We start from the raw sequence: 141,688 nt of genomic DNA, 5'->3' as shown, positions 1-141,688 counted from the left end.
CCTGAGCCTGTCTCTGTGGTGGGCATGCTGCATGAAATTGACTGGAGTTCAATCTCCAGCAGCCATATGCTCCAGCACTGGGGAGGCAGAGACAAGCCCTTCCCTGGGCTGACTCCCCAGAACTGCCTGGACTAATCCTCGAGTGAGAGACCCTGTCTCAAAGAACAAAGTAGAGTCGGGTGTGGTGATGCACCTCTAACCCCAGCACTTGGGAGGCAGAGGCAGGTGGATCTCTGTGAGTTCCAGGAGTTCAGGACTACACAGAGAAACCCTGTCTCAAAAAAACAAAACAAAACAAAACAAAACAAAAAAGTAGACAGCTCCCAAGGAAACCTGAGGTTGACCTCTGACTTCTCCATACCCACACACACATATACCCATCCATACACAGTCATGTAGACACTCATAAAATAGAATTCAGGGCCTGGAGAGATGGCTCAGAGGTCAAGGGTACTGGCTGCTTTTCCAGAGCATCTGAGGCCCTCTTCTGGCCTCTGTGTGTACAGGCACACACACGGTACACAGCCATACACACAGGCAAAACAACCTCCCCCCCCCCACACAAACACAAAATACATAAATATTTAAACAAAAAACACACTGGCAGGTTGAGAGTGATGCTCCCATGATTGTTCTGCACACAGAAACCGGGGGTCTGTTTCCATGCTTTGGCCAGGCCTATAAGCACAGCAGCTGCTATTCGCCAAGTTCTCTCATTCTAAGCCTCTCATTCCACCCTCCTGACACTCTCACAGGGTAGGCACGACCTTGAACTTCCACCTTTCCGTTGCTAGGACTATGGGTATATACTACCACATGCAGTTTTATCCAGTGCTGGAGAGTGAAACCCAAGTCTTCTTGGATGCTAGGCAAGCACTCTTCCAACAGCTCTACTTTCCAAGCCCAGTGCTAAGCCCCTTTTATAGATAGTGCTACTGAGGCTCAGAGAGAGAAACTAAGAAAATTGTTTAAAGCCGTGAGTCAATGAAGGGGCTAATCTGAAATTCAAACCTAGGGATGGCTTGATCCCCTGAAGGCTCTTGGACTTCTTCCTGTTTCCTCTTCCCTCTACGTAGGCAGATGTGCCCTGACTTCAGGCTCTTTGTAGCAGTGCTGGGAGTTCTATCTGGGGATGTACTGAGCAGTCCTTCATACCTTCCCAGATATCACAGTTCCTGTGGGGAAATAAGGGAAGTACATGTATAGGATTGTGGCGTCTGAGCTGGAGCAGCCGTGGTTGACCCCAACCCCCACATACACATGTATATCAGAAGCCGGAGGCTTGATGCCCTCTGAGGCTCTGCTGGCACCATGCATGCTGTAGCATGCCTTGCTTAGTCTTTGCTTTTTGTTGCCAGCCTCTGCCAGATGTGTACCAGAGAACACTGCAGGCCTTAGCAGAATCGCAGCAAGGCTGAGGCAGGCTGGAATGTGTGTTCTCACACTGTGTTTAGTGAACCCAAAACCACTTCTGCTGTGAGCTGGGCCAGCCCCAGACTTCTGCAGCAAGCATTTGAGACCTACAGTTCTCAGGCAGCTTCTTGGAAACCCTGTGCTTATCCTCCATAAGACATGGTGGTTTAGGAGCTCAGAGCCAGGCAGCCTGGAGTGAATGCTGCTTAGCTAGGTGGTGCATTAACTCCACAGCACTCTGGTCTGCAGAGCAGACATGTCTCTAATGCCTTGCTAAGAGAGTTAAATGGGGTCAAATATGCATAGATGCTTAGAATTGTGCTTGGTGCGTAAATGTACCCAGAGAGGTTGGCTGTTACCATTATCTCAAGCCCAGGGCTCACTCAAGCCAAGATGGGTAAAGCCTTTTTGTCTTAGCCCTGCCTCCCATCACCATGACAACTCTTTATCTCATCAATGTGGGAGCAACATCAGGAGAACCAGGAGCCGGCTGCATACCCTCATCTGCCCTGCATCACAAGGCCGTGTACCCCAGGACCTATGTGTGCACGACCAGCTTCTTGACTCCAGTGCCGGAGGGAACATCCTCCCCCAAAATGCCTACAGTCTCAGCTTCACTCTCTCACTGACCCCTGACCCCACAGAAAGCCTGCAGAATGCTTGGAAGGATTGGTGAGGCAAAGCCCAATGTGCTTGAATCATGTGGGCATATTTTTGTGTGTGTATGGATTATATTTAAAAGTGAACAAGCTGGACATATGGGCTTGAGTTACATGGGATCGGCTGAGCCTAGCAGTTCCCGGCTAGCCAGGGCAACAAGGTCAGACCCTGTCTCAAAATTAATGAGTGCTGGGGATGTCGATCAGAGGTGGAGTGCTGGCCTCGGATGCTGAAGTCCTCTGTTCAGTCCCTAACCTCAGGTAAAACTGAGTGGAGTGGCACCTAACTGTAACCCCAGGCCTCAGGAGGGGAAGGCTGGAGGGCTGGAACCTCAACTTCAATGTTCAAGGTCATTATCAACTACCTATGGGCTTTGAGGACAGCCTGGCACATGAGACTGTCTCAACAAAAAGTTAATCAATTTTTAATTTTTAGTGGGTAGAGGGAGAAGGAGGCAGAGGGCCAGGAATTCCAGGTAATCCTGGGCTGCTCGGGGAGCTGGAGGCCACCCTTATCTACAGAGTAATTCTGCCTCTCAGAATCCAAACAAACCTGGAGACTGGTGAGATAGCTCCCGGTGGAGGGGCCTGCTGCCAAGCCTGATGACCTAAATCCAGGCCCTGGAGCCTACGCTAGGGGAAGTAAAAGACTGACTCCAGCCAGTTGCCGTCTGACCTCCACACATGCCCCCCCCAGACATAATAAATAAATAAAGTAATGAAAAAAATTTTGCTATTATTTGGCCTTTTTTTAATGTTTTGAGGTTTTATTCTTTTATGTGTATGCGTGTTTTGCCTGCACGTGTGTGTGTGCCACATTCATGCCTGGGGCTCTTTGAGGTCAGAAGAGGGCACTGGATCCCCCTGGGACTGGAGATCCAGACAGCTGTAAGCTGCCTAGTAGGTGAGAATAAAAGGCAGAGCAGCAAGTGCTCTTCACCACTGAGCCCGCTGAGCCTCTCCAGCCCCATCCAGCTTGTCTTTACAGACATGGGTCCTAATTAGGATTTCTACTGCTCTAATGAAGCACCACGACCAAAGCAGCTTGGGGTTGATTTGGCTCACACTTTATGAATCTCAGTCCACAAGGGAAGCCAAGGCAGGAAGCAGGGCAGGAACCTGGAGGCAGGAGCTGATGCAGGGGCCATGGAGGGGTCCTGCTTGCTGGCTTGCTCCACATGGCTTGCTCAGCCTGCTTTCTTATAGAACCCAGGACCACCAGCCCAGAGATGGTACTGCCCACAGTGGTCCTCCCCCATTGATCACTGATTAAGAAAAGGCTCCACAGACATCCTGGAACTCACTTTGTAGAACAGGCTCGCCTGGAACTCAGAGATCCCCCTGCCAGTGCCTCCTGAGTGCTGGGATTAAAGGCGTGCCCCACCACTCCAGATGGATCTTATGGAGGCATTTTTTTTAATCAAGATTCCCTTCTCAGATGACTGTAGCTTGTGTCATGTTGATATAAAACTAACTAACATTTCATGGAAGCTCCAGCCATGCCTAATCAGAATTTCTTCTGCAAAGGGAAGGCTGATGCCCTGGGCCAAGCAAGCCCTGGACAGTTCAGACCTTACCCTCTCTTCCCTTGCCTGAGGCTTGGAGGCTTTGGGGGGGGGGAGGACAGCACTTATAAAGGAACCCAGCAGTGTGGCGAGGTAATTTTAGCCTTCTTTGCCCTTGGTGAAACTAGTACAGCTCATTCCAGTCTCCCATTCCAGAAGCTCCTCTCCCCACCCTCTCAGAACACATCCCCAAGCCAGATTAATTTATTAGCAACAACAACAATAAGACAATAAACAATCACCTGAGTCCAGGCAATGGTGGATGTGAGCTTTGAGGGCTTCACCCAGAATAACTTAGACCTCAGTGGTTCATGGAGCCCAGGAGACAAGCCTGAGCAGGGGAGATATTGTCCCACTCAGGGAAGGATTGAGAGTAGATTACTGAGGGAATTCAACACTTTTGATTTTTTTTCCAAGTGGCTTGTCCTAATGAGCAGGCTCTGTTCCCATCTGCTGCTTTAGGATGGCCAAGAGGCGGGGCTGGCAAATTAAAAGCACCTGCTAATGCTGGCTCCAGGTAAATAACCGGATCGTATTTAACATAAATATGCCCCATGTATATTAGGGTCTTATGCTAAAAGTAAATCTGAAGTTGCAGTGCCCATGGGTATCCTGTGCTTTATCTAGCAACCCTAAATGAGTTTTAGAATGCTTAGGAAGAGACTTTAGGCCAGGCAGTGGTGGTGCTCGCCTTTCATTCCAGCACTCGGGAGGCAGAGGGAAGCAGATGTCTTTGAGTTGAAGGCCAGCCTGGTTTACAGAATGAGTTTCAGAATAGTCAGGGCTACACAGAGAAACCCTGTCTTGGAGGGGAGGAGAGAGAGAGACAAACAAAAAGAAGAGACACAGAGAGAGAGACTGAGAAACTGTAGGAGGCTGGGAGATGGCCCAGGAGGCTAAATGTGTTCTATGCCAGCACACACTGAGTACAGATCTCTAGCACTGGAAGAAAAGGTGTGTTTCTGATTAATAAGGCGAGGGTGGTGGAATACAGGGGATTGGGGCCCCGAAAACAGGAACAAGTTAGGAGGCTCTTGGGGCTCTATCCTGACATCAACCTTTGGTTTTCAAATGTGCTCACAGGGTTTAGTGTACTTGCACGCACATTCAAAAACAGGTTTAGGTATCCAGACATAATGGAGCACATATTTAAGCCCAGCATTTGAGAGGTAAATGAAGGCAGGTCAGCAGTTCAAAGCCAGCCTCGGCTATATAGCAAGTTCAAGGCCAGCCTGAACTACAGGAGATCCTGTTTCAGCCCCTTTCCCCAAAAGCTTAAAACACCATTTTATGCGTTCCATTATGTGGAACAGACTGTCCTCAACATGATAATTTTCCTACCTCAGCCTCCTGAGTGCTGGGATTACAAGTGTGTACAACCATGCCTGCCTTGATTCGCTGGTTTTAAAAATACCAGAAACAAGTGTACCTTTGTAGCAGGCATGGCAGTGCATGCTTGTAATCTCCACACTCGGACAGCTGAGGGAAGATTGAGCGTTTTATGCTAGCCTGGGTTACTTTGTCTAAGAACTAGGAGAGGGGGGCCAGGTGGTGGCACACCCCTTTAAGCCCAGCACTCAGGGAGGCAGAGGCAGAGGCAGAGGCAGGTGGATCTCTGTGAGTTTGAGGCCAGCCTGGTCTACAATGTGAGTCCAGACAGATGGGCTCTTGCTACACAAAGAAAACTATCTTGAAAAGCAGAACAAACAAACAACCAAACAAAGAAATAGGAGAGGGGGGAAGGGGGAAGAGGAGGAGAAGGAGAGAGAGAGGTGAAAAGCAGGGGAAGGAGGGGCCAGACTTGGTGATGGGCGCCTTTAATCCCAGCACTGGGGAGGCAGAGGCAGGTGGAGCTCTGTGACTGTTAGGCTAGCCTGATTTACATAATGAGTCCAGGACAGCCAGGGCTACAGAGAGAAACCCTTTCTCAAAAGAAAGGAGGGTGGGCGGGTGCTGTGGAGTAGGGGAGTTGGCAGTTGGAGACTGAGAAACAGCTCAATGGTGGGGGGATCAGTTTCTAGCACCCACATGACAGCTAGCAACTCTCTGTAACTGTAGTTCCAGAAGCTCTGATGCCCTCTTCTGGCCTCTTTGGATACTGCATGTACATGTTCCAAAAACATATATGCAGGCAGAACACCCAGGCACATACATTTCTTTTTGAGAGAGAAAGTGTGTATGTGTGTGTGTATGTGTGTGTGTGTGTGTGTGTGTGTGTGTGTGTATCACTGGATATCCCTGGCTGGCCTGGAACTCTCTTTGTAGACCAAGTTGGCCTTGAACACACAGAGATCCTTCTGTCTGCTTCTCTAGAGTGTAGGGGTTAAAGTTTGTGCCACCACATCTGGCTCAAAAATAAATAAGACTAAAGAAGAAGGGGGGGTAGTACACTAGAGTAGCAACCATTTTGGCCATGCACCCCCCCCCCCCACCATGAGCAGCTGAGTGTGAACTCAAGGAACAGGCCACTGAGTTAGGAATGTGATGCTCTGGACCCTGCTCACTGCTGACTCTGCTTTCCGTTCCAGTCCTTGTCACTGCAGGGGACATCATGGCCGTGGATGTGACAGAATATCATCTGAGCGGTGAGTCTCTTTGTGAGTTCCAGGACAGCCAGGTCTATAGAGAGACTCTGTCTCTAAAAATAAAATAAAAGCTGCTGTCAAAGTTCCTCTCCTCTCTCATCATCTCATTGTTAACCTTAGTTTAGACCTCGTTTCTACCAAAGTTCCGTAAACCCAATCAATAAATGTGTGTCCATCGTCATCCAACATCATCCACTTGGGGTTTTTCCTTCTCTACCCCAGCTCTGTTTCCAAGTTCTGCCAAGCACTGAGGATTTAGTCCTCAGCACCTACACCCTGACATGCGGGGTGCCTTCCTCTGCTGTGCCCCTTGCTCCTGCCTGGCCTGCTGTGACCTAGCTGGCCAGGTACTTTCCCAACTCACCCCGGTGTGTAGACTCCAAGGACATTCCAGAACCTTGTCATGCCTGCCCTGGGACCCTCTGTAGACATGCTGCCTGTGGTTTCAGTCGGCTCCCAAATTCCATTCTATCACTGGAAAGGTCTATGACAAGTAGAGGACACATCCTTTTATAGTCCCTTCAACTCTCTATACAACTAAAGATGACTAGATCCTGGTCCTCCTGCCTCCACTTCCCATGTATTCGGACTCCATGCATGTGCAACCAAAACTAGCCTGGTCTCCAGAGCCCTTGTCTGTACACTGTGTGATTTTCACATTGAAATCATAGGGCTGTATCATGTTGGGGAGTGATTTTCTTTTTCTCTTAATGCTGACAATAGGGATAATGTCATTCTCTTATGACTTCTAGTGACCAAAGTTGCCATTCGCAAAGGCCAACAATATTCCTGCTTATGACAGAGCAGTCAGCTCCCACCAGCTCCCTCGGGGGGACCTTCACAATGTTCTCAGATCTCCTCTGTTATAAATAAGCCTGGGTGACTCATGCTAGGCATGACATGAGTTGGGATTTTTTCAAATAATACATCCTCTGGGCTGGGACCCCTGTGTGAGGTCCCTCCACTCTCCCCGTGAGGACACCAGCCTGGCATGGAGATATACCTTGCAGCAAGGTACCTGAATCCAGATGCTGCCGTGTCCCAGCTGTGTTTGGTCAGCCTTGGTTTTCCTCCCCGGGCCAGCAGACAGTGCTCATTGCTAGAGGAATGCCGGGCTCCAAGTTCTTTGGATGTTGGACTTTGGTGGGTGGGGGCAAGGAGCCCCTCTGGTCCATAGTGCCTTGTTCCCTCTCTCCCACTGGACTTAGATCCTTGTCAGCACTTCCTTTCCTCTGGCCACAGCTTCTAGCCCCTGCTCGACAGCCTGCCATACTTTTTATTATTTTATTTTATTTTATTTTATTTTATTTTATTTTATTTTATTTTATTTTATGTGTATGAGTGTTTTGCCTACATGTATGTCTGTACTACTTGTGTGTGCATGATGCACAAAGAGGCCAGAAGAGGCCAATCAGATCCCTTGGAACTAGAGTTACAGACAGTTGTGAGCCTCCATGTGAGTGCTGAGACTCAAGCGAGGGTCCTCCAGAAGAGCAGCCAGTGCTCTTAACTGCTGAGCCACCTTTCCAGCCACCTGCCATCTTTTTGCTCCTCTCCTCTCAGCCTTCTGGTACTCCCAGTACAATTTCCAGCATCCTGTCTGATGCATCCATCTGCCTGCCTGGTCCTACTCTGATCTCTGAGCTACTTAAGGTCGGGACCTAAAACTGGGGCTCACTGACGCAGTCCTGGCTCCCCTGTCCCAAGGCGCTGGCCTGTGTAGCGCTCGTCTTTAAACTCTGTTTTATCGAGGTTCCTTAAAGCCTTTCCCTTCCAATCCCCAACCCTAGGTAGGGGCGAGAGAAGGTTATTGGAGAGGAGGCGTGCAGACCCCTTTACTTCTCCCAGCTGTTTAGGGTCGAGGGGTCTTTGGGGGATATCCCAATCTCTGTCCACAGCAAATGCGCAGCAAGCAGTCTCCTCCAAGCCACTGCGTCCTGAAGCATTTCTCTGCATCTGTCTGCTCCAAACCGCCACACCGACCATCCCTGGTCTCTTCAAACCCGCGCTATGACATGCAGACACCGCGTGCCACAGTCTCTTTCAGGGCTCTCATATTGATAGCCTCAGTCCTAGGCCACGCCCCTCTCCCCTCTGCAGGTGGCCGGCCTTTACCAGCCCTCAGAGGCCACGCCTCCCACACCACTGTTATCAGCTGAGGACAAACTAAAGCCCAAACTAAAATCCCACACTTGGGATTAAAACAAAAACATATTTACATGACATAGCTGAGTTTACACAGAAACCAGAACTTCCATTACAGGCATGTGTGTGCGCCCGAGGTGGTTGTTTCTCATTTCTTTATTTTAATGTATTCATTAGATCTCAGGTTCCATTCGGGAGCCCCTCACTTCTCCTGCCAATTTCCACCTTGCTGCTGTGAGAGCGCTAAGCCAGGTCCAGACCAGGGGTAGCAGTGGTTATTACACTGGCCCTGTCTGGAGTCCTGCTGCCAGAGCGGGAGCCCCGATTTATGGACTTGGGCAAGTTTTTGAGCTTTCCCAAGTCTCAGTTTCCCCATCTGAGTTGAGGGCAGCAGCATAGTGCTGGAAATGGTTTAGAGAGTCCTATCTGTCTTCAATGTCACCTGCCACACGAACCTCAGCATGATTTGAGGTTAAAATTTGAGAGGTAAAATCCACCTCCATAAGCTGGGGATTGTGCCTCAAACCTGTAGTAGCAACACTCAGGAGGCTGAAGCAGGGGGATCACAAGTCTGAGGTCAGCCTGGGCTACACAGTGAGACCCTGTCTCAAAACAAGACAGAACAGCTACTAGACAATTGACGGAGCATGGCGGGAAAGGCCTGTAATCCTAGGGTTAGGGAGATAGAGACAGGATGGTCAGGAATCAAGCTCAAGAATGTAACAGGCTCCATACCAAGCTGTGTGGGATGCCTGAGACCTTGTATCAGAAAACAAAAGGTGTCGGCTAAGGAATCTACCTCTTTAAAATGTACATTGCTGTGGCTTTTAGTATAATTAGCAGCCGATGGATTTTTGAGAGTATTTTCATCTTCGCAAAAAGAAACTCAACTGCCCTCATTTACTAACTCAAACTTTTTTGTTATTATTTGTATGTTTTATTATTTGTATGTATTATTTTGTTATTATTTTATGTTATTTGTATGTGATTTGTATGTGTGTAGGCCAGCATTTGATGTTCGCTGTCTTCCTGCATCACTAACTCTGCATCACATTTTTTGAGACAGAGTCTCTCCTCAGCCTGGTCAATTGGCTAGACTGTCTGACCCTCCGAGACCCACCTGTTTCTGCTCCTGTAGGGCTAGGGTTACAAGCACAAGCCACCACAGCCGGCTTTTATGTGGGTGCTGGGGATCTGAACTCAGGTCTTTGTGTTTGTAGAACAGGCACTTTACTGTTTGTGCTGTCTCGCCAGCCTCTTCAACAGTTCTTAGACAGTTATCCCTCCTCATCTTCAGAGTATTCATTCCTGGACCCCAACTAAATGCCAAAATCCACAGACGATCAAGTTAATGATGTGGTGTTTGCACAATACCTATACACACCCTGCCGTGTGCTTTAAACCATCTCTAGGTTTAATACTTAATGCGATGTCAATCCCTTGTAAATATTTGTCACCCTGCTCTATTAAGGGAATAAAGACCAAAGAAAAATAAGTTTGTTTGAAATGAAGACAGGCACAGCCTGACTGCACAGTACACAATCCAGGATGGGTTGAGGCCACAGGGGCAGAGCTCACAGGCACAGAGCCTGAGCATAAATAGAATTGTGCACCCTGTGGTCTCTGTGACCAACATCTTGCAGCCACCAGGAAGTTCTCAACGTCCATCTTCTTTCTTTTGTTTTGGTATTGGCCTGGTCATTTCCAAGTGGTGCTCCGTGGGTGAGTGTGTTACTTTTTGGCTTAACCATGCACCTGCTGGTGGACATTGGGTTGTTGTAGGTGAGGCCTAAAGCACAGAGAGAGTCACTTCTTTTTTTCTTCTCTTCAGTCCTCTAAGATTGAAAGGCCATTTTGATTCTCTGAAGCAAGAGGTCCTCGGGGGACTATGAGTCAGGGAACCCAGGGACCCAACTGCAGTTGTGTTTGTCTGAAGAGATACCTGTCTTGTGAGGCTCTTATCTGCTCTGCCCAGGTGCCTCCTAGGAGAAATGTAGGGTTTTGTGGAAGAGGAGGCAGAAGCAGAGCTCTCAAGAGACTGTGTTTCTAAACTGGGTGTGGTATAATCCCATTCATATGATCTCAGCACTTAAAGGATGAGATGGGAGAATAGTCTAGAATTTGGGACCAGCCCAGGCCTCAGAGGAAAGGAAGAAAGGAAGAAAGGAAGAAAGGAAGAAAGGAAGAAAGAAAGAAAGAAAGAAAGAAAGAAAGAAAGAAAGAAAGAGAAGAGGACTGTGTCTTGTTTAGCTCCAAATCTGGAACCCTCATACCAAGTCTTGTAGTACCATAGCATAAAAATATATTTTTTTTTACTGAAAATTTTGAGTTAATTTAAATTTTTTTCATTTACTACATATTTATTTGTTAATTCATTCAGTTATGCTCACATATATGTGTGCCTGCATTGCCATATGGAGGACAGGCAGAGGACAATTTGTGGAAGTTGGGTATGTTTTTCCACCATATGGTGTCTCAGGGACCAACCTGGGGTCATCAGGCTTGGTGGCAAGTGCCTTCACTGGATAAGCCATCTTACTCACCCCCGTTTTTCCCCCAATAAAAAGGTGTTTAGTACACAAGTATCACTGAGTAGGGTGATACACTTAGAAGGAAAATTAGGAAGGAGCTAAAATCATCCCAGATACATAGCAAGTTTGAGACCAGTCTTGGCACATGAAACCCTGTCTCAAAGCAAAAGTAAACAAACAAACAAACAAACAAGCAAAAACAGGGGCTTATGAGGAGGTGTCTGAGTCAGGAAAATGGTTGCCATGTGAGTAGGAGGACCAGAGTTTGATCCCCAGCGTCCGTGTGAAAATTAGGATGGCAGAGACATGAGGAGCCCTGGGGACGTCCCAATGAGAGACCCTGTCTCAAAAACAAGGTGGAAGGCTTCCGAAGAACACCACCTAAGGTTGACCTTTGGCCTCTACGCACATGCACACACATTCATGCTCATACACGTGTTCATACTCACATAATAAAAAAGAGCCAGTCAAGCTGGAACGATGGCTCAGAGGTTTAGACCAGCCTGGGCCACATGAAACCCTGTCTCAAAAGCATTGGGGAGGCAGAACCAGGTGGATCTCTGAGTTCGAGGCCAGCCTGGTCTACAGAGAGAGTTCCAAGACAGCCAAGGCTACAGAGAAACCCTCTCTTTAAAACAACAGCTGGCCGCAGTGGCAAAAGCCTATAATCTCAGCATTCGGGAGGCTGAGGCAGGCAGATCACTGTGAATTCAAAGTGCGAGGCTAGCCTGGTCTAGAAATCGAGTCTAGGACAGGCTATACAGAGATACCCTGTCTTGAAAAAAAAAAAAAAAAAAAAAGAAAAGAAAACAACAAGCTAGATGTGCTTGATGCATGACTGTAATGCCAGGACTCGGGTTAAAGCAGGAGGATCATGAGTTCCAGGCCAGCCTGAGATATGTAGCAAGTTCCTGTTTGAGGAAAGAGAAACCGCGCAGCCTGAAATAACAGTCCCCCTGGTTTTGAGAAAGGAGAGCCTGGGGTGCCTTGAACCAACAGGCAGTGGGCATTTCTCTGCACTCTCCCAGACCCATGGGATGCTGCCCTGTCCATTTTGTTCACCCTCAGAGAGTCCCTCAATGGAATACCCAGCGGGCCACCACTAGGGGACCCTCCTGCAGCAAAGGCAGCCTCAGTATAGAGGACACCTTTGAGAGCATCAGTGAGCTGGGACCTCTGGAGCTGATGGGCCGGGAACTGGACCTGGCCCCGTACAGTCCTCTCTGCAAGTCTCAGTCGGCCGACTCTCTGAATTCCATCTCCTCTGTGAGCAACACCTTTGGGCAGGATTTCACCCTGGGCCAGGTAGAGGTGGGCATGGACTATGATGCAGGCTCCCACACCCTCTGCGTGGCAGTGCTGCAAGGCAAGGACCTCCTGGAGCGTGAGGAGGCCACCTTCATGCATGTAAGCCTGCTGCCAGATGAACAAATCATGGGCATCTCCCGGGTAAGTGGGGACAGGGCAGAGGGGTAAACTGGGCTCCCTGAAGCCCTCCTGGGAAGCTGACATCCGGGCTAGTGGGCAGATCTGTAGTATTAGGGAGGATGACGGGGCACTGAGGAGCAGATCAGAATGTGGATCCAGAGTAGAAGGGCCAGTCATAGAACCAGCGTTGTGTTCCTGCTCTGTCTGTATAAATTTCAATCTTCCTATCACTTAAGGACAGTGGGTAACCGTCTGCCTCCATCTCTGTCAACTCAGAGTCATGGCAAGAAGAAAGATGGCCTGCTCATTTGGCTGATCGGGGAGAGAGCTCAAAGACAGACTTATTTGCTTTGGAGTGCATGGGGAAGGGGTGGTATGATTTGGTGAGTTTGTTCACAAGAAGGGAGGCCAACCCCAGGGACTGAAGAAAGGGTGAGAGGAAAGCAAGTTTGTGGACCCCAAATGAAAGAGAGGGTGTGGTCAGCCCCCAGGGAAACTGAAGAAAGGCTTTGGGAGATACATACTTGAACTTCCCTCTGATCTCTGTTTTCTTGTGGTGACCCCAATGGCTCACCCTGCTGGAAGCCAGAAACCAGCATGCTGACACAGTCCTAGACTGTTAGAGTCAGGACCAGCTCAGGACCCCCAAGACCAAATTCTCAGCACAAAGATTTATCTGTTTGAAAAGGACAGCGAGCAAAAAATAAGAGACTAAGACAGAAGGTAGACAAGGGAGAAGACGAAGGGAACAAGGGAGAGGAGGAAAGGGTATTTGTCCCAGAGGGCAGAGGACTGCCTCTGGATAGACAGGAGACAGAATTAGGAAAACGGCAGTTTATAAAGGTACAAGGGGAAACCCTTGTTAGGATGAGATGCTTAATTTTTTTTTGAGGTGTTTAATTTTAATTGGGCATGTTAATTAGGTGAGCCGAAGAGGGCTTTTGATTGCTGGACTTCAATACTTTGATAGCTCGACCTTGCTGGTCAGCCTCAGGAGGAGGCCTTGGTGGCTAGCCTTAGGAATGTAATCTAACAGTGTTTGGCAAGGCAGAGGGGAAAGGGAGAGAAGGGCAAGGCCTGTTAGAGCCATGTTCAGGCTGGCCAGAGTCCCTTCATTGATTGTCAGCAATCAAGAAGAAAGAAGAGGTTGGGTCCAGAGGGCAGAGGCTATCTCTAAGGTACCTCACCATGACAGCCATAGCCCACTCCCAGCAGCAGGCTGGTAGGAGTTCAGGTCCTGAACCCTCTAAGATGGGCCAGGTCAACCCTCCGGGATCCATGCCCTGCAGGACTGAGGGTCTTCTGTGTTCTTGGAGAGCCATCTGTGCCCACTCACTCTTACTACATTGAACATTAGCTGGCTGGCTCTCAGGGGTGGATATTCCATGCCCCCGCCCCTACTTCATAGTACCTGTAACTCTAGAAGTCTCTAGAACTAACCACCAGTTTCTGTGCCTGGGGCACCAAGGGGCGGTCCAGTTTCCTCCATGCAGTAGGTAGTACTGGGTGGCTTGGAGTCTGGTTAAATCCAAGTCCCACCTTTGTCTGATAGTGTGACCTTGAACCAGCCACTGAAGCAACTGCCTTCAGTTTCCCCACCTGTCTAGGAAGCATCACGATCATAAAGAAGGGCTGGGTATTTTCTTGTTCAGTCCTTGGTAGGAACGGGAACAGTTTTCTAGACCATGAAGAGCTGCCATCAAGCCTGATACACATTATGTTGCTCTTGGCCTAAGCCACGTGGGTGACTCAGGACATGTCCCTTGAGGAGGGACAATGGTAGACAGAAGCTTGGTCTGAGGCAAAGCACTATGTGGGCAACATGGCTCCAGGTTTTTATATTGGGGTACAGTGGCTACAGGAAGAACCTTCCCAGAGCCTGGCAGACACAGAAGAGTGAGATCAATGTAGCTAGCGGCTAGTAGGATTTGCCCCTAGGAAGACGGCTTGGTGACATCATGGCCTAACAGTCTAACTGTGGGATGGGGTGTTGCTTCCAGGACAAGCAACCCCCTCAGCCTCAGGGAAGGTACCTGCTGGGGATGAGAGCTGCTCTCTAAATGCCACTGCACAGTGACTCAGACAGCCCCCCACAGAAGGGCAAGCGGAGCCTCAAGTGCTCCTCCCTGAGGACTGCCCACAGCTTCCTGGAAGGAGGCCAATGGCATCCAAAAGCTGGAGTGATCTGGGGAGTGAAGCACGTCCAGCCCTGCCTAGTCACTTTATCCATCTGTCTATCCCTCCACTCATCCATCCATCCATCCCGTGACAATCCAGAAGGGCTCTGCAGGGCGCTGCGGTATTAATGGTTGTTCACACACAATTGTCTGGCTCCCGACACATGCCTGCCCCAGGGCTGTGCTAAGTCATGCAGACAGGAGAGATGGTTGCTACTCTGTTATGGCATCTAGTGAAGAGGAGGATTTCTAGGGTTTCACTGTGGAAGCTTCTAATGCTGGGCCAGTGGGTTGACCATAACCTAGGAGGGGACATTGAAGCTTTTAAACCTTCACGGTAACCTCAACCTTTGAGAAATGGAGGCAGCAAGCTCAGGAACGCAAGGTTATCCTCAGCTACGTAATGAATTTGAGACCGTTTCAGACTATATGAGGTCCTGTCTCAAAACAATCAAAAACCAATCAAACACCAACACCAACCAAAGACTTTCAGGACTACCAGGCATGGTCGAATCATACTGTAATCCTGGTGTTCTGGAGGCCTAGACAGGAAGATGGCTGTGAATTCAAGGCTAGTCTGGGCAAAACAGTGGGTTCCAGGACAGCCAGAGCTCCATAGGGAGACCCTGTCTTGGAAGAAGAAAAGAGGAGGAGATGCAGTGTGGAGGCTGAAGCTTGTAATGTTAGCGTTTTTGAGTTAATGGCAGGAAGAGCAGGAGCTCCTCCTGAGCACTGCAAGATCCAGTAACAAAACAAACAGAAATTAAATAAACAAGCCTTCAAGGCTGAGCCACAAAAAGAGGACCAGATGAGGCTGTGGGTACCAGGACGCCCCTCCACGACCCCTTTTCTCTATAGATCCAGAGGAATGCCTGGCCTACCTGCCTGTAGATCCTTTTGTCAAAGTATACGTGCTGCAGGATGAGAGAAAGATGAGCAAGAAGATGGCCGTGAAGAGGGATAACCCCAACCCAGTGTTTAATGAAGCCATGATCTTCTCTCTACTAGCCATTGTACTACAGGAGAGATGGGCTGGATATTCTCAGGGCTCCCAGCCACCACTCTCCTACAGTGATGCCTCTTGGTGCCTCAAGCCAACCCCCTTCTAGATGATTGAGCCTGAAACTACGTGCCAGCCCTGTGGTGAGGCTGGGGACCCAGACATTGCTTTCTTGATGCCTATGATGGACAGGCAGGGAGGTCCCCACTTGGTAAACCCCATTGCGAGCTTCGGAGCTCCCAGTATTAAGAAGGGGTGGGGACGCATTTCACAGAAGGGGACAGCTCAGCTGAGCTCTGACTGACGATGAGCTAGGGGTAGCCCCAGAGCCCTGGGTTGTAGGACTAAGTTTTCAAAGTTCCTACTGCAAGGACCCTGATGGGATCTCATCCTAGGACCTCAAGAGGACCACGTGCCTCTGGGAGAACCCTCCCAACACAGGGATGTCACAGACTACTGGGGCTGGAACTCAGGGAGGTGAACCACACAGCATATCAGTCAAAGAATGGGGATTTCACCCCCTCCTCTCTGTCTCCTTGAATCCTTAGGCCAACCTAACAATAAGAAAGTCCCTTAGAGGGACTGGAGAGATGGCTTAGCCATTAAGAGCACTGGCTGCTCTTCCACAGGTCCTGAACTCAATTCCCAGAAACCACAGGGTGCCTCATAACCATCTATAATATGATCTGATGCCATCTTCTGTATGCAGGTGCACATGCAGATAGAACATTCATATATAGAAAGGAAAAGAAGAAAGAAAGGGAGGAAGGAAGTCCTTTAGAGCCAGGTGGTAGCAGCAGAGTCAGGTGGCTCTTTATGAGTTCAGTCTGGTTTTGCAGAAAGTTTCCAGGCCAGCCAGGGCTACACAGAGAGGGAAAAAAATCCCTTTAGTTCTTGGGCTAAAGTCTGCCCCACAGCCCAGGGACTGTGCAGGGCCCAAAAACAAGGTTCCAAACAAGGAACCACTGGATATTTCTAGATGTTTCTGCTTGTCCTCCCACACTCACAAGTGATAAGTGATGATGGTGGTAGCAGGTGTGACCTTGGGGAAGTGAAAAGGTCCTGGGGGACACGCCTCCTGAATATAGGAATATAAGCAGAAGCCTTATTACATACCTGGATCTTGACTTTCCAGCCTCTGGAAAGTGAGAACAAATGTCTACTGATTACAAAACATGCCATGTAAGGTATTAAAGCATTAGAATATTTTGCACAGACTGAGACGGTGCCGACAGATCCTTGCTTCTTCTTTTTAAAGCTACAAAGAACCACAGCAGACAATTGATAAAATTGTAATTTGTGGAGGAATATACATTCAGAGCATGGCTGTTCTGGCAAGAGATCACATCCAAAGGCCTTCAAGGTCTGTGTGATCCAGTTGGCAAGAGACTACATCCAAAGATCTTCTAGGTCTGTGTGATATGGCTGAAATACAAACACTCCTTTAATCCAGGAGACAAAGGAAAGCAAATATGAGTTCAAGGCCACCCTGGTACAGAGCAAGTTTTAAGTAAAGAAAAGCTTAGGCCCAGGTGTGGTGGTACATGCCTTTAATCCCAAACAGTAAAGTTACAATGAAAAAAGAAACACCCATGTTTGACAGTGAAGTCTAATTGAGTGGCAGAAAAGGTGACAAATGAAAGATCTGACAAGATAGAATATGACAAAAGAAAAGGAAGCTACTTAAGGGGCAATGAAGAGTGAGGGGTTTTCACTGAAACAGTAACAGGTTGCAGAGAGAAAACCCAGGTGAAGACCAAATAAGCCAGAGAATGAGAAGGAGCCAGAAGATTAGAAAAGATTGCTGGAGTTAGTTTGAGGCCAAGAAAGCACTTCAGGGGCAGGGAGATAAACCAGATTGAATAAGTCAACTAGGAGAGGAGCTTGAGCCAGAACAGCTGAGCTGAATGAGCCAACTCAGAGCTCAGTAAGAACAAGAAAGGGTGAGTTGACGAAGAAGTCTCAAAGGCTGAACATGTTCTAGGCCTACATTAGATTGAACGGAGGCTAGAAGCTTCCAGGACTAGGCCCAGGTGAGCAGAAGGAGGCAGTAAGCCTCCCAGAAAACAATTACCTCAGGGAAATAAAAATTTCTGCTAAATAAATGGTTAATGCTAAGGTAACAGGCAAACTGTGTTTAATACACTAATTGTTTCACTTTTGTGAATAATTAAAAAGCCATAATAAAATCAATTTAAAATGGGAATAAAAAAAAAAAAAGACCCAGCTGTGATAGTGTAATTCCAACACAGAGAAAAAGACAGGAGAGCAAGAGATCACGGCCATTCTCAGCTAAATAACAAATTTGAAGCCAGCCTGGACTACCTGAGGCTCTGTCTGAAAACAAACCAACTAAAAGTTAAAAATGAAAAGCTGGGGCTGGAAAGATGGCTCAGCAGTTAAGAGCTCTGGCTGCTCTTCCAGAGGACTGGGTTCCATTCCCAGCAACCACATGGCAGCTCACAACCGTCTGTAACTCCAATTCCAGGGGACCTGACAGCCTCACACAGATATGCACGCAGGCAAAATACCAATGCATATAAAATAAAATAATTTAAAATAAATGTATCTTAAAAAAAAAAGAATATTGGCTATTCTTCCAGAGGATCCAGGTTCGATTTCCAGCACCCACATGGCAACTCACAACCATCTTTAAGTCCAGATCAGGAGATCATACAGCTCGTTCTGGTCTCAGCAGGCAATAGACGTTCATGTAGTATACCAACATACACGGAGTCAAAACACATATACATATAATAAGATAAAATTTTAAAATAAAAAAAGCCTTTATTCCTTTCAAAGGCATGTAAGAATTTCTCTTAGAAACTCCTGTTTTATCTTCTTTATGAGGCTTACCTAGTGAGTTCCAGGACAGGACAGTAGTTATATAGTGAGACCCTCTCTTGAAACCACCCCTTTCTAGTGGGAGCTTTGGTGTCTTTAAAAACCTCAGTTATATTGTGTAAACATGCTTTTGTTTTAATCCCAGGTGTGGATATGAGGCTGCTTTAGCTTGTCCACAGCAGCAGACTATTTGCCTCATGCAGGCTCAGAGGAGGGCTCGATCTTTGCCAGCTACAGATAGTTTAATTCTGAGGACTCCGGAGAGGGAATAAATTAAATGCCAGAGGCCTCTGAGGAAGAAGGCTGCTGCTGGTCCCGGATATGGCTACTGGTTGCTGATGCAGTTTGATGAAAAGAAGTTGGAGATATCCTGACAGTGAAGACTGGACTCTCAGAACTCCTTCTCCAGCACCATGTCTGCCTACATGCCTACATGCCACCATGCTGCTCAGCAGGACAAGAATGAACTGAACCTCTGAAGGGGTCAGCCAGCCCCAATTAAATCCTTTCCTCTATAAAAGGCACCTTTGGTCATGGTGTCTCTTCACAGCAATAAAACCCTAAGAGACAGCTAGCCACCTTCCCCAGAAACTCCTATGGGTGGGCTGTAAGAGAGGGGAGGGTGGAGAGGTGCCTCAGAGTTTAAGAACACTGGCTGTTCTTCCAAATCTCCTGAGTTCAATTCCTAGCAACCACATGGTGGCTCATACCCATCTCTAGTGAGATCTGGTGCCCTACTGTGGCATGTAGGCACACATGCAGGCAGAGTACTGTATAAACAATAAATAAATAAGCAAAGCGAAGTACTAGAGTGGGTACTTGTGAGCATGCACACATTAGTGAAGGTCCTTGAAGATGCTTTGGCCTCTAATCTCCATCATGCAGAGGCTGGAATTACATTCAGGTGGTTGTGAGCAGCCAGAGGTGGATGACAGGAAGAGACCTTAGATCCTCTACAAAAGCAATATATACACTTAACTGCCGAGCCACCTCTCCAGCTCCCAATTCTTCCATTTTTGTGTTTTTGTTTGTGAGACTGGGTTTCTCTATGTAGCCCTGGCTGTCCTGGAACTCTCTGTGTAGACAACACTGGCATGGAACTCAAGCCTACTTCTGTCTCATAAGTACTGCAATTAAAGGTGTGCCACAGCACTGCTCTCAATTCTATAGTCTTTAATCTGTGTTGTCTGAGAAATATGAGACTTCTCTTGGTCCTGCTCTGCCCTGGGTAGACTTGTATCATCCATTTGTCCAGCAAAGCCGTGTTCCCCACCTGCTAGTCACTTGGAGTCTGTTATCAGAGACTGTTCCAGTAATACAGATCTTTTGTTCAGGCAACCCTCATTTACTTACCAATGGTCCCAAAGTGCAAGAACACGCTTCCTTTAAGTGATAGCTCTTGACTTAATTAGAAAAACTTGCCAGGCTCGGTAGAGCACGCCTTTAAAACCAGCACTCAGGAAGGCAGAGGCAGGTGGACTGATCTGAGTTCGTAGGCTGGCTGGTCTACAAAGCAAGTCCAGGACGGCCAAGGCTACACAAAGAAACCCTGTCTTGAAAAGCCAAAAAAAGAGGGACTAGAGAGATGGCTCAGAGGGTAAGAGCACTAGCACCTCTTCCAGAGGTCATGAGTTCAATTCCCAGCAAACACATGGTGCCTTATAACCATCTGTAATGAGATCTGGTGCCCTCTTCTGGTGTGCAGATGTACATGCAGACAGAACACTGTGTACATAATAAATAAATAAAACTTAAAAAAAAAAAAAAAACACCAAGAAAATAAAGAACAACATAGGCTAAGACTGCTAAAATCTTGAGCATGAAAGATTCTCTGTGTTGCCAGGCTTGGAGGCAGAGGAAGGAAGGTTGGAATTCTAGGTCAGCTTGGACTCTATGGCGAGTTGCCTGTCTTAAAGCAACCACCACCACCAAAAGAACAAAACCAAAATGTTGTGAGGAGCCCACACTCACATAAGTTTTGTTATTACAATTATTGTTGCTTTCTGCCATGCCTGATTTATTAAAGTGTCGTGTGTAGGTAAGATTTGGTACTACAGGGACTCAAGCATCCCAGCTGAAGGATGAAGGGTCTGTTGCCCTCAGACACACAGCTGCCTCAAGGTAAGATTTGGTACTACAGGGACTCAAGCATCCCAGCTGAAGGATGAAGGGTCTGTTGCCCTCAGACACACAGCTGCCTCATTTGTCATGTAAATGTGGCATACACAACTAGGAGCACAGCAAAAGAACTTTCCTTTCCTGCCTACTCTATGCTAGGCACCTTTTAACTCACTTAATTTTCCCTATGGTCCTACAGAGGTATAATCAACCTACATTTTACTGGTAAGAAAAATGAGGCTCAGAGACCCACCTCCAGAATTCTTACTTCCACTCCATTTCAGAGCCCCTGTTTTCCCACCCAAGGCACCTGGCCTGGTGCCTGCTCATAGAATGGGTTCCAAACATACTTAATTGAACCAAAATAAAATTGAATTGGAATGCAAATGTTCTCCTGGAGCCAGGGCCATCCTCTGCTGTAAGACTGAGAAAAAGAGGCCAGTGTGCCAGGCAGTCTCTATAGCTAACAGGGGAGGGATGGAAGGAGGGAGAGAGAGAAGAGAGAGTCTGTCAGTCACACTTTCAGGATCCTCTAAAAGGGCAGGAAGTATTCTTAACAGCTGAACTCTCTTTCAAGCCAGGCATAAAAGGCCCAACTTTAAAAAACAAACAAACAAAAAGACCCAAAAACTTATTTTATGTGCTTTGGTGTTTTGCCTGCATGCTTTGTCTGTGTGAGGTTGTCAGACCTCTGGAACTGGAATTACAGACAGGTGTGAGCTGCAAGGTGGATGCTGGGATTGAACTGGGATCCTCTATAAACAGCCAGTGCTCTTAACAGCTGAATCAGCTCTCCAGCCCAGGCCCAACCTCTTATGTAGATTCTGCACCTCAAAATCTAGTCCTCATTTTCACAAAATGAGCACTTTACTAATTGAGACAGGGTCTCACTACTTAGCTCTGGTTGTCCTATAACTCACTATGTAGAAGAAGCTCACCTCAAACTCACAGAGATCTGCCTGCCCTGGCTCCCAAATGCTGGAAGCAAAGACATATGCCACCAACCACACCTAGTCCTATATATATATATTTTTTGGTATGGAACATTTTATTTCTCCATGAAACACTCAAAGAGTTTAGCTTGTGGAAAATAACTTTAATCTGAGAATTGTACATTTTCTTCCCATATATCCTGCTTTGAATTAGGAATTGACACTGTAATCCATTTCACAGAAGCCCTTCCATCTCCTTCATAAATGCTTCATAAGCATCATCCTTAGTTTGTACCAAGGCAGGAACAGAAGGACCAGGTCTGGGGGCTGTTTTGGCAACAGGCACAGCCGAGTCCTCCTCTGACCTTTGGGGAACAGCAGTAGCCCCCTTCTTCTCTCGGCGCACTCTCAGTGCAGTGGGCACAAACCGTGTGACCTCTGCCTTGGGATTGGTGATGTGGGGCTTGGCACTGATGGTCACGGAGGCTTTCTTCTCGATAGTGGCTGCTACACTTGCATCATCCACCTTTGGTCGCTGAATGAGGCTGGGTGGGGCACTCAACACCCCTGGGTTGGGCAAGGGAGCTGGTGGGGAAAGCCCAGGTGGGGCAGGTCCAAGAGGAGGCACCAAGGGTGGGCGCATCATACCAGGACCAGAACGGGGGATACCTGGAGGTGCAGGAGGAGGTAGCCTTGGTGGGGGTCCTTGAGGAGGGGGACCCTGGGGGAGGGCCAGGAGGTCGGCCTGGTGGTGGTCCTGGAGGTAAAAGTTGTGGTAAAGGCCCTCGGATTCCTAGCATTCTAGATGGTCTCAGGAATGGAGGAGCCCCTGGAGGTGGTCCAGGAGGCCATAAGGGTGGGGCAGGCGGTGGTCCAAGAGGTGGTGGTCCTGGCAGGGGAGGTGCTTGGATCTGAGAAGGAGGGGCAGACTGTGGAGGAGCCTGCTGCTGTGAAGGGGCAGCAGATGTGCCATCAGAGTGGGAGTCCTCTTTATGCTGCTTTTGCCACTGCTTTTCTGATTCAGAATCATCAAAGTCCTCATCCTCCTCCTCCTCTGAAAACTCCTCCACTTCTCGTCCTTCCTCAGGGATTTCCTGACCTGCCATTTGAAGCATCATGGCTTGAAGAGGAGTCAGATCCTTCATGTTCTTCTTCTTCCTCGATTTTCCAGGCATATCAGCAAATCGGACACTCAGACCTGACTTCTTCTCCTCAGGGTTGTCTTGCTCACTGTCATCACGGTGCCCCAACCTACCCCCCCTCCCACTCTCTGCATCACATCTGTCGGTGTCACTGTCCTCACCGCTGTCGTCATACTTATCCTGATCCATGGCCTCAGGATAGCCACTGTCATCATGACCCCGCTGAGCAAGTTCTGGACTATACAGCATGTCTTCACCTTGCCTCCGAGTGGGAAGATCTGGAGCAAAGCGCACTTTACGACCATACATCTGCAGGACTTGAGGAGGAGGTGGGCCAGGAGGAGGGCCGGGTGGTTTTCTGCCAGGGGGCAAACGTGGAACACCATGTCCGAGGAGAGGAAGTATAGACACTGCTTGAGGTGGAAGCCCATAGGCTGAGGTTTTTTTCAAAATGGAGGGTGGCTGGGCACCAGGAAGTGGAATGTGCTGGATTAAGATGTTGGAAGGAGCATGAGGCATGTCTGGCAAAGGGATGCTCTCGACTTCTACATGCTGAGCATTCTGGACAGCATCAAAGTACTGTCTCAGCTGAGCTCTCTTCTGTTCATATTCTACTTCCAGCTTTCTCAATTCCTTGTACACATCTGGATTTTCTTTTTCATAAAGTCGCAGAATTCGCTCGAAGGTTTCCCGCAGCTTTTTACGCTTGTCTTTCAGTACTTTCTCGTTCAACTGTGGCTGTTGCACTGGGCTACACTCCATTTCCTCTAATTTCTCCATGTCTCGGATAATCTGCTTGGGATCTTTCATCCTCAAAACCGCGGCTCGTACCATCATGCGCTGTTTTTTGTTCTTTTTCAATTCTCTTTTCCGGGCTTCCTTTCGAGCTTGGTCTGTGGGGTTCAGAAACTTCCCACCCTTGGTGAAGGATGTTGATCTCCATCCCATGTTGACAATTTATTTGATTTATTTCTTCATTAATAGAAAAAAAATGACTTCAGGGTTCCAGGGATGTCGAGGCTGGCTGGCGGGCAGTCCCAGCGTACTTTCTGCGAAGGGAGGCTTCGCCTCTACTTCTCATTCAACCACCCAGCCACTGCCATCTTGGAGTCCTTTATATTTTAAATATTACAAAATGGTGGTAAATTTTATGCTTTTTCTATGTTGACTTCAAAACTTTAAAATTTACATTAAAACTGAATGTGTTAAAAGCATAAGAATAAGCAATACATGTATACACAATGCTATTTTTTTGTTTTTTTGCCAAGTACTGAACTCAAAACCTTACTGATAGGAATCATTGTGGGAGTGAAATGAGCCAATTCGAGACAGTTAAAGTATATAAATGCAGGTTTATTGGGAGCAGCTCAAAGGCCAAGACCAGAGAAGTTGTTATGCAGGGGGAGAGAGAAAAGTGTGCCTGCAGAGAGAGGGACAGACAGGGAGAAAGAAGAAATACAGAAGAAACAACATGCGAAAAAGACAAGAAGGAAGGGAACCAAAATGTCTGGATTATATAATGAAAGGGGAGGGGAAGCCCCACCCCTGGCTGGGAAGTTCAGGGTAGAGGGCAGGGTATGCCAGCCATGCTCTGTAGCAGGTAGGGACTGGGGGATGCTGGGAGAACTTGGAGGCCAGGTCCCTTTTGGTTGAAAAGGCATCTCAGCTGCTAGTCTAGGTCTGAAGCCCAACACTTACCTAGGCAGGTGCTGTACCACTAAGCTAAAGCACTGTATAACACATAAACCCAGTTACACATCTCTACCTCCTCAAGCACTTCTCATCTGCTTAAGGGAAAAACACTGAAAGTCCTTTCTAGATCTCTGAGATAGTCAGTTTTAAACTGTCCTGCTGTAGCCATACCATGATGGAACCACACTCCAGATTGCTCTTCCCTACTTCAGTGTATCACCTAGTGCCCACTGACATCTCTCCAGTGCTTTCTCTCCACTGCCTTCCTCAGCCTCTGGAAGCCTGAACTTTCAGGAAGTCAATTTTTCATATTCCATGCTATTGTTTTTGTGCCTAGTTTATTTCATATAACAATGAAATTCTATGTTGTCATAAATGACAGGGCTTCATTACTTTTTATGGCTGAAGAATATTCTACTGTGTGTATGGACCACTGTTTTTAACACATTCCTCCACTGCTAAGACACCCAGGTTGTTTCCATGCCTTGGCTGCTGTGAACAATGCGGCAGTAGACACAGAGTACAGCTGTCTCTTCTATCTAATTGCATTCCTTTGGCTCAGTACACAGAAGTGAGGATGCTGGATTCTTACCATAGTTCCTTTGCCTGATTGTTTTGAAACAGAATATCTATCCATATGTAGTTCTGGCTGTCCAGGAGCTTGCTATACCGACCAGGATGGCCTCAAACTGCCTGAGATCCTACTATCTCTGCCTTTTGAGTGCTGGCACTAAAGGTGTGTGCCAACTTTAGAGCTACCCGTTGGTAGTTCTTTTATCTTTTTAAAGTTTTCCTAGTGGTTGTGCCAGTTTACATTCTCAGAAACAGTGTACAAGGGTCCCTTCTCTCCACATCCTTTGCCAACACTTGTTGTTGCTATTGATTTTCAAGAGGGTCTCACGTAGTCCAGGCTGGCCTGGAACTCTATGTGACCAAGGCTAGCCTTGAGCTAATCCTCCTGCCTCTACCTCCCAAGTGCTGGGATTATAGGCATGTTGCTACATGACCCGCAACCATAAAATTGTTTCATTGCTACTTCATAGCTGTAATTTTACTACTGTTATAAATTATAACGTAAATATCTGATGTGCAGGATATTGATATACGACCCCCAAAGAGGTCTGAGCAACAGGTTGAGAACCACTGCCTAGACAAAGGCTTACATGCTCCATTTCAAATAAATCTATAGAAATGAAGCAAAATAGGAAAAACCAAAACCAACCTTTTCTGGAGAGAGAGTATCAGCATATGTTAGACAGGTCAAAAGAGAGCCACATAGATGCTCTGGAGTGGAAACTATCACTGGACAAAATCAACAGAGGATCAGAGAGATGCCAGAACCAGCAAAACTTGAGAACAGGCAAGTGGAGCACATCCCACCTGAGGATCAAAAGGAAAGAAGAATGGAGGGAAAAGAGCAAGATCTCAGAGACAAGCAGAACACCATCAGAAGGTCAAGTGAATCAACACACCCATGGTGGGGATTCTAGACCAGAAAGAAAACAGATGGTCAGACTGTTTGGAAAAAACAAGAGCTAGAAACTTTCCAAACTTGATGAAAAATGATCTACACACCTAAATAACTGATCGGATATTACAATTAGGATCAAATCAAAGAGATCTATCCAGGTGTGTCATAGCTAAATTGTGAAATAAAATGTGCTTACCAGCATATACAAAGGACCACCAATACATTCAATAGCTCTTTTCTCTCCATAAGCCAGGGATATCAGGAGGTAAAATTAAGTGCCTTGTGATGAAAAACTTTAAGCTGTGATTATTTCGTTGTATATGGACTAGATCTCTCATCTTTAGTAATAATTTGTTAGTAACATTCTAAATAACATCTGGTCAAACTCCTTTACATTTTTTGTTGTGCTGTGACTGGAATCCCAAGGTCTTGTGTATGCTCGCAAGCCTTTTCACACTGAGCTACATCCCTAGTCTTGAGACAGGTTCTCATGTAACTATTGTAGCTTGCTATGGCTTTAAGTTCTTTTGTTTTTAATTTTAACTTTTTTATGTAGATAAATGTTTTGTTTGCATATATATTTGCAAATCTTGTATATGCAGTGTCCATGGAAGCCAGAAGAGGGCATCACAACACTTGAAACTTATGGAACCAAACTCCAGTCCTTGGCAAGTGCATGAAGTATTCTTAACTGTTGAGCAGTCTCTCAATCCCAACCTTTAATTCTTGATCCTTCCTGTTCACTATCATACCCAAAACCCCTTTTCACTTTTTAGACAAGATCTTGCTAATTTGCCCAGACTCTTCTTTGGCTCAACATGTATAGCCCACCCCCCCCCCACCCCACCCCCCGACCCTGAACTTGTGATCTTCTTGTTTCAGCCACCAGAAGAGCTTGGATTACAGTGCTGCACCACCAGGTCTGGCTAGCAATTCTTTCTTTACTTATGAAAAAAAGAAACCAACTGTAAGAATTTAAAAAGGCAGGCTTTCCCCTGGCACTAGGCATCCAGGTTCAACCAGATAGTAGGATTTGATCTCAACTTGAGTGCCCACAACACACCCATGGAGAAGGCTGTTTTTGTGTTGGAACTATTTTCTTTCCCTGTGTGTGATTTTATAGTTAATATTGTTTCATGGGGCAGATCTCACTAGGCCTGTGAATGCTGTACTTCCTGTAGTTGTTGATAGACCTCATGTTCAGAGAGATTAAGTGACTCAGATTTTACTAGGAAAATCTCTCAGGGGACAAAATTACAACAGTCAGCCTAAGACTCTTAATTGGTGTTATTTTTGAATCGAGAACCAGGCCACACTTTATTCTATAAAATAAAATAAAATAAATGTTCTAATGAGCCAGACTGGGGAAATTGGTTTTATAGACAGAAAAATGGCTGAAGACAGGAGGAACAAATACTAAAAGACAAATTTGTCGTTTTCAGTTTTCCTTTTGAGAGGGGGCCTTGGAGACAGAACAATAAAACAATAAATGATTGGTTACCATTAGATTCCTGAAGTTGAAGGCTAAGGGTGCCTCATTATCATACCAGTTGAAGCTGGTCTGTTTACAAAATTTGGCTGTTAGCTCTCTAATCCTGATTGTTAGGTCCATGGCTTAGTTTTAGCTTAATGGAAACCTCAGCATGAGCGATTCCATTTTGATTGTTAGTAGTCTTTTGGGACCTAATACAGGAGCTTAGTTCAAAGCAGTGGTCTCCTATAATTTTTATTTTAACATGTCAGAGCCAAATTTCTTTTTTTCTTGAGACAGTGTCTCAGCTGGTCTCCAATTTCCCATGTGATTGAGGATGACCTGACCTGATCCTCTTACCTCAGGCTCCTGTTTTTTGGGACTATAGACATGGTCCAGCACACTTGGTTAGCAGTTCTGATTTGTTGCTGTTTGTTTTTCAAGACAAGAGTTTCTCTGTGTAGCCCTGGCTGTCCTGGAAATTCTCTCTGTAGACCAGGCTGGCCTTGAACTCAGAGATCAACTTGCCTCTGCCTCCGAAGTGCTGGGATTAAGGGCACGCACTACCATATTTTGCTCAGTCTTGATATTTTACATTTTACATAGGATTCTTAAAACATATCGCATTTATAAGGGCATTGAGGTCATCCTTATGGAATTACTAGACGAGATCAAATGAAATAACTCATGTGAAGTGTCACAAAGTTATTCCTTGTACTTCTGGGAAAGTCACACTGGTTGCTGTGTGAAAGGTCCCCATAGGAGGAGCTACCATGGGAGTCCCTGTGGAGAGCAGGTTCTGAGTACAAGGATCTGTGGGTTCAGGGTTATCTGCTGAGTTAAGAGTACTGAAGAGGAGCAGGCCCTTGGTCTGTTGTCACAGTGTGGTTGAACAACAAGAGAGGAGGGCACCCAAGCTGCAGCACCCTGGGGGAAGACAAGGTGATCAAAGAGCCATGCTTGCAAACTGAATCAGGTGTTCAGGTCATCTTTGGCTACAGAACAAATTGTATACCAACCAGCCTAAGCTACAGGAGACCCTGTCTTTAAAAAGAGTCAAGTATGGACCTGAAGGTGCTGGAATCACTGGAAGAAAGGGGCCTGGGCCTGCTTTTCTTATGTCAATGCAACAATACAGCTTTACCTCAAGCAGGATGAGAAAGTTTGTTCTGGAACCTAACAGGAGTGAGCAACATTGGCCCAGTGACACAGACTTAGAAAAAGAGTCCATGCGTGTTTTTATGGAGAAGCAATTTTATGAAGTCTTCATAGCAACAGATAAAGAAAGTCATACATCAAGACAGTTTTCAAATACATTGGTGGAAATGTCAGAGATATGCATTACAGTAAAATGAAATCAAAACTGCAGATGCTACCTGATGACATTCTTAGCATTTGTGTTGGTGGAACCTAGTAGTCTGTTATGTTAATACATTCTAGAATGTTTTTAATCTCTTACTCACAGAATGTTAGGTCTGACACATAGGTGGACAAGGAATGACTGACTAGTCAGAGGGCTAAAGCGAGCCCAAGACAAATACCAATAAGGCTCAGAACTTGCAATGTTCCAACCTTGCTACATCATTGCAGTTCTAATTAGTCAATCAGTCTTTGCAGACACAGCTTCTTTCCAGGAATTCTCTGTCAAGCTCTGCATAGCTTGTGCTATTACTGCATAGCACTCAGGAGGCCTTGTAGAGTGGTGCTGCTGTGGGCAGGAGGTGCCAGGTATGGGGAGTCATTGTGTGAGCCACAACTGTGTTGGGACAATGAGAAGCCCCTGGGATACATGGACTTTGGGAAGCTTTTTTGGCACTGAGCTACATCCCAGCTCTCTAAAATGGTCTCCCACCTCATTTGTTTGTTTGTTTTTGAGACAGAGTCTCTCTACACAATCCTGGCTGTCTAGGAACTCACTATGTTGACCAGGTTGGCCTGAACTCACAGAGATCTGCCTGTCTCTGCCTCTGAAGTGTGGGAATTAAAGGCATGCTCCACCAATACCCAGCCTGTTTTAATCTTGAACTGGTTAGACAAATACTTTGCCCCTAAACTACATTTATAGGCCTCTTAAATTTTTTTTTTAATTTTCGGGGTAGTGATGCCCCATGCCTCCCTTAATCCCATCACTTGTGGGAAGCAGAGGCAGGCAGATCTCTGTGAGTTCAAGGCAAACCTGGACTTGTTGTAGGACCTTGGTGGCCCTTCATAAAAATAAAGACACCAAAACCTTTTAATATTTCAAAGCTTAGGCCTTAGTTGGGCTGACTCCCAACCAACTCATCTAATATAACCAGACCACTTAGCCCCATTCAGCCATGTGGCTAGCTAGACCTTCCAGAACTCTAGTCACATCTCCTCCCATACCTCCTGTCAACAAGGCCCTTCCTCTTTCTTTCCAGAGTTCCTTTCCCTTCCCCAGGAAGTCCTGCCTTCTACCTCCTGCCCAGCTAATTGACCATCAGATTTTTATTAAAACTAACCAGAGAACGCCTTAGGTAGGTAAGAAAGGACAAAGACAAAACTTCACATAGTGTACCCTAATACCTCCCCCTTGTAGTCCAATAAAGGTTTTTTCTCTTACACTAAAAAACTATATACAATAAGAGCAGTTAAAAGAAGTGTCAAGTAAGAATTACATTTGCAATGTCTAGTCCATTTGCATCTGGCAATCTTTGGAGAAAGAACTCTGCTATCTATCCTATTTGGTATGTTCAGAATTTTGCATGTAACTCAGTTTCTATCATAACTTGCATTATCATCCTAAAGCCATCTTCTTAGACCTAAAACATCTTTTAAATCCTAAGCAACTTAAGCTTTATTTTAAGACTATGACTGTTTAGTCTTCAACCTCATCAGAGACTTGCAAAGGAATAAATATTACCTAACTCTGTAGAAAGTGCAGGCAAGCACCTTCCAGTACTAAGAATGACAGACAGCCGGCTGCCTGGACAGTCACCTAACTATTTCTATAACTTTGGAGCATCATCTTCAGCTTCTGGCACAATCATATCTGGCAGACATATTTATGATGCAATAAGTATGAAGGACTTGCTTACCCTGTCTTGGTACAGCTTGCCAGTCAACTTCCCTGTGTTCAGGTTTGCCCAGTTTGGACAGCATTCTGTCTGCAGTGAAGCGAGGGCTTTTTTTTTTTGGCCTGGTGCCCCATTTGAAGCCACCTTCTAATAGAGGTTCTTTGATGCCTGTTATCTTCTTTCAGGTGCTGCCAAGAGCTGACATGTCTCATTGCTAGAAAAGTCTTAAAATAATGCCACTTTTTGTAGGTCTCTGAGGTTTATGAAGACCATCTATCCATCTGTATTCACTTACATAGTGTTTAATAATTATCTATCTATAGCACATCTGAATAGGCAAATGTTGCATGTTTTTAGCTATTTATTATCTGTTTAACCTAAGAAGCATATTTCTTTGATAAACTAGACTAGTATCTGACATAACATGAGCATGATTGACTATTAGCTTGTATCAATTATTCAAAACAGTTGTAATAGCTATTAAAAGGATTGGAAGTAAATACTGCATTTTTAAATGAGTTGCAAAGGTCAAATATCTTATTCAAGAATTGAAACACAATTATGTTGTAACAAAAATAACCTTAATTTTTATATCAAGATACAAATATTTGTATCAATATACAAAAGTTTATATCAACGTAAGATTATTGGTTTATAAAAATGTTCTTTGGTTTAAGAGTAGATTTGATAATATACCATTTTTCCTGTTATTTCCATATATTCCTATATATATACTCTACAAAGTGAGTTCCAGGACATCCAGGCCTACAACAAAGAAACAGTGTCTCAAAAAACCAGAAAACTAAGGAAAAGAAAGAAGAAGAAAGAAACTAAAAATCAAAGAAAAAACCCAGGAATCAGCCAAGCAAAAACCCCTCAAAATACACACACACACACACACACACACACACACACACACACACAAAACAAAAACAAAAACAAAAAAACAAAACAAAAAAAAAAACAGACAAAAAAAATCTTTTTTATTAGGCCAGGTGTGGTGGCAAATGCCTTTAATCTCAGCATTTTGGGAGGTGGCTCTCTGAAGATGACCATGTCATTCCTACTTGTATGACTTTGAATTGTCACCTCTCTATATGTAAAACCCCTATTACAGAGTGGCAGCTCACATATAACATGCATGTTGGCTTTTAATAATAACATCATCAACATATTAAAATTGAGAGCCATATCCAACTGAACAGATTTGGCAAGCTTAATTCATGAAAGCCCCTAGTCTTGAAGAACAGTTTAATTTTGACAGAATAAGAGGAAAGGCCCTGAAGAAAACAAGGTCACTAGATATAAGAGCAGAGGACAGACACTAAAAAGCACGTGAGGAAAAGTGAATAGTCTCAAGGGCAGCTCTTCAGGTCAAGAGGTCAAAGGCAAGTCAGTATTTGAGTACTGTTTTGTTTAGGAGTGCAAAGTAGAAACAGGGTCTCACTATATAGCTGTGGCTGGCCTGGAATTCCCTATGTGACAGGCTGGCCTCAAATTTTCAACCCTTCTGCCTCCCCTCCTGAGTGCTGAGGCTGCAGGCATAGGCCATCATGTCCAGCCACTTGAAAAAGCAAATTTTCCATTGAATGAATGGTTTGTTCTCGTTACCAATTTTCCTTTCCTTCTTTCTTTCTTTTCTCTTTCTTTCTTCACAAAACAGAGTTTCTCTGTGTAGCCTTGACTATCCTAGACTAGCATTGTAGACCAGGCAGATTTCAAACTCGGAGATCTGCCCATTTCTGACCCCCTGAGTGCTGGGATTAAAGACATGCGACTCGACACCCAACTCAATTTCCCATCTTTCGCTTGAAGATCCTCCTTCAATGGCAGGTAGACCTCACAGGCTGAGGTGAGGTCTCAGTGAGTGAGCAGGAGCAAGGCTCCAGCTCTGCTTTGGATGCCTCTGGACAATAAATCAGCCTGAAGGCACCTTCTCCACACAACTGCCTCTAATGCTCAGGAGCAGCCTGTGCTTCAGTCTCAAACTCTAGTTCTATCTCACTACACAGCTCAACACTAACATAGGAGCAGCCAGGCACTTCTAGGACACAAAATTAGGGCCATTCAAAAGGTAAGATGCTACCAGAGGCAACAAAAGAGAAGGCCCACAAGAATGTTCCAGAAATACAGTGACCAAAATGAGGTATCTGGCACAGACAGAGGAGTTTTCCAGAGAGATGGAACTCTGTCCTATATCTACCGACTTCCTCCTAGTTATTCTGACTACTGCCACTGCCCCAAACTGACTTCTCTCTATCTTCCCCAACTGCTGTTCTACTACCCTCACTGGTTTTCACCATAATCCATTCCAATTTATACAAAACATTTACTAGGCACCATTTTGTTCCCAGAACAGTTAAAGACTGTGAAGACACAGAGTGATAATGTGGAATTTGGGAGGACATGAACTCAACACAGTATTTGAGGTACTGAAAGAGAAAGCAAGGAGAAACTGGATGTTCACCTATAATGCCAACTCTAAAGAAGTAGAGGCGAAAGGATCAGTAGAGTTGAAGGCCAGCCTCAGTTACGTAAAAACTAATCGGGGAAAAAAAATTATTTACTTTTTTTCCTGGAAAAGCAATGTTTCTTAAATTTTTTTTCCTGAGATTATAATTATATGTCTCTCTTCTACTTCCTCCATCCAAACCTTCCCATATACCCTTCCCAACTCTTCTTCAAATTCATGGCCTTTTTTTTTCATTAGCTGTTTTTTTTTAACTTATTTAATCACTTGCCTGATCCCAGACCCCATTCATTAACTGTTATTGCATGCATATATGTATATGTGCATACATACATATTCCTAAATATAACCTACTCCGTCCATATTATATTACTTGTATGTATGTTTTCATGGCTGTCATCTGGCACTGGAAAAGCAATCGTGTCCTTTTCCAAGGGAAGACCATTTTTCCCATTCCGAGCTTTCCTGAGTCGCTTATAGATCTTTGTGTAGAGTTAAGGCCTTTTGGGTTCCTATACCACCATTTATTTTATTATGTCCATTGGTGTCACCCCTGTTCAAATCACATTTGGACAGCCATGTTGGTAGGTTCTGACATTAATTACTAGGAGACACAATCTCACAGCAAACTCCCTGATCTTCTGGCTTTTTCAGTCTTTCCAGGCCCTCTTCTACAATGTTCCCACAGCCTTTGTGCAGAACTGTTTCGTAGTATGTGGTCATTGAGACTAGCTGTCAAATGCCTTTCATCCCAACACTCTTGGGAAGCAGAGACAAATGGATCTCTGAGTTGGAGGCCAGCCTGTTCAACAGATTGAGTTCCAGGAAAGCTAGGGCTTTTTGAAAAGAAAAAAAAAAAAAGTGTGGTGGCACATGCCTTTAATCCCAGAACTTGGAAGGCAGAGGCAGTCAGATCTCTGTGAGGTCAATTCAAGGTCAATCTGATCTACAAATCAGTCCAGGACAAACAGGGATATTATACAGCAAAATCCTGTCTGTAACTGGCATGTGGTTGTACCCCCAGAACCTGAGAGGATCAAGCAGGAAGATCATGAGTTCAAAGGCAGCCTTTGCTACAGGGCAAGATCTTTCCTCCAAAAATTAAAGAGTTGGAGAGTTAACAGTGAAGTCAGGCAGTGCATGCCTTTGATCCCAGCACTCAGGAAGGCAGAGGCAGGCAGATCTCTCTGAGGCCAGCTTGGTCTACAAGGAGTCTAGGACAGCTAAGGCTACACAGGCAAAAACAAACAGAGCTGATAGTAAAGAACAGGCAGACACAAGCTTTAGCTGCAAGTGGGTAGAAGACTCAGCAAGTCCACCCTCAGCATGAGCATTTGCATCATATACAGGGAAAGGGTGACAAGCAGGAGGCTAGCCAGGATTGCCAGAGGCAGTGGGTGAGGGAGCAACAGGGAAGGCACACAACAAAGCCTCCACTCGGGGTTCTAGTTGTGAGGTAGGGAGTGAGCCCACACAGTTGGCTCTTTAAGTTTCAGTTTCCTCAGAAGGAGAATGGGAGTAATGTGCCTGATCTCCTCCATACAATTAAGAGACCTTCAAGTTCTAAAGAACTTCAGAGCTGCCAGAGACAATCTTGTTTGATTCCAAAGTTTGTGAGATGAGGGAAGGGGTAAAACTCAAAGTTCACAGAGGGAAAGTCACTCTGGGAGGAACATGCAAGCACAAGTCCTCAAAGCCAGAGATTCCACATTGTGTGCCAGGAAGAACACTTCCCAAACGCACTTCATAAACTCCTATAAACTGCAAGAAATAACGGGCTGTGCCCAGGTACGCCTCCCGAGGGCCTTGGGTGGATCAGCACATCCTGGGAGCCTCAGAATTCCTTCCACGCCTGAACCAAAGTGGAACCCACGGGCTCCTAGGAGCACGCCTGAGAGGAGAGCAGACATCTGGAACAAGGAACAGTCTACCTCTTAGGATCCCCGCCAGGATTTCACATCCAGTATGATGGGAACTACTGGAGCTCCCTTTCTGACAGATTAGAGTTCTAGCCCCCAGGAAACCGGCGCGAGGCACCTTAGGACTTGGCGCGTCACAGTCTCTATCTGGAAAATGGGTACCCGAGATCAGGACTGAGGCCAATGAGAGCCTCCAGGGAGGCGGGACAAGTCGCCAGTGCCTGAAGGATGCTCAAACAAGCAGGGGACTCGCGGGTTCCCAGGCTCCCCCGCGCCCGGAGCCTGGAGGTGGGGAGGTGGGGGCCGAACCGAGCCGGTGCCTGAGGATGGGGAGGGACTGAGCACGTCGTGTAGCGACGCGTCGTGCACCGCCCGCAGCCGTCTCCTCCAGCCTCCACTCGCTGAGCCCACGTCGCCTTGGCGCGCGCGACCCTTACATAAGCGTCCCCCGGCGCCGGCGCCCTTCCACCCACCCACCCGCAGCAGGAGGAGAAGGTGCGGAGAGCCGCGGACACTCACCTCCGCCCCGCCGCCGCCAACCGTGGCCACCGCCTCTGACTGCTGCTGCTTCCACTGACAGGGAACAGCTGAGGACTCCGCGCCACCGACTTATATGCGGCGCAGGCCCCGCCCACGAGACTTCCTATTGGTCGATACAGCCCAACCCCTCCACGGATTGGAGGAATAATCTCACCAATCACCGCTCCCCCTCTCAGGACTCCTCCACGCACCCACCCACCGTTCGGGTTTAAGCGTTGGCGCCTCACGTCGGCCCCGCCCCTCGCGGCCCCGGCGTAGCTCCTTATTGGTGGAGGGTAGGAAAGAGCCCACCTCCTACGCGCCACCGCCTACTCCCCTTTTTTGACAGGGTTTCTCTGTGTGTAGCTCTGTCTGTCCTGGAACTTACTCCCTAGACCATGCTGGCCTCAAACTCACAGTTTGTCTCTGCCTCCCAAGGTTGGGATTAAAGGCACGCTAGCCACCACCCCCCCCCACACACACACACACCTGGCTAAGAGTCTGTTATCTCAATAAGCTAATAGCACAAGCATCTCTCTAGAATTGTCTCCTTTCCTGCAAGAAAGGTTACAGGAGGATCTGTGTAAGTGAAGTCAACTGAGGCTACACAGTTAGTTCCAGACCAGCCTAGGCAACAAAAAAGAACAAGGCCCTAGAGTTAAGCAGGGCCATGGCTTTAAAATGCTAAGCCTCTGCCATGGAATCAAGAGTGAACCCAGTGAGTGTCCAGTGACCCCAGACTCCTGATGTTCACCTCTGTCCTGGTTTGCTTTCCTTTGCTGTGGTAAACACATGACCAGAAAGCAACTTTGATAGAAACAGTTTATTTGACACACATCCTGATCACAATCCTTCATGAAGGGAAGTCAGGGCAGGCACTCAAGCAGAGACAATGAAGGAATGCTGCTAACTGCCTGGATCCTCATAACTCACTCAGCCTGCCTTTTGATACAGTCCTGACTACCTGTCCTGCGGTGACCCCACACACAGATGGCTGTGTCCTCCCACATCAGTCATTAAGCGAGAAAACCCTCACAGACCAATCTGAGGAAAGTATTTTTCTCTGTTTTGATTGTCAGTTTTTGTCTTGTTTGTTGTTGTTTCAAGGGAAAGAAAATGAAGTTGAATGGGTAGGGAGGAGATGAGAGAGGTGAAAAGGATGCTCAAAATTTGTATATGTATTTTGAAATAATAAAAATTAAAAATAATTATACATCTTAGCCTCCATGTACACACACCCCATCTTCCCTGAGAGCAGGCTAGACCTAGCAACTTGCTTCTAAGAAGCAAGTGATGAGTGCTACCTCCAACGCCAAACCCCAGAGCCTGGCTTCTGTCCTGCTCCTGAACTCCGGGCCTCACTCACAGGCTTACACTGACTGAATTGAGCTGCAGTGTTCTGAGTGGTTATTATGGTACTATGCACATGGAGTGAGGTCCCTATAAGTCCAATTCTCTAACACCCTCTCTTAAACTCTGCAGGCACTGATACATGCAAGCAGCCATTGTAGCTTGCAAATTTCATCTCAGCTACTCAGGAGACTGAGGGAGGAGGATCCCTGCAGCCTGAGCGTTTAGAACCAACCTAGAACACACTGAGACATTTCTTAATATAAGTAAGTACCAAGCAGTGGACTTTAGAGATAATGCCAATAGCCAAGGGTCAGGGAACTAGAGGCAGTGGGTGGAGCCAGAGGAGACAGGGCCATGCCAAGCAAGGGTGTTACTGACCCTCGCCTGGCCTACCTGCCTGTAGATCCTTTTGTCAAAGTATACCTGCTTCAGGATGAAAGAAAGATGAGCAAGAAGACAGTCGTGAAGAGGGATAACCCCAACCCAGTCTTTAATGAAGCCATGATCTTCTCTGTACCAGCCATTGTACTACAGGAGGGATGGGCTGGATATTCTCAGGGCTCCCAGCCAGCACTCTCCTACAGTAATGCCTCTTGGAGCCTCAAGCCAACCCCCTTCTAGTTGATTGAGCCTGAAACCACGAGCCAGCCCTGTGGTGAGGCTGGGGACCCAGACACTGCTTTCTTGATGCCTTTGATGGACAGGCAGGGAAGTCCCGAGATTGTAAACCCCATTGTGAGCTTCGGAGCTCCCAGCATTAAGATAGGGTGGGAAGGCTTTCCACAGAAGGGGACAGCTCAGCTGAGTTCTGACTGACGATGAGCTAGGGGTAGCCCCAGAGCCCTGGGTTGTAGGACTAAGTCTTCAGAGTTCCTACTGCAAGGACCTTGATGGGATCTTCTCATCCTAGGACCTGAAGAGGACCACGTGCCTCTGGGAGAATACTCCCAACACAGGGATGTCACACTCTACTGGGGCTGGAACTCAGGGAGGTGAACCACAGAGAATACAGTTTAAGGCATATCAGTCAGAGGGTGGGGATTTCACCCCCTCCTCTCTGTCTCCTTCAATCCTTAGGCCAACCTAACAATAAGAAAGTCCCTTAGAGGGACTGGAGAGATGGCTTAGCCATTAAGAGCACTGGCTGCACTTCCACAGGTCCTGAACTCAATTCCCAGAAACCACATGGTGTCTCATAACCATCTATAATATGATCTGATGCCATCTTCTGTATGCAGGTGCACATGCAGATAGAACATTCATATATAGAAAGGAAAAGAAGAAAGAAAGGGAGGAAGGAAGTCCTTTAGAGCCAGGTGGTAGCAGCAGAGTCAGGTGGCTCTTTATGAGTTCAGTCTGGTTTTGCAGAAAGTTTCCAGGCCAGCCAGGGCTACACAGAGAGGGAAAAAAATCCCTTTAGTTCTTGGGCTAAAGTCTGCCCCACAGCCCAGGGACTGTGCAGGGCCCAAAAACAAGGTTCCAAACAAGGAACCACTGGATATTTCTAGATGTTTCTGCTTGTCCTCCCACACTCACAAGTGATAAGTGATGATGGTGGTAGCAGGTGTGACCTTGGGGAAGTGAAAAGGTCCTGGGGGACACGCCTCCTGAATATAGGAATATAAGCAGAAGCCTTATTACATACCTGGATCATGACTTTCCAGCCTCTGGAAAGTGAGAATAAATGTCTACTGATTACAAAACATACCATGTAAAGTATTAAAGCATTAGAATATTTCGCACAGACTGAGACGGTGCCGACAGATCCTTGCTTCTTCTTTTTAAAGCTACAAAGAACCACAGCAGACAATTGATAAAACTGTAATTTGTGGAGTAATTTTCATTCAGAACATGGCTGTTCTGGCAAGAGATCACATCCAAAGGCCTTCAAGGTCTGTGTGATCCAGCTGGCAAGAGATTACATCCAAAGATCTTCTAGGTCTGTGTGATATGGCTGAAATACAAACACTCCTTTAATCCAGGAGACAGAGGAAAGCAAATATGAGTTCAAGGCCACCCTGGTACAGAGCAAGTTTTAAGTAAAGAAAAGCTTAGGCCCAGGTGTGGTGGTACATGCCTTTAATCCCAAACAGTAAAGTTACAATGAAAAAAGAAACACCCATGTTTGACAGTGATGTCTAATTGAGTGGCAGAAAAGGTGACAAATCAAAGATCTGACAAGATAGAATATGACAAAAGGAAAGGGAAGCTACTAAAGGGGCAATGAAGAGTGAGGGGTTTTCACTGAAACAGTAACAGGTTGCAGAGAGAAAACCCAGGTGAAGACCAAATAAGCCAGAGAATGAGAAGGAGCCAGAAGATTAGAAAAGATTGCTGGAGTTAGTTTGAGGCCAAGAAAGCACTTCAGGGGCAGAGAGACAAACCAGATTGAATAAGTCAACTAGGAGAGGAGCTTGAGCCAGAACAGCTGAGCTGAATGAGCCAACTCAGAGCTCAGTAAGAACAAGAAAGGGTGAGTTGACGAAGAAGTAAGTCTCAAAGGCTGAACATGTTCTAGGCCTCCGTTAGATTGAAAGGAGGCTAGAAGCTTCCAGGACTAGGCCCAGGTGAGCAGAAGGAGGCAGTAAGCCTCCCAGACAACAATTACCTCAGGAAAATAAAAATTCCTGCTACATACATTGTTAATGCTAAGGTAACAGGCAAACTGAGCTTGATACACTAGTTGTTTCACTTTTGTGAATGATTAAAAAGCCATAATAAAATCAATTTAAAATGGAAAAAATAAAAAGGCCCAGCTGTGAGAGTGTAATCCCAACACAGAGAAAAAGGCAGGAGAGCAAGAGTTCACTGCCACTCTCAGCTAAATAACAAATTTGAAGCCAGCCTGGACTACATGAGGCTCTGTCTGAAAACAAACCAACTAAAAGTTAAAAATGAAAAGCTGGGGCTGGAAAGATGGCTCAGCAGTTAAGAGCTCTGGCTGCTCTTCTAGAGGACTGAGTTCCATTCCCAGCAACCACATGGCAGCTCACAACCGTCTGTAACTCCAGTTCCAGGGGACCTAACACCCTCACACAGATATGCACGCAGGCAAAACACCAATGCATATAAAATAAAATAATTAAAAATAAATGTATCTTTAAAAAAAAAGAATATTGGCTCTTCTTCCAGAGGATCCAGGTTCGATTTCCAGCACCCACATGGCAACTCACAACCATCTTTAAGTCCAGATCAGGAGATCATACAGCCTGTTCTGGTCTCAGCAGGCAATAGACGTTCATGTGGTATACCAACATACACGGAGTCAAAACACATATACATATAATAAGATAAAATTTTAAAATAAAAAAGCCTTTATTCCTATCAAAGGCATGTAAGAATTTCTCTTAGAAATTCCTGTTTTATCTTCTTTATGAGTTCTCTATTAGAGAAGTTGGAGATGATCTCAAGGCCAAAGATATATTTTTAGTTTTTCTCTTTGGTGAATGGCATGTTCATTTCACTTGCCCATTTTCCCACTAACCTGGTTGTCCTTTTCTTTGCCAGGTGTGATAAATGTTTATATTATTCCAGACCCAAATCTACTCTCCATTACCTATGTGGCAGGCTCCGTCCTGCATGGAGGATATCTAGCAGGTGCTAGGTGAAGGGAAGAATTGAAGTGAGAAAGAAGAGATGGGGCAAGCTCCAGACTTGGGTAAAAGGCTGGCCTTGAACCAAGCAAGAACACCTCCTCCAAAGAACCAGTGCCTGGGCTTTCTGGGACAGTCCAAATATAAAGCATCCCCGTATCTGTGCAGGGGCACCGCCCAGTAACTGGCACAGTTTTTAAAACTCTGGCACCCAGGCCAAGGCACAGACATTAAGATCCAGGAGGCACAGCCAAAAGAGTGGAGCAGCAGCCCAGGGCAGACCCATGAGCAGACTGCATGGCCTCCTTCTGGCTGCCTGCCTGCCACAGCTGCTCCAAGGGCAGGGATAGTGAAGCCAAGCTGCATGGAGAGCAAACTCGAAGACAACATCTAGTCCATGAGATCAGCAAAAGACTGAAATTAGAGATGCAGCAGCACTTGCCTCTGAGGGAGTTTAAAGAACTCACTTTCAAAAGGAACGACTTGAGCTCAGGTAATTCTTGCAGAAAAGTGAAGACTATCGGCAGACAAGCGCTCTGCTGTGGTGAGGAGCACATACTTTTCTGGCTATGGTCTGACGTGTTTCTGTAGAATGCTGTGGTCACTGTCATTGTTGCTGTTGCTGTTATTTGGAGACAGGGTCTCACTTCCAGCCCTAGCCTGCTATGTAGACCAGACTAAATTGAAATTATTTGCAGTGTTCTTTCTATCTCCGCCTCAGAAGCCTTGAGATTACAGGGAATAGTTACTATCGACACACACTTGGCCCTAAGAGAATTTCTTTAAAGACAAAAGCAAGAGTTGGGTTCAGACACTGAATCTGTTCTACTTTTAATCGTTCTGGGAATCAGAGGTTTGAATGACTGAGGCCCAGAAACCTGTCCACATGACTGTGGCTCCCATACTCAGCAATCTTCCAGGCAAGTGGTACACACTTACCATCCTAGCACTTGAAGGGGTTAAGCAGGAGGATCAAGAATTCAAGACCAGCGTGTGCCAGGAGAGAAGCAGCCACACCAGGGATGCAAACAGAGCTGTGCAGGAAATAACGGCAGCTTGGGCTCAGCGCTTGGGGCATGAGGGTCCTGCAAAACCGGGGCTTCGGCTCCGACTTGTCCGACAGTGTGGACACCAGCACTGGCTCCATCTGAGAATATGGTGCTGCCTTCGGAAAGAGGGAGAAGGCTGAAGAGGATCAGTACTTCCAAGAGAAGACTAGAGTACAGCTGGCTGCCCTGAAGAGACATCGTGAAGATGAGATAGAGCACCATGCGAAGGAGGCTGAGCATCTACAGAAACAAACTGAGTGTCCGAAGATGCCAAAACCACTACAGGATGATAATTACAGTCCCTCACAGAAAGGCCTGTATAATTCCCCACCTCTCTAGAGACAAGGAAGATAAGAAACAGGCCCTCTGTTGATGGGTAGGTGTGTACTGCACCCAAGAAGCCAATGGCAGTACTAATTATTCTGAGAGCATCACAAAATAAAAATGCTTTGATAAGCACTTTTTAACTACTCAGTAAGTGTCCTTCTGTCTTCTAAGGGACTGATTTCCTCATTCCTACCCTTGATAGCTCCCCCCAACCAACACTTTAGCACATTGAGGTATGGGGGTTTAAAACTATAGGTTTTTGTGTTGTTGTTTTTTTTACATATGTGCCAAACATCTATCTATTCTATAACTAAAGTTGGCCCTTCCTTCATCTCTGTCGTCATGTCCCCATGTGCACAAAAAGCCCTGCCTGGTCTTTCTCAACACTATCTCCCCAAGGACCAAATTTTAGTGTCAGCATCAGCTTTTCCCTCTTCTCACCCATCATCTGCTTAAGAAATTCTATTAGTTTCACCTGTTGAATCCCTAACATCTTCTTGCCTTCCATTTCTGATAACCCATCCTGCGTCATTCTTTTTGATAACTTGAACTATTGTAAAATCTTTGTAACTGTCACCTCAAGAGCCACTAATGAGTAAGACATCCTTCTGGTAGTTCTAGGCTGAGCTCCTGATGACAACAACCTGCTTACCAGCTTGTCTCCACCATCCTCCACTCCCTAGATCCTGTACATACAGCCCACCTGACTCTTTGCTCTATGCTTTAATCACCGTCTCCTTTCCCTCTAGATGGTCCCCATTTGGAACACCCTCCCTTCCCTCTTGCATGATTGCTGTGGGGGTTGAGTTATACACTCCAATGTTTTTCCATCCAGAAGTCACACCATAACTTCAGGAAATAGACTTTACTTTTTTAGACAAAGTCTTACTATGTAGTCCAAGAGTAAATCCCCCTCTCCACCCTCCCCCTCTTGAGTACTGAGTTTTTAGGCACCATAACTAGCAGATCTTATCAGAGTTATAGCACACCCAAGGACAGCGATAACAAGAGAGGCGACAAAGTAACATAACCAGGAAAGCCAGAACACAGGTCAGGTTAATGGACCTAAGCCCCAAAGGCTCATTATATCCCCATCTCCACCCCAGACTCCATGTTAGACTCGTCTCCAGGGAAGACGAGATGTTTTGAATCAATGGGTGGAGTGAAAGCTGAATAGCAGCAGTGAGACAACCATATCCTCCTAAGGAGAACAGAGCCCTAAGACACGACCAACCCCAAGGAGAACAGAAGTCACTGTCTGGAGAGGAAAAACAGGAGTCTGAGCTGGGGTGGGACATAAGGCAGAGAGGAGGGACTAGATCTTGCAAAAATGGGCTTGGAAGTTGGGGATAAGCAACTCTGTGTTGTCTCCTCCTATCCACCATTCCTAGAACACCATTAAGAGAGGGGAAGGTTTCTGGATGTAAGACCCCACAGACAGCCTATCCTGACCACCTACTATAAGACAAAACAGAGTCCCATGCACTCTGGACTCAGGCATCTTTTGAATCCCCACTCCTAAAACACACAAGCAAACCAACATCATTGGGCTGGTTTATTCAAAGACAGAGATGGAAAGAGAGTAGCAGGAAAAAACAGTAATTTAAAGGTAGTAGACTATGTAGGGAGAAGAAAAACCACATGTTTAAAATCCTCAGGGAGGAAGTAAGACCATATCCCTGAAACAGTGAGATATTATACATGTGTTCTTGAAGAATTATTCAGAGAAAAGGGAACTAGCAAATTAAAAGTATGTTGGAAACAAAAAAAAAAAAAAAACAACAACAAAAAAAAAAAAAAAGAAAACCATCAATAGAGGGCTTAGAATGCTAAGATGAAAGGAAATCTAGAAACTGAAAAAATAAGAAAAGACAGCATACAAGCCAGAAGGAGGGCACAAAATGAGCAGGTCCATGCAAGAGATCAGAAAGCCAAACAACCTGTCAGAAAGAGAGAATGGTGAAAACAATGAGGAAAAATTAATAATGATAATAATTAAGGGAACTCCCAGGTTAGACAAAGAGGAGCTGACTGGAAGCCTCATAAACACACCAAAACCAAGATGTGCTGGTTAGCCAGAGCAGTTACAAATCAGAAAGGTTTTAGATTTTTCAGCAATGTGAGATGCTACAAAAGTACAAAGCATTATCTTCAAACTTGTCAAAGAAAAATTACTTCCAACATGAACTGTTTCTATCCACCTAACTACAGATCATGTATGAAAGTAAAATAACAAAGATAAAAGTAAGCCAGATGTCATCGTACAAACCTATGTATGTATCCCAGCACACAGGAGGCGCTGGAGGAAGGACTCAGAAACATGAGCATAGTGGTCCTGGGCAAAATCCCAGCACTTGGGAGGCAGAGGCAGATGGATCCCTGTGAGTTAGAGGCCAGCCGGGCTTACCTAGTGAGTTCCAGGACAGGACAGTAGTTATATAGTGAGACCCTGTCTTGAAACCACCCCTTTCTAGTGGGAGCTTTGGTGTCTTTAAAAACCTCAGTTATATTGTGTAAACATGCTTTTGTTTTAATCCCAGGTGTGGATATGAGGCTGCTTTAGCTTGTCCACAGCAGCAGACTATTTGCCTCATGCAGGCTCTGAGGAGGGCTCGATCTTTGCCAGCTACAGATAGTTTAATTCTGAGGACTCTGGAGAGGGAATAAATTAAATGCCAGAGCACACTGAGAAAGAAGGCTGCTGCTGGTCCCGGATATGGCTACTGGTTGCTGATGCAGTTTGATGAAAGAAGTTGGAGATATCCTGACAGTGAAGACTGGACTCTCAGAACTCCTTCTCCAGCACCATGTCTGCCTACATGCCACCATGCTGCTCAGCACGACAAGAATGAACTAAACCTCTGAAGCGGTCAGTCAGCCCCAATTAAATCCTTTCCTTTATAAAAGGCACCTTTGGTCATGGTGTCTCTTCACAGCAATAAAACCCTAAGAGACAGCTAGCCACCTTCCCCAGAAGCTCCTATGGGTGGGCTGTAAGAGAGGGGAGGGTGGAGAGGTGCCTCAGAGTTTAAGAACACTGGCTGTTCATCCAAATCTCCTGAGTTCAATTCTTAGCAACCACATGGTGGCTCATACCCATCTCTAGTGAGATCTGGTGCCCTACTGTGGCATGTAGGCACACATGCAGGCAGAGTACTGTATAAACAATAAATAAATAAGGAAAGCGCAGTACTAGAGTAGGTACTTGTGAGCATGCACACATTAGTGAAGGTCCTTGAAGATGCTTTGGCCTCTAATCTCCATCATGCAGAGGCTGGAATTACATTCAGGTGGTTGTGAGCAGCCAGAGGTGGATGACAGGAAGAGACCTCAGATCCTCTACAAAAGCAATATATACACTTAACTGCCGAGCCACCTCTCCAGCGCCCAATTCTTCCATTTTTGTGTTTTTGTTTGTGAGACTGGGTTTCTCTATGTAGCCCTGGCTGTCTTGGAACTCTCTGTGCAGACCACACTATCCTGGAACTCAAGCCTACTTCTGTCTCATAAGTACCGCAATTAAAGGTGTGCCACAGCACTGCTCTCAATTCTTAAGTCTTTAATCTGTGTTGTCTGAGAAATATGAGACTTCTCTTGGGCCTGCTCTGCCCTGGGTAGACTTGAATCATCCCTTTGTCCAGCAAAGCCGTGTTCCCCACCTGCTAGTCACTTGGAGTCTGTTACCAGAGACTGTTCCAGTAACACAGAACTTTTGTTCAGGCAACCCTCATTTACTTAACAATGGTCCCAAAGTGCAAGAGCACACTTCCTTTAAGCAATAGTTCTTGACTTAAAAAGAAAATCTTGCCAGGCTCGGTAGAGCACGCCTTTAATACCAGCACTCAGGAAGGCAGAGGCAGGTGGACAGATCTGAGTTCGTAGCCCATCGTGGTCTACAAAGCAATCCAGGACGGCCAAGGCTACATAAAGAAACCCTGTCTTGAAAGACGAAAAAAGAGGGACTAGAGAGATGGCTCAGAGGTAAAGAGCACTAGCAGCTCTTCCTAGAGGTCATGAGTTCAATTCCCAGCAACCAGGTGGTAGCTCATAACAATTTGTAATGAGATCTGGTGCCCTCTTCTGGTGTGCAAATGTATATGCAGACAGAACACTGTGTACATAATAAATAAATAAAACTTAAAAAAAAACACCAAGAAAATAAAGAACAACATAGGCTAAGACTGCTAAAATCTTGGGCATGAAAGATTCTCTGTGTTGCCAGGCTGTGGAGGAAGAGGCAGGAGGGTTGGAATTCTAGGTCATCTTGGACTCTATAGAGAGGGCCTGTCTTAAAGCAACCACCACCACCAAAAGAACAAAACCAAAATATTGTGAGGAGCCCACACTCACATAAGTTTTGTTATTACAATTATTGTTGCTTTCTGCCATGCCTGACTTATTAAAGTGTCGTGTGTAGGTAAGAGTTTGGTACTACAGGGACTCAAGCATCCCAGCTGAAGGATGAAGGGTCTGTAGCCCTCAGACACACAGCTGCCTCATCTTTGTCATGTAAATGTGGCATACACAACTAGGAGCACAGCAAAAGAACTTTCCTTTCCTGCCTACTCTATGCCAGGCACCTTTTAACTCACTTAATTTTCCCTATAGTCCTACAGGGGTATAATCAACCCACAATTTACTGATAAGGAAAATGAGGCTCAGAGACCCACCTCCAGAATTCTTACTTCCACTCCATTTCAGAGCCCCTGTTTTCCCACCCAAGGAACCTGGCCTGGTGCCTGCTCATAGAATGGGTTCCAAACATACTTAATTGAACCAAAAAATATTGAATTGGAATGCAAATGTTCTCCTGGAGCCAGGGCCATCCTCTGCTGTAAGACTGAGAAAAAGAGGCCAGTGAGCCAGGCAGTCACTAGAGCTAACAGGGGAGGGATGGAAGGAGGGAGAGAGAGAAGAGAGAGTCTGTCAGTCACACTTCCAGCACTGTACCCAGGATCCTCTAAAAGGGCAGGAAGTGTTCTTAACAGCTGAACTCTCTTTCAAGCCAGGCATAAAAGGCCCAACTTTAAAAAACAAACAAACAAAAAGACCCAAAAACTTATTTTATGTGCTTTGGTGTTTTGCCTGCATGCTTTGTCTGTGTGAGGTTGTCAGACCCCTGGAACTGGAATTACAGACAGGTGTGAGCTGCAAGGTGGATGCTGGCATTGAACTGGGATCCTCTATAAACAGCCAGTGCTCTTAACAGCTGAATCAGCTCTCCAGCCCAGGCCCAACTTCTTATGTAGATTCTGCACCTCAAAATCTAGTCCTTATTTTTACACAATGAGCACTTTACTAATTGAGACAGGGTCTCACTACTTAGCTCTGGTTGTCCTATAACTTACTATGTAGAAGAAGCTCGCCTCAAACTCACAGAGATCTGCCTGCCCTGGCTCCCAAATGCTGGGAGCAAAGACATAGGCCACCAACCACACCCAGTCCTATATATGTATATTTTGGTATGGAACATTTTATTTCTCCATGAAACACTCAAAGAGTTTAGCTTGTGGGAAATAACTTTAATCTGAGAATTGTACATTTTCTTCCCATATATCCTGCTTTGAATTAGGAATTGACACTGTAATCCATTTCACTAAAAGTAAAATATTACAAAATATTTACAGGAAAATATTAAACATAAAACACAAAACTCAGGATGAAATAATCCTTTTTGTTCCCTCCAGAAATCTCCACTCCAGTGCCCACAGCACATGAGTCAAAACAAGTAACCGAGACATCTCTGACGTAACTTCCAAAATGGAGAGGGGAAGAAAGGAGGTGAAATGGTGTCAGGGTCAGTGCTGGCAGCAGTGCTTCACATCCTGGTCCATCCTAACCCCTGCGAGGGGAGTCCCAGCCAGGCAAACGTTAGGAGGGTCCGGAACTGGACTTGGAAACACCTGGCAGTGGACAATACTCTTCACTAATTTAAAAAGAGCCTCTTGGTCCACAACCAGTGCTCTCTGAGCAGTTGTCACAGCAGCCGGTCCATCTCCTTCATAAATGCTTCATAAGCATCGTCCTTAGTTTGTACCGAGGCAGGAACAGAAGGACAATGAGCACTTTACTAATTGAGACAGGGTCTGGGGGCTGCTTTGGCAACAGGCACGGCAGAGTCCTCCTCTGACCTTCTTTGGGGAACAGCAGTAGCCCCCTTCTTCTCTCGGCGCACTCTCAGTGCAGTGGGCACAAACCGTGTGACCTCTGCCTTGGGATTGGTGATGTGGGGCTTGGCACTGATGGTCACAGAGGCTTTCTTCTCGATAGTGGCTGCTACACTTGCATCATCCACCTTTGGTCGCTGAATGAGGCTGGGTGGGGCACTCAACACCCCTGGGTTGGGCAAGGGAGCTGGTGGGGAAAGCCCAGGTGGGGCAGGTCCAAGAGGAGGCACCAAGGGTGGGCGCATCATACCAGGACCAGAACGGGGGATACCTGGAGGTGCAGGAGGAGGTAGCCTTGGTGGGGGTCCTTGAGGAGGGGGACCTAGGGGAGGGCCAGGAGGTCGGCCTGGTGGTGGTCCTGGAGGTAAAAGTTGTGGTAAAGGCCCTCGGATTCCAGGTGGTCTCAGGAATGGAGGAGCCCCTGGAGGTGGTCCAGGAGGCCATAAGGGTGGGGCAGGCGGTGGTCCAAGAGGTGGTGGTCCTGGCAGGGGAGGTGCTTGAATCTGAGAAGGAGGGGCAGACTGTGGAGGAGCCTGCTGCTGTGAAGGGGCAGCAGATGTGCCATCAGAGTGGGAGTCCTCTTTATGCTGCTTTTGCCACTGCTTTTCTGATTCAGAATCATCAAAGTCCTCATCATCATCCTCCTCTGAAAACTCCTCCACTTCTCGTCTTTCCTCAGGGATTTCCTGACCTGCCATTTGAAGCATCATGGCTTGAAGAGGAGTCAGATCCTTCATGTTCTTCTTCTTCCTCGATTTTCCAGGCATATCAGCAAATCGGACACTCAGACCTGACTTCTCCTCAGGGTTTTCTTGCTCACTGTCATCACGGTGCCCCAACCTACCCCCCCTCCCACTCTCTGCATCACATCTGTCGGTGTCACTGTCCTCACCGCTGTCGTCATACTTATCCTGATCCATGGCCTCAGGATAGCCACTGTCATCATGACCCCGCTGAGCAAGTTCTGGACCATACAGCATGTCTTCACCTTGCCTCTCAGAGGAAGATCTGGAGCAAAGCGCACTTTACGACCATACATCTGCAGGACTTGAGGAGGAGGTGGGCCAGGAGGAGGGCTGGGTGGTTTTCTGCCAGGGGGCAAACGTGGAACACCATGTCCGAGGAGAGGAAGTATAGACACTGCTTGAGGTGAAGGCCCATAGGCTGAGGATTTTTTCAGAATGGAGGGTGGCTGGGCACCAGGAAGTGGAATGTGCTGGATTAAGATGTTGGAAGGAGCATGAGGCATGTCTGGCAAAGGGATGCTCTCGACTTCTACATGCTGAGCATTCTGGATAGCATCAAAGTACTGTCTCAGCTGAGCTCTCTTCTGTTCTTATTCTACTTCCAGCTTTCTCAATTCCTTGTACACATCTGGATTTTCTTTTTCATAAAGTCGTAGAATTCGCTCGAAGGTTTCCCGCAGCTTCTTATGCTTGTCTTTCAGTACTTTCTCGTTCAACTGTGGCTGTTGCACTGGGCTACTCTCCATTTCCTCAAATTTCTCCATGTCTTGGATAATCTGCTTGGGATCTTTCATCCTCAAATCCGCGGCTTGTACCATCATGCACTGTTTTTTGTTCTTTTTCTGTTTTTTTTTTTTTTTTTTTTTTTTTTTTTTTTTTTAGAGGAAAATGACAACTGTGTCTGGTTTAATTACAAACAAGAAAAGGATCACCAAGTGGCTACATCTTTTCAAGAATCTTGCCAGCTCCCAGGTCCTCTTGACCCTTATTAAGTATGAATAGCCATAGTTGTTAGGTCAAAACCTGACCTTCATTTGGTCAAAACACCCTTTTAAGATGTTGATAATAATTCAAAGAGATACAAAACATAGCACCTCTGTAATATGAAAATAAAAACAACATACAACCAAACAAGGACTTGATTTTGAAAAATCCAAAATATTCACAGCTGCCTGAGAGGAAATCTTGAGTATTCCACTTAAACAGATGCTCTCATATTCACATCACATCATTTGGACTACAGTAAAAAATGAATCCATTACTCATTTCTTCTCCAGCTCTTCTTGTGGCTTTTCTTAGACCTTTCCGGAGACTTGGAGTGGCTCCTATGTCTGTGACTACGGTGGTGACCTGGGGACTTAGAGCGAGATCTGTGTCGTCTGTCTCTGGACCTGCTTCGATGGCACCGGGAACTCTTGCTCCTGTGCCTTTCTCGGTGGGGAGAAGGGCTTCTTCTTTTAGGGGATCTACTCCGCCTCCTGGGAGAGTGACTCCAGCTCCTCCTGTACCATAGTGCAGGCGAGCATCTTGGCTTGTCCAAATCTCGGTATCTTCTCTGTCGGTGGTCAGGTGAGGGCACTCGTTCCAGCTTCTCATCTTCCTCTTCCTCCTCTTCACTAGACTCCACGCCATCCATGTCCTCTTCCAGAGCACTAAATCGAGGCTCCAGATGCTCGGCTTCCTCTAGCACATAACGTTTCTGCAGCCGTGGCAAAATGATATCACAGACTCTCTCACTGTGCAGCAGGTCATCAATGAACTCATCCACATGCATCAGCTCAAACTCTCCATTTCGGTTCTGGCTCTTGATTTTTCGGTAATCATTGTACAAAGGCTCCAAGTACTTGTAGCAATCAATTGCAGTTCCTGTCAGCCTCATGTAAAGTGCCCCCAACATCCGGACATACTTGAAATCTTCATTTTTTATGAACTCAACAATGATATCCTTCTCAGGCTGAATTTGAAGCATCTTCAAAGTTAAACACAGAAAAGGAGTTGGCTTTATGTTTCCACCATACACACCGCCCACGAAGCTCAACTCCATGGCTTTGTCGACTACAAGTTCAGCCGTAAGCCCGAAACATTCCTCCTTCCAGTACTTGGACTCGTAGATTCGTGTCCGGATGATCTTTTCCACCAGATACTGAGGGTTGGTGCCGTGGATGCTGTGAGCATCCTTCACTGTCCGGTTCGCCATTTTAGAGCACTTTCAACTATTCTTCTGTACGTTTTTTTGTTTTTTGTTTTTCACTTCTTTTCCGGGCTTCCTTTCCAGCTTGGTGTGTGGGGTTCATAAACTTCCCACCCTTGGTGGAGGATGTCGATCTCCGTGCCCTGTTGACAATTCATTTGATTTACTTCTTCATTAAAAAAAAAAAAGCATTTGGGGGTTCTAACTTCTATTTTACTAATGATTACTTTTAAACTCTTATAATGCCTAACCTATAAATTAAATTTTATTATAGGTATCTCTGTATAGGAAAAAACAGTTCACATAAGGTTCAGAATTATCCAAGGTTTCGGTCATGCTTTGGGCAGCTTGGTGTTAGGGCCCAAGTTCTTTGTATGACTGCAGGAATTTTAAAATGTTCCTCATGTAATTGATACAGTATCTCTGTATCAATTACATGAGGGAGCAACAGGGAAGGCACACAACGAAGCCTCCACTCGGGGTTCTAGTTGTGAGGTAGGGAGTGAGCCCACAAAGTTGGCTCTTTAAGCTTCAGTTTCCTCAGAGGGAGAATGGGAGTAATCTAGCTGATCTCCTCCATACAATTAAGAGACCTTCAAGTTCTAAAGAACTTCAGAGCTGCCAGAGACAATCTTGCTTGATTCCAAAGTTTGTGAGATGGGGGAAGAGGCAAAACTCAAAGTACACAGAGGGAAAGTCACTCTGGGAGGAACATGCAAGCACAAGTCCTCAAAGCCAGAGATTCCACTTGTGTGCCAGGAAGAGCACTTCCCAAACGCACTTCATAAGCTCGTATAAACTGCAAGAAATAACGGGCTGTGCCCAGGTACACATCCCGAGGGCCTTGGGTGGATCAGCACATCCTGGGAGCCTCAGAATTCCTTCCACCGCTGAACCAAAGTGGAACCCACGGGCTCCTAGGAGCACCCCTGAGAGACGGAGCGCAGACTCCTGGAACAAGGAACAGTCTACCTCTTAGGATCCCCGCCAGGATTTCACATCCAGTATGATGGGAACTACTGGAGCTCCCTTTCTAACAGATTAGAGTTCTAGCCCCCAGGAAACCGGCGCGAGGCACCTTAGGGCTTGGCGCCTCACTGTCTCTATCTGGAAAATGGGTCCCCAGGATCACGACTGAGGCCAATGAGGGCCTCCAGGGGGGCGGGACGAGTCTCCAGTGCCTGAAGGGTTCTCAGGCAAGCAGCGGACTCGCGGATTCCCGGGCTCCCCCGCGCCCGAGCAAGGGAGGTGGGGTGGGGCCCGAACCGAGCCGGTGCCTGAGGATGGGGAGGGACTGAGCACGTCGTGTAGAGACGCGTCGTGCACCGCCCGCAGCCGTCTCCTCCAGCCTCCACTCGCTGAGCCCACGTCGCCTTGGCGCGCGCGACCCTTACATAAGCGTCCCCCGGCGCCGGCGCACTCCCACCTACCCACCCGCAGCAGGAGGAGAAGGTGCCGAGAGCCGCGGATACTCACCTCCGCCCCGCCGCCGCCAACCGTGGCCGACAATCTGACTGTTGCTGCTTCCACTGACAGGGAACAGCTGAGGACTCCGCGCCACCGACTTATAAGCGGCGCCGGCCCCGCCCACGAGACTTCCTATTGGTCGATACAGCCTAACCCCTCTACGGATTGGAGGAATGGGACCATTAATCACCGCTCCCCTCTCAGGACTCCTCCCCGCACCCACCCACCCCTTGGGTTTAAGAGTTGGAGCCTCACGTCGGCCCCGCCCCTCGCGGCCCCGGCGTAGCTCCTGATTGGTGGAGGGGAGGAAAGAGCCCACCTCCTACGCGCCACCGCCTACTCCTTTTTCTTGGAAGCCTCACGTGGGTCCCCTGGCGCGGCCAGGGTCCGCAATGGGCGGAAAAGGTCCGGCCTCAGCTCTTTCTTGTTTTGTGTCGGCGGGGATGGGGACGCGCGATTCATTCACTCCCGGTAGCATGGGTCTCTTCAAACCGCAATCATAACAGGTGCACTGGGGAGCCTAGGGTTACATCTTCCCCATGATGCTTGGTTGTAGAAGTCTCTGCCAGCTCTGGGATATTCTCTCTCCTTCCTCTAAATAGATGCCCCCAACAATTCCATCCAAAGTGCCTCCCAGTCTCTTTGGGTGACAAGGCCATCCCCTTAGCCACAGTGCACATGAAATTCCTGCCTAGTCACGTTGCTGTTTCCATGCCCACAGCCCAAGTACACAAAGCCTCTGCTGGACACCTCACCACAGCCAGCATTGGCCACTGACCACAGGATAAAGAAGGTTGACTCTCCAGTCCACACAGAGCCACGACTCCTTTGCTTGCTCTAGTAACCCTGTCAATTATGACAGGATGTTGTGACCATTTGACAGGTGTGGACACTGAGGCTCCCAGAACTGAAATGATCCCACACCCCAGGACTTCCAGGCTGTGCTGCTGCTTTTTTTTTTTTTTTTTTTTTTTTTTTTTTGTAGTCCACTGGTCACCTTGGATCACCCTGGAAAACTCTAGGCAAAAAGTCTAAGACTTCAGATGTCAAACAAAGGGCTTCTGTTTTGACATTTGCATCTTAAGGATATCTTATATCTTAAAAGCCTTAAAGCTAGAAGGGCTTTGAACAAGGTCCTTCCAAGATCTCCCTTAAGATAAGGAGTGCCTGGGATCTGGGTGTACAAATAGCTTGTCAGGCCTCTGCACAGACCTGTCCCTGCAGTGGGCTCACATTGGTTATGCGCTTGTGCCTGTTAACAGAAGGAGTTTGGGCACCCAGATGAGGGAAACCTCGAGAGGCAGGAAAACCCACATCAGCCCATCGTGTCTCAGCAAGGCGTGTTCTTGGCTCTGGGAGCTTTTACAGTAGTTTTTCAGTAACTGTGACTGTTTGCTGTTCACTTCCATTGGCCCAATAAGGTGGAGGGCCTGTGGGAAGGCCTGGTGGGTAACGGCACTTGTCACCAAGTGATAAGGTGGTGTTGATCCTGGAACTATTCCAGCTGCCATGTGAGCACTAAACCCAGGAATGTAGACCAGTGGTTTGACTAGGGAAACTAGAACCCCAGCTGGGATGGTGGCTCACATCTGTAATCCTAGCCCTTAGGAGGCTGAGCCTAGTGTGGTCCTGTCAGAGCTATGGGAAGTCTGTTCCTGGGAAGCAGCTCCTCTGGCTAGCATCTGGGCTTCAGGCTTTCCTTCCGCCCAGCATGATATTCCTGGGGAAATGAAACGGTTTGGAGTCTGCTACTTCTTTTTTTCTTTCTTTCTTTCTTTCTTTCTTTCTTTCTTTCCTTCTTTCTTTCTTTCATTCGTTTTTTTTATTTGTTTGTTTGTTTTTCTTTTTTCTTTCTTTTTTTTTTTTTTGACAGGGTTTCTCTGTGTGTAGCCCTGGCTGTCCTGGAACTTACGCCTGAGACCATGCTGGCCTTACAGAGTTTGTTACTACCTCCCAAGGTTGGGATTAAAGGCATGCTAGCAACCCCCCACACACACATAAACACACACACCTGGCTAAGAGTCTGTTATCTCAATAAGCTAATAGAACAAGCATCTCTCTAGAATTGTCTTCCTTTCCTGCAAGAAAGGTTACAGGAGGATCTGTGTAAGTGAAGTCAACTGAGGCTACACAGTTAGTTCCAGACCAGCCTAGGCAACAAAAAAGAACAAGGCCATGATTTAAGCAGGGTCATGGCTTTAAAATGCTAAGCCTCTGCCATGGACTCAAGAGTGAACCCAGTGAGTGTCCAGTGACCCCAGACTCCTGATGTTCACCTCTGTCCTGGTTTGCTTTCCTTTGCTGTGGTAGACACATGACCAGAAAGCAACTTTGATAGAAACAGTTTATTTGACACATATCCTGATCACAATCCATCATGAAGGGAAGTCAGGGCAGGCACTCAAGCAGAGACAATGAAGGAATGCTGCTAACTGCCTGGATCCTCATAACTCACTCAGCCTGCCTTTTGATACAGTCCTGACTACCTGTCCTGCGGTGACCCCACACACAGATGGCTGTGTCCTCCCACATCAGTCATTAAGCGAGAAAACCCTCACAGACCAATCTGAGGAAAGTATTTTTCTCTGTTTTGATTGTCAGTTTTTGTCTTGTTTGTTGTTGTTTCAAGGGAAAGAACTTGAAGTTGAATGGGTAGGGAGGAGCTGAGAGAGGTGAAAAGGATGCTCAAAATATGTTGTATATGTATTTTGAAACAATAAAAATTAAAAATAATTATACATCTTAGCCTCCATGTACACACACCCCATCTCCCCTGAGAGCAGGCTAGACCTAGCAACTTGCTTCTAAGAAGCAAGTGATGAGTGCTACCTCCAATGCCACACCCCAGAGCCCAGCTTCTGTCCTGCTCCTGAGCTCCAGCCCTCACCCACAGGCTTACTCTCACTGAATTGAGCTGCTGTGTTCTGAGTGGCTCTCTGAACAGGATCAAGGAGCCAACAAGAAACTGAGGCCCTTGGCCTAACAACAGTCTATGAAGAGCAGAGTTGTGTAAACAGCTCCTTGGTGTGATGTGCTTGCCACATGCACATCCCTTCCTCCAGCTGGGCCACCTGGGAGACACTGTAGGCCTTGGTGGGAGCCCTTGAGAGGCCTAAACCACTCCCATCCCCCCCACCCCCACACAGGGGAACAAAGAGATAATAACCATGTGCTGTCTTAAGCTGCTAATACTGTTTTAAGCCACTGAATTTCATTTAAGTTCTCTGGAGGTTTTGATGATATACATAGAGGGATTAGCTCCAGAACCAGTAAAAACTAAAGGAGAGGGAAGCATGGTGGCACAGGAATTGAGTCCCAACATTGGTTAGACAGAGGCAGATGGATCTTTGTGAGTTTAAGGCCAGCCTGGACTACATAGTAAGTTCCAGGCCAAACAGGTCTCTGAGACTCTGTCTATGGTTTGATAGGGTTTGGTTTCTCTTTGTCACCTTGGCTATCCTGGATTCACTTTTTAGAGCAGGGAGTCCTTGAACTCACACTGATCCACCTGCCTCTGCCTCCCCAGGGGCTGGGATAAAAGACATATGCCATTACACCCAGCCACTGTCTTAAAAAAAAAAAAAAAAGGAGAGAGGCCATTAATGTCTCCTACAAAGTCCACATTCCTTCCCCAAGGCTACTTGTCTTGTGGCAACAGGTAACAAACATCCTTCAGTATGGGAAGATGAGGGGCTGGGGAGATGGCTTTGCTGGTAGGAGCAATTGCTGCTCTTTCAGAGGACTCTGGTTTACTTTCCAGCAACTACCTGGTGGCTCACAACCATCCATAACTCTAGTTCCAAGGGACTGACTTCCCCTTGTAGCCTCAAGCAGGCACCAAGCACACATGTGGTACACATACACTCATGCCAGTGAAAATCCTCATGTAAATAAAATAAAATTAAATTAAATTAAATTAAATAACCTTTAAACTATTGTGAGTAATGTGAGCCAGAGCTGGCCAGATGTGGAGGCAGTGGAGAAAGCAGGTATTTTCTTGTATCTTCTCCCATCTCCAGTGAGTGGAAGAGCTTGTTTCAATACAGAAGTTGGGCACGTAGCTCAGTTGGTAAAATGTTTACATACAGCCCAAGGGTCATTCCCCAGCCCCTCATAAACCAGGCTTGATGGTCAGGCCTGTAATGCTAGCACTCAGGAGGTGGAAACAGGAGGCCAGGCGCTCTGTAAGTTTGAGGCCAGGTTAGTCTCTACATAGCAAGTCTCAGGCCAGCCAAAGCTACATAGAGTTTCTTTGGTCATATTGTCTTCACAGCAATAGAACACGGACTAAGACTCACACTAAGCCATCTCCACAGCCCCATCAAAGTTTCTCTAGGTTCCTGCTGAGACTGGCAGATATTAAGAGTTACATCACCCAGGGAAGGCTCCAAAGCTGAGTGAGAAAGGGTACGAGGAGGTCAGGCCCAGGGAGAGAAGAGGAGGGTAAGCCAAGAGCCAAATACAGGGCTTCTCTCCAGATAGAGGAGGCTCTGCAGAGCACCACAGCAACAGCTTCAATGGCAGCCTGACCAAGGTACTACTGACCAGGTTTGCTCTAGCCAGATGTTAGTCTCTGTAAGCTTCTACTTCCTGGTCTGTAAATTGTGATGATGAGCCAGATGTGGTGGCACCTGTAGTCCCAGGCAAAAATAATAATAATTATATATATATATGTGTGTGTGTGTGTGTGTGTGTGTGTGTGTCATTTGACTCTAGAAGTTCAAGACCACCCTGGGAAACTTAGTCAGACTATAAATGTTTAAATTATTTTTGTATTTTTAAAGACAGGTTGTTTGGGTGGTTTTTTTTTTTTTTTTTTTTGTGTGTGTGTGTGTGTGTGTAGCCTTATCTGTCCTGGACTTGCTTTGTAGACCAGGCTAGGCTCAAACTCAGAGATCCACCTGCCTCTGCCTCCCTGAGTGCTGGGATTACAGGTGTGAGCCACCGTGCCCCACTGTATTTTTAATTTTATTATGAGTTTATGTATCGGGTGGGGTTGCCACAGCATGTGTGTAAAGGTCAAAGGACAACTTGAGAAAGTGGTTCTCTCCTTCCTCAGAGCCCCAGGCATTGAATTCAAGTCATTAGGCTCTTTGGAAACACTTTAACCCACTGAGCCATCTTGCTAGCTCCCATCTCAATTTTTTAAAAAAGGATGTGAATCCTCATTCAGGAAACTGCTGTGAAGCTCAAATAAAATCCATGGCCAGGTTATCTGTAGAGCCAGGGAAAATGCTCACAACAGGACTCAGTGATAGAGCATCGCCTAGCATAAGATAGGCCCTGAGCTGATACACAAAAATGCATACACACACACAAACAGGATGAGGGATAAGCATGGAGATACATACGTGTAACTCCGGTACTTGAGAGACTAAAGCAAGAAGATCGTGAGTTTGAGGGCAGCCTGTGCTACAGCATGAGATCGTGTTTCAAGAAAAAAAAAATTGGAAATATGGGCCTGGAGAGATAGTTCAGGGATTAAGAGCACTTGGTATTCTTGTAAAGGACCAGAGTTCATGCCCCAGATCCAACATGGTTGATCACAGTGGTCTGTAACTCAAGTTCCAGAAGGTCCAACTCCCTCTTCTGGCCTCCTCGGGTATCAGGCATGCACGTGGCACACATATATACACGTAGGCAAAACACTTGTACACATATATTTTAAAATTAGAAATGTAGATTAAAATAAATTATATTCCCTCACAGCAAGGCATGGTGATGCACGCCTGTAATCCCAGCAGTTTGAATGCAGCCTGGTCTACAGAGCAAGTCCAGGACAGTCGAAGCTGACCAGAGAAACCCTGTCTTGGGCAGAAAAAAAAAAAAAAAAAAAAAAACATTCTCTCTCTCTCCTGTTTGTGTGTGTGTGTGTGTGACAGCTGTGGTGTAAATGTAGAGATCAGAGAACAACTTTGAGGAACAGTTTCTCTCCTTCTACCATGTGCCTCCCAGGGTCTGAGCCAGATTTCTAGCCCCAGAAATTTTCATTGATAATGAAAATGCCCAAAGAGTGGGGGCTGACGTTGATTCAGATGCATGGGATCCCTTAATCTTCAAATTATATGATTGTGGGGAAATTGCTGGCCCAGACCACCTCTCCCCAGTCACATTCTGCTGTGGGGGCCTCACTCCACGTGCATGGTACCATGTTTTGTTTTGTTTTGTTTCCATACAACTCATTTTATAAATGAAGAAGCTTACAAAAGAAAGGTTTGGCACTGGAGAGATGGCTCAGAGGTTAAGAGCACCATCTGCTCTTCCAAAGGTCCTGAGTTCAGTTCCCAGCTACCACATGGTGGCTCATAACCATCTATAATGAGATCGGGTGCCCTCTTCTGGTGTACAGGCACACATGCAGGCAGAATATTGTATAAATCAGAAATAAATCTTTGAAAGAAAGAAACAAACAAACAAAAAAAAAAAAGGAAAAAGTTCACACAAGAAAGAATGCCATCAACTCACTTTCAACATTTGCAGTGTCCAAGAACCAATACACCCCAGTCAGTTCACACAATGGCCTGAAGGGTTTTGTTTGTTTTGAGACAGGGTTTCTCTGTGTTGCTTTGGCTATCCTGGAACTCACTCTGTAGACCAGGCTGGCCCCAAACTCAAGGAGATCCACCTGCCACTGCCTCCCAAGTGCTGGGATTAAAGTCATTCACTTCCCTGCTCAGCCCCTGAGTTGTTTTTTGTTTGTTTGTTTTGTTTTCTGAGACAGGATTTTTCTGTGTAACAGCCCTGTCCTGAAACTCACTTTGCAGATCAGCCTGCCCTTGACCCCTGAGAGCTGGGGTTAAAGGCATGTGCCACCATGCCTGCCTGACTCTAACCTGAGTTCTTTGTTGCTCTGGGGTGTAACTCAAGGTCCTAGTGCTTCCAGCAATGAAACTGCAGTTCACTTAGAAGACAGTGGTCCCCAGAGCTCGGGCTCTTAAGCATGTGCTATGCTAGAGTATTGAGGACAAAGCAAAGGCTGGAAAATTCAGTCCTCCTGATACTGCCCCTGGAGATGTCCTGTTTGTCTTCTTCCTCCCCCTCCTCCAGGCTGAGGATGTAGCTCAGTTGGTACAGTGCTTGCCTGGCATGCACAAGGATCTGTGTTCCAGCCCCAGAACTATATACACAGAACATGGTGACCCATATTTGTAATCCAAGAATTCTGAAGTGAAGGGGGACGGGGCTTAGGAGTTCAAGATCATCCTCTGCTACAGCAATTTTGAGATCTGTCTAGGCTACATAAGACCCTGTCTAAAACAAAACAGTAAGTCTGGTATAGTGAGATAATATTTACTATGGATATTTTTTCGTTTCTTTTTTTTTTTTTTTTTCTTTTTCTTTTTTGGTTTTACAAGACAATGTAACAGAGTCCTGGCTGTAGACTCACTTTGTAGTCCAGGCTGGCTTCAACCTCACAAGAGATCCACTTGTCTCTGCCTTCCAAGTGCTGGGATCAAAGGCGTGGGCCAGCACACCCAGTCATATGGATCATTTTCTTTTCTTTGTGGCTCTGTGCAGTATATTTGTGTATACATGTGAGTGAAGGGGGTCTTGGGTCTTCTGGCTCACAGCTGGTGGGCCTAGGACTCGCTGTACCCTCAAACAGCCTCATTTCTACCTGCTCAGCTCTGGGGGGCAAGTTTCCCATCCAACACAGCTTCATCTGTGCTCCTTCTGTCCTCAAATAGTTCACAGCATGGCTGTGCAGTGCAGACAGCTGCCTGATGCTCGGTTACAAAATGGAATGTGTGTTCATTAGGGCAACCTGGGGATGGGGATGACACAGGAGGCCTGATTCCTGCCCAGGATTGAGCTCTGGGCTTGACCGAGGATCATCTTCAGCTTCCGGCAAGGAAGAAGGCTGGGGGCAGGCTGGGGGAAGAAACCCTGCTGGGGAAATGGGGCCTCATGGCTGTGTTAATGGGGAAGCATTGAGGTGTGCAGAAAACACTGTGTCCCCAGCATATCTGAGGCGGGGCCGGATATGGACGAGGCCATTTATCTTACAGATGAGGAGAGCAAGGCTACCCAGGCCAGAGACAAGCTGGGACTGACAGCCAGTGCTGCAGTCTCCCAGGTCACAGCTTATGCTCCAAGTCCAAACAGCACTCTGAAGGAGACAATGGGATGCCCACACAGAGGAGGCCAGGGCCTGAGTGTCAAAGCTACAGTCCCTCCTCACTTAACCTGAGGGAGAATCACTCTCCTCCTTTGAGCTCACTTCCCTCCCCCACTCTCACATTTTGCCTCTCCCTCCTTTCTCTCTCTCTCTCTCCCTCTCTCACTGAACAAGTGGCATGACTTACATGTGGCTCTCAGTGAACAACCGTAAAAGGAACTTTTATTCCCGTTACAGTTGTTGTCTGGGAGGCTTCCTACCTCCTCTGCTAATGTAGGCCTAGTCCTAGAAGCTTCTAGCCGCCTTACAATCTAACCTAGACTTGCAACATTTTCAGCCTCTGAGATTTACTGCTCACCCTTTCTTGTTCTTACTGAGCTCTGGGCTGGCTCACATGCTCTCTCCCAGCTAACTTATTCAATCTGGCTCTTCTCTCAGCCTCTGAATTGCTCTATTTGGCCCCAAGCAATCTGCTCTAATCTCCTGGCTCCTTCTCATTCTCTGGTTCATTCAGTCTTCACCTGAGTTCTCTCTCTAAAACCTAGCTCTCTATTACTGTCCCAGGAAAACTGCCTCTTCCTCCTTCTCTCTCTCTGCCCATTAAGTAGCTTCTTTCCCCTCTCTCCTCGAGAGAGTTGAGTATATCCTATTCTGTCAAATCATTCTCTGATTTGTCACCTTTTCTGCCACTCAAACATCACTTTTAAACATGGGCACTTCCTTTTACAAACTAACTTTACCTTCATTGTTTGGCATTAACCACTATGCCTGGACCTAAGCTTTTCTTTGCCTGAACCTTGCTCTATACCAGGCTGGTCTTGAACTCAGAGATCTGCTTGCTGGTGTCCCCTGGGATTAAAGCCATGTCAGATCACACAGATCTACGAGGTCTTGGGATGTACTCTCTTGCCAGAACAGCCATGTTATGAATTAAAATTCCTCTACAAACAATTTTGTGAAGTAGGTTTTATCCTTCCATCTTTACTTAGGTTCCTAGGATCAAACTCATGCTGATCCTTTGGGGTGCTTTATCCCAAGAGAGAACCTTCACACATAACCGATTTGCCCTTATCATCATGCTAGAGAACAGCATGTATAAAATGTCCACAGTCAGAGGCTGGGGGGTTAGCTCCGTCAGTCAAAGGCTTGCACTGCAGGCACGAAGGCCTGAGTTCAATCCTAAGCAGCCACATAACAATCCAGGTGCATATGTGGTGGCACACTCCTGTAATCCCAGCACGTGGGGACGCAGAGGCAGGCAGATCTCTGTGAGCTTGAGGCCAGCCTGGCCTACAAAGCGAGTCCAGGACAGCCAAGGCTACACAGAGAAACCCTGTCTCGAAAAAAAAAAAAATCCAGATGCAATTTCATATGCTTGTAATCCCAGCACTGGGGAGGCAGAAACAGTGGGCTCTTGGGAGCTCATTGGCCAAGCAGCCTAGCTTCATGAACTGTGGGTCCCAGTGTGAAAACCTGTATCAGCACTTGGGAGGCAGAGCCAGGCAGATCTCTGTGAGTTTGAAGCCAGCCTGGTCTACACAGAGAAATACTGTCTCAAAACAAAACCTGTATGAAAAAAAAAAAAAAGAAGGTGGAGCCAGGCGTGGTGGCACATGCCTTTAATCAGAGCACTCAGAAGACAGAAGCAGGTGGATCTTCACCACTTCAAGGCCAGCCTGGTCTATAAAGGGAATCCAGGACAGCTGGGGCTATTACACAGGGAAACCCTGTCTCAAAACAAACACACAAACGAGGTGGATGGTACCTAAGGGACAATGCTTAAGGTTGACCCCTGACACACAGACACACAAACACACACACAGACACACACACAGACACACACACCAGGACAGACAGAAGGTGAATTCTGTTTCCACTCCTTGCTAGCTGAGTGATATCAAGCAAGTCATTCAACCTCCCTGTGCCTTAATTTCCTTGTCTGTTGAATAAAAGTAAGAGCTCTCTTCTCACAGGGATGCTGGGTTCCCGGAGTTAATAAATGTAAAACATCAGAGCAGTTACTGAGCCCAGGGTTCTTAGTCACCAATCCCAGAGAAGTCTCCATGTGCTACTAAGGGCAAGAACGCTTCCTGAACCTCAGCATCCACCTCTGGGAAACGAGTGTTGTAACAGCTCCTAGCTGCAGGCACCTGGGCATGCCTTGGGTCAGGCCACATGCTGTGCCCCACAGGGCCAGCCCTTGGAAGTGCCTGCCCTAGGCAAGCCTTGAGGAAGTCTGGCACTCAAAGCCTGGCGTGTCCTCAGCTCACCTTGGCTATGCCTGGCCATGGCAGGGCTACGGGTGCCAGGGAGAAGCTTTCAGGATCCAGGAGCCTGGGCCCAGCAGGCTGCAGACCAGATGGCAGCACTGGACCTCCCAGGAGGAGTCTTCCTTCAGTGCCTGTGAGAGAACATGTATGACAGGAAGGCAGACACTGGCTCCTCTCTGCCCCATCCCCACTGTGCCTGCCACTGACCATCCCTGAGGTACCACAGCTCCAGAACAAGCAATCAGTCCACGTACAAGACTCACCCAGCCAGTGAGGCTCTCAGACACGATGAGAGGCAGACCTCCCCTCGACACCCACTTAGGTCACTTCCCTGAGGATGAAGCAAGCAGCTACTACTTTCCAGCGGAGGGTGTAGAGATGCCCAGAGAAGGAAGGCCAGAGAGATCTCCCCCAAGGGACACAGATGAGCTTCAGAAAACTGTTCTGGAGTGACAGCTTGGAAAGATTCCCTGGGGCTGCCCAGCTTTGAGGATGATGGATGCAAAATCCCCTGGGAAAAATGAGAACATCTTATATTTCTGTTTTCCAGAGTAGGGTCTCCAGGAGCTAAGGATGCAGCGTGGTTATGAGCACTTGATGATCTTTCGGAGGGAGGAATTTGGTTCCCAGCATCCATACAGCAGCTCACAACTGCCTGTATTGCTGGTCCCGGAGAATCCAGTGCCCTCTTTGGTCTACACAAAACACACACACACACACACACACACACACACACACACGCACGCACGCACCACATTCACGTGCAAATAAAATAAATCTGAAATAATAATAATCAGTGAATATTTATTGCACCAAATTAAGGTGGAACCATCAGGAGGACTGGAAAAAAAATTCTAGTGTGTGTTGCAGGGAGCAACATGAGGGCACTAAGTCTTTGCTTCCACAGTGTGAAGTCAGTAGATAACAGGATGTCCATGTTTGAAAAGCCAAGAAACTGTGATGCCAGCATGTTGTCTAGAAAAAGACCCCTGAGGAGGGACCTGACAGAGCTCCTGCCTGGGAAGGATGAGATAAGCCAAAGGGTTCTCTCCTGAACCCTAGATTACTGGATTTTCACAAGTAGGTGTACTTCTTTTTTTTTTTTTTTTTTTTTCTGAGCAAGGTTTCACTATGTAGAACAGGCTAGCCTGGAACTCTAGCTTGGAACAGCTTCCTAAGTGCTGAGATTAATGGTGTGGGCCAGCATGCTTGGCCCAAATAAGGTGAATTTTTTAAACTTGTTTTTATTTCATGTACATTATATGTGTGAGGGCATCAGATCTTGGAGACAGAGACAGTGAGCTGCTATACTGATGCTGGGAATTGAACCCCGGTCCTTTGGAAGAGCAACCACTGCTCTTAACCACTGAGCCATCTCTCCAGCCCAAACGAAGTAAGTTTTAGTAAATGTATCTTGTGGGCCTGAAAGGAAAAGTCTGCAATCTCAGCACTGGGGAAGCTAGGGCAGGAAAGTCAGTCCTTTAAGTGAGTCAATTGGAAGCTAACCCTGGCTGTGTGAGCTCTCACATAGTCTCAAAAAGAATTAGACCAAACAGTCTATGGGGGTCTCAGGCATGACTCAGTGATAGAGCAGCTGGCCTTGCCTGTGTGAATCCCTGAGTTCTGTTCCCAGCACCACAGAAAATGGAATCCCATGTATCCAGACTAGGTCTGTGAGTGTGGCTGCAAGCTGTAACAGTTTGTTGCTACTTCTGTCCTGTCCCACCACAAAGCAAGTTTCCCTCCCGCAAGGACCTGACCTAGACCCCTTCCCCAGGAGGATCAGAAGTGGGCTGGGATGCTTGGTGTCCTGGCCTTCCCAGCTGTGGGGAGAGGAAACGGTTGCCTCCGTATATATGGAAATCCGTGGGCAGGTTTATTTGCTGGGAAGTCTGGGCCACTTCCCCTGTGGGCACTTGACAGATGCCCTGGGGGGAGGTGGGGCCAGGAATGGTCTGTTTGAGGGGGACTGAAGCCAGGGAGGAAAACCACTGCAGAGCTGGTGCTAAAAGTAGCCTGGCCAGAGAGGGGCCCACTGGGCTGACTAGAGTGTTCTGCAACTAGGCAGTTAGGCCCAGGGTCAGACAGGCCTGATGTGCATCTCTCGTGACTTGATCTTACTGCTGTGGTGTGGTTAATGCTAAAAGAGTCTGCTCTTATCTTTCAGATAGAGACAACAGCACCAAGTGAATGGGTTATTTTGAGGAGTCAAAAGGAGAAACGTAAGGAAGATCTTAGTATAAGCTCTGTGTTCTAGGCAGGCTGGCTACTTAGCATCTATCACAGCTGCAGCTTACTCTCCCCTAAATGACAAAGGGACAGCTATGGAGGGAAGGAACCTGTCAGACTTCTATGGAGAAAGGCACAGTAAACAGGAACAAAGGGGCAGTTTTAGGTGGCAAAGCCTGACCGGCGCTCTCCCAGCCAGGTGGCCAAGGACGATGTCAAGGATAAAAATGGTGTTTTCCCTGTGGTCCTCACCCCCAAACCTACAGCCCTAGTGTAATGAGAAGAAAATATCTCAGGCAAGTCTGTGAGATAGAGTCTCACAAAATAATTAGATGAAACTGTGATCAAAGAAAGATGGTTACAAAATAAGGGACTCAGGAACCAGAGATGGCTCAGCACTTGCTGTCAAGCCTGAAGACCTGAGTTCAAGCCAAGGACACAGCAACTTCCACCAGTTGTCCTCTGACCTCTAAACTATCTCAAAAACCAAACAAGGAGCTACACAATTGGCTCCGTGATTAACAACACTGGCTGCTCTTGCAGAAGACCTAGCACCCACATGGCAGCTCACAACTATCTGTAACTCCAATACCAAGGGATATGATGCTCTTTCCTGGACTCCACAGTACCAGACTTGCACACGGTACACATTTGTCCATTCAGGCAAAAATACTTATCTGTCTCTCTCTCTCTCTCTCTATCTATCTATCTATCTAATAAGAATAAAACTGGGCAGCGGTGGCACACACCTTTAATCCCAGCATTCGGGAGGCAGAGGCAGGCAGAACTCTTGAGTTGAAGCTAGCCAAGACTACACAGAGAAACCCTGTCTCAAAAACTAATAAAAAAAAAAAAACCATTAAAACAAAACAAGCAAACTGCAATAAAACGGTGTACTGGGCTCTCTCCTCCTCTGTGTTTCAGAGACAGCCACATCTTCACGTGCAGTGCCAGCCTCATGCCTGAGACATGATGGTGAAGGGCAGAGTGAAGGGATTTGGCCATATGGGTGCCTGGTTACCAGAGCCTCCTTCAACTCTGGAACAGTGGAGATTGTTGCCATCAGTGACCTCCTCACTGACCTCATTCAACCACATGGTCTACGTGCCCCAGTATGACTCTACCCCTGGTAAGCTGAAAGCACAGTTGAGGCTGAGGATAGAAACCTGTCTGCTGGGGTTGGTCTGGTGCTGTATTCTAATGCTAATTACTGGCCCCCAAGGTCTCCTTGCCACCCAGATGAGCACATTCTCACATGTACCTGTCTTGTTGTGTAAGCCTTGCTCTACCTCATTTAAAGTTGATTGGTTAATTAAAAAATGAATGCTGAAGCTTGTGATTTGGCAGAAGAGAGGGAGGTTCCCAGGCCTGGCATCAGGGGATCATGAGGCAGGTAGAGAGAGGAGGAAGGACAGAAGACAGGAGTAGGAAGAGCTGATGGAGCAGATCCCGCCCAGGAAGAACAACCTGTTTGAAAGTAGCGTGGGTCACGTAGCTGAGAGAGAGCGAAATAGCTTAAAGGGTTGAGATCTGTCCAACTCCAATGCTTTAAGCTCGTGAATAAATCATAGTCTCAGTGTGTGGTTATGTGGGAAAGTTGCTGGTTGAGGAGTAACTAAGACATTACTAATATATGGATGAATATTCATTAAAAAAATTCTTCTGCACTCGTCATCAATGGAAATAGTATCTCCACCTTCCAGGAGTGAAATCCCACTGACATCATATGGAATGAGACTGGTACCAAGTGTGTTGTGGGTTCTACTGATGCTTTCATCACCATCGAGAAGGCTGAAGCCCACTTGAAGGATGGCATCGTTATCTCTGCCCCTTCTGCCAATGCCCCCATGCTTTGGTGGGTGTGAACCATGAGAAGTGTGGCAGCTCACTCAAGACTGAAAGCAATGCTTCCTTCACGACCAACTGCTCACACCCCTGGCCAAGGTCATCCAGGACAAGTTTGGCATTGTGAAAGGACTCATGACAACGTTCAGGGCATCACTGTCACCCGGAAGACTGTGGGTATCCCCTCTGGGAAGCTGCCCTGTGATGGCCATGAGGCTACTCAGAACATCATACCTGGCATCACTGCTGACAAGGCTATGGAGAAGGTCATCTCAGGGCTTAACAAGAAACTCACTGGCCTGGCCTTCCCTGTTTCTACCCTCAATGTGTACGTGGTGGACCTGACATACCTCATGGAGAAAGCTGTCAAGTGTGATGACATCAGGAAGGTGGTAAAGCAGGCATCTGATGACCGAATAAAGGGCATCCTGGGCTACAGCGAGAACCAGGTTGTCTCTTGAGACTTTAACAGTGATGTCCACTCTTCCACCTTTCATGCTGGGGTTGGCATTGCTTTCAAGGACAACTTTATTTGCTTGCAGGTGTGTGTGTGTGTGTTTTCAAGACAGGGTTTCTTTACGTGGCCTTGGCTGTCCTGGAACTCACTTTGTAGACCAGGCTGGCCTCAAACTTCAATGACAACTTTGCCAAGCTCATTTTCTGATATGACAGTGAATATGGCTAAAGCACCAGTGTGGTGGACTACATGGCCTACAAGGGCCTGGACCCTCCATCTCAGAAAGAACACAAGAGGCAGGGAGAGGCCCTGGAATGCTGAGGGTCCCCTGCCCCATCCTATCCCCAACGCTGAGCAGCTCCCCTCACAGTTTCCACCCAAGACTCCCAGAAGAAGGAGGGGGGCTTAGGGAGCCTTACTTTTTTGATACCATCAATAAAATTTACTGCACCCACCTCACCTCCTGTAATCTTTATGTCCTCTCCAGAGTTTCTTCTCCAGTGCTATTTAGGAAACAACAAGGAAAAGAATGTTTGCACGTGATCATTACAGACACAAGGATCCCAGGCTTCACTATAGAGCACACATCAGCAATAAGACAATACGTTTGCTCTTGGTTGACGGAAGCCATGGGTGTGCAAGCTGCAGGTACAGAGGGCTGCGCACAGGAAGGAATGTCGGAAAATGCTCCAGTCTGTATCCTGGCACGCACCTTTCTTTCATGGGCAAAGTATAAGAAAGATAGGGCCTTCACCTGAGCTGTGTAGGCGAGTACGCCTTTGAAGTTATTTTGAGGTTTGCTTTCATTCCACTTTGCCCTGCACCCATCCCCTACCCTTGCCACCTGCCTGGCCTTTGCCTGCACTGTCTCCTGAGAAAGCAGATGCAGGGGATAGACAAGACATTGCTCAGCTTCTGTTTTTATTTTATTTTGGTTTGCTGTTGTTTTTGTTTTGGTTGGTTGGCTTTTGAGACAGATTCTCACTATGTAGGGCTGGCTGGCTTTGAACTTGTTTCAGTTCTTCTGTGTCTGCTTCCAAAGTTTGATTAAAGGTGTGAACCATGGAATTTAGGTTTGTTTGTTATTTTTATTTTCAGGTGTGTGTGTGTGTGTGTGTGTGTGTGTGTGTGTGTACTCATACATGAGTACAGGTGTCCAGGAAGCCAGAAGAAGGCATTGGATCCCCTGGAGCTGAGTTATCATTTGTTGTGAGCTGCCCAAGATGGACGCTGGGAACCAGGCTCCAGTTCTCTGCAAGAATAGTACAGGCTCTTAACAGTGAGCCTTCTCTCCAGCCCATTAGTTTCTTTTTTGATTGGTTTTGTTTTTGGATTTCTTAATTTCTTATACTACATTTACTTATGGGGTACTTTTGTGCCACAGTGCATTGTAGAGGTCAGGGCACAAGTTCCTGGAGTTCATTCTCTCTCTATCTTGTGTGTCACAAGGATCAGACTCAGGCCATTGCACTTGGCCGAAAGTGCCATCTTGCCAACCTCTGTGTGAACCTTTGAATGCCCAACTTTACCTCTGGCTTCCAAAGCAGACTTTTCCATGCCCAAACAAGAACACTTTGGGCACAAGCTGCCTCCACAGGAGCCTTTGAAGGAAAATGAGAGGCATGCCACAGAGGGCTCACTGCCCAAGATTTGAGCAGCTGCCCAGGGTGGGGAATGTGAGTGGGTGTGTGGAGAAGCTGGCCCCTTTCCCTATATCCAGCTGCCAGGTGGCCTGCTATGCTCCCAAGACCACTGTCCCTCAGACCCATCTCCTCAGGTTCTGCCTCCTCAGGAACACAGGGTGCCTAATGCTTCAAGAGAGGGTCTTAAATGGGTCTAATTTAATACTAGACTGATTGGGAGACTGGGTCTGGGCTCTTGAAACTCAGAAAGCTTCAGGGGCTCCCCCTCACCACCCTTTCACCCTATGGAAGCAAAAGTGGCCTCAGGCCCCCTGGAACTAGAAATTTAGGTGGTTGTGTGCAACCGTGCAGGTGCTGGGAGACAAACCAAAGTCCCCTGCAAAGGCAATAAGTCCTCACTCCTACTGCTGTGCTGCCTCTCCAGCTCCCAGCTTATTTTGGGGGAGGAGAGGTTGTTTGAGAAAAAGAGTCAGGAAGACAAACTAAAGCAACAAGCCTACCATTGGGAGGCTGAGGTCAGAGGCTCAAGAGTTCAAGGCCAGTCTATACTACAGAGTAAGATCCCATCTCCTCCAGAACAGCAGACACGAAGTAAAGTGAACCCAAAGTGAAGAGGCAGCCGGGGAGCAAACTTAAGGGGCAGGGGCAGTGTTAGGCAAACTCTATCTCAACATGACAGTACAGGCACGGCTATCTCAGGGTGTTTTGTGTCTATGCTGTCAACTCTCTACAGAATGAAAATATGAGGAGGGGCGGGCAGCTCAGGAGATGGCTCGGTGGAGAAAGCACGTCCCATGCCAGTGGGAGGACTGGACACACTGAACTCACAGAAACCAGGCGTCCTGCCTGTAATCACAGGGCTCATGAGGCAGGCACTCGGTTCCCTGAGACCAGCTGGCTGGCTGGATTAGCCAGACTGGTGAGCTCAGGGCCTGGTGAGAGATCCAGTCAATCAAGCGGAAAGTGAGGAAGACACCTGACATCAACCTCTGGCCCACACACAATTTCACATACGTGCCAACACATACGTGGACACGCATATGCACACACACAAACACACATGCGTGGGGTGGGGGCATGAGGGGGAACCTGCATTTCTGCTGACAATCAGACTCTCCTGCCATTGTTCTCTAAAACCTACAGGAGTAGTCCATGGGGGTGGGGGTTGTTCTCTGCGTAGCCCTGGCCATCCTGGAACTCACTCAGTAGACCAGGCCGGCCTCGAACCCAGAGATCCACCTGCTTCTGCCTCCTGAGTGCTGGGATTAAAGGAGGCATGCGCCACCATCCACCAGGACAAAGCCTTCTCTTGAGACTGACACAGACTGAATTCTAGGTGTTATCCGGAGAACCGTGTTTGGGCATTTTCTTTCTTTCTTTTTTTTAATTTTAATTTTATTGTTTCATGTGTATGGGTGCTTTGCCTGTCTGTCCACCGTGTGTATGCAGTGACTGAAGAAGTGTAAGAAACAGCGGATGTGAATTTTTTCTATCTTTTACCATAAAAAAAGTGTAGGACAAGGGCTTCAACTCTTTTCTCCCTGATAGAGTGAAAGTGTTATGCAAATATTTAAATCGCTCTACCCACTAAAACATCTGTTCACACATGCTGTAGTCCAGGAATTTGATGCCCTGCAGCAGTGACCCCTTCTTCTTGAAGCAATGACCCTCATCCCCTTCCTTACTTCCTGTGTGCCATTCTTTTCAGACTAGCCAATTAAATTAAGGCTGTTTGGTCCAGTCTCAGCCACAGCCACTGTCTGAGTTAGAACAAAAACCAAATGCACTTCTAGTCTTTTCGAATGACCTCTTTCCAAGCAGACCCTCATGATCAAGAGTGGAGTTTGCCTTGTCCGGGCACTTGAGTTAGAGTGGTGGTTTCTTTCTTTGTGATCCACAACTTATGTCTATTCAAACCCAGAAGAGGTCAGACCCCCTGGAACTAGAGTTAGAGATGATTATGAGCCACTATGTGAATGTGGAGAATCAAACCCTCCTCTGGAAGAGAAGCCTTTACCTGAGGGATGGCATCACAGAAGTAGAGCAAGGAGCCAGGCAGCCAGCCAGACATTAGAGGCTTTGAAAGTCATTAATCGTAATAATATAATCCCTCATAATTAGCAGCTTGTGAAACTAGGACCTGAAAGTATGGAACTTTGATTACTGTCGAAAAGAGTAAAATCTGAATCTTTTCCCTGGCGGGAGGAACCATGGCTTTCTAACTGTCCAAAAGATCATAAGATTACTATCTAGCAAGAGGCTTTCTGGTAAAACAAAAACAAAAACAAAACAAACAAACAAAAAGAAAGAGACATACTATTGGCCCCTCCCTAAGTTGAATTAACTCAATGAGCCTGTCAGTCATCTGTTCAGGAAAACTCCCTTCAGAGATGCTGTCTATCCCAAAACTTTAAGAAATAGCATTAAACCAGGCAGTAGTGGTGCACACCTTTGATTCCAGCACTCTGGAGGCAAAGGCAGGTAGAGCTCTGAGTTCAAGGCCTGCCTGGTCTATAGAGTAGATTCTAGGACAGACAGGGATACTCAGAAAAACTGACTAAAAAACAAAACAAAAACAATTTTAATTTAATTTAAAAATAAATAAATAGGGCTGGAAAGATGGCTCAGAGGTTGAAAGCACTGACTTGACTACTCTTCCAGAAGTCCTGAGTTCAAGTCCCAGCAACCGCGTGGTGGCAAATAAGCATCTGTAATGAGATCTGGTGCTCTTTTCTGGCATGCAGGTGTACATGCAGGCAGAACACTGTACACATAAAAAGTAAATAAATCTTTAAGAATAAATAAATAGTATTAAAGGTTCCCTGAGATGATTAATCTTGGTTGTCAGATGAGGAATCTCCTCCAACAGACTGGCCTCTTGGAAGGCTAGAGAGATGGTTCAGCAGTTACAAATGAGTACGGCTGCTTTTGCAGAAGAGCCGAGTTCAGTCCTCAACACCAACACAGCTATTTACAATGTCTGTCACTCCAGTTCCAGGGCATCTGATGCCCTTTTCTGCCCTCCGTGGGCACCAGACACGCATATGATATCCACATTCAGACATTCAGGCAAACATTCACACACAGAAAATAAAAATAAATACATCTTTTTAGTTGGCTTGTGGGGCTGGAAAAATGCCTCAGCAGTTAAGAGTACTTGTTCCTGTGGAGGACCAGGGTAGCTGCCAGCACCCAGTCGGTGGCTGATGATCATCCATAGTCATGTACAAGGTGCACATACATGCAGTTAGACACTCCCAGAAAACACTCATACCCATGAAATAAAATAAATAATCTGAAAAAGAGCTTTTGGTTGGCCTGCGGATGTGTCTACTGCGCATTTTCTTTTCTTTCTTTCGTTCTTTTCTTTTCTTTTTTTAAAGACATGATTTCTCTGTGTATCCTTGGGCTGTCTTGGACTCACTTTGTAGACCAGGCTGGCCTCGAACTCACAGAGATCCACCTGCCTCTGCCTTTCCAAGTGGCATGTGCCACCACCTGGCTCTTCTATAGGCCTTTTTTTTTTTTTTTGACTGCTAATCAAAGTAGGAGGGCCCAGCCCACAGAGGGTAGCATGCCATCTGTAAGCACATGGATTTGGGCTGTTTTTAAGAAGGGTAGCGAGAAGCAAGCCTTACAGCAAGCTGGCAAGCACCTTTCCTCCAGGAATTGGCCTGAGCTCCTGCCCTGAGTTTCCCCCAAGGATACAGGTGACCTGGAGGCATGAGCCCTCTGTCCCCCAAGTTGCTTTTGGTTATGGTGTTTGCCACGCCAGACAGAGCAAACTGGGATATTGCCTAGCTTGTAGGTCTATAGCGTGGTCTTCCTTGGCACTGTCTACTCTCTCCCCTCAGGGGGGCCCCTCCACAGTAGCCGCTCTGATCACTGCCCCCCACTCCCACACAAGGGCACCTCATGTTATCCCGCCTGGCTTCTACACCGTGTTCTATGTCTCATCTGAAGTCACTCCCCAGAGATAGCAAGGACCAGGATCCCGAGGGGAGGCCGCAGCAGAATCCCAGGAAGCAAATGAGCTGGGGTAAAGGAGGAACCAGAACTAGGTGTGAAGGTTTATGGTGCCAAGTGGCCAAGTAAGAGACAGGCTGGAGCCAAGACCCGGGTTTATGAAGAGGCAGATGTGGTCCAGTAGGTAGGAGACAGAAGGGGACCCAGCAGGAAGCCAACACACACTGCGCTGTGATCCCCAAAAGGCTACCCCCAAGACAAGGCAGAACCCTCCCTGATCAGGTCCTGTGGGAACCTCAGAGCCACCACCCTCTGGGGGTCACAGCTGGGTGGGGGTCTCTGCCCGGTGCTCCCTTCAAACTCCTCCAGGCTTTCTATTTTTACAGAGCTCTCAGTTCCTGAGTGGGAGGCCGTAATAAGGGCGTGGGAGAGGGAGAAGGAAGACTGCTTCTCTATGAAGAGACTGGGTTTGCGAGGAGGGTTTTTCCTTCTCAGTCCTCGGGGAGAGGTGGGGACACTTCCTCCCCCATCCAGAAGAGCTGCACCCATAGCACTTTTCAAAAACAGCTGTTTAGTCCATTTCTGTGTGTGTGTGTGTGTGTGTGTGTGTGTGCGCGCGCGCACATATGCCATGGTGTACATGTGGAAGTCCAGACAGTGACAGTCCGGGAGTCAGTTCTCTCTTTCTACCATGAGGTCGCAGGGATAAAAGCCAGGGCACTTTTTCCTCCTTCTGGTTCCTTCCTGCTCTGTTCGTTCATCAGCTCCTTACTTATTATTACTGTTATTGTTGGTTTGGATCCCACCTCTGCCATCTGCCGGTGCTTGTTCTTGCCCATGCTTTCCAGTCTCTCTGGGCTTCTGCTTCTCATGGGTAAATAGGGGCTGTTCAAGGGAACCTTGTCATAAGGATGTTGGGAGGATTACATGAATCAGCACACTGCCCGGCACAGGAAGATTTTATGTGTGTGGGCGGCAAATGGGTTCTTGATTTTGTGTGTGTATAACAGGGTCCCACTATGTAGCCCAGGCTGGCCTTGAACTCCCAGAAATCTGCCTGCCTCTGCCTTCTCAGCGTTGGGATTAAAGGCATGGGCCACGGTGCCTCCTCTGTTTTTTTGTTTTGTTTTGTTTAATACTGGCAAAGCTGCTGGCATATGACGGCTGAAAGCACCTGGAGATGAGTAAGGCATGACATCAGGTCTTCAAATACCCAGCATCCAGTAGGAGTAGCCGAGAATGAATAATTCCAGAATAGATGCTGAACATGACTATCCTGGTGGGAGGCACAAGCACCAAAGAGTGACGTAATCTGCTTGTTGGAGCGAGTATGGAAGACTTTTCATGCTTTTTATTTTATTTGAGACAGGGTTTTTCTGTGGTGTCCTGACTGTCCTGGACTCACTCTTGATCCACCTGCCTCTGCTAGCATTAATGGGGTACACCATCCTACCCAGCTGCAACAGGACAGGGTTTTTTGAAGGACTGAGAAAAGTGTGATTGAGACCTTTGGGGAAAAGCAGACTGAGAGAATCTCAAGCAAAAGGAATGAAGACTGAGCAGAGTGTGGAGACAGGGAAGGGTTCAGTGTGTCTAGGGAGCAGTGAGTGAGGCGGGTTTTTGGCTGAGGCTTCAAGCATATGGCCTGAGGGATGGTGAGCAGCTGAGTGACAGGTGAGAGGGACTGCAATGGAGCTGTTTACCCGGACGTTCCTGACTTATCCCCAGATAGGTAGAGAAAGCGTTTTGTTATCTTCTAGGCTGGAAAAAGAAACAGAATCCTAGGAACTACCATCAGGAGGAATCTTCCACATGTATAAATTGTGTGTCTGCACATGTATGTGTATGTGTGGGTACCTGTCTATGCACCTGTGTGTGAACACATAGGGGTGGTCAGGGGCCACTCTCGGCTGTTGTCCCTCAGGTAAGCCTTCCATTTGAGTTTTTCAGATTTTTATTTCTTTCTTTCTTTATTTTGTACTGTCCAGGGCTGCCCTGGCTGTGTAGACCAGGCTGTCCTTGAACTCACAGAGACCTGCCTGCCTCTCTCTGCCACCCATGTGGTGCGACTAAAGGTGTGCATCCTGCCTTTAGTTTTTATTTTTAAATTGTGTGTGAATGTGGGTACATATGTGCACCTGAGTGCAAGTGCCTGTGGAAGGAATAAGAGGTGACCGGGTCCCTTGGAGCTGAGCTTAGAGAAATCGTGAGCCACTCAACAAAGTGGGTGCTGGGCGCTGGAAACCAAAATCAGGTCCTCTGGAGGCTTGGGACACGTTCTTAACCACTGGCCTATGTGTCTAGCCTCCTGCTTTGTTTGTTTAGTTTTTTGTTTTGTTTTGTTCTTCAGACAGTCCCTCACTGGCTGGAGTTCACCAGTTAGACTAGGCTAACTGGCCATGTAGGCCCAGGGATCTGTCTGCCTCCGCCCGCCTAGTGCTGGCATTACAAGTGGATGTCACCACGCTTAGCTTCTTTACTGGGTTTGGGGGATCGAATTCAGGCTGCACACTTGCATGGCAAGTACTTTACCCACTGGGATATCTCTGCCTGTCTCCTTTCTTTCCTCATCATGGAAACACTTGGGCTCATTCTGCTCTGATCCCGCCTCATGGGGAGAAGATGTCAGCGTAACTTGTGATCACCTCACCCAAGGCTGGCCGGGTTCCAGCTCTGTGGGGAACACAGACTGGAACCCAGACGGGGACAGTGTCCGGGCAGTGGGCCTTGAGATGGAGCTTTAGGTGGGCAGTGCCTGAGCCTTATCAGCCCTAGGGTCTCCTGAGCTCAGCCCTGAGCTCATGCCCTCTGTCTTGCCAGGCCCCATCCGGCTCTATGCTAACTGGCTGCCCAGACACCCTGCAGTGGACACCTGTCACAATTTTAAGGAAATTTCCTAAATGTCACCACTTTCACCTGTTTTATGTTGCTTACTGTAATTGAAGGTCAAGTTGGGAGTAAAAGAGGTCATGATCTGAAGCCAGGATTATGGGCTCCATGGTGCCACAGTCAGGGCTGTGCACTTTCCTAACACAGCTATTCTCTGAGTATTTTTATAATTACATGAAATAATGACCCTTACACGGAGGCAAACACTATCTACATTTCATTATTGTTTGTTTTGTTTTGAGACAGGATCACCTATACAGCCCTAGCTGGCCTCGAACTCCCTATGCAGAGGGGGATGGTCTTAAGCTCCTGATGCTCCTGCCTCCATCTCCTAAGAGCTAGGATTAGAAGGGTGCTGCCACACTCTACTCCTAAATTCCATTATTATTGTTTCAAAGGAGATATGAAGAGGCGGTGGTGGTGCCTCCCGACTGCTAAGGATGTGCCAATGCCACCCAATTCACCTGCTGCTTGACAGCAGACCAATGGCTTCCCTGTCATCCTGTAGAGGAAGGCGTGGAGTCGGGTGGGGCAGAGAACCCATTGGCCTGGTGTGTGAATTCAAGTTCCATCCGCCTGATCTGAGAAGTATGCGTGAACACTACAGAGCTGGGCCATCAAGGGTTATTTCAACAAGTGGTTCCGGGGTCTGGGAATGGCCCACATTCCAGTCCTGTCTTCAGACAATGGTAGCCCAGGGTTTGGCTAGTCCTCTGGAGGCAAAGCCCACGCTACAGTTGCATGGATCTCACAAGGAGCCCTTTGGACTTTCTTACCTGTGGTGTCCCTGTGCTTCACGGAGCTGCTTACATTGAGAAGCCTGACCCTCCATCTACCTGGCTTATAACCTGGGCTCTATTTTTGTTATTATTACATTTTATTTAGTTAGTTTTTGTGTTTATGTGTGTGGAGGTCAGAGGACAGGTTTCTGGAGTTTGTTCTGTTCTTCCACAATGTGGAGCCTCGGGATGAACACGAGTGATCAGGTTTCAGCGCCCCTGCCCACAACCTTAGGCCCCAAGGGACCTTCTCTTGCTGAGGACATCCCAAAAGTCCAGAGAGTTTCTGGCCAGAGGTGATATCTTCTCTGAGGCCACTGTAGTCTGAGCACTCGATGAGCTTGCAGGGGAATCACACACGGCAAGGGACCTCAGCAGAGTGTGGGCCCTCTGGAGCAGCAGTAGGAGGGGTGTTCCCAGATGAGAGCTTGATCCTGAGCATGACTTGTGTGTAATTCCTAGTGTCTCAGGTCCCCAGTGGCCTCATTAGTGAGACTTAAGTGTGCCCATCCCTCCCTTGTCCACGCTGGGGTCCAAGCTCTAATCCTCCAGTACTTTGGTCACTTAACAAGCATTCACTGTGAACCTGTCCCACGCTCAGCACTATCTCAGCATCTGTCCCAAGCACCACAAGGAAGAAGACTGTCAAAGTCAGTCCAAGCATAGAACTAAGCACAGGGATGCTAGCCAGGAGTGGTGGATCAGGCAAGAGGATCAGGAGCTCAAGGACAGCCCTTTAATCCTCCACTGGGGAGGCAAAGGCCAGCAGGCCTCTGAGGCCAGCATGGTGTATATAGTGACTGTTTAAAAACAAAACAAAACCGGACAGAGTTCTCAGCGTGAGCAGCGGAAACACTTTGCAGAGAGATGTACTAACATGCAAGAGGCTTGAGGCAAAAAATGGCGTGGCAGGTGTCAAGAACACCCGAAGGCATGGGAAGCAGGGCCTTGGCAGGTGAGAGGGATGGTGGCATGATAGGTGAGAAAGGCCAGCAGGACCCTCTCACTAGAATCTGTGGGGCACAGGAGGCATTTGGCTTCTAGTTCAAGGGCAGCCCTGTGGTGGCACTAAGCTGGCTTTTGCATCGGAGCATATCACACACGCGAAAACCCGCCTCAGCAAAAAGAAGGTGAGGGCCAGTGAGACGGTTGGGTAGGTAAAGGCACTGGCTGCCAAGCCTGGCGACCTGCACGTGCAGCTCTTGGTGGGCTTTCTTGTCTCCAGTTTGGAGCTGCTGCCAGCGTTCTTACCTGTGGATGTGCGTATGGACTTGTCTGTGGTGCCTGAAGGGTTTCTAGTGAGATTTCATTTCAAGGTCATTGCAGTTAGGGCATCCCCCTCGGAGTCACGCGAGAAGTGAACCAGCAGATGCTTTTCTTTGGCTCCTCCAACAGAAGCCCTTTGAAGTCTGCCTCAGTCCCTGGGCCTTCGTGTGCTCATCGAACATGGACTCAGGAGCTGGAGCTGGAGCAGTCGCTCTTGGAGAGGACCCGGACTCAGTTCCCAGCATCCACTTGGGGTAGCTCACCTGCAACTGCAGTTCCAAGGGGCCTGTCATCCTCTTCCTGCGCTTGCTTGCGTAACTAACGCTGTTTCTTTTTTCTTTCCGGTCCCGAAAATGCGGTGGAAACGATGGTGCCCACGGAAGCGAGGGTGAAGTCGCAGCCTCCTTTTGGTCTTCTGGACGAGGCTTGCGCTCCATCCTGCTTTCCCACAGCCCAGCCTTTCCACATTTGTCTCTCCCGTGAGAGTCTCAACTTCTCCCCCAGACCCCAGATCGCCCCGAGACAGACCTAGTCAGGTGCCTTCCCAGCCGGCAGTTCTGTGTCCAGAACCCATGTCCTCCGCCCCTCCCCTCTGGGTGCAACACCCGGTCCCTCTCCCTGCCAGACTGCGCAGGCAGGGAAGGGACCTGTCCCTTGTTCCCGGAAGATGGAAGATCGCCCACGGCCTGGCACAATGCCGAGAGCCTGGGTGAGGGCGTCATAAATATCTCCTGAATGATTCATTCATTCCTCTGGAAGAGGAAAGTAAGACACTTCAGAGGTTAAAAAAGAACCAGGTGGTGATCTCGGCAACTGGGAGGCAGAAGCAGGTGGATCTCTGTGAGTTAGAGGTCAGCCTGATCTACATAGTGAGTTTCAGGACACCCAAAGCCATAGAGTGAGATCCCGTCTCTAAATAAATAAATAAATAAATAATGGAGTGGCCACGGATAAGGTCATTGCAGAGTTTACAAGCAATGATTTCAGTAAGCGACCTGGACTGGTATAGCCTAGAGTCACAATGCAACCAAGGAAGGGAGTATTAGTCATCCCGAGAAGGAAATACCGCTGACTGCACTGCATGCAGTTGGCCTGCCTTTTCTAGGCTCCTTTGAGTCCATTTCACAGATTAAGAAACTGAGGGTCTAGAAGCAGAACAACATAAGGGGGTAAGGTACGCCCCTGGCCAGTACAGGACTCCCTGCCCAACGCGTCCACCGGCCTGCGACCTCGGGTTGGGCTTGGCCGACCCCCAGGACCCTCCCGCCTGGGGATCTCCGACTCAGATCCGCCCCCCGGAGTAGGGAGAGCGCTCGGGGTTGTCGCTTTAAATTCAGGAAGGAGCGGGCGGGCGGGCAGGCGGCGAGCGCGAGAGGGAGCGCGCGGCGGGCTCCTGGGAGCGTGCCCGGACTGCGGCGCTGCTCCACTCGGCCGCCGGGCGCCGCGGGGCCCCGATCGGTGCAGCGGGGCTCGGTCGCGACACGGGCGCCCCGCGACCCTGCGGGGGTGGCGTAGCCGTGCGAGCCGACCGCGGGAGGCCGGCGCGGGAGCGGAGGAGCAAACACCGGAGTCGGCCCCGCGGCCCCTCGGCGGAACCCGGGGTGAGTAGGCACCCGGCCCCACTCCCTGAGCGCGGCAGGGGCGAGCGCCCCGGGCACGGACGGACGCACGCCGCGCCTCTCCTTGCACCCCAAACCCGGGAGGTCGGCGGGGGGGTGGCTCACACCCCGTGCGTCTGCACACCAGCGCGAGGCGCGGAGCACTGGCGGAGCGCGCCCGGCGCCCTTCCCGGGCCCAGCCACTCCGCGCACTGCGCAGCGCCCGGCGCCGGCCCGCCCGGCCACCGTGTGCACACACGCGGTTCGCCCGGCTGTTTACACGCCTTCCCTGAGCCCGCACGCCGCACACGCCCCTCACCTTAGCACTCGGCACCTTGGCTGTCCTAACTGTCCCTGACCTGGCCTTCCATCCCGCCGGGGGTCCCTGGTCAGTGCCCCCCAACTTCTGGTCCCCAGATCCGAAGAAGGGCGTGAGGATCTGCAGGAACTATCAGCGTGGGGGTGGGGGGGCGTCGGACCTCCTCTGCAGGAGGCCTGGGGCTGCGGGAAGCGCCTAAGGGGACCTTCCTTGAAGCTGTGTGTGGACTGGAGCTGAACCTGGGGGCAGCGAAGGGCACTGTGGATGGAGGGGCCTGAGCCTGTCTCCTTGGTGGGCATGCTGCTGCTAAGGGACTGTGTCTCCCTTCCATTCGGTGGGCCCACTGGGAAGCTTACACCCAAACCATCAAGCCAGTCTCTGAAGAGCTGCCGCAGAAGTCCCTCTCACTAGAAATGGAGAGGGAAAATAGGAGGCTCTGCCAAGGAAGGAGACCCACCTAGGTCTCCACACAGCCCTCCCAGTAAGGACAGGACAATAACAATGACAATCCTGTCCCCCCACCCCACCTCACCTCCTACCCTCACTCTTTAACCCCCTCTCCCATCCTCACTGTGAAATCTGAAATCTTTCTCAAGCAGCCCAGAAGGGGGTGGGGGAGGCTCCCAGCCTTGGGTCCAAACCCGGCTTCAACCTACTAAAGTGAGTGCTATGGACTCTGGGCAAGTCACTTTTCGCACTTAGCAAAGCTGGGGCCTCAGCTGCTGGGCCGCCCCTCCCCCCATTTCCGGGGCCGCAGGGAGATTTCCTGAGCTAACACAAGGCAAGTCCCTGGTACAAGGCTGGCACACAGTAGGTGCCCAGTGTTAGCTGCCGCCCACCCCCAGCCAGCCTGTACTGTGGTTTCTGCGGGTGTCTGGGGGGCGGCACCGGGATGTGGTTATCTCAGAAAGTGTTGTGGGGGAAGGATACACTTGCAAAGGTTTTCAAACCTAAAGGTCCCTGAAGAAACTCACAGACTAGCAGGCGAAGGCTCCCCCGACAGCCCCTCCACATCCTTCTCCTTACCTGCTGGTGCCAAGGTAGAGATGAAGGGAGCCACCACCCTGCCTGGCATGTTGTGAGGACACTGAGCAAGGTGATGGGGCAGGGAGCGGGGGATGGGGGCAAAGTGTAGAGAAGGGACTCAGCTCAGGGTCACTGGTTCTACACACAGTGTTCCTGGAAAGCCCTTTCTCTGAAGAGCTGGGGAGCCAGCCTCTGCCTATGGTCAGATTCCAGCTCAGTAGGATGTTGATGCTTCCTGCCCATCCCCAAGACCTGCAAGGCCTGGTCAGGAGTTAGCACAGTGGCCCAGAGCCTCGGCTCAGAGCCATTCTTCACCGACTCGAAGGCCAGAGTTGCTATGCTGGGGTGTGTGTGGGCCCCATCTTCCCCATGTACGAAATGGGGAAGCAGTAATTTATTCAGTCACCAGGTCTGGTGGGCACCAATTATGCAGCAGGCTTGGAGTTAAGCCCTGTGGAGGCAGTGCTGCGGAGGCAGCAGGGAGGTACTATGAAGCAGAATGGTGAAGTCGGGCTGTTCTCAATGAACACTGCTCAGGCAGTGTAGACCGTGGAGCTGACTGTACATTGGGGTAGGGAGGGGTCCTCAAGGAGCAAGATGCACTAAGACTGTTCTTAGCTGAGCTGAGGGCCTTGGAGCAACCCCAGCTGGCCCCTGCTTCTATGAGAAGTGCCAGCTCTGGCCACTGGCTTCCCTGGCCTTCAAACGCCTTGTCAGCACACTGGCCCTAGCTAAAGCTGCAACCTCCTCCGGGCTGCCAATGGGAACCCGCTGGTGTTGCCTGGGGCGAGATGGAGCCAAGGGTTTCCGGAGTCATGACTAAAGCTATCAAGAAGGGCACTTGCTGCAGAGGCCGACGTTCTCAGCTCCCTGTGCAGTGGCTGGGCAACACTGGGCCCATTTTCTACCTTCTCCGAGCCTATCCTCCACCAGATGGGGATTATAACAAGATTTGTCCCAGGTGTCTTTGTGGGAAGTGGGTAGGAAGTTCTGGGTAGGGTTTTGTGGCTGCTAGAGCAGGAACACTAGATAAGAGCCCTCACTGCTGGCTTTGGGCAAGTCCTTTAACCTCTTGGAGCTCATCCCAAGACCAGCTTATGAATAGGGGTATTTCCAGTAGGCTCTAAACGTTAATGGTGAGATGGGAGGGACCAGGTCTCAGCCCAGGAGCATGAGACTATATCGTCATTGTTAGAACACCTGCCATCACTAGGGGCAGGGAGAGTGCCCTGCAGACCTTCTGTACTTTACCACTAGTCAAGAGAAGCAGGAAGTCTCCCCCATCTTTCCCTCCCTTTCTCTCTTTCAGTACTGGGGATAGAGCCTAGGACCTCATACATTCTAGACAAGCACTTTATCACTGACCTAAACACCTAGCACCCCCCTTTTTTTTCTGAATTTCATTTTTAAGTGAAATTTTTTCATTTAAATTTTTTAAATGTTTGTTTTGTTAAAACAAACAAACATAATTTGAAGCTGGGCAGTGGTGATGCATGACTCTAATCCCAGCAGAGATAGGCAGACCTTTGAGTTCAAGGCCAGCCTGGTCTACAAAGCAAGTTCCAGGACAACAGGGCTACATAAACATTAAAAAGGAAAAACAAAACAAAACAAAAAAACAAAAATACCATATTTTGGGGCCAGGGGCATAGCTCAGTAGGTAGAATGTTTGTCAAGTAAAAAATAAGACTTGAGTTCAATCTCCAGCAGCCATATACGCCAGCACTGGGGAGGCAGAGACAAGCCCTTCCCTTCCCTAGACTAATCCTCAAGTGAGAGACCCTGTCTCAAAAAACAAAGTAGAGTCGGGTGTGGTGATACACCTTTAACCCCAGCACTTGGGAGGCAGAGGCAGGTGGATCTCTGTGAGTTCCAGGAGTTCAGGACTACACAGAGAAACCCTGTCTCAAAAAACAAAACAAAACAAAAAAGTAGACAGCTCCCAAGGAAACCTGAGGTTGACTTCTGAGTTCTTCATAGCTACACATACATATACCCATCCATACACAGTCATATAGACATTCATAAAATAGAATTCAGGGCCTGGAGAGATGGCTCAGAGATCAAGAGTACTGGCTGCTTTTCCAGAGCATCTGAGGCCCTCTTCTGGCCTCTGTGAGTACAGGCACACACATGGTACACAGCCATACACACAGGCAAAACAACCTCCCCCCACACACACACACACAAACACAAAATGCATAAAAATTTAAACAAAAAACACACTGGCAGGTTGAGAGTGATGCTCCCATGATTGTTCTGCACACAGAAACCGGGGGTCTGTTTCCATGCTTTGGCCAGGCCTATAAGCACAGCAGCTGCTATTCGCCAAGTTCTCTCATTCTAAGCCTCTCATCCCACCCTCCTGACACTCTCACAGGGTAGGCATGACCTTGAACTTCTCACCTTCCTGCCTCCACCTTTCCATTGCTAGGACTATGGGTGTATACTACCACATGCAGTTTTATCCAGTGCTGGAGAGTCAAACCCAAGTCTTCTTGGATGCTAGGCAAGCACTCTTCCAACAGCTCTACTTTCCAAGCCCAGTGCTAAGCCCCTTTTATAGATAGTGCTACTGAGGCTCAGAGAGAGAAACTAAGAAAATTGTTTAAAGCCGTGAGTCAATGAAGGGGCTAATCTGAAATTCAAACCTAGGGATGGCTTGATCCCCTGAAGGCTCTTGGACTTCTTCCTATTTCCTCTTCCCTCTTCATAGGCAGATGTGCTCTGGCTTCAGGCTCTTGGTAGCAGTGCTGGGAGTTCTATCCGGGGATGTACTGAGCAGTCCTTCATACCTTCCCAGATATCACAGTTCCTGTGGAGAAATAAGGCAAGTACATGTTTAGGATTGTGGCGTCTGAGCTGGAGCAGCCGTGGTTGACCCTAACCCCCACATACACATGTATATCAGAAGCCAGGGGCTTAATGCCCTCTGAGGCTCTGCTGGCACCATGCATGCTGTAGCATGCCTTGCTTAGTCTTTGCTTTTTGTTGCCAGCCTCTGCCAGATGTGCAGCAGAGAACCCTGCAGGCCTTAGCAGAATCGCAGCAAGGCTGAGGCAGGCTGGAATGTGTGTTCTCACACTGTGTTTAGTGAACCCAAAACCACTTCTGCTGTGGGCTGGGACAGCCCCAGACTTCTGCAGCAAGCATTTGAGACCTATAGTTCTCAGGCAGCTTCTTGGAAACCCTGTGCTTATCCTCCATAAGACAGGGTGCTTTAGGAGCTCAGAGCAAGACAGCCTGGAGTGAACGCTGCTTACCTAGGTGGTGCATTAACTCCACAGCACTCTGGTCTGCAGAGCAGACATGTCTCTAATGCCTTGCTAAGAGAGTTAAATGGGGTCAAATATGCATAGATGCTTAGAATTGTGCTTGGTGCGTAAATGTACCCAGAGAGGTTGGCTGTTACCATTATCTCAAGCCCAGGGCTCACTCAAGCCAAGATGGGTGAAGCCTTTTTGTCTTAGCCCTGCCTCCCATCACCATGACAACTCTTTATCTCATCAATGTGGGAGCAACATCAGGAGAACCAGGAGCCGGCTGCATACCCTCATCTGCCCTGCATCACAAGGCCATGTACCCTAGGACCTATGTGTGCACGACCAGCTTCTTGACTCCAGTGCCGGAGGGAACATCCTCCCCCAAAATGCCTACAGTCTCAGTTTCACTCTCTCACTGACCCCTGACCCCACAGAAAGCCTGCAGAATGCTTGGAAGGGTTGGTGAGGCAAAGCCCAATGTGCTTGAATCATGTGGGCATATTTTTGTGTGTGTATGGATTATATTTAAAAGTGAACAAGCTGGACATATGGGCTTGAGTTACATGGGATCGGCTGAGCCTAGCAGTTCCAGGCCAGCCAGGGCAACATGGTCAGACCCTGTCTCAAAATTAATGAGTGCTGGGGATGTCGTTCAGAGGTGGAGTGCTGGCCTCGGATGCTGAAGTCCTCTGTTCAGTCCCTAACCTCAGGTAAAACTGAGTGGAGTGGCACATAACTGTAACCTCAGGCCTCGGAGGGGAAGGCTGGAGGGCTGGAACCTCCACTTCAATGTTCAAGGTCATTATCAACTACCTATGGGCTTTGAAGACAGCCTGGCACATGAGACTGTCTCAACAAAAAGTTAGTTAATCAATTTTTAATTTTTAGTGGGTAGAGGGAGAGGGAGGCAGAGGGCCAGGAATTCCAGGTAATCCTGGGCTGTTTGGGGAGCTGGAGGCCACCCTTATCTACAGAGTAACTCTGCCTCTCAGAATCCAAACAAACCTGGAGACTGGTGAGATGGCTCCCGGTGGAGGGGCCTGCTGCCAAGCCTGATGACCTAAATCCAGGCCCTGGAGCCTACGCTAGGGGAAGTAAAAGACTGACTCCAGCCAGTTGCCGTCTGACCTCCACACATGCCCCCCCCAGACATAATAAATAAATAAAGTAATGAAAAAATTTTGCTATTATTTGGCCTTTTTTTAATGTTTTGAGGTTTTATTCTTTTATGTGTATGCGTGTTTTGCCTGCACGTGTGTGTGTGCCACATTCATGCCTGGGGCTCTTTGAGGTCAGAAGAGGGCACTGGATCCCCCTGGGACTGGAGATCCAGACAGCTGTAAGCTGCCTAGTAGGTGAGAATAAAAGGCAGAGCAGCAAGTGCTCTTCACCACTGTGCCCGCTGAGCCTCTCCAGCCCCATCCAGCTTTCTTTACAGACATGGGTCCTAATTAGGATTTCTACTGCTCTAATGAAGCACCACGACCAAAGCAGCTTGGGGTTGATTTGGCTCACACTTTATGAATCTCAGTCCACAAGGGAAGCCAAGGCAGGAAGCAGGGCAGGAACCTGGAAGTAGGAGCTGATGCAGGGGCCATGGAGGGGTCCTGCTTGCTGGCTTGCTCCACATGGCTTGCTCAGCCTGCTTTCTTATAGAACCCAGGACCACCAGCCCAGAGATGGTACTGCTCACAGTGGTCCTCCCCCATTGATCACTGATTAAGAAAAGGCTCCACAGACATCCTGGAACTCACTTTGTAGAACAGGCTGGCCTGGAACTCCCCCTGCCAGTGCCTCCTGAGTGCTGGGATTAAAGGCGTGCCTCACCACTCCAGATGGATCTTATGGAGGCATTTTTTTTAATCAAGATTCCCTTCTCAGATGACTGTAGCTTGTGTCATGTTGATATAAAACTAACTAACATTTCATGGAAGCTCCAGCCATGCCTAATCAGAATTTCTTCTGCAAAGGGAAGGCTGATGCCCTGGGCCAAGCAAGCCCTCGACAGTTCAGACCTTACCCTCTCTTCCCTTGCCTGAGGCTTGGAGGCTTTGGGGGGGAGGACAGCACTCATAAAGGAACCCAGCAGTGGGGTGAGGTAATATTAGCCTTCTTTGCCCTTGGTGAAACAAGTACAGCTCATTCTAGTCTCCCATTCCAGAAACTCCTCTCCCCACCCTCTCAGAACACATCCCCAAGCCAGATTAATTTATTAGCAACAACAACAATAAGACAATAAACAGTCACCTGAGTCCAGCAATGGTGGATGTGAGCTCTGAGGGGCTTCACCCAGAATAACTTAGACCTCAGTGGTTCATGGAGCCCAGGAGATGAGCGTGAGCAGGGGAGAAAGCATCCCACTTGGGGAAGGATTGAGAATAGATTACTGAGGGAATTCAACCCTTTTAATTTTTTTTTTTTTCCAAGTGGCTTGTCCTAATGAGCAGGTTCTGTTCCCATCTGCTGCTTTAGGATGGCCAAGAGGCGGGGCTGGCAAATTAAAAGCACCTGCTAATGCTGGCTCCAGGTAAATAACCGGATCGTATTTAACATAAATATGCCCCATGTATATTAGGGTCTTATGCTAAAAGTAAATCTGAAGTTGCAGTGCCCATGGGTATCCTGTGCTTTATCTAGCAACCCTAAATGAGTTTTAGAATGCTTAGGAAGAGACTTTAGGCCGGGCAGTGGTGGTGCTCGCCTTTCATTCCAGCACTCGGGAGGCAGAGGGAAGCAGATGTCTTTGAGTTGAAGGCCAGCCTGGTTTACAGAATGAGTTTCAGAATAGTCAGGGCTACACAGAGAAACCCTGTCTTGGAGGGGAGGAGAGAGAGAGAGACAAACAAAAAGAAGAGACAGAGAGAGAGAGACTGAGAAACTGTAGGAGGCTGGGAGATGGCCCAGGAGGCAAAATGTGTGCTATGCCAGCACACACTGAGTACAGATCTCTAGCACTGGAAGAAAAAGTGTGTTTGTGATTGACAGGGCGAGGGTGGTGGAAAACAGGGGATTGGGGCCCCGAAAACAGGAACAAGTCAGGAGGCTCTTGGGGCTCTATCCTGACATCAACCTTTGGTTTTCAAATGTGCTCACAGGGTTTAGTGTACTTGCACGCACATTCAAAAACAGGTTTTGGTATCCAGACATAATGGAGCACATATTTAAGCCCAGCACTTGAGAGGTAAAGAAGGCAGGTCAGCAGTTCAAAGCCAGCCTCGGCTATATAGCAAGTTCAAGGCCAGCCTGAACTACAGGAGCTCCTGTTTCAGCCCCTTTCTCCAAAAGCTTAAAACACCATTTTATGCGTTCCATTATGTGGCACAGACTGTCCTCAACATGATAATTTTCCTACCTCAGCCTCCTGAGTGCTGGGATTACAAGTGTGTACAACCATGCCTGCCTTGATTCGCTGGTTTTGAAAATAACAGAAACAAGAGTACCTTTGCAGCAGGCATGGCAGTGCATGCTTGTAATCTCCACACTCGGACAGCTGAGGGAAGATTGAGGGACAGCTGAGGGAAGATTGAGCGTTTTATGCCAGCCTGGGATACTTTGTCTAAGAACTAGGAGAGGGGGCCAGGTGGTGGCACACCCCTTTTAGCCCAGCACTCAGGGAGGCAGAGGCAGAGGCAGGTGGATCTCTGTGATTTTGAGGCCAGCCTGGTCTACAATGTGAGTCCAGACAGATGGGCTCTTGCTACACAAAGAAACTATCTCGAAAAGCAGAACAAACAAACAAACAAACAAGTAGGAGTGGGGGGATGGAGGAAGAGGAGGAGAAGGAGAGAGAGAGGTGAAAAGCAGGGGAAGGAGGGGCCAGACTTGGTGATGGGCGCCTTTAATCCCAGCACTGGGGAGGCAGAGGCAGGTGGAGCTCTGTGACTGTTAGGCTAGCCTGATTTACATAATGAGTCCAGGACAGCCAGGGCTACAGAGAGAAACCCTTTCTCAAAAGAAAGGAGGGTGGGCGGGTGCTGTGGAGTAGGGGGAGGTGGCAGTTGGAGACTGAGAAACAGCTCATGGGTTAAGACTTGGATTCAGTTTCCAGCACCCACATGTAGCTCTAATACCAGAAGCTCTGATGCCCTCTTCTGGCCTCTTTGGATACTGCATGTACATGTTCCACAAACATATGCAGGCAGAACACCCAGGCACATACATTGTAAAACTTTTTTTTGAGAGAGAGAGAGCGTGTGTGTGTGTGTGTGTGTGTGTGTGTGTGTGTGTGTGTGTGTGTCACTGGGTATCCCTGGCTGGCCTGGAACTCTCTTTATAGACCAAGTTGGCCTTGAACACGCAGAGATCCTACTGTCTGCTTCTCTAGAGTGCAGGGGTTAAAGTTTGTGCCACCACATCTGGCTCTATAATAAATAAGACTAAAGAAGAAGGGGGGGTAGTACACTAGAGTAGCAACCATTCTGGACACGCCCCCCCCCCCCCAGCAGCTGAGTGTGAACTAAAGGAACAGGCCGCTGAGTTAGGAATGTGATGCTCTGGACCCTGCTCACTGCTGACTCTGCTTTCTGTTCCAGTCCTTGTCACCGCAGGGGACATCATGGCTGTGGATGTGACAGAATACCATCTGAGCGGTGAGTCTCCCGGACAAGGAGCCCAGCCGCAGGCAGCTGCAGCAGCCTGGGATGGGAGGTGTCAGCTGGACATGAGTAACAGGTCGCTCAGCCATGGGGACATAGGTCATCCTGGAACCCATTTGGGGGTCTCCTCATCTTTTCACTGCAATGGATTCTTTCTTTGTCTTTGGTTTGGTTTGTGTGTTTTTGTTTGCTTCTTAGACATGATCTCGTGTAGGCCATGTTGGCTTCAAAAAATATTTGTCTGCATTGTATGTGTGTGCACGTATGCATGTGTGGGCATATGTAGGGGGTATAGCCATCACATGTGTAGATGTGCATGTGGTGGCCAAGGTTGATGTCAGGAGTCATCCTTCCTTGCTCTTCCGCCTTATCCATTGAGGCAGTTTTAGTGAAACTCAGACCTGGCTGATTTGGAAAATCTCAATAGCCAGCGTGCTCTGGGGAACCTTGGTCTCTACTTTCCAGGGCTGGAGTTACAGGCACTTGCAGTGTGCTCCAGGCCAGCCTTTATATGGGTTCTGAGGATCCAAACGCTTATCCTCACACTTGCATAGCAAGTGATTTGACCGCTGAGCCATCTCTCCAGCCCCATAGCCTTGAACTCTCTATGTAGCTAAGGATGGACTTGAGCTCATGATTCACCAGCTTCTACTTTCTAAGAGCAGAGATTACAGACATGTGTTGCCATGCCTAGCAACCTTTCTGTTAAAACAAAACAAAACAACTTTCCTCTGTTTGACATGAGTGATTTCCCAGGAGACTCTTGACCCATTATTCCCCAGGATGAGCCTGTGGCGTGGAATCCACTCACCTGGGGCCCCTCCTGGGGTCTGCCAATGTTAGACAATGCTACAGTCACCCAGCTCAGGGATGGTGAGGGTCTAGGAATCACTCTTTCCCTTCTCCGATGCTTCCATGAAGCCCTGAGAGATGGCCTGGGAACGCCAGCATACTCCCATAGCCCCTGATAATATGTGGTGGATGGTGTCATGACTGAGACATAGCTGCCGTCTTTTCTCCAGATGTCTCCCTCCCTGTTCACAATGACAGAATCGAGCCTTAGTGAGGGAAGTGACAGTAATGGGTCAGGAAATGATCTCAGATCCCCTAACCCCTAGTCTAATGTTCCCTATCACAGTAGCTCTTACTGTAGTGCAGGCTAAAGTGACCCAGGGCTGGGCTTCAGGATGTGGAGGGGACCACCTTTCTTGGTCCCCAGACAGCTTCCCTTTTCATCTGCAGCCCCACTGGTCTTCACAGTGTCACACAGCCCTGCGAGCTCCCAGCCATTGTTCATGTGAGTCCTTGGATCTGACCATCTCTCTGCTCTGTGTGGCTAAGCCCTTGTGTCTCAGGTGGAAATCTAAAGAGAGTGCAGATGACCGTAGTAGATTCTCCGCCTCTCAGCTTCCTCATCTGAAAATCAGAGACTCCATCACGATTCTCAGGACTCAGGGAGGCCCGGTGTGTGGGAAGAGCGTAAGCAACACCTTGTAGGAAGTGATCTGTATACAGGTATAGAGCTGTTCTTTGGCCAGGTATGAAGGCACGTGCCTTTAAATCTCTTTACTCCAGAGGCAGAAGCAGATGGATCTCTGTGAGTTCAAGGCTAGCCTTGACTATATTGTGAGTTCCAGGACAGCCAGGTCTATAGAGAGATTCTGTCTCCAAAAATAAAATAAAAGCTGCTGTCAAAGTTCCTCTCCTCCCTCATCATCTCATTGTTAACCTTAGTTTAGACCTCGCTTCCACCAAAGTTCCATAAACCCAATCAACAATCGTGTATCCATCGTCATCCAACATCACCCACTTGGGGTTTTTCCTTCTCTACCCCAGCGCTGCTTCCAAGTTCTGCCAAGCACTGAGGATTTAGTCCTCAGCACCTACACCCTGACATGCGGGGTGCCTTCCTCTGCTGTGCCCCTTGCTCCTGCCTGGCCTGCTGTGACCTAGCTGGCCAGGTACTTTCCTAACTCACCCCAGTGTGTAGACTCCCAAGGACATTCCAGAACCTTGTCATGCCTGCCCTGGGACCCTCCGTAGACATGCTGCCTGTGGTTTCAGTCGGCTCCCAAATTCCATTCTATCACTGGAAAGGTCTATGACAAGTAGGGGACACATCCTTTTATAGTCCCTTCAACCCTCTATACAACTAAAGATGACTAGAACGCCTGGTCCTCCTGCCTCCACTTCCCAAGTGTTCAGACTCCATGCATGTGCAACCAAAACTAGCCTGGTCTCCAGAGCCCTTGTCTGTCCACTGTGTGATTTTCACATTGAAATCATAGGGTTGTATCATGTTGGGAGTGATTTTCTTTTTCTCTTAATGCTGACAATAGGGATAATGTCATTCCCCTATGACCTCTAGTGGCCAAAGTTGCCATTCCCAAAGGCCAATGATATTCCTGCTTATGGCAGAGCAGTCAGCTCCCACCAGCTCCCTCGGGGGGACCTTCACAATGTTCTCAGATCTCCTCTGTTATAAATAAGCCTGGGTGACTCACGCTAGGCATGACATGAGTTGGGACTTTTTTCAAATAATACATCCTCTGGGCTGGGACCCCTGCGTGAGGTCCCTCCACTCTCCCCATGAGGAAACCAGCCTGGCATGGGGATATACCTTGCAGCAAGGTACCTGAATCCAGATGCTGCCCTGTCCCAGCTGTGTTTGGTCAGCCTTGGTTTTCCTACCCGGGCCAGCAGACAGTGCTCATTGCTAGAGGAATGCCCGGCTCCAAGTTCTTTGGATGTTGGACTTTGGGGGGTGGGGACAAGGAGCCCCTCTGCTCCATAGTACCTTGTTCCCTCTCTCCCACTGGACTCAAGTCCTTTGCCACCACCTCCTTTCTTCTGGCCACGACTTCTAGCCCCTGCTCTACAGCCTGCCGTACTTTTTATTTTATTTTATTTTATTTTATTTTATTTTATTTTATCTGTATGAGTGTTTTGCCTACATGTATGTCTATACTACTTGTGTGCATGATGCACAAAGAGGCCAGAAGAGGCCAATCAGATCCCTTGGAACTAGAGTTACAGACAGTTGTGAGCCACCACGTGAGTGCTGAGACTCAAGCGAGGGTCCTCCAGAAGAGCAGCCAGTGCTCTTAACTGCTGAGCCACCTTTCCAGCCTCCTGCCATCTTTTTGCTCCTCTCCTCTCAGCCTTCTGGTACTCCCAGTACAATTTCCAGCATCCTGTCTGATGCATCCATCTGCCTGCCTGGTCCTACTCTGATCTCTGAGCTACTTAAGGTCGGGACCTAAAACTGGGGCTCACTGACGCAGTCCTGGCTCCCCTGTCCCAAGGCACTGCCTGTGTAGCGCTCGTTTTAAACTGTTTTATCGAGGTTCCTTAAAGCCTTTCCCTTCCAATCCCCAACCCTAGGTAGGGGCAAGAGAAGGTTAGTGGAGAGGAGGGGTGCAGACCCCTTTACTTCTCCCAGCCGCTTAGGGTCGACGGGTCTTTGGGGGATATCCCAATCTCTGTCCACAGCAAATGCGCAGCAAGCAGTCTCCTCCAAGCCACTGCGTCCTGAAGCATTTCTCTCCATCTGTCTGCTCCAAACCGCCACACGGACCATCCCTGGTCTCGTCAAACCCGCGCTACATGCTGACACCACGTGCCACAGTCTCTTTCTGGGCTCTCATATTGATAGCCTCAGTGCTAGGCCACGCCCCTCTCCCCTCTGCAGGTGGCCGGCCTTTACCAGCCCTCAGAGGCCACGCCTCCCACACCACTGTTACCAGCTGAGGACAAACTAAAGCCCAAACTAAAATCCCACACTTGGGATTAAAACAAAAACATATTTACATGACATAGCTGAGTTTACACAGAAACCAGAACTTCCGTTGCAGGCATGTGTGTGCGCCCGAGGTGGTTGTTTCTCACTTCTTTATTTTAATGTACTCATTAGATCTCAGTTTCCATTCGAGAGCCCCTCACTTCTCCTGCCAATTTCCACCTTGCTGCTGTGAGAGAGCTAAGCCAGGTCGAGACCAGGGGTAGCAGTGGTTATTACTCTGGCCCTGTCTGGAGTCCTGCTGCCAGAGCGGGAGCCCCGCCTTATGGACTTGGACAAGTTCCTGAGCTTTCCCAAGTCTCAGTTTCCCCATCTGAGTTGAGTGCAGCAGCATAGTGCTGGAAATGGTTTAGAGAGTCCTATAAGCCACAGGTACCTCAGCATCTCCGTGGCTTCCTTAGGACATCAGGGCCAGGTTCCCTAGCAGCATGAGGCCAGATCTTTTAGCACATGTGGTCCTGTTGTGGCCCACACACCGTACCAGGTGAAGACTCACGGGAAACGGTTAAGAGAGCAAATTACTATGTGTGGGAACAGAGAGCTCCCAATGTGGTCAGCTCATCCCCAGGCAGCAGAGGAAAAGAGCCTCTGAACTCTCCTCAGGCCCAGCCCAGCCGGTAGCCACACCTCTCAAGTGTAGCTTCTGTGTTGATCTGAGGTTAGGGATTTACTGAGAGATAAAATCCACTTCCATAAGCTGGGGATTGTGCCTCAAACCTGTAGTAGCAACACTCAGGAGGCTGAAGCAGGGGGATCACAAGTCTGAGGTCAGCCTGGGTTACACAGTGAGACCCTGTCTCAAAACAAGACAGAACAGCTACTAGACAATTGACGGAGCATGGCGGGAAAGGCCTGTAATCCTAGGGTTAGGGAGACAGAGACAGGATGGTCAGGAATCAAGCTCAAGAATGTAACAGGCTCCATACCAAGCTGTGTGGGATGCCTGAGACCTTGTATCAGAAAACAAAAGGCGTCTGCTAAGAAATCTACCTCTTTAAAATGTACATTGCTGTGGCTTTTAGTATAATGAGCAGCCGATGGATTTTTGAGAATATTTTCATCTTCCCAAAAAGAAACTCAACTGCCCTCATTTACCAACTCAAACTCTTTTTTATTATTATTTGTATGTGTGTATGTGATGTGTGTGTGTGTAGGCCAGCATTTGATTTTCGCTGTCTTCCTGCATCACTAACTCTGCATCACATTTTTTGAGACAGAGTCTCTCCTCAGCCTTGCCAGTTGGCTAGACTGTCTGACCAGGAATCTCCGAGACCCACCTGTCTCTGCTCCTGTAGGGCTAGGGTTACAAGCACAAGCCACCACAGCCGGCTTTTATGTGGGTGCTGGGGATCTGAACTCAGGTCTTTGTGTTTGTAGAACAGGCACTTTACTGTTTGTGCTGTCTCGCCAGCCTCTTCAACAGTTCTTAGACAGTTATCCCTCCTTATCTTCAGAGTGTTCATTTCTGGACCCCAACTAAATGCCAAAATCCACAGATGATCAAGTTAATGATGTGGTGTTTGCACAATACCTATACACACCCTGCTGTGTGCTTTAAACCATCTCTAGGTTTAATACTTAATGCGATGTCAATCCCTTGTAAATATTTGTCACCCTGTTCTATTAAGGGAATAGAGACCAAGGAAAAATAAGTTTGTTTGAAATGAAGACAGGCACAGCCTGACTGCACAGTACACAATCCAGGATGGGTTGAGGCCACAGGGGCAGAGCTCACAGGCACAGAGCCTGAGCATAAATAGAATTGTGCACCCTGTGGTCTCTGTGACCAGCATCTTGCAGCCACCAGGAAGTTCTCTCAATGTCCATCTTCTTTCTTTTGTTTTGGTATTGGCCTGGTTATTTCCAAGTGATGCTCCATGGGTGAGTGTGTTGCTTTTTGGCTTAACCATGCACCAGCTGGTGGACATTGGGTTGTTGTAGGTGAGGCCTAAATCACAGAGAGAGTCACTTCTTTTCTCTTCTCTTCAATCATCTAAGATTGAAAGGCCGTTTTGATTCTCTGAAGCAAGAGGTCCTCGGGGGACTATGAGTCAGGGAACCCAGGGACCCAACTGCAGTTGTGTTTGTCTGAAGAGATACCTGTCTTGTGAGGCTCTTATCTGCTCTGCCCAGGTGCCTCCCAGGAGAAATGTAGGGTTTTGTGGAAGAGGAGGCAGAAGCAGAGCCTTTAAGAGAGTGTGTTTCTAAACTGGGTGTGGTATAATCCCATTCATATGATCTCAGCACTTGAAAGGATGAGATGGGAGAATTGTCTAGAATTTGGGACCAGCCCAGGCCTCAGAGCAAGACTCTTTCTCAAAAAGAAAGGAAGGAAGAAAGGAAGGAAGGAAGGAAGGAAGGAAGGGGAAAGGAAAGAGAAAGAAAGAAAGAAAGAAAGAAAGAAAGAAAGAAAGAAAGAAAGAAAGAAAGAGGACTGTGTCTTGTTTAGCTCTGAATCTGGAGACCCTCATACCAAGTCTTGTAGTAACACAGCATAAAAATAATTTTTTTTTTACTGAAAATTTTGAATTAGTTTTAAATTTTTTTATTTGCTACATATTTATTTGTTCATTCATTTAGTTATGGTCACATATATGTGTGCCTGCATTGCCATATGGAGGACAGGCAGAGGACAATTTGTGGAAGTTGGGTATGTTTTTCTACCATATGATGTCTCAGGAACCAAGCTGGGGTCATCAGGCTTGGTGGCAAGTGCCTTCACTGGATGAGCCAACTTACTCACCCCCCTTTTTCCCCCAAGAAAAAGGTGTTTAGTACACAAGTATCACTGAGTAGGGTGATGCACTTAGAAGGAAAATTAGGAAGGAGCTAAAATCATCCCAGCTACATAGCAAGTTTGAGACCAGCCTGGGCCACATGAAACCCTGTCTCAAAACAAAAGCAAAAACAAACAAACAAACAAAAAACAAAACAGGAGCTTATGAGGAGGTGTCTGGGTCAGGAAAATGGTTGCCATGTGAGTATGAGGACCAGAGTTTGATCCCCAGCATCTGTGTGAAAATTAGGATGGCAGAGACATGAGGAGCCCTGGGGACGTCCCAATGAGAGACCCTGTCTCAAAAACAAGGTGGAAGGCTTCCGAAGAACACCACCTAAGGTTGACCTTTGGCCTCTACGCGCATGCACACACATTCATGCTCATACACGTGTTCATACTCACATAATAAAAAAGAGCCAGTCAAGCTGGAGAGATGGGTCAGAGGTTAAGAGCACCAGCTGCTCTTCCAGAGGTCTTGAGTTCAATTCCCAGCAACCACATGGTGGCTCACAACCATCTCTAATGAGATCTGGTGCCCTCTTTTGGCTGCACATGTACATGCAGATAGAACATTGTGTACATAATAAATAAAGCTAAAAAAAAAAAAAGCCAAGTACACAAAACATTTGTCCTTGTGTATATACAAGTGTCAATGGTAATTAGCTTTTTCTTTCTGGGTAGAGGTGAATGTGATTGCTGTACCCCAATAATGACAGGCTGTCCTTGCCTTGCAGTCATCAAGAGCCCCCCTGGCTGGGAGGTGGGTGTCTACGCTGCAGGGGCCCTGGCACTGCTTGGAATTGCAGCTGTGAGTCTGTGGAAGCTCTGGACGTCGGGGAGCTTCCCCAGCCCCTCCCCATTCCCTAATTACGACTACAGGTACCTGCAGCAAAAGTATGGAGAGGCCTACGTGGAGGCCAAGCTGAAGGTGAGGTTTCCTCCTGCAGACCCGCATCCCACCATCCCTTCTGAGGGTGGCCTCTCGGCCTCGGCCCTCTTGATTACTACCTCCCTGTGAGTGGGGATCGGACCTCTATTATACCTATCACCTGGGCCCAGCATAGTGGCAAAGGCCTGTAATCCCAGTACTCAGGGAGGCAGAGGCAGAGGGATCTCTGACTTCAAGGCCAGCCTGGTCTACAGAATGAGTTCCAGGGCAGCCAGGGCTACACAGAGAAACCCTGTCTTGAAAAACAAAGCAAAAAACAAAAACAAACAAAACCCTATCCCTGGGGCTGGTGAGGTGGCTCAGTGAGTACAGGCATTAGCTACCATGTTTGATGATCCGAGTTAGAGCCTGAGGACCCACGCGGTGGAAGAAGAGAAATGGCTCCTGAAGGTTTTCCTCTGACTCTACGTGCACAGACGATGCCGGAGCCTGCTCTCACTCGCCCTAAATAAATTTTTTTTAATATGTTTTTTTAAAGCCTATCATGTAATTTTTAAAAAGAAAGCCAAGTGGTAGTGGCCACGTTTTTGATCCCAGCACTTGGGAGGCAGAGGCAGACAGCTGTCTGAGTTCAAGGCCAGCCTGGCCTACAGAGTGAGCCTTAGGATAGGCAGGACTACACAGAGAAACCCTGTCTCAGAGGGGTGAGACGCTATCATGTGAGCAAGAGGACCCAGCTTTGGCTCCCAGCACTTATGTAGGTGAGATCAACATCTTCTATATCTACCACTCCAGGGTGGCTGATGCCTCTGGCCTCTGCACCAGCCTACACTCATGCCCACGCCTACATGCAGACACACAAGCCTGCATAATTTTTAATAAAGAAGTTTGTTTTGTTTTGTTTTTTGAGACATGGTTTAACACTGTAGCCCTGATTGGCCTAGAATTTGCAGTGTAGACCAGGCTGGACTCTACTCAGATCCACTTGCCTTGCCTCCTGAGTGCTATGACTAAGGGCATGTGCCATCCTTGGCTACATAGTAAGTTCAAGGCCAGTCTGGGCTAAATGAGAGCCTGTCTCAAATAACAAAAACTTGCTATTTGATGTAGAATTATTTGTATTTGTGAAAAATTAGAAACAGCTGGAGTGGCAGTGGCACACACCTTTAATTCCAGCATTGAGGAGGCAGAGGCAGGTAGATCTCTGAGTTCGAGGCCAGCCTGGTCTACAGAGAGAGTTCCAGGACAGCCAAGGCTACACAGAGAAACCTTGTCTGGAAAACAACAGTTGGCCGCAGTGGCAAACGCCTAAAATCTCAGCATTCCGGAGGCTGAGGCAGGCAGATCACTGTGAATTCAAAGTGCGAGGCTAGCCTGGTCTAGAAATCGAATCTAGGACAGCCAAGGCTATACAGAGATACCCTGTCTTGGAAAAAAAATGAAAACAAGCTAGATGTGCTTGGTGCGTGACTGTAATGCCAAGACTCAGGTTAAAGGAGGAGGATCATGAGTTCCAGGCCAGCCTGAGATATGTAGCAAGTTCCTAGTTGAGGAAAGAGAAGCCACGCGGCCTGAAATAACAGTCCCCCTGGTTTTGTGAAAGGAGGGCCTGGGGTGCCTTGAACCAAGAGGCAGTGGGCATTTCTCTGCAATCTCCCAGAACCCATGGGATGCTGCCCTGTCCCTTTTGTTCATCCTCAGAGAGTCCCTCCATGGAACACCCAGCGGGCCACCACTAGGGGACCCCCCAGCCGCAAAGGCAGCCTCAGTATAGAGGACACCTTTGAGAGCATCAGTGAGCTGGGACCTTTGGAGCTGATGGGCCGGGAACTGGACCTGGCCCCGTACGGTCCTCTCCGCAAGTCTCAGTCCGCAGACTCTCTGAACTCCGTCTCCTCTGTGAGCAACACCTTCGGGCAGGATTTCACCCTGGGCCAGGTAGAGGTGGGCATGGACTATGATGCAGGCTCCCACACCCTCTGCGTGGCAGTGCTGCAAGGCAAGGACCTCCTGGAGCGTGAGGAGGCCACCTTCGAGTCCTGCTTCATGCGTGTCAGCCTGCTGCCAGATGAACAGATCGTGGGCATCTCCCGGGTAAGTGGGGACAGGGCAGAGGGGTAAACTGGGCTTCCTGAAGCCCTCCTGGGAAGCTAACATTGGGGTTAGTGGGCAGATCTGTAGTATTAGGGAGGATGACAGGGCATTGAGGAGCAGATCAGAATGTGGATCCAGAGTGAAGGGCCAGTCATAGAACCAGCGTTGTGTTCCTGCTCTGTCTGTATAAATTTCAATCTTCCTATCACTTAAGGACAGTGGGTAACCGTCTGCCTCCATCTCTGTCAACTCGGAGTCATGGCAAGAAGAAAGATGGCCTGCTCATTTGGCTGATCTGGGAGAGAGCTCAAAGACAGACTTATTTGCTTTGGAGTGCATGGGGGAGGGGTGGTGTGGTTTGGTGAGTTTGTTCACAAGAAGGGAGGCCAACCCCAGGGACTGAAGAAAGGGTGAGAGGAAAGCAAGTTTGTAGACCCCAAATGAAAGAGCTGCCTGGCCTTCTTGAGAGCTGTGTTCTTTCCTGAGAGGGTGTGGTCAGCCCCCAGGGAAACTGAAGAAAGGCTTTGGGAGATACATACTTGAACTTCCCTCTGATCTCTGTTTTCTTGTGGTGACCCTAATGGCTCACCCTGCTGGAAGCCAGAAACCAGCATGCTGACACAGTCCTAGACTGTTAGAGTCAGGACCAGCTCAGGACCCCCAAGACCAAATTCTCAGCACAAAGGAGATTTATTTGTTTGAGAAGGACAGTGAGCAGAAAATAAGAGACCAAGACAGAAGGTAGAGGAGGGAAAAGGGAACAAGGGAGAGGAGAAAAGGGTATTTGTCCCAAAGGGCAGAGGACTGCCTCTGGATAGAGAGGAGACAGAATTAGGAAAATGGCAGTTTATAAAGGTACAAGGGGAAACCCTTGTTAGAAGGAGATATTTAATTTTTTTTTTGAGGTTTTAATTTTAACTGGGCATGTTAATTGGGTGAGCCAAAGAGGGCTTTTGATTGCTGGACTTCAACACTTTGATAGCTGGACCTTGGTGGTTAGCCTCAGGAGGAGGAAGTGGCTAAATAAGGGACTAGGCCTTGGAGGCTAGCCTTAGGAATGTAATCTGACAGTGTTTGGCAAGGCAGAGAGGAAAGGGAGAGAAGGGCAAGGCCTGTTAGAGCCATGTTCAGGCTGGCCAGAGTCCCTTCATTGATTGTCAGCAATCAAGAAGAAAGAAGAGGTTGGGTCCAGAGGGCAGAGGCTATCTCTAAGGTACCTCACCATGACTGCCATACCTTCCTCCCAGCAGCAGGCTGGTAGGAGTTCAGGTCCTGAACCCTCTAAGATGGGCCAGGTCAACCCTCGGGATCCATGCCCTGCAGGACTGAGGGTCTTCTGTGTTCTTGGAGAGCCATCTGTGCCCACTCACTCTTACTACATTGAACATTAGCTGGCTGGCTCTCAGGGGTGGATATTCCATGCCCCCGCCCCTACTTCATAGTACCTGTAACTCTAGAAGTCTCTAGAACTAACCACCAGTTTCTGTGCCTGGGGCACCAAGGGGCGGTCCAGTTTCCTCCATGCAGTAGGTAGTACTGGGTGGCTTGGAGTCTGGTTAAATCCAAGTCCCACCTTTGTCCGATAGTGTGACCTTGAACCAGCCACTGAAGCAACTGCCTTCAGTTTCCCCACCTGTCTAGGAAGCATCACGATCATAAAGAAGGGCTGGGTATTTTCTTGTTCAGTCCTTGGTAGGAACGGGAACAGTTTTCTAGACCATGAAGAGCTGCCATCAAGCCTGATACACATTATGTTGCTCTTGGCCTAAGCCACGTGGGTGACTCAGGACATGTCCCTTGAGGAGGGACAATGGTAGACAGAAGCTTGGTCTGAGGCAGAGCATTGTGTAGGCAACATGGCTCCAGGTTTTCATATTGGGGTACAGTGGCTACAGGAAGAACCTTCCCAGAGCCTGGCAGACACAGAAGAGTGAGATCAATGTAGCTAGCGGCTAGTAGGATTTGTCCCTAGGAAGACAGCTTCATGACATCATCCCCTATAACAGTCTAACTGTGGGGATGGGGTGTTGCTTCCAGGACAAGCAACCCCCTCAGCCTCAGGGAAGGTGCCTGCTGGGGATGAGAGCTGCTCTCTAAATGCCACTGCACAGTGACTCAGACGGCCCCCCACAGAAGGGCAAGCGGAGCCTCACGTGCTCCTCTGAGGACTGCCCACAGCTTCCTGGAAGGAGGCCAATGGCATCCAAAAGCTGGAGTGATCTGGGGAGTGAAGCACGTCCAGCCCTGCCTAGTCACTTTATCCATCTGTCTATCCGTCCACTCATCCATCCATCCATCCCGTGACAATCCAGAAAGGCTCTGCAGGGCGCTGCGGTATTAATGGTTGTTCACACACAATTGTCTGGCTCCCGACACATGCCTGCCCCAGGGCTGTGCTAAGTCATGCAGACAGGAGAGATGGTTGCTACTCTGTTATGGCATCTAGTGAAGAGGAGGATTTCTAGGGTTTCACTGTGGAAGCTTCTAATGCCGGGCCAGTGGGTTGACCATAACCTAGGAGGGGACATTGAAGCTTTTAAAATTTCACGGTAACCTCAACCTTTGAGAAATGGAGGCAGTAAGCTCAGGAACGCAAGGTTATCCTCGGCTACGTAATGAATTCAAGACCATCTCGGACTACATGAGGTCCTGTCTCAAAACAACCAAAAACCAATCAAATACCAACCAAAGACTTTCAGGACCAGGCATGGTCGACTCATACTGTAATCCTGGTGCTCTGGAGGCCTAGACAGGAAGATGGCTGTGAATTCAAGGCTAGTCTGGGCAAAACAGTGGGTTCCAGGACAGCCAGAGCTCCATAGGGAGACCCTGTCTTGGGAGAAGAAGAGAGGGGGAGATGCAGTGTGGAGGCTCAAGCTTGTAATGCTAGCGTTTTTGAGTTAAAGGCAGGAAGAGCAGGAGCTCCTCCTGAGCACTGCAAGATCCAGTAACAAAACAAACAGAAATTAAATAAACAAGCCTTCAAGGCTGAGCCACAAAAAGAGGACCAGATGAGGCTATGGGTACCAGGACGCCCCTCCATGACCCCTTCTCTCTATAGATCCAGAGGAACGCCTATTCCATCTTCTTCGATGAGAAGTTCTCTGTCCCCCTGGATCCCACAGCCTTGGAGGAGAAGAGCCTTAGGTTTTCTGTGTTCGGCATCGACGAGGACGAGCGGAATGTGAGCACTGGGGTGGTGGAGCTGAAGCTGTCTGTTCTGGACCTCCCGCTGCAGCCCTTCAGTGGCTGGCTCTACTTACAGGACCAGAATAAGGTACCAACTGCTTCGGCCTATGGGTTCACCAGAGGAGAAAATACCCACACCCACTTCCTAGGAGAGATGCCACTATCCTGTCCCTTAACCCAGATCCCAACAGCATTAGGAGAGCAGTTCCTCTGTTCCAAGCCACACTCTAGGGAAATGACTCATCCTATGAGGTGACAAATGCATTCTATAGACACCACTGTTTACAGCTCTTTTTTATTTAATTTATTTACTGACTGTGTTTTCTGTGCTCATGTGTGTGCAGGCATGCATACACACAGGGAGAATGCATGTGGAAGTCAGAAGGCCACTTGTCTTCTACAAGCTGGTTCTCTTCCTCACCCTGTGGGTTGTGGGTATCGAACTCAGGTCACTGGGGTTAATGGCAAATGCTTTTACCCACTGAGCCACCTCTCTACCCTCTTCACAGTCCTTTCTTATATTTTTAATTTTTTTTTTTATTTTTTTAGTGTTTATTTATTTTTCTTCTTTATTTTGTTCTTATTTTGGGTTTTCTGAGACAGGCTTTTTCTGTGTAGCTTTGGCTATCCTGGAACTCATTCTGTAGACCAGGCTGGCCTAGAACCTCCTGAGTGTGCTAGGATTAGAGGTGTGTGCCACCACCTCCCAGCTATGTATTTTTACTCTTTTTTTGTTTGCTTTTCTATGCGTGTTTTGCCTGCATGTACATATGTGTACCATGTGCACATCTCATGCTTATGGGAGTCAGAAGAGGGTGTCCACATCCTTGGAACTGGGGTTACCAATGTTGTTGAGCTGCCATGTGGGTGCTGGGAACTGAACCTGAGCCCTCTGGAAAAGCACCCAGGACTGAGCCTTCTCTCCAGCCCAGCGTCTCAGTACTTACTACTCATTGGAGGCTCTGCTCCTCTAAGCTGCCCTTGGGGTGCCCAGCTCTGGCCCCAAAGCGGGTTATTTCAGACAGGCCAAGCTGACGCTTACTTTTATCACTGTAATGGAGCCGGGGAACATTATTGCTTAAGCAAATGCTGTCAGGTTGGATCTCTATGCACTAATCATAGAATGTTTTCCTTGGCCAAGAATGGGGGAACAAAACCGCATCTGATTGATGCACTTGACAGGAGACCTCTGGGCCTCCTTCCAGGGCATGGTCTGCCTACATTCGGGGTAACAGAGGGTCTGAGCATGCTCCCTTGTATTGGCAAGGGGTTGTCCTTTTATCCATCCTGTCAGCCTGGTGTCTAGGTTAAAGAGCAGTGCTTCTCAGTGGAGAAGGAAGTGTCCACCTTTGAAGCCTGGGCCCCTTGAAGCCATCCCTGAGCCATCCCTCTTTTCACAGGCCGCCGATGCTGTGGGAGAGATCCTGCTGTCCCTCAGTTACCTGCCCACAGCTGAGCGGCTGACTGTGGTTGTGGTGAAAGCCAAGAATCTCATCTGGACCAATGACAAGACCACAGCGGGTGAGGGACTAGACTCAGGGGGAGCTGTCAGGTTGTGAGCAAGTATGGGGCACAGGGCCAGAGCCCCTGGGGCTGCAGCTAAGCTCAGGAGCCAGGCATGGTGGAAAGGTTGAGTCAGCTACAGAAACAGAAGAACCCTGGAGGGTGACAAGCAGCCCGGGGTGTGGAGAGTAGCATAAAGGGGAGGGCGATGGAGCCTGCGGGCAGGAGGCAACACTTGTGCTGTGGCACCGGACAAGAAATGGAGGTTCAGCATCCGTTCTTCAGAACTTGAGCTCAGAGACAGGGAAGCAACCCAGAGGACTTTAAATGAGGAGCAGTGCCTCATCCCTTGAGGTGGGTGCCAAGTGGGATCTGACACCCTAGGTATACAGGGGCCTATCGGACTTGACAGGGCCCCAGGCAGTAGGGAGACCTTCTATCTCAGGGCTGCGGGCCGCTAGGCTCCACTGTGTAGCCACTCAGTGCCTCAGCTCTGCTATCTGCCCTCAGGTTGCTAACAGAAGGAGAAGCATCTGGTCTGCTGCCTCGTGGAACCAGTGTGAGGGGAACACGCAGTGGGCCGCCCGAGACAGGAGCTGTCCTCTCTCGACTGGCCATAAGAGCCTCAGTTTCTCAACTGTGAAATGGATTTTAAATAATATCGATGAGCTGGAGAATGTAGCTCAGTTGACTGGGTGCTTGTCCAGCGTATATGCAGCCTTGGGTTCAGTGATGGCACTGCACAAAACACAGCATGGTAACCCATGCCTATGATCTTGGCACTCAGGATGTGTAGAGAATCAGAAATTCAAGGTCATCCTTAAGATAATGGGAAGTTATGCATGGTGCTATGCACTTATAGGCCCAGGTACTCAGGAGGCTAAGCAGGAAGATCCCGTAATCCTAGGAGTTCAGAACCAGCCTGAAACACATACTGAGAGACCTTGTCTCTCAATATTGATCAATGAATGCCCAGTAGCAAAGCCAGGTGTGGTGGTGGCTCTTCAGCAATTGGTGGCGGTGAGGAACAAGGATTACAAAATCAAGGCCAATCCGTGTTACCCAGCACGTCTTTGTCTCAAAACTAAACAAACAGGACTGGAGAGATGGCTCAGAGGTTAAGAACATTGGCTGTTCTCCTAAAGGTCCTGGGTTCAATTCCCAGCAACTACATCCTGGCTCGTGCTCATTTATAGTGAGATCTGGTGCCCTCTTCTAGTGAGCAGGCACATATTCGGGCAGACTGGAGTTCGGTTCCCAGCACCCACATCAGGCAGCTTACAACAGCCTATAAGTCCAGCTCTCTAACACCCTCTCTTAAACTCTGCATTCATTGATACATGCAAGCAGCCATTGTAGCTTGCAAATTTCATCTCAGCTACTCAGGAGTCTGAGACAGGGGGATCCCTTCAGCCTGAGTGTTTAGAACCAACCTAGAACACACTACAAGATCCCATTTCTTAATATAAGTAAATACCAAGCAGTGGACTTTAGAGATAATGCCAATAGCCAAGGGTCAGGGAACTGGAGGCAGTGAGTGGAGCCAGAGGAGACAGGGCCATGCCAAGCAAGGGTGTTACTGACCCCCGCCCGGCCTACCTGCCTGTAGATCCTTTCGTCAAAGTATACCTGCTGCAGGATGGGAGAAAGATGAGCAAGAAAAAGACGGCCGTGAAGAAGGACGACCCGAACCCAGTGTTTAATGAAGCCATGATCTTCTCTGTACCAGCCATTGTGCTACAGGTGAGTTGGGCTGGATAGTCACAGGGCTTCAGGCCACTGCTTTCCTCCACTGTTGCCTCTTGGGGCCTCAAGCCAACCCCTTCTAGTTGATTGAGCCTGAAACTACGTGCCAGCCCTGTGGTGAGGCTGGGGACCCAGACACTGCTTTCTTGATGCCTATGATGGACAGGCAGGGAAGTCCCGAGATTGTAAACCCCATTGTGAGCTTCGGAGCTCCCAGCATTAAGATGGGGTGGGGAGGCTTTCCACAGAAGGGGGCAGCTCAGCTGAGTTCTGACTGACAATGAGCTAGAGGTAGCCCCAAAGCCCTGGGTTGTAGGACTAAGTCTTCAGAGTTCCTACTGTAAGGACCCTGCTGGGATCTTCTCATCCTAGGACCTCAAGAGGACCTCGTGCCTCTGGGAGAACCCTCCCAACACAGGGATGTCACAGACTACTGGGGCTGGACCTCGGGGAGGTGAACTACGGAGCATACAGTTTAAGGCATATCAGTCAGAGGGTGGGGATTTCACCCCCTCCTCTCTGTCTCCTTCAATCCTTAGGCCAACCTAACAATAAGAAAGTCCCTTAGAGGGACTGGAGAGATGGCTTAGCCATTAAGAGCACTGGCTGCTCTTCCACAGGTCCTGAACTCAATTCCCAGAAACCACATGGTGCCTCATAAAGATCTGTAATATGATCTGATGCCATCTTCTGTATGCAGATGCACATGCAGATAGAACATTCATATATAGAAAAGAAAAGAAGAAAGAAAGGGAGGAAGGAAGTCCTTTAGAGCCAGGTGGTAGTGGCAGAGTCAGGTGGGTCTTTATGAGTTCAGTCTGGTTTTGCAGAGCAAGTTTCCAGGCTACACAGAGAAGGAAAAAAAATCCCTTTAGTTCTTGAGCTAAAGTCTGCCCCACAGCCCAGGGACTGTGCAGGGCCCACCTCCTGGGGATTTCTGTAAAAGGAGATTTTTAAGATTTATTTATTGTTTATACAGCATTCTGCCTTCATGTGTGCCTGAATACCAGAAGAGGACACCAGATCTTACTATAGATGGTCATGAGCCACCATGTGGTTGCTGGGAATTGAACTCAGGACCTTTGGAATGGCAACTGGTGTTTTTAACCTTTGAGTCTTCTCTCCAACACCTGTAAAAGGAACTTTTATTCACCTGTTTCAATTGTTGTCTCAGAGGATTACTGTCTCTGTCTGCTAACCTAGGCCTTGTCCTGGAACTTCTAGTCTCCATATCTAACCCAGGCCTAGAATGTTTTCAGCCTCTGAGACTCAGTGCTGAATGAAGTCACCCTTTCCTATTCTTTCTGAACTCTGGCTGGCTGGTTCAGCTCAGCTGTTCTGGTTCAAACTCCTCTCCCAGCTGACTTATTCAACCTGGCTTCTCTCTCGGCCCCTAAATTGCTCTGCTTGGCCTCAGAGTAACCCCAGCAATCTGCTCTAATCTCCTGGCTCCTTCTCATTCTGTCTCTACCTGTGTCTAGCTTGTTCTCTCATTCAACCTCTCTGTGTAAAATTCTCCTGGTAAAACTGCTTCCTCTATCTCTCCGTGTGTATTGCCCCTTAAGTAGCTTCCCTTTCTTCTCTCTTTTTAAAAAATTATTTATTTTTATTTTATGTTCATGTATGTCTGTATGAGGGCATCAGAGTGCTGGGAATTGAACCCCAGTTCTCTGGAAAAGCAGTCAATTGTTTTAATCGCTGAGCCATCTCCCCAGTCTTTTTTTTCAAGTCAGGGTTTCTCTGTGTGGCCCTGGCCATCCTGGACTCGCTTTGTGGACTAGACTGGCCTTGAACTCACAGAGATCCGCCTGCTTCCCAGAGTGCTAGGACTACAAGTGTGCACCACCACGCCCAGCAGCAGCCATGTTTGTTTGTCAGTGCTGCTGATGAACCTGAGGCTCTGTGCATGCTAGGCGACCACTGGACCTCGGGTCTAGTCTGCCAGCTTTGTGGTTTGAAAGCTGGATGTCAGCCTCACCTTGGGTGTCCCAAATCTATGAATCCAGGCAGCATCCCAGCGTGTCTGGCTCGCTGGCCTTTTCCCTTACTGGACAGTCTACCCCTTTGACCCCTGCTTTTGCCCCGTTTGCCACAATGCCACTTCTCTTCAGTCTCCAAAAACGAAGCCGCTGGGGGACTAGGTAAGAACAGTTGAGCTAACATCTCAAATATGTCCCTTACTTAACCCTAACCTACTTCGTGGGTTCTTCTTTTTCCCACCCTTTATCACCCAGTTCCACCTCCTATTACTAGAAAGAAGGCTAGAGGGGGGAGAGAGAGATACCGGGATTGTGACTCTAATTTCTTTCTTCTTGCTTCTTCTTTAAGCACAACTACTAACAAACTGCAAACAACCTTCTCATCAGAGCGCTAGTATTTATTTAACCTCTGAAAAATTCCCAGAATTCCAAATGTCACACAGTTGCAGAAACTATCTGCAGCTGGCAAAAGCATGCCTCTGCTAGAGCATGAGGCAAATCACAGTCACCTGTTGCAAAGCAGCCCCATATCCCCATGTCTGGGATTAAGATGAAAACGTATTCTTATATTTCTGTGTGTTTTAAAGAAACTAAAAACCCAGAATTCTTACTACACAACTGCTTATGGGTACCTGTGCTCACATGAACATACTCCCCAATACAGACATACATAATTTAAAATAAAATGTTTTTAAAGTTTATATTATTTTGTATATGGGTATTTTGCCTGCAAGTATGTCTGTACATAACATAAATGCCAGGTGCCCACAAAGGCTGGAAGAGGGTTCAGATACCCTGGAGTTACTGAGCCACCATAGAGGGTCTGGGAATCAAACCAGGGTCCTTTGCAAGGACAGCGAGTGTATTTAATGCTGACCCATCTTTTCAAACTCAAAAAATAAGATAAATCACAAAGGAAAAAAAAAAATGTTGAGGGACAAAGAAGTGAGAGATAGATTTTGAATCCTGCTGGAACTGTCACTTTTCATCACTTAGTGAGATCACATCATAGCTGGACCCCTCTGAGGCAACTAGGACAAGTGTCTTATCCCAAGTCAGAGGGGAAGATTCCAAGAGCTGTACACACCTTACAGGGCTTGGTATTCTCAGGTTGGAACCTTGGAGCCAGGGAGAACCCTTCAGCTGCTCCTGGTCCCAATCTTTCATGTCACCTTCTCCCCAGGACCTCTCTCTCCGTGTGACGGTGGCTGAGAGCAGCAGTGATGGCCGTGGGGACAACGTGGGCCACGTCATCATTGGGCCAGCGGCCAGTGGCATGGGCACTACACACTGGAACCAGATGCTGGCCACGCTGCGCAGGCCTGTGTCCATGTGGCATCCGGTCCGGCGAAACTAACAGCCGGGACAGGCCAGGTGGGCAGCAGAGCCACCGGATCCTGGTACCATCTCAGTTCTCTCCAGCGATGCCCTCTCCATAGTCAGCTGGAGCTGTGGACACCGGGGCTGCCCCACCTCCTGGGGGTCCTCGTCAGCCATATTGGATTCTCTGTCCAGACTGTCATGGGAGAAGGGGTGTGGCTCTTCATCTGGGGACCCAGGGTAATTTCCCCTCGGAGGACTACCTGCAGCTGGCCAGGGACTTAGCCGGCTGACCAACTGTGGACTAAAGAACCTTAGGAAGTACGTCCTTTGGCCTGCAAAGGGACGTGGGCTTCAGAGATGGCCAATTCCCCTTCTGCCATTCTCCTAGAGGCCAGCTGCTAATAAGTCTTGAGGGGCTGGTGCCTATACCAACAGGGCCAACATTACCAAGATGCAGTACCCAGGATGCCAGGAAGTCAAGATGCTCCTCTCCCATCCAGGTTGATCGACTCAGTGTCAAGTAACAGCTCAGGCAGATGAACGTGGGAAGGAGCCCTGGGGTCTAGGGGAGCAGGGAGGATCTCTTGAACAAGGAAAACGTACCCCACCTTTACCATGGGGGTAGTGGGGGTTGTGGTGAACAGTGAAACAATAAAAAGGGACATGAACTAGCCCATCCAGAACACAGACTCTACACACTGCAGTGGGGACAAGAAAACGCCAGGAGACCAGAGTCAGCAGAAGCCCATGGGCCACATGAAGGCCCCCCTGACCATCCCTGAGAGAACCTGAAGTCCCCAGGGGCCCAGGTCCAGGCCCCTGTATCCAATACAAATCCCAGATCCACTCGTGTTGGCTGGTGTCCCTCCAGGCCAGTCTCTCTTGAAAGAAAGCTGTCAGGCAGGTCTAAGTGCAACCCTAGGAATACTCTTAGGTCACGTAGGTCAAGTTCCCCTAAAACAGAGACAGCAGGGCTAGCCAGCCTTACTCTGGGGCCAGTAGGAACTCTGGGGGAAATGGTGTTCAGAAGCAGAGGGCAGGGATGTACCAGAATCGTTCTTTGGCTCCCACCTGGTCAGTCAGTGAGAGGATCACACCGTACCACCCCCCGCCCTGCCCGGTGTCATAAGGGAGGTGGTGGCTGTCCTGCCATAAAGGCAGTCCAGAGAAGTGGCTGCTTTTGGCTCCTTCTCTCTGGCACCTGCAGATTTAAAGGGATAGTGAACCTGGGGGTGGGTGGTAGGAAGGGGACTCAGGTAACCCTCTAGTCCTTGGCCCTAACGCTCGTGGAGACCTAGCTCCAAGCAGGTCTAATCAGTTACGGTCAGTGACAAGGAGAAGGGTGGCTAGAATAGGGACCCAGATCAACGACCGTAGGCAGGTCACCTGCCACACCTAAACCCCGCTGGAGCCAGGCTTCTCATCCTGTGAAGCTTCTCATCCTGTGGCCAATATCGACAGGTGAAAACTGGGCCGGGGCTACTGGTGGCTGGGCCAGGCCTTGTCGTCTGGGAGCCCCGGACTCTTTCTAATCCAATGTCTTTGCAGAGCAGACCACACCCCCAGCCTCCATCCCCCTGCTCCTTCCTTCTACACTGCATGAAACGTTGACAGTGCGCCAGGATGGCTTGTGGCGGGAACCAAGAGTGCTGACTGGAATGATTCTTGAACAAAAATAAAACTGGGACAGGAAGGGGGCTTACAGGGTGCCCTGCTCAGCCTTGAGTCACTTTACTCTTTTCACTGGGAACACACCTAGACCCTGGGCCCCCTAGGGGCACTGTGTGCTGTCCTTCCACTGCTGGCAAGTAGATCCATCTTGGATCTACTTGGGAAGCTCTGAAGAGGGACCACGGTACCAGCCCTGGTAGGGGAAGGCAGGGGTGGGAGAAATCAAGAAAGGCTTCCTGGTGGTAACACTTAGTTGAGTCTTCAATATGTACAGCAGGAAAAGTGTTCCCAATAGACAGAACATCAGAAGAGGACAGGAGGGGACAAACACTGGGCAGAGTTCTGTGCCTTGCTAGTGCAGGGGGAGGAAACAGATCAGGGAGGCAGAGCATCGGCCAGACAGGGGAGCAGGGCTTTCCTTACAAGATCATTCAGAATCGGCCCTCAGCCTGCAGCCGAGCGGCACTTAAAGGCACGCAACTGTGGCACTCCCTTCGTAGGGACGTGGAAACCAGAGCTCAGAGAAGTAACAGGCCTAAAACCACACAGCCAGGAAGTCACAGTCACAATTCAAGTCTAGGCTATGTGATTGGAGAGCCTGTGCTCTTGGCCCCCAGCACACACTGCCCTTTTTCCAATTCTTCCAAAGTCCCTGAAGGGCAACCGAGAACCTTCCAAACCCCAGCAGACTTCATCCTCGCCTCTCTTCCTTTCCCCCGGGAGTTCACAAGTTAGCTCAGAATTCCCTGTGCCTCAGTGAGCGGCAAAGGGGGTGGATCTGATCGTACTTGTTGTATGCTTGTATGGCATTCTCAAGAACAAAGGGTCCCCCCGCTAAAAAACAGGCTGTGCCGACCTCTGCCTCCCAAGTACTGGCATTAAGGGCGTGTGCCACCACCACCCAGCATAAGAATAAAAAGAAATTTAAATTCCCAGAATCTCCAGTAAGTCACAGGTCACAGAGCACAGACTGGTGTCCTATGTCTGCCAAACCTTAGCCTGGCAGAGAATGGACAGGCTGAGGGAAACGGGGAGGTGGGGGGAAGGGAGGTTCCAGCATCCCAAGTGAGGTAGTTTCTTGTTCTGCCCGCAGGAGGGAGCCAGGAAAGGGCTCTGGGCAACAGCAGGCCTCCCACAGGGGGAAGTGAAGACCTGTAAGGAAAGTGAACGACCATAGTTGTAGAGAGGGAGGGGTGAGCAGGGCCGGCCATGCAGCTCTCTCTAGGTTTGGGGTTCGTTAAAGAGTACTCAAAGTGAGGGGTACTCACCAGGCGGTGGTGGCGCACACCTTTGATCCCAGCACTCGGGAGGCAGAGCAGGCGGATCTCTGTGAATTCAAGGCCAACCTGGTCTACAAAGTGAGTCTGGGACAGCTGTGGCTACACAGAGAAACCTTGTCTTCCCAGAAAACAAAAACTATGTAGATAAGGATGACCTTGAACTCCTATTTCTCCTGCCTCCACTTCCAAATGCTGAGATTAGAGAGTTTCATCACCACTCTATCATAATCTTTGAGAATTCAATATGAACAAACTCTGTAACTCAATGCCTGGATTTGAGGCTTAGCTTCTCCAACTGCCAACTGGACCTTGGCCAAACCATCTCTTCTCTTTGAGCCTCTGTTTCTCCATTTTTCAAAGGTGCATAGGAATCATCTGTACTTCTGTCAAAGGACAGAATGAAAGGTCACGTGGCAAGTGTCAGCACACAGTAGGTGCTCAGTTCATGTGAGGGCACAGAGTGGCACAGGCCAGGCTGAGCCAAATGGCTCAGCTGGAGTTTGATGGTTGGGACTAAAGTGGGAAGTTATGAAGTGCACATATCAAAAGCTAGGGTCATGTGCACCCTGCCAAGGCTCCCCGTATCCGCACTAACACCCCGTACCCTCGAGCCAGGAACCGCAGGGAAAAGCTCAGGTCACAACTTGCAGAAAGCAGAGTGGCCACACGGTGGCAGCAAACAATCAGAACAGCCTGAGAAGCCTCGCGGCAGGGGAGGGTAAAAGAGGGCCAGAAAGTTAGGATCCATCCTTGGAGCAAACAGAGGAAGGAGGGTAATGACCTCTCTGCAGAACACGCCCCCACCCCTGGTTACATGTTCTCTGTACTTATCCTTCATCTCGGATGTTTGCTTATTTACGTACTTATTTCTTTTTGAGGCCAGGTCTCACTATGTAGCCCTGACTAGCCTGAAACTCGCTATGTAGAACCAGACTGGCCTTGAACTCACAGAGAACTGCTGCCTCCTGAGTGCTAGGGCTACAGGTATGTGCCGCAACACTCAGCCATTTGGTTCTTTCAAACTCCTCTTTCCTTCCTCCCCCTCCTCCTTCCTGCCCCCTCTCCCTCCTTCTGTGCTTTCCTCCCTCTTTTCTTCATTCTCTCCTTTTCTTTCTCCCCCTGTGTTTGTCTAGCCAGGCTGTCAATTAGACATAATATCCGGAACCACAGCTGGCGCCAGTCTGAGATAGTCTGGGGTACAGAAATGGGTCAGCTGTGGTCCCTGCTCTTGAGGTGGCCATGGCTCTGCTGGAGACCTGCATCACCAAGAACAACATTCCAGGCTGACTCTGGCCCCACCTCCCCTGCCCTTCCAAGGCCTGCGGGGCAGTCACATGCTACACAGGGTTCGTAAAGATTCTCAGCTTGGGATTGATGGGGCCCGGAGGGGGCTGAGTCACTCACTCACCCAGGCCGGAAGTCAGCAGCACGCACAGTAAACAGAAAAATAGCAAGCAGCACCCCGGTGAGGCCGACTGTGTGGCCTGGGCCGCCTCCCCACTCCAAAAATAAACTTTGGGAAAACAGTGCACTCCAGAGTCCAGCAATGTCGGATTTGGGGAAATTCCTGGCCACCAGGGCAGACGGCCATGGGTCAGTGACTGACTGATATGCTCTATTGCAAGGACCGGAGCGTACATTGTTGATGAGGCTGGACTGGGTGTGGGAAGACCAAGTCCTAGCTCTGGGTCTTATTGGCCTAACCCAAGCAGCTTCCCCCTAAAGTTCAGTGCCCAGGTCTCTGAAACAAGAAGCAGAAACCTACCTCACAGTATGAGAGCTGAGAGCAATAATCAGTGAGAACTGGGGACAGGTAAGTCCACATGCCATTGGCAGGTTTTGGTTTGGGGGTTTTGTTTTGTTTTTTGATTTATTTATTCTGTTTACACTAATCTGCCTGCATGTGTGCCTGCACACCAGAAGGGGGCACCAGATCTCACTCTAGATGGTTATGAGCCACCATGCGGTTGCTGAACCTCTGGAAAAGCGGCAGTGCTCTTGACCTCTGAGCCATCTCTCCAGCCCACCACTAGCATTTAAACAAGAGGATACCCTCACTAGGCCTCAGTTTCCTGTTCTGTAAAATGGACCTGGCAATCCCTGCCTCCTGGTGGACAGTCTCTACATAGCAGCTAGCACCCACCAGTGGCGCTGTAATTATTAGGAGGTATACAGAGAAACTGTAAAGTGTACAGTTGTCAAGGGTGTCATTAGAGTGATTATCTCTATAGCAACCAAGGCCAACCGCCTCTGCCTGACTCTCAGTCTCCTCCACCCTCCATCCGGCTCCACCTGGCTCCCAGACTGATCTGATGACAGCAGCAAGGCTGACAGCTGACTGGAGTGGGGGGCGGGATAGGGCTCCTCCTCACCCCTCCTTGGATGGGGCACCCTGCTCAGCTTCATGCCAAGTCCTGCCCAGCCCTGGGGTAGTTTCGGGGAAGGGGCATCCAAAAGGTGGGGCTGGGGAGGCACCCACGAAGCAGCTGACCTCTGGCCACCACCCTAAAGGAAACTGAAACTGCCTCCTTGGGATATGGTGCGGATCAAATAGGGTTGAAGGTCCTTTTCACCTGCCTGACTTTGAATACAATAGGGGTTGCCGTCATGACCAGTCGGAAGTGGGAGGTGAAGCCCAAAGATTTCCAACCTTGTTGCACTTAGCTTCGTGTAAATACCCAGCCCAAGGTCTGGGGAGACAGGGAGACCCTTCTCTCCCCCTTTTTTTTTAGACAGGATATCTAGTCCAAGCTGGCCTTCAACTCGCTGTATAGCCAAGCTGACACTGAACTTCTGATCTTCTGTCTTCACCTCACCAGTCCTGGAATTATAAGCATGCCCCTCCAAGTCTAGTTTATGTGGTCCTGGGGATGGAACCCAGGCTTTCTTGTGTCCTAGTTAAGCATTCTAGCAACCCAGCTACGCTTCCAGCCCATTTATGCCCGCTAAGTTAAAAAAAAAAAAAGAAAGAAAGAAAGAAAAAAGACCCCAAAGAAAGATGAAAGGACGATAAGATTTATTCCTGAAATCCCAAGTGCTTTTTCACCGTCCAGATCCCAGCAACTCAGCCAAGCCCCACCCTCTGTCCTGTCGCTAGGAAGGTGGGGGCGGGGCCACCTCACGCCGGCCTCTGCGATGTTCTTTTTGAAACACTTGTCACTTTTTCCTCAAGATTCTGACTCTCCGGTCAGAAGATCCTCCTTGCTTGCCCCAGGTGAGGACCCCCTTTCCTTTCTCCTGTCCCCTGAGCAGGTGGTTCTCACGCTGATGACCCGCCTACCTCTCGTTCTAGGCCTCTCACAGTAGAGGTTTTGACTTAAACAGTGCAGGGTCCTCAGGTGCTCGGAAACTGAGGCCCACCCGCGCCCATTAAACGTTATACCGAGAAGCTGAAGAAATGGCTCGGAGACTAAGAGCTCATCTTCCGGAGGACCCAAGTTCACCCACATGGTGGCTCCTAAGGTCTGTAACTCCAGGTCCAGGGCTTTCCGAGCGCAGAGGGCACCAGGCACGCGTGTGGTGTGCAGACACACACGCAGATAAAACATTCATACACGCAAAAAATAAAAATAAAAAAAAACTATTATACTAAGAGCCATTTATGACATCAGCCATATGCCAGAGCCTGCTCTGATCTCTATAGACGGAAGGTTCCAGAGTTTTCCCTAGAACACTGCCTGCCTGGGTGAGACTCTTGGGAATTCACCTCCATCGAAGCTTTCTGGTGTTGCAGGAAGAGGTCCTGCCGTGACCTACGAGGGCATGCCGGGGCACTCCCTTCTCACCTGGCCTACAACCTCTGAAGGAGGTCTGGGTTGCTAGGTTCTCCAAGCCGCAGAAACTCACATTCATCCATCCATTCGTTCGTTCATTCATTCATAAAAATCACCTCCCTTCCTTGGCAGGCGGGCCAGAGGCTTCCTCTCTTCCCGTCCCCAGCCCCTCTCCAACTACCTGCTGACTTATCTCTTCTTCACCAGCCCCGGATGCCCTCTGGAGGCATGGGTCTCCGCCCACTCCTGAGGCCTCGCTGACTGCACACAGTGGGTGCTGAAAAAGTGTCCCTTGAGTGGCCAGAGCGGACCTCAGGTGACCAGACCCCAGGAGCGTCCACGCCTGGCCAAGCCGCCACACCCCGATCCTGGCCGGAGCCTCTCACCTGGGCCGGGTGTCCCCCGCCCCCCGGGCCGCCTCCTGCCCCCGCCGCCCCGCTCCCACTTCCTCCCGCCGCCCCGCCCCTTCCACATTCCTGTCCCGCCGGGCCAGCCCCGCGCCCGCCGCAGCCAGCTCGCCGCGCACCGCCCGCTGCTCGGCGCACCGCCGTCCGCCAGCCCGGGATGAGCGCGCCCCAGGCTGCGGGAGAGGAGGCGCCGAACAGCGGGCGCTCGGTGGTCAAGGTGGTCCTGGTGGGCGACGGAGGCTGCGGGAAGACGTCGCTGATGACGGTCTATGCCGATGGGGCCTTTCCAGACGTGAGTGCCCTCACCCTTGGCCTTGCAATGTCCCTGCTCTGGGACACCCCCAGTGTGCTGGTCTGCCTCTTAGAGACGCCTCGAAAGTACCCAGCTCCAGCCTCCTAGGGGGTTCCCAGCGGGGCCAGAGGGTCCAAGACAGAGTTTTTCAGAGTTAGCCAGTAGGATCGAAGAGAAAATTATGGCACTTAGGGGGAGGGGTATCACAGGGACTGAATTAGGCCACCTGGGGAAATAGCAAATCCTAAGAGAGTAGTTGGTGTCACCACTTGGCTAAGAGGGAATGAGGACTTTGGAGCTAGACTGGCAACGGTAAAATCAAGCCTTCGCCTCTTAGAGCTGTGTGCCTTTGGGTAAGTCCCTTACCCTCTCTGTGCCTGTGTCCTTAACTGTATGGTAAGATTCCCTGAGTCACAGAACAGCGAGATAAAGAAGTCAAGAGCTCAGCTCCAACTCTTCGAGCAAGAAGGGCTCACGGAAAGTTGATAAATGACGTCCGTTGGGAAACACCAGCTCTTCTCCAACCCTAGTCACTGTGGTGCCAATCCCGTGCTTCGCCTTAGGAAGACTGTGGAGCACAGGCCCTCCTCTGAAGATCCCTATTTCGCTTTATGGCTTGCTTTGACTCTTTGGACAGCTCAGTGCTGTACCCGGCGCAGCCTGGCTCTCTGGGCTCCTCCCGTGAGTCCTCCAGGACTAGCTGTTGGCTGTCCAGGCAGCTCAGCAGACCCCATGGCCAGGGCAGTGGCTGAGCCTTCTTTCTGTGGCCTCCCTGAGGAGTGGGAGTCCTGGGTGCCTGTGGGTTTGCCTTGAGCAGCCAGTCCTCTCCCTTTCCTCGCCCTACATCCGCTTGGGCTGTGCAGAGGTGGGCAGTCTGATGGAGGAGGCTGGAGAAGCTAGTCTGGCAAACAGGGCTCAGTCTTGCCACTCTAGACCAGTGAGCTACTGTTTTTTTACGTTTTTGTGAGATTTGGGGGTTTTGGTTTGTTTGGCTTTTTTTTTTTTTTTTGTACTTTCGTGGTTTCTGTTTTGTTTTTGAGACAGCGTATCACTATGGGGGACTTGCATGCTCAGTCCTCCTGTCTCACCCCAAGGGTTGTTGGAATTACGTGTGTGTGTGTGCCGCCATACCCAGCTCAGAGCCTTTGGTTTTGTGGTTTGCAAAGCTGACATCATGTCCCTTGACAGTTACACTCTCTTCTTTTTTTAAGTTGAGATATTTTCTAGGTCTTTAGGTACTGCTCATGGGGACCCGACCATCATGGGAGCCAGGAGATCAGAGAAGGGCATCTAAAGACAGAGGCGGGGGAGGGGGGAGAGGATGGAGAGGGTCAGCATTGTTGAACTGATTCAGAATTTCACATGGAAACATCTTTAAGCTTGTGAACTGTGAATGTTGCACAGGACACACTGGAGAGACAGAGGAGAGTGTGGTCACCAGGAGATGGACCGACCTTGTCCCTGGTCTTCCTTTGTCTGGGAGGTCCCTGGCAAGTTAGCAAGTTAGTTTTGTTTTTGAGACAAAGTCTGTGTAGTCTAGGTTCACCTGAAATCAGTGACCTTCCTGCCTCTGCTGCCGTGGTGCTGGGATTACAGGTAAGGCCACTATGAGAGACAAGCTTTCTCTGTGTAGCTCTGGCTGTCCTGGAACTTGATCTGTAGGCGAGGCTGGCCTCGAACTCAGAGATTCGCCTGCCTGTGCCTAGTTTGAAAAGTGTGTGCTGCTACTGCCTGGCTGGTTTGTTGAGAGAAGGTCCCGAGTAGCCCAGGCTGACCTCGGATGCCTTCTGATCTTGCCTCCACCTCCCAAGTGCTGTGATTGCAGGCAGAGCCTTTTGAGGAAAACCTGGAGTGGCTCTGATCTGGAGCTCAGGTCACCTTGCCCTCCCCAGGGCACTTTATGACCTCTTAAGTCACCCCCCCCCATCCCCTGCTGTCTGGTGACCCAGCCTCAGCCTCCTTTGCCTCAGGCGGCCCTAAAAGCCCAGGGAGGCAGCAGCCTGGAGCCGCAAGTTCCCTTTCCTTTCTGCCTGCAGCAAAGAGCAGAGAGGAGATAAAGAGGCTGGAGAAGGCTCTGTGATCCTCATTGTATCCCAACCTCAAGTTCAAGACAGAAGGGGCAAAACAGCTTATCCCCAGGAAGTCTCAGCTGGCAGCCGTTCTTAATGGCTTGCAAGACTGACTGGGCCACAAGGTGGGAGCGAGCCTCCAGACTGCAAAAGTAGCCAAATCCAAAGCCCTTCCCAGACCTCTCCAGTTTCCACAGGTATCCTACCTGGGGAAGCCTGTTCTCATTCTGTAATGGTTCCCTATCCCAACCTCAGGAGGGCAGGACCAGGGCTGAGTCATTTCTGTCCTGGGTCAACTCAAGCTAGGCCTTTGTCCCTTGCTGAGTAAAACTTAGCAGATAAGATTAGGCACTTCTGCCCGGGGGAGGGGGGGGGCATCAAATAACACCACAAAAAGTATAAAGTCATAAAGTCACATTCCGAAGTCAGAGGAGGCGTTAGTGACGCTTCTCAGTGAGGTAGGCAACACGGCCCCTTCCAGCTCACGTCAGGTCTGTCTGATGTCAGGACCAGGAACTGGTGACCTCAGAAGAGGCAGGTGGCTGGTGTGGCCCTTGAAGATGCACAGTGCCAGCTCTGCTTCTGCCTAGCTCAACAAGTCACTTCCCTCAGAACCTCTTGATGTCACTGAGGTCATGTGAGTCAAGAGAAGGGTTTGCACCGGTGGGCTGGTGGGCCAGGGCCATTTCCACCAGCATTTGTGAGGCACTGGCCTCTATCTCCCAAGGGCTTTGTCACAGGCCATCCTGAAGCCCAGATCAGATCAGAAGAGCCGCCCAACTGCTGACCACTCTGGGGTCTCTGACGCAGAGGTCAATGTCTCCACGCTGACGGGTCCTTGCTCTAGGGCGGAGGCCAGAGGCTGCAATTGTTGTCTTAGTTAGGGTTTTATTGCTCTGAAGAGACACCATGATCACGGCAACATTTTTTTGTTTTGTTTTGTTTTTAATTTTTGGTTTTTCAAGACAGTATTTCTTGGTGTCACCTCTGCTGGCCTGGAACCCACAGAGATCCGCCTGCCTCTGCATCTCTGAGTGCTGGGATTACAGGCATGCCCACCTTGCCCAGCATGAGGCTGGCAGTTCTACATCTGAACCGAAGGCAGCGGAAGGAGACTGTGCCGCACTGGGCTTAGCTTGAGTGTCGGAGACCTCAAAGCCCACCTCCATCCTGACACACTTCCTCCTATAAGACCACACCTCCTAACAGTGCCACTCCTTATGAAGCAAGCATTCAAACACATGACTCTGTGGGGGCCATACCTGTTCAAACCACCACAGCTGGAGATGGGAAAAGGGAATACCCAGAGGGATAGACAGCGTTTGTGTAGGCACTGCCAACCAGGTGAGCAGGGGCCAAGTCTTCCCTTTGCATTGTGAGGTGACGCTCTTTCTCTTAACCAGTGATAGTATAGGCCCCAAGGCCACACAGCCGGTGGCTCATTTGATCTCCAGCAGGTGCTAGCCTCACCATATCCTCCCCTCCCGCAGGAAAAGTGCCCAAGGGAAGAGTGATCTAAGGATGTACAGAGGAGTAGGAAGGCAGCCTGGGCCCCTGTCTGTTCTTATCAGTACAGGAGGGTCAGAATATCCATGCTGACTACTCCATCTTTCTCCGGCTGCCTACTTTTTGCCCTCTGCCGCATGGCTTCCCAGGAGCCCTAGAGAACGAACTGACCCATCTCTATGACTGCCCCTCCCAGCTGGCCAGGGCCTGACTCAGAAGACTGGCAGCCAGGCTGGTCATCAGAAGAGCAGGCATGAAGTCCACTGAGTCATATGCAGGTAGGAGCCCTGCCTAACGTGGGAAAGGAAGAGGCTAGGGGTCCCCACACTATGACCCTACAAGCCAGCCCTGGCCAAGTGATAGAAGCCCAAGTAGTGCAAAGTTCAGGAGGTTGAGCCTGGAATGGTGGCTCATGCCCGTCATCCTAGCACTCAGGAGGCCGGGGCAGGAAAACTGCAGTGAGTTCCAGGCCATCCTGAGCTACACAGTGAGAACCCATCTAACAAAGAATGAGGGGGCAGGGAGAGGGGGAGACAGCTCAGCAGGTAAAGGCACTCGCCACCAACTCTGACAACCTGAGTTCCATCCCCAGGACCCACACAGTAGGAGATCACAGACTACTGAGGGTTGTCCTCTGATCTCTACATGCGGTATGTGTGCTCCTCCCCTAATACATAAATTAATTAAAAAACAAACGGGGGTAGGGATGGAGCTCGGTTGGTAGAGTGCTCACCTCGCATACATAAAGTCCTGGGTTCAGTCCGCACCACGAGGAATGATGGTGCTTGTCTGTGTTCGAGGGACTTGGGTGGTGGGCGCAGAAGGATCATAAGCTCAAGGTATTCCTTGCCTGTGTGAGACCCTGGTTCAAATAATAAAACAGTAACAGAACCAGGAGGTTCAGGTTTGCTTGTTGCAGAAGGCTACAAATGTAGCAGTTTGGCAATTACCTGTGGCTCAGGCTCTATTCTGCAAAGGTTCCTAGCTTTTCACCTAGCTATCAAACCTGTCAGGTCCGCTCTTCAGCCACTGTAGAGAGGGTACACCTTCAAATCTGGGACACGAGCAGGTAGGTAGCTTTGGGAGGGGCAGGAATAAAGAAAGGGAGCCCCAGTTCCTCCTGAGTCAGAGAAGCCAGCCAGCCTCCAGCGGACAAGCCTGAGGTAGAATAAGGACCTGTGTTAGTTAGGGTTTCTATGGCTGCAATGAAACACAGTGACCAAAAAGCAAGCTGGAGAGAAAAGGGTTTGTTCGGCTTTACACTTCCATGTTGCTGTTCTTCAAAGGAAGTCAGGACAGGAACTCAAACAGGGCAGGATCCTGGAGGCAGAAGCTGATGCAGAGGCCATGGAGGGGCACAGTTTACTGGCTTTTTTCCGCTGGCTTGCTCAGCCTGCTTTCTCCTAGAATCCAGGACCACCAGCAATCACTAATTAAGAAAATGCCCTACAGCTGGATCTTATAGAGGCATTTTCTCAATTGAGGTTCCCTCCTTTCAGGTAACTCTAGTTTATGGTAACGTTGACATAAGACCAGCCGGCACAGGGACTGTGCCCTGGGTAACCCACTCTGGAGAGGCCACAACAGGGGTCTGTGTGGGAGGGGGTCAGGAGAGGCAGGCTGAGATGGAGGTGTGTGACAAGAAACTCTTCAGCTTTAAGAGACTTGAGAGGAGCCCCACCTGGTGATATATGTCCCTAATTCCAGTGCTCGGGAGGTGGAAGCTAGAGGGGTGTAAGCTCTAGCTGAGATTGGGCTGCACAGCAAAACCCCATCTCAAAAAGAAGCTCCCCCCCCCAAAAAAAAAGGCCAGTTGTGGTGGTGTGCGCCTTTAATCCCAGCACTCAGGAGGCAGAGGCGGGAAGATTTCTGTACGTTTTAGGCCAGTTTGTATGGCAAGTTCTAGACCAGTCGAGGACACACAATGAGACTGTGTCTCAAAAGCGCAAGAAAGGGGTCTGGAGAGATGGCCCAGTGCCTGACGCTGTTGCAGAAGATCTGCTTTCTCCTGACCTCACAGCGCACATTCATGCAGGCTAAGCACAGAAAAGAAAACCTTTTTTTAAAAGACAAAGAGGAGAGCCGGGCATGGTGGCACACTCTTATCCCAGCACTCAAGGCAGAGGCAGGCAGAGCTCTGTGAGTTCAAGGCCAGCCTGGTCTACAAAGGGAATACAGGACAGCCAGGGCTGTTACACAGAGAAACCCTGTCTCAACACCACCACCCCCAAGAAAAAAGACAAAAAGGAGCTGGGTATGTTAATCTGGCACTTGAGACAAAGGCAGGTGGATTTACGTAGTTCCAGGACAGCCAGGGCTTGTGTAGAGAACCTCCAATAGACAGACAGACAGATAATTTTTATAATCTGTTCTGTTGCTGTGAAGAGACACCATGACCAAGGCAACTCTCCCTGACTGTCCTGAAAGAAGTTCTGTAGACCAGGCTATCCTTGAACTCACAGAGAAGGGTGTGCACAACCACTGGGCTGACCAAGGCAACTTTTCTAAAGAGAAAGCGTTTAACTGGAGACTTGCTTACAGTTGCGGAGGTTAGTCCCTCACGCTGCTGGGGAGCACGGCTGCACAGACAGACATGGCGCTGGAGATGCAGCTGAGGGTTCTACATCCAGACCTGCAGACGGCAGGAAAGAGCAGGCCAGGTGGTACTTGTTTGTAGCTCCAGTACCCAGGAGGCTGCGGCAGGAGGATTGCCATGAATTCAGGTGTACTCTACGCTAGCAAGACCCCAACTCAAAGGAAAGAAAAGTCAGGAGTGGTAGGATATTACATACCTTTAGTCCTAACATGTAGGGGCTTGGAACGGAAAAATTGGGAATTCAAAACCGGGCTGGGTTTTATGAGAACCTATCTAAAATGGGGGGAGGAGTAATGGAGACCCCCAAAAACTGGCAGCCTGAGCTCCCTAAGACAGACTGAGTCGTCTTCAGTACAGGCTCCTCAGTGCCCAGAGCTAGGCCTGGAGAAAGTGCTAATGTTTGCTAGATGAATATGTGAATGAACAAGGGAAGAAGCAGGAGTGGGTAAGCCTTCCTAGGAAGAGAAGAAAAGCCAGGGGAGAGCTCAGAAGGCACCGGACAAAGCTAATGCCGGTAGCCAGCATGAGTGGATGCTTGTTTTGTACCAGGCTGTGCCCAGTGCTCTGGACCATTTCAGTGTCTTTCTACTGTAATGTTCTGACGTACTTTAGGGACTCCAGTCTTCCCTTTTATCAAGGAAAACACGGCCAGGGAGGATGGGGACCTTCCTGGTACCAGGAGTAATACCTTTCCCCAAGGCTGGTCACGATGACACTGGAGCCTTCTCAGAAACAACTACAGTGAGGGGTTGTGTGTAAGCATTTCTGGGGGTCTGGCTTGCCCCGGATCCCTCCAAAGCTTCCTTAACTCTGTCCTCTTTCTTCCTCAGAGGTACCACCCTACAGTGTTTGAGCGCTACAATATCAACGTACAGATGAAGGGTAAACCTGTGAGCCTCCAACTGTGGGACACAGCCGGTAGGTGTGGGGCGTTGGGAGGGGCAGGAAAGAGAGGAGGCACCCCAGTGGCTTCAGAAGGCCAGCTGGTCTTCAGGGGATAGGCGCTGGCAGCAAGAGGGGCCCTAGGAACCTCACTCAGCCTTCCACCTGCATGTGCCCACTTCCTCAACTCACGGCAGCCTCAAGAGACGGGCTGGTCCTGGCCCCCCAAGCTTTGTACCTGGAATTTAGCTTCTCTGGGACCTCCTGACCTTGGGCTGTGCCCTCCAGCCTCCTGGTCTGGATTCATGGGCTAGCTCAAAACTAAACTCAGGGAGACCCAGAAGCCTCCCTCCCCCCTATATTCACCCTGCTAAGACCCCTTTGTTGGGGTCACATCTGTCCTTGCCTTCGCTGCCCAAGCGAAAGGTGGTTTCCTAAACCTGGCCCCCGCCTCACACTCGCTCCTTGAAGAGGGTCTCCCGGTCATGGCTCCTCCAGGCTGAGGCTGCCACATCCGACAGGCAAGCCAAGAATGAGTCCCAGAGGGACGTCCACATGCAGCACAAAACCCATCCCCGCCCTCTGAAAGCCCAGGTCTGCTAAGGTGGCCTCCCTGGGGTTGGCTGACGCTGAGGGCAGGCTCCAGAGGCACTGACTGCTCTCCTTTACCTAGGGCAAGATGACTACGACCGCCTCCGGCCCTTGTTCTATCCTAAAGCCGATGTCTTGCTCCTCTGCTTCGATGTGACCAATCCAAACAGCTTTGACAACGTTGCCAACCGGGTAGGTGCTGGGGTGAGGGAGGCCACACTTCCACCTAGAGGCCACTGCTCGTCACTCTCTACCCATCAGCTGTCAGACCTTGGCAGGCCTGGGGACTGGACAGATGGCTCAGGGGCACACTGGGCTTGGCCATGGCCCTTTAGCCCCAGCACCTGGGAGGCAGAGGCATGTGTACTTCTGTGAGTCTGAAAGCAGCCTGATTGACATCGTGAGTTCCAGGCCCCTCAGGGATACACAATGAGATACTGTCAAAAAAGGAAGACAGAGAAAGAGTGAGCATGTAGTGTTTATGCAGACAACGGGCCCCCGGCATGTGTGTCAGAGAGCTCACGACCTGTAACTCCAGCTCCAGGGCTCTGACAGTGTTCTGGACTCTGCCTCCCCGGGGCACATACACATACACATACGTTACTTTTAAAAATAATAAAGGGGCTGAGGAGATGGCTCTGCGGTTAAGGGCACTGGCTGCTCTTGTAGAGGACCAAATCTGAGTTCCCAGCACCCAGGTGGTAGCTCTAGGGGATCAGACACCTTCTTCTGTTCTCCATGGGCGTCAGATCTGTATGTGGTACACACACACATACATGCAGGCAAACCACTCATACAAATAAAACAAACTAAAGTTTTTAAAATAAATGTATTTCTTTGTTTTTCTTTTTTTTTTTTTAAAGATGTATTTATTACTCATACAACATTCTGCCTGCACACCAGATCTCACTGTAGATGGTTGTGAGCCACCATGTGGTTGCTGGGAATTGAACTCAGGACCTCTGGAAGAGCAGCCAGAGCTCTTAACCTCTGAGCCATCTCTCCAGCCCCTTGTTTTTCTTTCTTTTGTTGTTTTGTTTTTGTTTTTAGGTTTTTTGTTCTGTTTGTTTTGTTTTGTTTTGTTTTTTGAGACGAGACAGGGTTTCTCTGTGTAGCCTTGGCTGTCCTGGTCTTGCTTTGTAGACCAGGCTGGCCTCGAACTCACAGAAATCCACCTGCCTCTGCCTTCCCAAGTGCTGGAATTACAGGTGTGTGCCATCATGCCCAGCTATAAATGTATTTCTTAAGTGCTATGGCCTGGAGATGACTCAGAGGTTAGGAGCACTGGTTGCTCTTCCAGGGCATCTGGTTCAACCGCCAGCACCTATATAGTGGTTTATAACTGTCTGTAACTCCTGTCCCAGGGACTCTGAGGCTCTCTTCTGGCCCTTACAGGCATAGCATGTATATATGCTGCACAGACAGAACATCTGCACACAGAAGAAAAATAAAAAAGTGCCAGACATGGTGGCGACATTCCTTTTAATCCCAGTGCCCAGGAGGCAGATCTACAGGAGTTTGAGGCCAGTCTGTTCTACATAGTGAGTTTCTGGCTAGCCACAGATTCATAGTGAAACCTTGTCTAAAAACATTAAAAAAAAAAAAAACAAAAACAAACAACAACAAAAAAAGCTTGGCAGGCTCTGCATGAGTCTGCATTTGATAGACACACAAGTGATGTGAGACCCAGAACAAGGCAACAGTTTGTTCGGGGTGACGGGGTCCGTTCTGACTCTTACTCCAGTGGCTCCTTGCCTGTCCTCAACTACAGGTAGAACACTTTTTACCCCCTTCTGACTCAACTGAGAATGCAAGGTGACTCAGACGCTATCTCCCTAGCCTGGGCCTGCTGGAGGTCATAAAGTCCAATTCCAGCAGCCTCAGCACCACCCTGTGTCTTCCATTGCTGCCAATCAGAGGCTTCTCATGATGCCCTAGAATGCAGAGGGCTTCCCAAGACTACCCTCAAAGATCAAAGAGGCAGTCCTTAGAGTTCCTCTGCCCAGCCGTGGCTCAGCGCTTGACTGGCTGCTTGCCAAGGCCTCCACACAAGCAATGCATTGCCAGGTTCCCTCAGGCAGTGACAGCATTAGGAAAGACAACAATAAGATATGGCAATTAAGAACTTGCCATGTTTCCAATAAAAGGGGAAAAAAGAACAGTACTCAAAAACAGGAAAAACAAACAAACAAAAAACTTGTCATGCCAGCATGGTAGCAATCCCAGCACTCAGGAAGGACAGGCAGGAGGATCTCTGTGAGTTCTCTTAAAGTGGCAACTCTGGGGTTGGAGCCCAGACATTCAGCTTCGTGCATTCTTCAGAGAGTGTGCTTGAGCATGCCTCTGGACCAGGCCTTGTTACTGGCTGGGGATGGGGAGGGACAGTGGTGCTTGTGATGCAATAGCAACTGTGGTTAGATTCAGAATCCTGTAAGGTAGAGCCCCGGTATTTGCTGATGGATTGCAGGTGGGTGAGAGAGAAGTTGGACCCGAGCAAGCAGAAGGCAGAGTCACTTCTTCCCCAGGGTGAGGAGCAGCCTTGGAGAGGGTGGAGTCGGGCCTATGGTAGCTGAGATCTGCAGGTCCTTTGGAGGGAGTGTGAGGCTGGCCTGGAGAAACCACTGAGGAGCCCTACCAGGTGTATAGCCAAGGGATGTGAGGAGGCCACCCAGAGAGCCAGACCAGCTAGTGAACAGGAGACCATAGGGGAAGGGAGGGGAGGGGAGGGACAGAGAGGGGAGAACTCAGAGAGCCGGAAGAGCAGGTCCTGGATCCAGTGCAGATTGCTCTAAAGGAAGTGATCCTGGTGCCTGGGTTCCCACGGGCTCAGCTGCCTCCCAGTTGGGTTCAGAGAAGCCCCCTGGCAGCCCCTTCCCTACACAGAATTGGTGGATAATGAGGTGTGGAGAGACTTGCTCTGGACCCATTTAGTTCCAGAAGCCAGAGAAGTTTTGAGACAGGATCTCTCTACCTAACCTTGCTATCCTGGAATTCAGTGTAGACCGGGCTAGCCTTGAACTCACAGAGATCCTCCTACTTCTGCCTCCTGGTATTAAAGGCCTGTGCTACCATATCTGCCTTACTTACTTTTAAATAAATGAGTATTTGGCTGGCCCACTTTGGAAAGTAGCCAAGAATCCCTTACCTTGAAGTTGGACTCCAGACCCCATCTACTGGGCTCAAATCCCTCCATTTCCAATTATGTGACCAAAGGGAAGTTATCAAACCCTCTGTGTCTTACTGACTGCATCTCTATAGTGAGCTTGGCTACAGAACCTGCTGGCAGGGCACAAGGGCTGGAGAGATGGCCAGTGGGTAAGAGCACTGGCTTCCCTTTAAAGGGTTTGATTTCTAGCACCATGTAGCAGCTCACAATGGCCTGTGACTCTAGCTTCAGAGCATCTGAGGCATCCTTTCACCTTCAAGGGAACCAGGCCCACAAGCTGAACAGATATGCATACTAAGAAAATGCCCATGCATACAGATTTTTTTTTTAGAAAAAAAAAAAAAGAAAATTATAGCTAGGCGTGGTGGCACACGCCTTTAATCCCAGCATTTGGGAGGCAGAGGCAGGCGGATCTCTTTGAGGCTGTCCTGATCTACACAGTGAGTGCCAGGACAGCCAAGGGTATGTAGAGAGACCTTATCTAAGAAAGAGAGAGAGAGAATAGAAAGAGGATTATTACATACACCTATGTTTCCTTGAGTTGCTGTCTTGGGCCTTGAACTCTCTGTGGCTGACGATCTTGGGCTTCTGGTATTCCTGTCTCTACTTCCCAAGTGCTGAGGTTACGGGTCCCGTTTATTCAAGCTATGGATCTAATCCAGAGCTGTGTGCATGCTAAGCGAACACTCCACCAACTGGGCTACACCCCGAGCCAGGGTGTGGAAATTTCAAAGGAGAACCTACACCGAGTACTGACTCCAGAACATTAGTTCTGCTCCTTGTCCTTGTTGGAGGTACACTGACAGGCCCACCTGAGGGTCAGAGCTCCCAGCGGCTCACACGAAGCCCTTCCCTCGGCAGTGGTACCCAGAGGTGACACACTTCTGCAAAGGAGTGCCCATTATCGTTGTGGGCTGCAAGACGGACCTGCGCAAGGACAAGGCGGTGGTGAACAATCTGCGGAAGAAAAGGCTGGAGCCGGTGACCTACCACAAGGTAGGAGGCTAGCCCTGGGGGAGGAGGGGGAGGCCTTGGGGGAGGGACCCTCAGGATACACTGGGTGGGTGGGTGGAGTTCTTGGAAGATGTCAGCAGTCAGGAAGGGCCAGCACTTGGAAGCAGAACCCAGAATACTCTAGGAGGTCCTGTGAGGAGGACGAATAGGGAATATGTACAGGACAAATTGGGCCCTCGACGTCCATGTTATTAGTCTTAGGCCCTTCTCTGCCTTCTCAGGTTAGTTGCCTACTGAGGCTACCCTAGAAAAGCCCCCCTTCCCACTGTTGTCCTCAAGACTCCTGGCATAGCCAAAAGGGCTGCAGGGAAATCAATTGTGTTTGCCGCTGCACCCCCAACTCAGTAGCTCCTAATGCTCCCTGGCAGGGTCAGGATATGGCAAGGTCTGTGAAAGCAGTGGCCTACCTTGAGTGTTCGGCTCGCCTCCATGACAACGTGGAAGCCGTCTTCCAGGAAGCAAGTGAAGTGGCTCTCGGCGGTCGAAGTGATAATTTCTGGCGGCGGATCACCCAGAATTTTTGCGTGGTCACCTGAGTGGTTTAGAACCCAGACTGCCTCCCACTTTCCTCAGCTGGAGAAAGACCCAGGAGCAGACCTTCTACTCTGTTGACTGGGCTGGACCTAGTCACCAAGCTGAGCTTACAGATGGTCTCCACTGAGGACTGGCCCCTGGACCTAAGAATCCTGTACTGAGGAAGAGGATTCCTAGACCCTTAGCTCTGGAACCATTATTAGACTCCCTGTGCCCAATCCTGGATATGTATCCTGTGCAGTCTTATTTGGCACCACCTTGCGGCTTCTGAGATGTACCTTCAGGACCTAGGTTTCTAGGGGCCATCCTACCTGGGCCAACACCCTGCCCTGCCCCCAGGTCATCTTATTCCCATTGATAAGTGTAACAACTAAAATGATATCACTTGTTGTTTGTGTCCTGACTCTTGCTTCAAAGGATCTTTACATGCAGCTAGATAGGGAAGTTCCCTGGGGTGGAACTGCTAGGGTCGCAACCTGACTCTAGACTTCAGTAAAGTTCTAGGACTCAATCCCCTCTTCTGAAATAGAGTCAATCAGGCCCGGCAGTGCTGGCACATGCCTTTAATCCCAGCACTCACAGGAGGAGTGTGTGAGTTCGAGGCCAGCCTCCCTGTCTCGGGGAAAAAAAAAAAAAAATCATGAATGAGTAAAAGTCATGAGAACTAACACATGCAAAAAGACGCCTGGCATGTGGACGATACACATTCTATTGGTGTGTTGGGTTGGTTTTTCTGAGACAGAGTTTCTCTGTGTAGCTCTGGCCTGGCTGTCTGGCTGTCCTGGAACTCACGCTATAGACCAGCTGGCCTCGGACTCAGAGTTCTGCCTCCTAAGTGCTGGGATTAAAGGCGTGTGCCCCAATGCCTGGCTGGTAAACACTCCTTATTTGACTAGCATATGGTAGGCTTCTTGAGAAACAGAACCAGTGAGATGCATGTGCACACGCAGGCACACTTCCTTTATAGAATTTGCTCATCCCAAGCCTGGCATTGTGGCTCACGCCTGTAATCCTACCACTCGGGGTGACAAAGAATTTGCTCATTACATCAGGGAGCTAGCACAGTCGTGCTTTACAAATGCTGGGCTAGCCTGGTCTACAGAGCTAGTTGTAGGACAGTGAGGGCTACGCGGAGAAACCCTGTCTCAGTAAATCACAAGTGAACAAATAAACAGATCTAAGGTACATGTGTTGCCTGTACATCCCAGTACTCATATCAAGATGGGAGGCAGAGACTGGAAAATCTGCGAATGTGGACGTACAGAGGCTCACTAGCCTGGGTATGTATGTAGGGAAACCACAGAAACATGGCAGACTGCCTCCACAGGTGGATGAACTGACTTCTGAAAGTCGTCTTCTGACCCCCAATCGTGCACCGTGGGGCAGGTGTGTGAGCACACAAATGGTTTACATTAGGGGTCCTGCCTGTGCTGCTGAGGTTTTGTGGGGTCTGGCAAGGCTCGTACTTGGAAGGCAAATGAGCTGGTGCTGACGTCCAGTGTTTGAATTTGCAGGCCGTGGGCTGGAAACTCAGGCAGGGTTTCTGGATTGCTAACTTGAGGCAGATTTCTTCAGGAAGCCATGAGGCCCACACAGACCAAGTACTGCCTGCTTTACCCAAAGACAACCAATCTCAGATTCCTTTCTCCTGCACTGACTTGCGGGTGCTGGGAGACCGGAACGTGCCATGACACATGACACACTTGGAAGGGAGAGGATGCTCCTCGAGGGTCGTCTCCTTTCTGCACAAGGGTCCCAGAGAGCAGACTCAGGTGGTTGGGCATGGTGGCAGTGTCCTTACTTGCCCAGTCGTTTCACTGGCCGCCAGAGTCTACCAATCTAAACATAAAAGCACATCTGCTCCTTCTTTTTAACAGAAGTGGGTTTTTTAATTAAATTTTGTTGTTTTGTTTTTGTTTGAAACAGGGTTTCTCTGTGTAGCCCTGACTGTTCTGAAACTCACTCTGTAGCCACAATGGCTTTGCGTTTTAATTATTTTTATGTGTGTGAGTGTTTTGCCTGCGTGTGTGTCTGTGTGCCATGCATGTGCCTGATGCCCACAGAAGCCAGAATACTGTCAGATCCCCGAGACTGGAGTTACAGATGGTTGTGAGCTGCCATGTGGGTGCTGGGAAACAAACCCGGGTCCTCTGGAAGAGTGGCCAGTGCTCTTAACCACAGAGTCAACTTTCCAACCCTACATCCTTCTTGTTTTTATTTTTCATTCTGTATGTTGTTTATCCAGCTAACGTGTGCATGTCTAGGGGGCATAGTGCCATGAAAAAGGTTGGAAGTCAGAGGTCAGTTTTGTGGAATCAGTTGTCTCCTGCTTTTACGTGCGCTCTGGAGACCAGAGTCGGGTCATCACACTTGTCAGGCAGGTGTCTTTAGTTGAGGAGCCATCTCGCCAGCTTGTATGTTATTTTTATATTATAACTAAATTCTTCTGTCAGCCATGATGTCATATGCTCACGGCCACACACAGCCTAACAGTGGATTGGGGTGGGGGGTGGATTTTACGTGTGTGGTGCTTAGAACTGAACTTTTGTCTTCACACATTCAAGGCATTACTCTACCGCCCACTGAGCTGTATTCTCAGCCCTGAAAGTTGAGCAGCTTGGACTAAAAATCCAAAGTGGATCTTTTCATCCCAGTGGACTTTTCCACGTGAGCCCAGTAGTACTCACCTGCTGTGGCTCAGCCCTGTTATCTGAGCTGTGACCCCTCACCTGGAGGTCCTTTGAATGGAGCTGCTGGGCTTTGATGGTGACGGCTTGTTTTCGTTAAGTATCATATGTATCGACCAAAAAGGAATGGGTCGGTTCAGGTTCACAACATTATGTGATGTTCCGGCTCAGGGCTCGGCAACATTAGGAAATACGTGCTTGGATTTAGGCAACGGAGCTTACTGAAAGCTCTGACTGTATTTAGATGACAACAGAAGAAATTCAGATTTCAGCCCAGAGCACCTGGACAGAGAACAGACCAGTGTTATCCTGGCTACTGTTTCATGGTTAGTTCAGAAAAAGACTTCAAGCATGAGAATCGCTCATACAAACAAAAAATGTAGATGGGCCAGAGATGTAAGGAACTCAGACCTCATCTCAGCTCGGCCTTCAGGTCCTGTTCAGCTCTGGTGGGAATCTCAGTGCTATTTGGAGTGCTCTTACTTGCAGAATCAGTTGTAAAACAATTGAGTTCATACTTATTGAAGACCTTAGCATGTGCCAGGCACCAAGTACAATCATTTTCTATGATATAGCCCATGTAAAGCTCTTGTTTAGATAGAGCTTATACTGTGCCCACCTCACAGATAAGGTGGACAGAGACGGGCCAGCATTAAGCTCAGGACTGTCCATTACCTGCATCAGACCTGTCAACCCTGATCCTGTACCCTGCTCCTCAGCTGGCTACCCTGGACCCCCAACCTTGGGTCCTGTCTATACCAGTGTGTCTTGATCCCAAGGACCTCACAGTTTAGGAGGACAATCCCAGAACTGCCTTTTGTCAGCTGAGAGAGCTCTGCCTAGGCCTTCTCCCTCCAGTTGCTCACCATTGTCATCACAGCTGGTTTGAAGGTGTTGGAAGGAGCAGGTGATAAGGCCTGGATCCAGCCAGTTTGGAAAGTCAGAGGCGGGGACTAGAGAATAGCATGTCTGAGCTTTAAATTCAATCCCCAGTATTCCCTCATCACCAGAGAAAGACAGACAGACAGACAGACAGACACCAAGGGAAAGGGAGAATTGTCTCAGGTTTAAGCCCAACCTGGGCTACAGAGCAAGATCCTGTCTTCGAAACAAGGAAGAAAAAGAAAAAAAATTCAGGGACCATCTAGATGGTTCCATGGGCAGAGGTGCTTGCCACCAAACCTAACTACTTAAGATCCACCCCTGGACCCGCACGGTAGATATTGCCCTGACCACCACAGCATGCTCTGCCATGTGCTCGCTCCCCACAGACACACAAGTAAATACAATTTGAAAGACAAAACAAAAAAACACTAATCAGCCTGTGCACAGACCGTTAATCCCAGCACTCGGGAGGCAGAGGCAGGAGGATCTCTGTGAGTTCAAGGCCAGCCTGGTCTACAGAGCAAGCTCCAGGACAGCCAAGGCTACACAGAGAAACCCTGCCTAAAAAAAAACACGAAAGAAAACAAAACAAAAACAACAGTAATCAATGGAGAAACTAAAACCACAAAGCAGTCCTAACCTTTCCCACGGAGCCCAGAAAAAGGGGTATGAGTGGGTTGGAAATTACCAGGCTCTGAACTGATGAGGCGCCTTCTTACTTCAGAAAAGAGAATTAACTGGGGATAGAATGACCTCTACAGGGTCTTGGAGCCAGAGAACATCAAACTGGCTTATTTGGAATCCCTGAGTCTCAAAGTATCCCATGATATATTACTTTTTGAAAACATTTTTAGTGTGCGGGTGTTTTGCTTGCATGTGTGTGCAGCACCTGTATGCAGTGCCAGACGCAGTCAGAAGAGGCCGTCAGAGCCCCTGGAATTTGAGTTCACTTTGTGAGCTACCCCGGAGATGCTGACGCTTGGGCCTGGGTCCTCTAGAAGAGCAGCCAAGGCTCTCACCCACTCTCCAGCTTCCTGAACTTGGGATCCCTCTGTCTCTACATGCAGAACGTCGGGACTACAAATGTCCACTCTCACACCTGGGTTATACTTTGCCGGATATCAGATCCAGAGCTTTTACAGCTACAACCCCAACTCTTAAGAGCTTTTTGTTTCTTACTGTTTTGTTTTGAGACAGTGGCTTCAAGCCACTCGGGTGGCTTAGGATAACCTTGAACCTCTGACTCTCTTCATTCTACCTTGAAAAGGGCTGAGAAAACAGCTGTGCATCACCCAGCCGTTTTGGTGGTGGTGGTGATGCTTGTTTGTTTTAAGATTTATTTATTTTAGCTTGGCTTTTTTATTAAGAACAAAAATAAGAGTTTGACATGGTGGCACACGCCTTTAATCCAGCATGATTAAGCTCATGCCTGTAATCCCAGTACTCAGGGAAGCAGAGGCAGGTGGATCTCTGTGAGTTCGAGGCCAGCCTGGTCTATAAATCGAGTTCCCAGACAGCCAAGGATACACTGAAAAACCCTGTCTCGAAAAACTAAAACAAACAAAAAATATTTATTTATTTTTATGTGCGTTGGTGTTTTGCCTGTTGTTTTTAACAAAATCTCAACTGTTCAATTTCACCAATAGAGACTCCAGACCCAGATGCTGGGGTGAAGGCCTGCCAGCTCAGGCAGAGAAAGCACCTAGCTGCCCTTCCTCCTCAGCCGATGTCCCAGAAGGAATCCCTTCTATCTACGCCTTCTCAAACAAGAGTCCTCAAACTGAATGCCCCTTCTTCCTTTTTTTTTTTTTTTTTTTTTTTTTTTTGAGACAGGGTTTCTCTGTGTAGCTTTGGATGTCCTGGACTCACTTTGTAGACTAGGCTGAGCTCAAACTCACAGAGATGCACCTGCCTCTGCCTCCCCAAATGTTGGGATTATAGGCATGAGCCACCATGCCTGGCTCTTAATAATCTTATGTTCATTTCCTGTCAATTGGTTGCTCGTGCCACCTCTTGACCTATGGTTGACTTTATTTAATCCTGTTTATAATATTCAAGCAGAAAGCTGTTGGGTTAAAGGTGTGTGCCAAAGCTGAGCCACACAACTAAAAACGGGTTTTTCCAGTAAATAACACAGTCTTGGTGTTCCGTCTGGTCAAAACTCCTACAACACGTATGCATGTCTGTGTGAGGGTGCCGAATCCTCCAGAACTTGAGTCACAGACAGTTGTGAGCTGCCATCTGGGTGCTGGGACTCAAACCTGGACCCTCTGAAAGAGCCAGCGGTGTTCTTCTGCTGAGCCATCTCTCCAGGCCTTGGTGGTGCCACCATGCCCAGCTGTGCCCTGTCACTAACGCCTGCTGCAGGGTGAAGATTAGAATGAGGGATGCTGCGGAGTAGCGGCCTGCTAGCCTTGCCTCCTGTGGCCTGCCCCATGCCAAGTCTCCAACCCCCGGGTTCTCATCTGCCTCTTCCTCAAAGGGCAAAACGACTACCTTCTGAAGCAGAAAATCCAAGCAGGAAGTCACGCCACCCCCTCTAGAGACGTGGAGTTAATCCCCCCCCCCCATCCAGAGAGGACCCGAAGTCCCTAGCTATCTATGACTTGAGCAGCCCTGGGACAGACAGGCTCCAGCCCTCTTCCTCTGGCTTTACCCCAGCAGTACCTTACCACTCCTACTCCACTGCACACACAGGGCAACTTCCACAGGCACTGACCTCTAAGCCTCTGCCCAGGCTGCCGCCCACACCCTCCTGGTCCTAAGTTCCCTCTGCCACCCAATTCCTTAGGGTCCAACTCAGACACCATCATATCCAACAGGCCAAAAGAGCCTGCTCTCTGCAAACTCCTTTGCTAAGGATTCTGGGCCTTTGTTCCTTTGCTGGATTCCCTAAGGTGGCAGCTCTGGCACTAGGACAAGGCTGAGTGTCTGGGGGATGGAGGTGGAGATGCCGGGAGAGCAGTTGGGCAACTGCAGCCATCTGACACAAGGAACAAGTCAGGACAAGCCAAGGCTTGGTGGCTTCTGGGCTGGGAAGCCATGTATGACAGTGGACTGTGAGAAGGGTGGGGACAGTGAGAGCTCGGGAAGAATGTGGCCTTTCCTGAGGTGAGAGATACAAAAAGAAAAAAAGTCCAGCATGTCTGGCCTCTCAGTGTGGGGACATCTCCCTAGCAGGTCTACATTTCAGGTCTCCGGTCACACACACACAGGTATCCAATGCGTGAAAGCAGAGCTCAGGAAGAGTTCCGTGCAGGGGTGTGGAAACCTGCCTTCCCACCCAGCAGCCTCCCCCCACCTCACTTGAGTTAATTCCTTGCAACCAGCTGGCAGGGTAGGTGGGGCCTGACAGTGTGACCCAACCTCAGAAGACACTGCCCAGAAGCCAGCCCTGGCTGCCAAGAGCCACAAACTCCAGCTCCTCAGCTGAGCCTTGGGGGGTGTCTACGGAGCAGGGCTGGAGACCTCGAGTCATCTCCTCCAGGACAGGCCCCTCCCTGGCATCCTCGGGGCAGAGGGGGTGGAGCCTACCCTGAGTCAGAAGGCTCTTTGCCCAGGCCCAAAGTAACAGCTGCAGATCATGCCACCCTCCTTGCTCTCTGGCTTCCTTTCACATCCCACGATGAACACTCACAGCCCCAGGAAAGCGCTCGGAAAGCAAGGGAGCCAAAGCACCCTGTGACCAGCCCAGAAAACAGTGAGATATAAAATGAAAAAAGCCTACTCCACATCCCTACTGCCAAGGTGGGTATTGATCCCCCACTTAGGTGATTCTGAGGAATAAGGTTGATAAGTGAAAGAATTATTCCAAGTTTCAAATCCTGGCTCTAGGTCAGGCGTAGTGGCACACACTTTTAATCCCAGCACTCAGGGAGGCAGAGGCAGGCAGATTGCTGAGTTCCAGGACAGACAAGGCTACACAGAGAAACCCTGTCTCAGAAAACAAAAACACAAAAACAAAATCTTGGCCCTGGAGCAAAGCATGGTAATAACACAGGACTGTGATCCCAGTACATGAGAGGGAGAAGCAGGAAGACTGCTCAAAGTTCAAAGCCAGCTCATCTACTTACTTATGTAGCAAGCTGAGGGTGAATTGGGGATACAGAGTGAGACCTTATCTCAAAAAGAAAAAGAGCCAACAAGATGGTAAAGACACTTGCCATCAAGGCTAAGGACCCAGAATTCCAGATCTCCAGAACCCACACGGAGGACTAGAATTCAAGTTGTTGTCTGATCACACACTCACACACACACACACACACACACACACACACACACACACACACATAAAGAAATAAATTACCAGGTGCCTGTAATCCCAGCACTCAGGAGGCATAGGCAGGCAGATCTCTGTGAGTTCAAGGCCAGCCTGGTCTACAAAGAGAAACCCTATCTTGAAAATAAATAGATAGATAGATAGATAGATAGATAAATATTTAAGGAATCTTAGCTGCACAATGGACCAACTATGTAGCCCTACATGTGTTATCTTGTGTTTTTGTTGGTGTTGCGGATTTGCTGTTTTTAAAGATGTATTTTTTGCTGGGTATGGTAGCATACACCTTTAATTCCAGCACTCGGGAGGCAGAGGCAGGTGGATCTCTACGGTCTACAAAGCGAGTTCCAGGACAGCCAGGGAGGTTATACTGAGAAACCCTGTCTCAGGGGAAAAAAAAAAAGAGAGAGAGAGATGTATTTTTCACTTGTGTGTGCCTGTACCTGTATCTGTATGTTGGATGTACATGCCTGAGGCCAGAAGGGGAAGTCAGGAGTATGTCTCTATGCCTCTCCATTCAGGAAGTATCTCTGTATCTCTGAGATTGGGGCTTGCATTTTTTCAGCTAGGTGGAAACTAGTAAGCCCCAGATTTCCTCTTTCTCACCTCTGCCTGTCTTGCTGCGGGGGCCCCAGGTGTGAGACATGTGCCTCGTTACGTGGACCTGAGCTGCAGGCCCTGACTGCACAGCACATGCTCTCAACTCCTGAGTCCTCTCTCTAGGCCCTCCATATTTTTTTTTTTAAACACAGTCTCACTATGTGCAGCTCAAACTGGTCCTAAACTGCAAAGATCCTCCTGCTTCAGTTTCCTGTGCACTAGGATCAGATGTTTGTGGCTACACTTGACTCCTGAACTCAGTTTCTCTTATCTCTTAGTTGCCAGTTCCATTATTTCATTTATTTCTATCTATCATGTTTGTCAAGATAAGGTTTCTTCATGTAACCCAGGCTGGCCTCAAATTCACAGAGATCCACCTGCTCTGCCTCTCCAGTGCTGGGATTAAAGGAGTGTGTCACCGTTCTCGTTCCCAGCTCCCTTATTTCCAAATGTAGATAAGAAGAGTACTTTTTTTTTTTTTTTAAAGACTGGATCAATTAAGGGTTAACACGAGGTGGTTGCATATACCTGTAATGCCAGCACTGGCAGGCTGAGGCAGGAGAACCTGGAGTGCAGTATCAGCCTGGGTTACACACACCTACCTCAGTAGAAGTTACCGTGGGGCTGGAGACATGACTCTGCAGTTAAGAACACTGGTTGCTCTTCCACAGGACCCAGGTTCAATTTCCAGCATCCACAAGGAGGCCCACAACAATTTGTAACTCCAGCTCTAGAATATCAACTGCTTCCTTTTGGCCTCTGTAGGCATCAGACATATATGAATGCAAGCAAAACACCCATTTACATTAAATATATACATTAATGCTAATAGTGTTTGTTCATTTACTCACTTGGTGCATACTGCTAGTTATGAAATATAAAATAAACCCAACTGTTTATTGTGCAGGGTTGCTGTTGGCCCTATAAGCCAGAAAGCAGAGCGAGCTTCTGAGTATGTTCAAGGCTGGTCCCCTCATCTCAACCTAGGAGGAAGGGTGCTCAGTCAGTCGCTCCACAGCCTCTGGGACCTGAGGGTGTAAACCTTCCTTTCTGCTGCAGGCACTGTAGGCTACTGAGCACTGACTGTGACAGGGACGGCAGTGCAGAGGGCAGCATGTGTCCCTGTCCTCCAGTCCTGTCTTTAATCCTGCAGGAGAGCTTTGTGGACAAGATCATGAGCAGGAGACTGGCACGTGACGTGACATTTGCTCTGCAGTCCACAGCACAGCTGGCCTCTGATATCAACTGGATGGACTGGAGGCACTTCCCAGAGAATAAAGACATCCTTACATCTGCAATGGGGCTGCCCTGGGACTCCCGCTTCTGCTTGTCTCAAGAAAAGTATTATAGTTGTAGCTGGCTGCGCGACCTCGGTGACATTTTGCCTTTCTGCCTCTATTGGCACACACAATTCTACATTTTACAGACAAGGAAACCAGGGTTCAGGGAGCCCAGGAACAGTATCAAAGGCAAGTGGGGCTGGTCAGAACTGGGTGCTTGGACTCTGGACAGGAAGTCTCAGCTTCTTTGGGCCATCGTAACTGGACCTTGACCAGTAGAGGGCAGCAGGGCTCAGGAAGAGCAGCCTTTTCTGGTTACAGGAGGCCAGCCTGTACAGCGTTTTGTAGCACAATATTCCCACTGGCTGTCTCCAACCAATGGCCGCAGCAACATTTTCTTAAAGAAAACTACCCAGGGTCCAGAGTAGTTCTATGAGTTGACTATCTGGCCAGTGTGGAATGAACCTAGATTGAACACTACGCCGTCCTAAATCTACAGTATGTCTGCATTTGCATGTGAACCCTACATGGAGCTACTGCAGCCAGCCCAGGTTGACTGGACCAGTCTCGCTTTGTCGGTGCAAATCAGGGAAGCAGTGACTGAGGCCACCAGTCTGCCAGCTCCCGGCCCATGCCAGCCTGGTCCTTCATTCCTTCCCTTTTGAAGACAGGATTTCATGTATCCCAGGCTGGCTTTGAATGTAGCCAGAGAATGACTCTGAACTCTTGATCCACCTGCTTTGCTAGGATTTCCAGTGTGTGCCACTGCACCCAGTCAGGCCTGACCTCCCCCCAAACACCCAGAAAGTAGCCACATTTGCTATTTGAAACCTATTTGTCTTTTTCATTTGTTTTTTTGTTGTTGTGGTTTTGTTTTGTTTTGTTTTCCAGACAGGGTTTCTCTGTGTAGCCTTGGATGTCCTGGAACTCACTGTGTAGACCAGGCTGGCCTCTGCCTCCCAAGGTGTGCCTACCTGGCCTTTGAAGCCTATTTTGAACAGGAATTTTAACATGTGAATAGGGATTTGGGGTTACATCTATGTACCACCGCGCCCTGCTTAGAGCCGTGGCTCTAAGTTCTATCACCCAGTGGACTGACAGGACTCTGTGTCCGAGGTCGGTTAAGCAGAGCACGTAAGAAAAGCAAAGAGTTCCAGGTCAGCCTGGGTTACAGTGGGACCCTGACAAAGAGCAGGAGGAGACAGGAGAATGAACAACTTTGTAAATAACAACATACTTCAAGTTAATCAAAGTACTTGGCCTTCCTCCCCAAACCCCAAAATCCTGGTCCAATGATGAAAAGAACTCAAACAAATCCACCTCTCTTCAGAGCTGTCAAGGTCATCCAAACCCAGTCAGCCAGGTGTGACAGTGTTTGCTTTTAATCCTAGTACTCAGGAGGCACCCATGTTCAAGGTCACCATGAGCTACATAAAGACTGCTCTCACCATTGACAAATGGAGAAAAATAAAAAATGAAAGACAAGCCCCAAATCTGAGCAACTGTGACACACAAAAGGAAGCACGCAGGCAAGTGTGAGGTGGCACCAGGATGGGGTGGTTGGGCAAAGAAGAGTACTAAGTCTAACAACAAGGAAAAGCCACATGTGACTTGTCCTTGTCACTCAGGAGGCTGATGCTACAAGCCAAGTTTAAGGGAAGTCGTGGTTATATAGATTCTGCCTCAAAAAATACAAGGCCAGAGGAGGCAGAGGCAGAGGCAGGTCTCCATTTCTCACATAGACTGGTCTACACTACACGGTGGGTTCCAGGCCAGCAAAGACAGACAGTTCACAAGGTTGGCAAGCCTAATGGTCCAGGACCTACATGGTGGAAGGTAAGAACCCATTCCCACAAGCTGTCCTCTGACCTCCATACTTCCTCCAGTGTGTATGCATACAGGGCCAACAAATACAAGCATCCTAAAATTATTATTCAGCCGGGTGTGGTGGCTCACGCCTTTAATCCCAGCACTAGGGAGACAGAGGCAGGCAGATCTCTGAGTCTGAGGCCAGCTTGATCTACAAAGTGAGTCTAGGACACCCAAGGCTACACAGAGAAACCCTGTCTCAAAAAAAAAAAAAAAAGTAAATGATTCATTTTTTTCACAGTGTTAGGAATGAAACCCAGGTCCTCAAACATTCGAGGCAAGCACTCCACCCCTGTACCACCTGACCCTCTTGTGGAAGCCCTCCCTTATGGATGTGGCTGTGCAGCCTTCAGGCCCCTCCAGACAAAAGCAATAACATGAACGGGGCAGAAGGAAGAGCTGGAGTACCAACCAACCCCTAGGGATTTCCCGACTACTACAAAGGTATCTCCTGACTACTTTGGGTACATTTTTTTTTTTTTTAATAACCTTTTTTGAAGCTGGGTTTGGTAGCACAGGCCTTTAACTCAATTGGAGAGGCAGAGATAAGTCTACAAACCTACCCTGGTTCTATCTCCATGAACCTACCCTGGTCCTACATAGTGAGTTCCAGGCCAGCCAAAGGCTACCAAGACCCTGTCTAAAAAAAAAAAAACAAAACCCCCAAGAAACCAAACAAGCCTGGCATGGTGGTTAATCCCTGTTAATCCTAGCACTGGGGAGACAGAGGCAGGTGGAGTTTGAAGCCAGCCTGGTCTACAGACCCAGTCCAGGGCACTCACAGCTCTGTTACACAGAGAACCCTATCTGGGAAAACCAGAGACAGAGAAGCACAGAGAGAGAGAGAAACAATCAAACCCCAAACCCAAACTAACCAACTAACTAAAGACCGGAGAAACATAAATAGAAAAGAAATACTGAATACAGAATGGCAGCCCTGCCCAGTTGCCCACAGTCAACAGGACTAGAGGCCACCAGGACGGTAGGGAGTCTAATCCAGGAGCACGTAGCTCCCTACCAAGAGCTGGGGTGGGGGAGGATTTAACGGAATGTAAACAAATAGCTATGTAAATAACCCCAGAGGCTCATTCACTCTTTCTCCTTCCAGGTCTCTTTCTCCTTGAGTTAACAGGGGGCTATCTAAACAAGGTAAACACCCAGGATTTCGAACCAGAGCACTTTATTCCAAGGAGCTCAATTTGGGGCCTTGGGCACTTTCTGTGCTTGGGCTGACAGTCTGGATAGAGCCTGGGGTTCTGGGCTGATGGCATAGCTGTTCCTGAGGCCTTCTCAGGAGAAGTGGCCCTCTTCTCAAATCCTGTCATTATCTGAAAAATTAAGACAGGTATTAAAAGTACTAGAAGCTTGGCGCAATGGCGCACACCTGTGATCCCAGCACTCTGGGAGGCAGAGGAAAGCAGATCACTGTGAGTTCGAGGCCAGCCTGGTCTACAGAGTAAGTTTCATGATTGCCAAGGCAAACAAAAACAGCTGGTTGTGGTAATACAGAACTTTTTCTTTTTTTTCTTTCTTTCTTTTTTTTTTTTAACGGAAGCATATTTATTTTTATTTTTTTCCACAATTTATTCATTATATATCCTGATTGAAGCCCCCTCCCTCAGCTCCTCCTAGTCCCATTCTCCCTCCCTCTTCCCCCCCTCCCCTTCCCCTAGTCCACTGAAATGGGGATTTCTCCTCCTTTGCCTTCTGCCCATAGCTTATCAAGTCTCATCAGGACTGACTGGATCCTCTTCCTCTATGGCCTGGCAAGACAGCATTGCCAGGGGCAAGTGATCAATGAGCAGGCAAAGAGCAGTTCTTGACCGAGGCAGTCCCTGTTCCCCTTACTGGGGTACTCACATGGAGACTGAGCTGCCAATCAGCTACATCTGAGCAGGTGGTCTAGGTCCTCTACTGCATGGTCCTTGGTTGGTGCATCGGTCTCTGCAGGAGGTAACGAGGAATTTTTAATCCAGCACTTGGAAGGCAGAGGCAGTGGATCTCTGTGAGTTTGAGGCTAGCCTGGTTTACACAGAGAAACTGTCTCAGAACAAAACAAACAAATAAAGCTAAAAACAAAAAATTCAGGGCTGGCTCATTAGGACTGTACTCCTTTATTCACATCCCTTGCTAATGTGTCCCTAAAATGCCAGTTCAGAAATATTTGTTGGGTGGTGGTGGCTCATGCCTTTAATCCCAGCACTCAACAGGCAGAAGCAGATGGATCTCTGAGTTTGAGGCCCGTCTTGGCCTACAGAGTTAGTTCCAGAACATCCAGGGATACACAGAAAATCCCTCAGTGCTGGGATTAAATGTGCTGCATCACTACCTCTGGTTCTTTTGGTTTTTTGAGTCAAGGTCTTACTGTGAGGCCTTGGCTGTCCTGGAATAGCCCTGTAGACCAGGCTGGCTTTGAATATGGAACTCATAGAGATCTGCCTACCTCTGCCTCCCCAGTGCTGGGATTAAGGGTGTGTGCCACCGCACCCAGCTTTTGAATTGTACAAGTAAATCATGGGTGCATCTCTACCCATACTGGGGAGAGTTTCTCGGTGCTGCAGCTGCTTTTGAGCCACTCGTTCTCCTGGCTTACTAGGCTACACTTGGTTTGGGCGGTTTCTCTGGTTTGTCCTGCTGTATCTGAATAGATGTTTAGAAAAAGTCACACAACATGGTCACCACCTGAGCTGTCTTGGTTTTTTTGTTTTCTGTTGTTGAAGGTTAAAGTTT

The 141,688-nt window shown here is 48.7% G+C and overlaps 5 protein-coding genes, 1 long non-coding RNA gene and 1 pseudogene across 8 annotated transcripts; 4 read left to right on the top strand and 3 right to left on the bottom strand.

Moving 5' to 3' along the window:
• Window positions 1–20,851: 20,851 nt before the first annotated feature.
• Window positions 20,852–26,431, bottom strand: LOC132654254 (WW domain-binding protein 11-like). The gene is given in 2 exon segments (XM_060383983.1): window positions 20,852–22,119; window positions 22,121–26,431. Coding segments are annotated over 2 exon segments (1,854 nt in total). The 5' UTR covers window positions 23,488–26,431; the 3' UTR covers window positions 20,852–21,632.
• A 20,491-nt stretch (window positions 26,432–46,922) lies between these two features.
• LOC132654251 (WW domain-binding protein 11-like) lies at window positions 46,923–49,175 on the bottom strand. Its single transcript, XM_060383931.1, is given in 2 exon segments — window positions 46,923–48,608; window positions 48,611–49,175. Coding segments are annotated over 2 exon segments (1,662 nt in total). The 3' UTR covers window positions 46,923–47,511.
• On the bottom strand, window positions 48,866–52,153 carry LOC132654253 (pre-mRNA-splicing factor 38A-like). Its single transcript, XM_060383934.1, has 2 exons — window positions 52,022–52,153; window positions 48,866–50,688 (listed from the first exon to the last, which is right to left on the bottom strand). The coding sequence occupies exon 2, from the start codon at window positions 50,549–50,551 to the stop codon at window positions 49,613–49,615; it is 939 nt and encodes a 312-aa protein (XP_060239917.1). The 5' UTR covers window positions 50,552–50,688; window positions 52,022–52,153; the 3' UTR covers window positions 48,866–49,612.
• A 13,449-nt stretch (window positions 52,154–65,602) lies between these two features.
• LOC110543393 (glyceraldehyde-3-phosphate dehydrogenase-like) lies at window positions 65,603–79,397 on the top strand (annotated as a pseudogene).
• Syt12 (synaptotagmin 12) lies at window positions 78,831–109,295 on the top strand. Of its 2 annotated transcripts, XM_060384020.1 has the most exons (9): window positions 78,831–79,076; window positions 83,135–83,248; window positions 88,214–88,270; window positions 95,589–95,782; window positions 97,445–97,837; window positions 100,899–101,114; window positions 102,427–102,547; window positions 104,139–104,272; window positions 107,438–109,295. In XM_060384020.1, the coding sequence occupies exons 3-9, from the start codon at window positions 88,237–88,239 to the stop codon at window positions 107,609–107,611; spliced, it is 1,266 nt and encodes a 421-aa protein (XP_060240003.1). In that variant the 5' UTR covers window positions 78,831–79,076; window positions 83,135–83,248; window positions 88,214–88,236; the 3' UTR covers window positions 107,612–109,295. The 2 variants fall into 2 exon arrangements, with proteins under 2 accessions (XP_060240003.1, XP_060239997.1); XM_060384014.1 differs by lacking the exon at window positions 83,135–83,248.
• A 2,705-nt stretch (window positions 109,296–112,000) lies between these two features.
• Window positions 112,001–114,719, top strand: LOC132654282 (uncharacterized). Of its 2 annotated transcripts, none has more exons than XR_009591942.1 (4): window positions 112,001–112,341; window positions 113,582–113,742; window positions 113,821–113,990; window positions 114,509–114,719. It is a non-coding gene; the product is annotated as an uncharacterized LOC132654282 (long non-coding RNA). The 2 variants fall into 2 exon arrangements; XR_009591945.1 differs by having other exon boundaries at window positions 112,002–112,341; window positions 113,701–113,742.
• A 60-nt stretch (window positions 114,720–114,779) lies between these two features.
• Window positions 114,780–127,747, top strand: Rhod (ras homolog family member D). Its single transcript, XM_021656189.2, has 5 exons — window positions 114,780–115,000; window positions 122,002–122,089; window positions 122,727–122,836; window positions 126,672–126,806; window positions 127,193–127,747. The coding sequence occupies exons 1-5, from the start codon at window positions 114,866–114,868 to the stop codon at window positions 127,358–127,360; spliced, it is 636 nt and encodes a 211-aa protein (XP_021511864.1). The 5' UTR covers window positions 114,780–114,865; the 3' UTR covers window positions 127,361–127,747.
• The last annotated feature ends 13,941 nt before the right edge of the window (window positions 127,748–141,688 follow it).

This window comes from Meriones unguiculatus, chromosome 1 (genome assembly GCF_030254825.1).
Source record: "Meriones unguiculatus strain TT.TT164.6M chromosome 1, Bangor_MerUng_6.1, whole genome shotgun sequence".
NCBI classification, from domain to species: Eukaryota; Metazoa; Chordata; class Mammalia; order Rodentia; family Muridae; genus Meriones; species Meriones unguiculatus.
This window is presented reverse-complemented; position numbering and strand designations above follow the sequence as displayed.

Coding starts and splice junctions, on each gene's coding strand:
- LOC132654253 (XM_060383934.1), bottom strand. CDS start 50,551: ATGGCGAACCGGACAGTGAAGGATGCTCACAGCATCCACGGCACCAAC.
- Syt12 (XM_060384014.1), top strand. CDS start 88,237: ATGGCTGTGGATGTGACAGAATACCATCTGAGCG. Junction 88,271..95,588: donor GACAGAATACCATCTGAGCG/GTGAGTCTCCCG, acceptor CTTGCCTTGCAG/TCATCAAGAGCCCCCCTGGC. Junction 102,548..104,138: donor CAATGACAAGACCACAGCGG/GTGAGGGACTAG, acceptor ACCTGCCTGTAG/ATCCTTTCGTCAAAGTATAC.
- Rhod (XM_021656189.2), top strand. CDS start 114,866: ATGAGCGCGCCCCAGGCTGCGGGAGAGGAGGCGCCGAACAGCGGGCGC. Junction 122,090..122,726: donor CCAACTGTGGGACACAGCCG/GTAGGTGTGGGG, acceptor TCCTTTACCTAG/GGCAAGATGACTACGACCGC. Junction 122,837..126,671: donor TTGACAACGTTGCCAACCGG/GTAGGTGCTGGG, acceptor TTCCCTCGGCAG/TGGTACCCAGAGGTGACACA.